This window comes from Nannobrachium achirus (assembly GCF_963921795.1).
Source record: "Nannobrachium achirus genome assembly, chromosome: 12".
Taxonomy (NCBI): Eukaryota; Metazoa; Chordata; class Actinopteri; order Myctophiformes; family Myctophidae; genus Nannobrachium; species Nannobrachium achirus.
The window spans coordinates 36,752,740-36,896,918 of record NC_137832.1 but is presented as its reverse complement, the minus strand read 5'-3'; the positions used below and the strand labels follow the sequence as shown (position 1 = coordinate 36,896,918).

The following is a 144,179-nucleotide window of genomic DNA, read 5'->3' as shown; positions in this document are numbered from 1 at the left end:
TGTGTTGCTCAGTTATAACACAGTTATCACCACAGATCAGTGCTACGCTAGAGTGGCTCGAATTGGACAATGTTAAGAATTTGGACTGACTAAAGTTTGTTTTGGATGTGTTAATTTCATGTCTTTTGTTGCTTACCAGACAAGGTTTAAATTTAAGTCCCTGGCCAAGACTTAAAGAGAGCTAAGGAGATCATGGTGGGAGGACATCCTGAACTTCAAAAGGCCCATGGTACTAATGTACAGGCAAAGGAAGTGTGGACAGTCAACCTAAAAGGATTCTCTTTTTGGAAACCGTTGTCTCAAATGTCAAAGAGTAAAGGGTCTTCCACTACAAGGTGAAGCCACAAGGAAAAGCATGTTTAAGTTTCATAAAGGATGCATTCAACAGTTAATCAAGTCTAATGGAAAAGAGGAACCTTGAAATCAATGACTTTAAAGAAATGTGTCCTTGTCCTAGCCCTTATGTAAGGTTTGGGAATGGGAAAGTCTTAATGAATGACTATGTGAAAGGTCTTTTGATGGACCTGTACAAAGGCTATTGTACTGCTGAAGCAGAATCAGTTCACTGTCAAACTTATTTTGTTTTGTTGTAACCCATTTAGAAATCAAGGTTGATTTGGTGGGAGTTTGGCTGCCGCAACTTTATATTTATTTTCTACTTTTTTTGTAATTATTTCTGAGCTACCGGATATTGTGTTTCACGTCACTTCCGGCCACGGCCATATATGGTAACCCCCAGTCAATGTCCGGTTCAGCCTTCAGTCTTGTCATGCTGTCCATGGAACAGCATGAATTGTTTGGTCCAAGCATGTCATCCAGTTGACAAGGTTCGTTTTACTTTAATGTCACTGTTTATACCTTTTTCAAGTCAATATTTAAGTTGTACACTTTATTTCATTATGAGTTTTATTGATGGTTTTGTATTTACATTTGTTTCAGTTTGTTTGTTGTTTGGGATTATGTTTTGGACTTCTTCCCCCCCCCTTCACTCCTTTCATATCGCAATGCAGCCAGAGAGGTAATTTGATTTCAGACGCATTTTTCTTTGTTACGTTTTTTATGGGTTGTTTGTGTTTCTGTACATTTCCTGATTTATTTACTTTTCCGTTTACTAGTTTGACGGTGTTTGGTGTTTAATAAACATCTGTTCTACAAACGACCTGCCTGATTATTGAATGGAGTGACAGTAGTGCTAAGGGTTTAGGTGGAGTCTGAAAAGGTGAGTCTTCAGTCCACGGCGAAAGGTAGCGAGTGAGTCCGTTGTTCTACCACCGTTGTTTGTAGTGAGACTTTGCTCTATCCACCCAAACTCCACCCTCCCCTACCCGGTGAATGGATTGATCCAGAGACCAGGCCCGGATACAGAAGGGACGGATCAATGAGCCGGCGTTGGCGGTGAAAAGCAGACCAGATGATATCTGCTATTTTCGTTGAATGTTCACCCCACAATCGGGACGCTAGGGTTCATGTGGTTAAAGATCATAACAGTGTTAATACAGTACAGTACATGTCACCGTTTTTCTAAAGTCATATAAATGTGTTAAAAACTGAATAATTGAGTCAGTGCTGCAAGTCTTATATAAAGTGAGGGCTCATTTGCCTCCTTTGAAGATATCTGTGTTAGGTTTAGTTTACCTCCCATCTGTTTCATTATTTTCTGGCCCGTGATTATACTAACTCGTACCCAGTGGTTGACGAGGCGGTATCTCGATCCTATATGACCTTATATCATCTCTGAAAGTGTTTTCCCTTGCAGGGGTTATATGTAAATGGGAAGCAGAGCAAGAATTTGACTTGGCAGATGAACAGCGGGAAGAGGTGGTCGTATAAAGATCAATAATACATACTCATGTGCTCGCTTAAGTCTAATTCAGTTGAAGGTCTTACACAGGGTTCATTTTACAAAAGCCAGACTTGGCAGCTTTTTTCCAGGAACGAGTGACACCTATGACAGGTGTGACTTGTCATCTGCCAACCATAACCATACAGTATGTTCTTCTCTTGTCCCAAGCAGGCTGGGTTCTAGTCTCGCTTTTTCGTCACGCTAGGCACAAACTCTTAATATCAACATATCAACAACCTTGACAGCCATCTTTGGGGTGCCAATAATTACACCTGCTAGTTTCACCAAGAAGGAATTAGACGTCGTAGCTTTCGTCTCAATCATAGCCCGTAGCCCAAGTCCACCCTCCACCACAATCTGTCTCCAGGACTTAATGTTATTTCTGACGTCTGAAAAGATAAAGTACTCTCTAGGAGGCTCAAATGCCAAATATGGCAACCACTAATCACATTCACGAGTAAGAGTTATGAGATGTCAGAATTATGTTTTTCTTGGTCACGTTCAGAGTCTGTGTTTCGTTATGTCTAATAAAAGTAAAAAAGAATCATGTTATTTAAACCTTTTTAGTCTGCACCACCTAATATGTCTCACCAATATAGCATAGTCAATGAGCTCAACAACATGCCTTACCACCAGTGTGTTCCTTTAAGTCAGTGGTTCTCGAATATTTTATTTTATTTTATATTATGTCTTTCAACATGATTCCAAATTGTTCAAGACTTTTCAAGTTTTTTCATTAATTAAAAAACAAAAGCAGATCTACAGGCTCACTATTCGTGGTGTGACATATTGAGAGCTTGTAGATTGCCAATGTTGGTATAAAATAGGTTAAAGTGCATGTTAAACTGATTCTGATGCTATATTAACTAAAAAAAAATCTGGGGCCCCCAGGGGTCCCTGGACCCCACTTTGAGAACCACTGCTTTAAGTCACTTTGAGTGGGGATTTAAGGTTATGATATTGCCAAGAATTGCACTTGGGAAAACATTTGTATCAGGAAGAGAATACAAGAAAATAAACGACAGTGGAAGAAAGCATTTATAGGACCTTCAACCGCTATCACTAATGTATTCTAAAACAATACCCTGTCACCCTCCCACTTCCCGTAGATGTAGGGTATGATTTTGTTTGTTTGAGTGTGAAATGGATAAGAGAGTAAATTAAAAATGTCTGTGACCGCTTGAACACCCCTGACTAATTTTCTAGTTGATTGAATAGATACATTTCTAATTAAACCCACTGGTAAAGCACTGCTCAAACCATCGCTGAGAGATCCACTCATGACCTTGCTTCAATGGACAAGGAGACTAGTCAATTACCCTGTCATCATGAGTTATGTCATGTCAAGTGTATATACACACATACTGTCGCACACAATACACGTGCAAACACAGAAACAGCATGGAACACAATGGAATGCACATGCAGGGAAACACAGACGAACAAAGCGTGTGTGCACAAACATGGACCCCACACACACACACACACACACACACACACACACACACACACACACACACACACACACACACGCATGCACGCACGCACGCACGCACGCACGCACAAATACACATACGGTACACCCTCCTTTCACATATGTTCATGCATGAACACACAATGCAATAAGCTTAAATGTATGGCCATAAATTATCAGGATATATGGTGGTGCTGAACCCATTTCTTTTCAAATGCATGCTCATCACTCTGGTATGTATGTGGCAGACCACTAATTCAGTGCTTCTCAAAGTGGGGTCCGTGGACCCCAGGGGTCCTCGAGGGGGTTCCAGGAGTGTACCCAGCAAAATGAGTTAATATAGCTTCAAATGTTTATGTATATATTATATATAGGTCTACAATATATATAGGAGGAGAGAGAGAGAGAGAGAGAGAGAGAGAGAGAGAGAGACATTCTTTATGTCAGTGTTAATTTATTTATTTGAGTACAAATGGTACCAAATGATGAAGTTAGTGGTATTTTTATGCATGCGCGCGCGTGCACATGTGTGTGCATGCATATGCGAATAATTTGCCATGAAACTCCTTACAACCAAACAGTTTTAAGGCCATGTCACACCAATGTAACTCCTTGCAACTGACATTGGGGATAATGGTTGCCAGTAGTTTCATGCAACCCTTCGGTTGCTGGGAGTTGCATATCATTGGTGTGGTTTGGGCTTGGCAACATGCAAGTAAAGCCCTTGATGATTTGACAAAATAAATGTTTCCAAATCCATTATGGCCAAGACAAAGGCTAATAAGCATACTCACTCTGGAAGGCATAAAAAAAATCAGTCTCTCTTTCTCTCGCTCTCCTCTTTCCTTATCCCTCTTCTCTATTTTATTTAATTTCCTCTGTTGTTCATCCTGTCTTACTGTCCTGCCTCTCATCTTTCCACCTTCAAAGCCACAGCTTTTTCATTCATTCATCCTTTCTACCTCTTCCCACTTCAGAAATCCGTTCCCTCTCTGGTTCTCTTGCTGATGTCTTTCTGTCTTTGCCACTTTGCCTCTTATAACTCCCTTCACCTTCTATGAACCTCCCCTTCTTACTGCTCTCTCTGTCTGTCTCTCTGCTTCCTCTCAGCTCAAGGCAGAAGTCAGAAGGAGGATTAAATCTCAGTCATCATCGGAGGAACATCAAAGAGGCGCCGGCGAGCAGCACAAGAATAGAAAAGTACTTCTATTTATAACCAGCTATGAAGAATGCCTATAAGCTCAAATAATAGTGTGTCCACTCCTTAGCATCACACACCCCCCCACACGCACGCACGCACGCACGCACGCACGCACGCACGCACGCACGCACGCACGCACGCACGCACGCACGCACGCACACACACACACACACACACACACACACACACACACACACACACACACACACACACACACACACACACACACACTTGTTTCCACACATACAATCTCCTCGCCTCACAGATTCAAATTGCATATGGAGTGAAAGGTTATACACAGAAAGCTGCAGCAAATTAACTCAACTTGGAAGTACTCTTATGGATCCATTTACACTATATTATATGTATTATTTTTCTCAAATTTTGCTGTGAATAACATCCATATGCATCCGTCAGGGAACGCATTGATAAAGGTAAGCTTTACACCAGGATAGGAAACATCATCAGGATGTAAATGACATTAAGTGGTTGAAACGATCACGCACTGCTCCTTTAGAGTGACTATCATATGTAGTTGGAAACTAACTACAGGTCTCTGACCTGTGGTTGGTTTCAATCTTTCATGCGGGATAGACAGGTTTGAAAGCATGCCATATGCACACGCCCACTCACATGCACAGAAGCTGTGGGCATCGGTGACAGCTGACCCATGTTCTCCTCGCAAAGGACAGTGATCTTCCTTAATTATACATGATGTGTCACCGAGATGAAGGGAGAGAGAGAGATAGAGGAGGACATGAATTATAATCCCCATTTATACTCGGTCCTATGACGCTGTTGCAAGCCAAAAATAGTCGTAAAAGCTCGGGTGAGCTTGTAGATCTGCTATTTTCAGTGAGTGACAGCGTCGTAAGACAGAGTATAGATTAAGCTGAAATAGAGAGAGTGACAGCGTGCTCAAGTCAGAGGAGAGGAGCTCAATGGGAAGCTAAAAGTGGAGATAGGAACACTCAGAGGGCAAATAGATGATACAGAATGAGAGGAATGGTAGAAATAGAAGGGTGAATGGGTGGCAAAGGGCGAGAAGGGGAATAAATATGGAAAGAGAGCTGAAAGGAATTAAGGAAAGGAGAGTAGGATGGAGAGAGGAGGTCAGGACATATCGATTGGCCCCTGTCTCCTCCAGCAGCAGTGAGGTTACATTCTGATTGAACATGAGCAGCAGATTGGACACGTGCACTCACTGACTCTACACACACACACACACACACACACACACACACACACACACACACACACACACACACACACACACACACACACACACACACACACACACACACACACACACACACACACACATGGACGCCAAATACACAATCCTAGCGAGCGTATAACACACACCTGTTTGCACATTGAACACATGTCTCAGTCTGCCCTTCTAAAATTCTTCAGTTCAGATTAAAGCTTAGTTTAAATTGTTTGCAAAAAAATGAAATACAAATAAGCTATTAGTATGAAGTATTGCCAAAGCCTTGGAAATAACAGAGAATAGGAAAAATAGTATGAAACAGATGCAAATGGTACACTAATGAATACAAGTGTTAACACATTTTCATCAATAACAGTAACATTTCTTTGATTCTTATTTCATCCCTCAGTCTATCGACACTGCCTTGGCTAATCTGATGCAACAGTAAACAACATAGGAATATAATTACACTGTGCTGTAGGCTGTAATTGGCTCTGGTGCGCACACGTAAACAAACACACGCACGCACGCACGCACGCGCACGCACGCACGCACGCACGCACACACGCACACACGCACACACACACACACACAGCCTGTCAGCCTGACATGAATTATTGCTATCAATTTCACACACTACCGTCATCTTCCTCGTTATTATTAAGGGATAATGATGAGAAGAATCCATCAGATTCAACATGATATCTATTTGGCCACGGACCCCCATCTCAAAATATTTAGTTCCAGGGATCCCCCAGAAGCAGAATTTGCACATATTGCAAATATTTTCACATATTTTCAAAAATGTTCAAAAATAGCAGATCTATAAGCTCGCAGCGTGGCACTCGGTGCCGAGCTGTGAGCTTGTATATCTGCTATTTTTCAATAGCTAAAGTATGACATAATTAAGGCCCCTCCACCTTGGGCCCTCCCTGGTAACTCCTGAGGAGAGAGGTGCTATGGGATGAAGTGTCTTCAGATGCCAGGCAAGATGATAACGTGTTTTTTTAACACATTTGTTGTTTTGTGCCACTCATTCTGCTAGTACAAAATAAAAGTGCAGTGCGAAATAAAACATTTTGAGAAATCAAACAATAAAATGTCTACAGGTCTTTCAATAAAAGTATGTTTTAAGAAAGTATTTAAAAGAATACACACATTTAACAAGCCTGAGCTCCTCAGGCGGGTTGTTCCAGAGCCGATAAGCCCTGACAGCAAAGACACGGCCACCCTTTATCTTCACCCTCGACTCAAGAACAACCAGCCGATTCCTGCCTGAGGACCCCAGGCTGCTCACAGGCTCGTAAGGGAGCGTATCTAACAATGAGACCTGTTCTTCCTCTAAAGAGGGAAGATAATGGCCAATTAAATTATATTATCTTCCATGGGAACACTGCATACTCCATTGTCTCAAAACCTTACCCACACGCTAGCCGTTTACAGGCTTCATTCATCCACTTTCATTTGTTTAGTCAATTCGGTGCCAAACACCATTTAACAAGAGGTTGTGGATAAGAGGTTACTGCCCTATGAAGTAACATTTTTTGGCAAACTTTAAAGAGAATATCAAACAATTCCTTCAAGCGAACATCCCACACAATGCCTATGATTACATGTTCTCTGTTGCCGCCTCTGGACTCTCTTTCTGACCTATATATGAATCATGATGGAGCCAATGAAAGAGAGAGCACACACAATGAAACACAGACATAAACAAGAAGAGCAAAGAGGAAACAGAGATAGCAGGATAGAAGGTAGCCTAAAGGATGGAAGATAGCTCAGTGGAAAGAGGAGTGTTGGAGCAGCAGAAGTGTAGCGTAAAAAGGAGGCACAGGATGTCATGAAATATGTAGGAGGAGCAGAGAAGCACTGGAACACAAAGCCATTAAAGAGAGAACAGGAGAATGCAGCCAGCTGGAAACACAAATGGCCATTTCCATGCCCACAAATACATACTGTTACATAGACACGCCAACACCTGCGAGGAAATGTACTGTACTGTACAGAACAGACACGGGACACAATTTCTCTTGCACATCTTCCAGTGAAAATGTCACGTTTGATGTTCTTGGACACTGTGATTCATGAACTTTAACATGCTCTTGGCTGGGCTCTCGAATATACTGACCCACACGGTTGCGCATACTGTACTTTAGCTGCTGGCTGCTGCTAAAACATGTATCTCCCTGCACTCTTGTATGCATAGTTGCATACTGTATACAGTGCACTTAATGGTATGCAATAAATGATTGAGAGGGTAGATGTAGGGGCAGTTAGTTTGACATGTGACGAGTCGGTCTGGTCGTCTAGAGTGACAAAACAGGACTGGAGGCTGGTAAACTGTTCAGAACCACTCAAGGTGAAGTGGTATTTAATCAGGTACATGTTGGCCAGTGCCTGTTTGACCTCTGCATCTTCAACCTAGTTAAGGGCCATCCACAACTATCAAGATAAAATAAATAAATCTATAATTTTAAAAGATTGCTGAATCCACACCACATTGTTCATCAGTGTGGATGCTCACACATGTTAGTTATCTTAGTTACGTAATGTAGCCTATATACTTGGATATACCTTTACACCAGACAGTGTTCAGCAAAATCTAATAAAATCACAGGATAGAATTAAGGAAGTGGTATAGGTATTATGGAAGAGGTGAGTATTCCATTGTGAACTTTGGAGTACTTCAGAAAAGAGATTGTACCGTTCATTGCTGAGGAGGGGGTATAGCCTACTGCTGAGGTGGTGTGCGAGAATATCATTTTCCTCCAGTTATACTGTTCCTTATACTGTACTGTATTTAAAGTACTGTCTGATGGGTTTGAATAATCCTGAGCCACGGTTTAGGAGCTGCAGAAAGTTGGCAATAGCTTCACTCAAGCACTCTTCAGGTTGCGTCTACACGCAATACAAGTATAAAGGATGTGGCCAAAAGAAGAAAAACGAAAAACAATGTGCTTTGTGGCATGGGTCTAATCATTATGGCTGCCTCAACGGAATAGAATGATTAATTTCACTGTTAACTACTTCCAAAAGGGAGTCCCTAATTTTGCATGCCATCAAAGATTTTCAAAACATCAACATCTTACATTAACATTGGCTTAAAGGACAACTTTGTTTTTTTTACAACAAGGGTTCATATTTTAGATTGTAATTAGAGGAAAAAAAAGGTGAGTGTTAAAATGTTTTCATTTACTTTGTTGTATCGTTTTAGCACGTTTAGCGATTTAGATTTAGATTTCAGTGGGCGGAGGCATGCGTACTAGTGACTAAATATATCTTTTTAGACACAATAAGCCGGCATCGATTTCTTTTTACTACTAGCCCCCAGATTTGTCACATCTGCCCATGAGTGATTGCGGTGCATCTTGGGAATGGGCTTATTGTGTGTAAAAATACATATTTAGCCACTGAACCCTTGTTGTAAAAATACAAAGTTGTCCTTTAAGGGAGGAAGAGACGGAGGACAGGCCAGAGGACCTCTGGTGTCATGCTCATGTCACCACGACTTAGCTATAACCCAGTTTCCAACCCCAATGTGTGTCATGGCATCAGGTGCAAAATCATTCAGCTCCATTTATGGGTATAAAAGGTAGCATGCCCATATAGCGATCCAGTTGCGCAGAGCCTGACAGATCTGAACTCTATGCCCATATATGGTCATGTGTATATATGGGGCTGACCGACTTCCAACTCGTTGTGCGCAGTAAGTAGCAAAGACAAGAGGGAGTCGGTGACCGCCGCCGCCGAGCAAGTATTTCGGATATCCAGAGTTGTCCAGAACCGCCGATCCATTTTTTGACATATGCCGAAGTATATTTATGGCTTCAGTGGTTGAGAGTAGGCTACTTATAGATGGGTTGGTTTGGAGTCAAACCCTTACTAACCTACATTTACACCTACAAGTGCACAATACATCATATACATGAACGTGTCAGGGAAACAAGTTGCATGTCTCTGGCACTGTTCTGTTGATTTTTGTGGGTTTTCCTCAGCCAAAGCAGCAGTGCAGTCAGTGACTACAAATAATACTACCATCTCTTTTAGTGGCATTTAGAGTATAATCCCCTTCCAATTTACAGTAAATCTCACTGAAATGTTTACGAGGCAGTTCCACACCTACAACACAGTACAATCCTCTGTGTTCATTTAACTCTGAGAAATGAAATGAACATTACAGCAGGGTTCTTCAACAGGGGACCCCTCGGGGGTCCTCAAGAGTTACTACAGGGGGTCCTCCAAATCTTTGTGTGATAGAAACTTTTTTTAAATTTTTATCCCACGATTTTGCAACCCATTTTTCACCCAGTGCCAATTGCCTATGTAATCCTGGGCTCTGCTCTCCCTCTGCCGTGCCTGGGGAGACAACGGACTGACCTCATGCTTCCTTCAATGCATGAGTAGACCAAGTTGTTTCTTTTCACCTGACAGGGGGGACTTCCCCGGGATGGACGTAGCACGTGGAAGGAACACGTTATTCCAAACAGTTCCTTTCCCCTCCATCAAGCGCCCCGGCTGGCCAGGGGGAGGCATTATTGAGACCAGGATTACTGCATGTTTTTCTGAGGGTATCAACCCTATAGGAGACACAGGGAGAACATGCGTTTTTTCCCTTTTGTATATTAACCACTTGAATCCTAGCGTCCATACTCTGAGAACTTTAGCCAAAAATAGCAGATCTACAAGCTCAGCTGCGAGGCGTTGTGAGCTTGTAGATCGTCTATTTTCGGCAAAGGGGTTTGGTGTAGAGGGGAAAAAGAGCAGACTGAGTACAGAGTTTATTAGGTAATGACGGCTCAAGTGGTTAAATATCTGAAACCACATATTACAATTGTGCTGTCAAACGATCAAACTATATGGATTATTCTAAACTAAGGGGTCCTTGGCCTGAAAACATTGAAGACCCCTGTGTACCATCAGCTCCTGCTGCTTCACCATAGAGGCCGACATTATACATTGTGTAGCCTGGGGATCAATACCATTTTCGGGTTCCTGATCTGGTCGGGAGCGGAAATAACTTTACACCATGTTGTAGTCATCAGGCGACTGTGCACCTCCAAAATGATTCCCTTAGTTTAAAATTGGTATAATCGTTTTGTTTCTTTTGGTATAATAATCATTTGGTAAGTTCATTACATCTTTTATTCTAACTGTAGTGCGACTACCGAGAATAAACAAATTATTTCGCATTACGTGGGGAATGCCAACCGGAACAAATCACCGGAACCACATTTCTTTTCTTCTTTTTTTCCCCCTAAACCAGTTTGGAACTAATACCAGGCTTTGCTCCAAGATGGAAAGTCTGGTGATGCAAGGTTATACATTGGGAGTGCAAACCCAGCCTTTTAAACTGACCCACCCCGTTCATCTTGTTCAAATATTGACCAGAGAGCACTGCTGTGTGCATGGAGTTTAAATGTGATGGCTATCATGCATGCAATATGACAGTGGATGAGTTGTATATCAACAACCAGTAAGACTCCCTAATCAGGAGACAAGCAACCGTCAGGTCGCACAGTGTCCAAAAATGTGTTTGAAAAAATGGGCCTGAAGGTGGCACTAAATGGGACAGATCCATGTTGATGACATGAGTCTAGAGACATACTGTGTACCGCTTTGCATGATTTTAGGGCAAAGTATGTAGGAGCAGTGTCAAAACATGTGTTTTGCAATAATCTGCCTCATGGTGGCGCTAGAAGAGGGCCATGTGAGAAATGAGGGTGGATGAGTTTGGTTGGGTGGAGTTAATACCCAGTACTACAGTGTATCAACAATCATCACAAACATGCAGGGAGGCTATGCATCTCTCTATCTCTCTCGCACGCACGCACGCGCACACACACACACACACACACACACACACACACACACACACACACACACACACACACACACACACACAGGCTGACATGAATGATTTGATTGAAATCAATATCACAAAACTGTAGTCATCTTCCGCATTGTTACCACCATAATCACCACCACACCCATGGAGCTACATCCTTTCCCTAATCAATTTAAACTTCATTCCAACTCCTCTGATTGATTCAACAAACAAAACACACAAAATATAGATAAACACACATTCATACATAATGCACAAAATATCAAAAAGTAGCCTAGTCTATTTGATTCATGCAAGCATGCATGGTTAAACTTAACTATTAACACCCTTTTGAAAGAAGATCATTGATGATAGTTTTCTTTTTTTTATGTTTTTTTTTTATTTATTTTTTAATTAAATTGTCACATTTTGGTTTATTGCACATGCTGCGTGGGCCTCGTGGGAAATGGAGGGGAATACATCACAGTGGGGATGTGTGAACTGGTGGATCATGAAAATGACCATGATGATGGTGGCACAGAGACATAATCCACAAACCATAAACAAACAGGGTCCAGATACTGTAGCAGCCTATAACGAAGAACAGTGTGACATTTTGACGTGATCAGTTGTTATGGCGTTCCATTAAAAATAACGCTCGCGTGCCTCCTCATTGTCCTCAAGATTGAATAAGCACAACAATGAGCTATTAGATAAAGAGCAAGGCTGGCGGGCGGCGCACTGCGAGAGGCATGGAGCATGATGCGTGCATGCAGGGGTGGTCTTGGGTGGTCTCAGTGTACCTGGATGCTGCAGGAGATCTCCGAGTCGTCCAGTAGCCGCACCGTGCAGAGGATCTCCTGGTCCAGGGAGCGAATGCTGGGGCTGCGGAACCGGAGCATTTTCATTCTTCTGTCGGTTCGATAAACCACCGGCTCTTCATATCAACGGAACACACACTTCGCTTCATACGCGCGCCGCGCACGCCTCGATCGGCTCCGGCTTGACTGGCGACGCAGTCAGACAGGAATGAATGAATGGATGGATGGGTGGATGGATGGATGGATGGATGGGAATGGGATAGACCGGTGGTTGGATGGTTGGATGGATGAGGGACTGGATGCAGCGGGACGAAGGAGTGTTTGCATCAGTCTCTCTCTCTCCCAGTGGCATGAGAGGACCAGGCAGGGTCTTCCCCTCACTGCTGCTGCCCCCCCCCCTTCACACACACATCTCTCTCTCTCTCTCTCTCTCTCTCTCTCTCTCTCTCTCTCTCTCTCTCTCTCTCTCTCTCTCTCTCTTTCTAACCCTCAATCTTTTTTGAAGTCTCTGTTCAGTTACCTGCAGGTCATATTTACTCTCTGTGATATCAGATTGCCTGCAGCCTTTAACTGGCATTGAACAAAAAGGTAAATTGCTTGAACTACCCTGCAGGGTCTAAATAAACTGTAAGCTAATCTATTGAATAAATAATAACTTCCATGTGATGAGGCTATAATGTGACTTGTTGTTGCTTAAACTATTGTATAACTTTGCAGCCACACGTAAAAGTTTGTAAACAAGAATCGACACACAGTCAATTTAAAATCTGGTGTATTGGTGTGTTGAAGTTAGTGTTGGTGTTCTTTCTCATGTATATTTCATAATATTCTAACTTACTGTAGGCTATATGTCTAGGGATGGCCAAATGGAGATTTTTTCTTAACCGATAACCGTCAGGCCTTATCAGTTAATTAACCGTTAACCGTTAAGGAAATGTGTTCAAAAATGCGCTATTTTAGCGATTTAAAAAAGGAAAATAGGCCTACACACGTTTTTCCCCATAATAAAGTGCTATATTTACACATTAAAAACCATAACACTGGGAGAAACAAGAATACAAATGTTTTCTAAAAGAAATGTGTTTTTGCAAAGAAATTGAAATTATAAGTCTGTAATGTGATGCGCTGGTCGCCAGGCACGTGCGCACATACAGCAAAAGGGGCTTGAGCCACTCATTGAGTGCCTATCCCGAATTAGTTCGGGATATATTATCGCATACCAGAGTGCCTATCCCGAACATGTTCGGGATATTCAAAAAAAAAAAAAAAATTTGAAAAATTTTTTTTTGATTTTTTTTTTTTGGACCCCATCAAATCTAGTGAACATGATTTCAATCGCGATTTTGCATGTTCCACCCCCATACAACCCCATCTAACATACAGGGCAGCCATGTTTGTTTACATAACATGTAAAACATAATGGCGATTATCTCAAGAATGCCTGAACGGATTTCCAATCAGATTTTTTTGTTTGAAAGCTGTGAACAAACTGCACAAATCCACTCCAATGCAATCCAGGATTGCATTGGATTTTTTAGAGCTCATTCTTCTCTGTTTTTTTCCCATGCATGAGGTGTGCAAGGTTTAATCATGGCTAAGTTGACGAAAATAAGGCTTCTAAAATGCTTGGTAGCCAATAGCTAACTTCAAGCTAACTTCATCCTCTTCCTGTACATGCACAAAGGAAAGTGTTCAGGCAAGTCATGGCTGCAGGGCTTCTGCATATACCAGCATATCTCTATGGGATTTTCTATGGCCACTGGGCGCCCTCTAGTGGTGAAAGGGGTGGCACTCAAAGAGTTAACTTTTATCCGTATGAAAAGGCCCTTTTAGAAATGTCAGCCCATGCCTCTCTAAAATTCTGTGCACTCCCTGGACCCTGGCTGTTGCCTAACAAAACCAGCATGAGACGCATGTAGCCGCATGTAGCAATAACTTCCAATCGTATGACTTTTGGAATCGTTGAATCGGCTAAACGTGATGTCCATTTCATTCATTTACTTCTCTCACGCCCGTGTTTTGTGTGTGCTGATGCAGCGATCATTGAATTTGCGACTCTGAGCTTTGTTATTTTCGCATAGCCTACTATGTAACCAAGACGACTTTAGCGTTCCTCACGTCATCAATGTAACATTAGAAAGTTGTGTTTTAAGCTCTTCTTAAACAGGATTCAATGTGACGACGCGGGTCTGTTTTGTAAAATCCAATCGACGAGGGAGCATGTTTCCTGATGAACAAGTCAGCGTGTACAGCCAAATCAAGCACGCAGCGGCAGACTCGCAGTTGTATGAATGCATGTATGTTACACAGACATTGGTGTCCAGAAATGTGTGACCACAGGGCCTGGCCTGTGAAGTGTGAAGGAATGGTGCTCCCTGCTGGACAAAATATTTCATTACCAGTCCAGGATTCCATAGTCTGGAGGAGAGGTAAAGTCCCCTGCTATTGGCCCTAATGCAGTAATGTCCACCCATCGTCTGGAGGGCCGCTCCCAATCATGAAACTAGCTCGGTTACCATGTGACATGGACAGCCAATCGGCAAATAGGTCGCCTGAAAGTCTCCTGAAAGTCTCGCCAGAAAATCATCTCTTTAAAGATCTGGTTTACACCAGATAAAAATGATTAATGGCTGAATAGAGGATAGCCTTGACAGCCATGTGGTCCATTCATTTGTATATGGCGCGCAGCGCGCGCACACGCACGCGCACACGCACGCGCGCACACACACACACACACACACACACACACACACACACACACACACACACACACACACACACACACACACACAAAAGGTACCTGAAATGCTATTTCAAGCCAAGGTGATGTAATTCCATCCAGAGACACTTTTTGGAGAATGTTTTTTGAAAATGTTATGAAATAATAACCAGTAAGACGACCTAAGGGCGAGAAGTGACCTCGCCCTTCGCACATGGGTGCGTGCATGTACATTGGGTCTCATATATGGAGTGAGTTCAGATAGAGGTATTGACCAGCTCCATATTTGGAGATCTACTCTGTAAGTGATGATCCAGTTGTCTCCATGTATGGATATCCTATCCAGGGCTTGATGAGGTCAGTGTCATGATCTTCAGATCCAGGTGATGATAGTCAGTAGTCTTGATTTGCAAATGAATTCTGTGTTGGCCACATGGAGCGTCCATATATGGGCATTGACAAATATGAGCATTCAGATATGCGCTTAATATGGATGACATCGGGACAGGGATCTCCATGGGCATAAAAGGGACAAGGACAGAATTAATTTGCAAGTGTGACTTGTGTTGCGTCAGCCACATTGGTTAGACTGACACAATATGTCCATATGGGCATGCCATTCCCAGATATGGGCTTAATATTGATGGGCATAAAAGGGATTCTATTGTATGGGCATTCCCAGATATGGGCTTAATATTGATGGGCATAAAAGGGATTCTATTAGTGTCTATCATCATGCAGGGGTCTGGTGCAACTGGTCCGATATACACCACTGGGCAGATGGCCTGAAAGAATTGGCGCGACCCAGGTTGCATGTCTCCCTGAGGCGTCTTACTAGTAGTAAACTATGACCTACGTTTTTTGAAGCGGTGAAAGACGCTTCCAATGAGTGGCCAATGAGTGACATGTGTGTCCCATGTCCATATATGGTCATTTCAGTCCAGAATTAACAGTTTTTTTCAAAAACAAAATGTCTGTCACCTCATGTCCATATATGGACATTTCAGTCCAGAATGAACAGGTTTTATCTGTCCCATACGTCCAGAATATCAGTCCAGAATTAATAGGTTTTTTCAAAAACAAAATGTGTGTCCCATGTCCATATATGGTCATTTCAGTTCAGAATGAACAGGTTTTATCTGTCCCGTACGTCCAGAATGTGTGTAGTGTCCGTCCCGGTCTGATGATTGGATCATTGGATACTTTGAGGATTGGTCAAGCTTCACATGACAATTCGGCCCTCCAGATAAAATCATTCATTCAGAATATAAAGAATGTACAGATCACAGAGTTCATAACTCTAGAACACATAGAATAACAGTTCACCGCTTCACTTCTAACCGAGGTTTGATTTTTTAGTTAGCAATTTAGCAATTAAGCACAACAAAACAACAAATTATTGGACCCATAAAAATGTGTCCACGACCCACGAAACAGATCGACGCGTGCAGCGTGTGTGCTGCTGTGCATGAACTGAATAAGAGCACTGGCCCTTTTAGGACGTACATTGCTGGGTGAGCGCTTGTGCGCGCACACGCTCTGTGTTTGTGCGTCATGACGTACGCAGCCAAACAACCGGCGGCGCTACTATTCCTGATGCAGCAAAGGTAGATTTCCCTGCGTGAAGAAGTTCACACGATATGCCTGGGGCCGAAACTTAACCAGGGCAACATGATCTACATCGTCATGGGAGTTTCAGGCTGCGGAAAGTAAGTGCATCAAAGGCAAAGCGGCGCAATAACACCATGGCCTTGACGGTTCACTTGTATTCCGTCGTACGACGGTGTCGATCGCCGAAAATAGCCGATCTATAAGCTCACAACGCGATGCGATGGAACGAGACGTGAGCTTGTAGAGCGTCTGTTTTCGTTGAGCGACAGGCCTTACCGTGGGGCGGGTGACTGGCAGCGGGAGCGGGGCATCCTTCCTCATCCACATTCACTGACTGACTGACTGTCCCAGACTCCCAGGAGCGTGTGCGGGTTTGCCAACGGGTCTGAGAAGATGCAGAACAGACCCACATTTAGAGTGAATATGTTTAACTCAAATCTTTACTTCTGGGGGTCCCTGAAACAAAATATTTCGAGATGGGGGTCCGCTGCCAAATACATATCATTTTGGGGGTCCTTGACATGTGACAAGTTTGAGAGCATCATACGTTTTCTAAAATACTTTTTTTTTCTTCAGAAAACTGTAGGATTTAGAAGACATTTGTAGAATTGGGCCCTATAGCCTATCAGTGGTTCTCAAACTTTGTCATGTCAAGGACCCCCACAATGATATGTATTGTTCCAGGGACCCCCAGAAGCAAAGATTTGAGTAAAAAATGTCCACTCTAAACGTGGGTCTTGGAACATCTATTCTGCATCTAGCTTAGGGCCTCAGACCCGTTGGAAAACGCCAGGTCGCGTCCTAGTTGCCACGCACCTGTCCTCAGGCTCCTGTCCTGTCCTATAGCTCTATGGTCCTGTCCCATTTTATGATGAGAAATGTGCTCTGCTGGTCACACTGACATTCATTTCATTAGTGGTGTTAAGTAACTTAAGTAGGCTACATTTACTCGAGTACTGTACTAATATTTGAGGTATTTGTAGGTAGGCTTCTTTACTTGAGTATTTCCAACTTCCAAAACCTTTACTTCTACTCCTCTACATCTCAGAGTCAAATAGCCTATTGTACTTTTATTCCACTGCAATTATATGATAACCTTAGTTACTAGTTACTTTGTAGATTTATTATTGTTACAAAACATACATATTAACCACCCACTGAGCAATAGTCGTTTTTTACACGACTAGTTTTTTTTTAGCCTTAATTTCACCCGGCTAGATTCCGGTTATATTCACACCGAAAATATACTTTGCAATTTATTCCATGATTCGATAACAATTTATTTAAAAAAACAACAGTAAGGTGCTTAACTGATCTCCTAATATTGGACTAACATAATTATAATATCCGTTGATCATTATTAAGTATAGTTTAGATCTAGCCGAGATTTAGCCAACTAATTATAGTCGCCGTATCAACGTTTATATTTACACCGAATTTAGACAATTAGATTTAATCCATATTTCAATAAACATTTCTTTAAAAAAACAACTCCACGTTGCAGAACTGATCTCGAAATATTGGTGTAAAATGATTCCAATAGCCATCCGATCATTAAGCTATTTGTCTGGGTGTAGTCGTTGTATAGCCGGCTTTTCAACACCTTTTTTTAAACCAATGTCAATATAAAGTCTTTAAAACAAAAATATACGATGAAATGAACTCCTCGTCTGTCAGTCAGACAGTGCAGTGCCGCGTGATTATGGATCCAACTGGGAAAGATGGATGGAAACGGCAAAGAGCGCTCGTTTTCAGTTATTGTCCACGACATTGCAAGCGGCCGGCGGAGCGCCGCGCGAGTTACGAAGCCGTGGTGAATGCAATCGTTATATTTACGGCCTGGGCAAGCGCACGATAAACGCCATGATAATTGGGTTTTGGTGCACCTCGCGCGGTCCAAGTAACTACAACGGAGCGCTCCCTACGTCCGGTTCAGCCAATCACAAGCTTCAAAAATGAGTCCGGGGCGTACACACACACACACACACACACACACACACACACACACACACACGCTAACATTTAGTTTCCTCAACAATGTACACAGGTGGGCAATGTCACCTTTTAATACGGCCAGAAAGTCTATACTATCATATCAGCATTGATGGCTGAGTGGATAGCGTCGCCGACTTGAGTGTCAGAGATTAGTGGATCGAATCCCACCGTCGCCCTATTTTTCACTACTTTCGACGGCCGCTAACGGCGAAATGTAGACTTTTTGTATCCGACTAATAGTGGTATATGTAGCAACCCGTGTAAATATAGCCGACTAAACAACTAGTCAAAAATATCAAATCTAGACCTTTACAACACTGATTTTCAACGCGTGGTGTAGAAGATAAAAACACGACTATTAGGCAACTAATACACCTCAAAATGCTTACTGGGCACTTAAGCTCTGTATAATACATTTCGGCCATTTGAAAATAGCAGATCTACAAGCACACAATGCCTCGCAACGCAACGCATTGTGAACTTGCAGATCTGCTATTTTCATATTATTTTAATACATTTGAAAACTTGAAATGGGACATTGTGCATAATGCATACTTTTGGTACTTTGAGCCCTACATTTCGATGCCAATACTATCAGAACACTGATTCATTTCTCTTATAATAATCGTCATCATAAATTGAGCCCCACTGCTTTTAGAGTAGGCTATGTTTGCACATAATGTCCTCTGCATTTGCCCATCCTATTTGAAGCAGTTAGCACGCTAGTGCAGCAATCAGGGAGCAGGTTTAGAGTGTCCAAAACATAGGCTACTCTAATACAAGGGTCTTCAACGTTTTCATGCCAAGGACCCCTTAGTTGAGAGAGAGATGAAGCAGGGACCCCCACAACCTTTTCAGAGATTTCATATCATCAGCGTATTTTGGATTCATGTCAATTTGTGTTTTTAGATATTTAACCACTTGAACTGTCAATACTTAATTAACTTGACCTTTCACTCTAGTACTTAGTCTGCTCTTTTTCCCCTCAACACCAAACCTCTTTGCAAAAAATATCCCATCTACAAGCTCACAAAGCCTTGCAGCTATTTTTGCCTAAAGTTCTCGGAATATGGACGCTAGGGTTCAAGTGGTTTTATATAAAAAAGAGAAAAAAAGTTTCTATTACACAAAGATTTGGAAGACCTCCTATAGTAACTCTGACTCTCTGAGGGCCGCCTAGGGGTCCCGGACCCCCTGTTGAAGACCCCTGCTCTAATACATAAGGGGCACACGTATGTCACAAGCTTATTTGTCTGTGTCTGTTCTCCCTTCTAGAACCACACTAGGGGCCTTCCTCGCAGAAAAGGTAAGACTCTCTCCCCCCCCCCCCTTTCACAAACACACATCTATGCTTTCAATTTTGATTGGCAAACGCAGCGGGAGGTAATAACAGTAATTGTGTCTGTGTTTCATTTTGGTGTCAACTGTTGTGTGCCAGCACGGACAATCCCCTGTACACTTACAATTCCTGTAAATGTCTGCTGTTAAAAGTGTCTATTCCCAGCCATCTCTCAGTCAGGTCTAGGGATGGGACGATAATAGATATTGTCGTTTATCGTGATAAAACACTCACGATAATCGTATCGTGGAGATTTAATTTATCGTGAAATTCGTCCTCCGTCATGCACTGGGATCAATTCACCTTTTATTTGCCGAGCTGCATATCCGGTACCACATAAACACACTAATTGGTAAAAGGTACTTATAATATACGTACTTGATACAGTCTTTTTTTACTCTTTTTTTAGCTTGTAGATCTGCAAATGTTCCGGCCCAGGATAATGGATTCTGATTATCGCAATTTCTTTTGTCACAATCATCGTAATATGAAAATGTCATATCGTCCCATCCCTATATCTCAGTCATGTCTGACGGCATCACTCCTGTGTGTGTGTGTGTGTGTGTGTGTGTGTGTGTGTGTGTGTGTGTGTATGTGTGTGCGCGCTACACTCCTTAGCTAGGTTGGCCCCTGCATGAAGGGGATGACTACCACCCAGAAGAGAACGTTAAGAAGATGGCTCGTGGTGAACCTCTGACTGACCAGGTCAGCACTGGGTGAATGTGTGTCTCCTTGTCTAGGTGAATTTTAACTTGAAGTTTTCAATCAATCATTCACACCACTTACTTGTAGCAGGTGCTCAGGCGGTACAGCGCCCATCTGGGAACCAGAAGGTTCCTGGTTCGATCCCCAATATCCAGTGGTGCAATGGTTTTTTTTGATCTTTGGTGGTACGCTATGACGTCACACTTGCCGTGTTACTCGGCAAGTGTAACTGCAACACTGCCAATATCCTTGAGCAACATAGTATACTAGCCGGTTGTGAGCTTGTTGATGGATTCTTTCTGGCTATGAGATTTGGCGTAGATGGACAAAAGGAGGGGACCAAGTAGCATCCCTTGGGGACCCAAGTCTATATAGGATATAGGGTTTAAGTGGTTATGGTCATTGCACACAAGAACCATTGGCAGAAGAATGAAGTGTAAATATGAATCTTGGATTATTTTTTCCTTTTTTGCAGTTTTTCAAATATTTATCATTTTGTTTTTTAATGTTCTGACATCATGCATTTTGTATTTAGTTTGACTGCTTTTCAGAGGAACATAATACACATTGTAATACTGCCCTCAATAGTGAATGTATGTGGGTTTGTTTTTCTATTTTGTCAAATAAGCTCACCACTTTAGATTACATTATACCAGTGAATACACACATCCTGTTCTGGAATATACTGAATATACAGTAATCTTGAAACATAAGAAATCACAACAGAAACATTGAATTATTCATCCCCCCAGGACAGATTGCCATGGCTTCTCAAGCTTCATGATGTCATTATAAGGTGAGAGTACACGTCATTAACTCAAGCCTTTTATAACTTTATGTAGTGTGCACCCAACCCTGTACAGCGCACACCCATATATCCTGTACACACATACCCACGTATGCACAGAAGTTGGGATATGCAACCATGAAAATATCACAAAGACTGTCCTAAAACGTTATGCAGTGGAAACCAACAAGGATGAAAGAGAGTTTTGGTTCCAATCCTTTTTATATTAACCACTTGAACTCGACTAGTGTCCATATTCTGAGAACTGTTGCCAAAAATAGCAGATCTACAAGCTCACAACTCCTCACACTGCGAGGCGTTGTGAGCTTGTAGATCGGCTATTTTTGGCAAAGGTTTGGTGTAGAGGGGAAAAAGAGCATACCAAGTACAGAGTGAAAGGTCATGTTTATTAGGTATTGACGGTTCAAGTGGTTAAATATCTGAAAGCGCACATTTACATTAATTCAAAATATACTGATGATTATGCTGTCAAACGATGAAACTATATGGAATCTATGAACAGGTTGTGGAGGTCCCTGCTTCATCTCTCTCTCAACTAAGGGGTCCTTGGCCTGAAAACGTTGAAGACCCTTGATCTAGAAAATCCATTTAATTAAAATTTTAATTATAATTAAATAAATCAATGAGTTGGATTAACTGTTGCATCCCTACATGTACAGCATGTACTTGTGTCTTCCCTTCCGGCAGAGCAAGGTCTGCTGGGTGTGACTGCATCGTGGTGTGTTCTGCCCTGAAGAGACTCTACAGACAGATCCTGCTCTACGGGTCCCGGGCTCTCACGTCCTCTCCTTTTCCAGACTGCGCCGTGCCTGGCGTCTTCTTCCTCTTCCTGTACGGCGATTACGATCTCATCCACCAGAGGATTGTGGACCGGAGGGGACATTTCATGGGGGCAGCTCTGCTGCGCTCCCAGTTCGCCGCCCTGGAGCCGCCAACAGAGGAGGAGAACGCCCTGACGCTGGACATCAGGAGGAGCATCCCCGACATCGCCACAGAGATAGAGGAGCACCTTCTCGGGCTCAAGTTGTGATCATGGCAACTGACTAGGGATGGGACGATATGAAAATTTCATATCACGATTATTGTGAGAAAAGAAATGGCGATTTACGATATTATCGCGATAATCAAAATCCATTATCCTGGGGCGGAACATTTGCCAAAAAATAGGCGATCAATAGGCGATCTACAAGCTCACAAAGCTTGTAGATCGGCTATTTTTTTCGATATTTGGTAGAGAGTGAAAAAAGGACTGTATCAATTACGTATATTATTTTTACCAATTATAGAGGGTTTAAATGATACCGGATATGCAGCTCGGCAAATAAAAGGTGAATTGATCCCAGTGCATGACTGAGGACGATATCACGATGAATTAAATCTCCACGATACGATTATCGTTGAGTGTTTTTTATCATGATAAACGATAATTTCCCACAGAGAGACACTAGCATGATGTCGCTGACGCGTGGAAACCTTGTATCTCCAAAACTGTTGCTTTTCAGGAAATGTGGAAAAGGATCCTGTGTTCCAATATATCCAATGTAGCTATTTAGTCTCAAGCTCTTGTTAAATATTGATGAAACCCTTGCACAGACAGACTTAACCACTGTCACCTTCACCTTTAAAACGGAAATGGCAAAAATGGTAAATCTACCATCTCACAGCTCAGGTTGTAGATTGGCCGTTTGTGCTATTTTTGTGTGTAGCTTTTATGTCTGTGTTCCATGTCAAGCTTAACTCCACAACCAGATGAAGTAGGACATTCATTTATGCAAAAAAGAAAAAAATGGAGATACAAGGTTTTTTACCCTACAGTGATGATAATCTATTGGTGAGACAGGCCAATGGGAAGAGTTGGTCATATCTGCTTAGATATCATGTTACTGTTAATACCCCCTTCGTTCACATTGTATTAAAGGGTGCAGGATGAAGCCTTTATACAAATATTTTATACAATGAATTCTGATCAACTAATCTGATTAGTGTGTTATTTGCCACACAACTACAGAGAATGAAGTCCTCATGAAACCCTGATACTGTACGTCTTTCACAATAGTTATGGTGAATAACATCACCGCTTTGATGATCTACATCACTCTGGGCTCATGGCTGCATTCACACCTGTGATGTTATTCACTATGACTCCCCTTGTAATTTATTGCCTTTTATGTAAAGCATCATATATTGTTACAGGTATTATTCTAATAATGGTATTCTACAAATATAGAGGGTATGCATGTGCGGCGTGACATCATCATCATACCCTAAAGTTATGCGGGAACGCCTACTTTCTGGCCTTGACAGCCCATACATCCAAACAGAAAAGTGCTATCTGATGGCATTAAACAATGTTAAAGATTTGCCATTCACTTTATGCATCCCCTCTATTAGAAGATGCCAAATGATTAGGTATCTGTTTGGCATTCTAGATGGAATTTCAGGAAGCTGGAGATGGAAATTCTTTCCAGAGATTTGTTCTTAAAATACAATGGTGAGAGATTTTAATCATATAAATCAGGTGAGCACACAATTATCTACATATCCTTTTTACATCAGGCAAATCAACTTTTATTGTCAAAATAAATCAAAATGTCTTGGTCAAAATCCTGCTTTATTTGTGTAATTAAAGATGTTGCTATTTTTGAGTGATGTCACTGTTGTGTCACCCGGATGCAAAAATAACAGTGTATTATTGCTAAAGACCATTTTGCACGCTGAAAGCAACTAAACCCTGTTACAATGAAGTAATGACCATTTTGCTCACTGAAAGCCACCTTGATACAACAAAGTACTAATATAAATTGCTTAGGATTGTTGTGATATTGTGGATCAGCTATGATGGGTAAAGACATTTGGTATAAAGGGGATACAAGGATGGGACCAAGTAAAGAACCCTGCCCTGGGGGATCCCGGTCAACAAATACTACTGGGATTAAGTGGTTAAATCTCATCAGAAGACGTCAATGAGTGCACGTGTACACTACACACACACACACACACACATTGCTGTTGTCCATGATCTTAAGCTTCTTTGGAAGATCCCACCACATACACACATCACAACAGAGCATGGCGGAGCAGTTTATTTTATGGTGTGAGTCATCTTCAAACCCCACCAGGATATTTCAGGAGCCTCTAATCCAAACAAACCCCTTTGGCTCCTCATATCTCACACATACAGGCTCATGGGGGCCTACACACACTTAAGAGACACATACACATATTTAGTGATCCAAAATGCCCTTAAGTCTGTCAGTGACAAACAACAAGACATGCTTTGAGGCAGCACTTGGTATAGTGTAGGTACACATGGATTGACATTAAGAGACACATGTCTAACACACAAACGCCACCTTAAATACCACCACTATTATCTATGCATGCACACACACACACACACACGTGTGCGCGTACGTACACACACACACACACACACACACGCGCGCACGCACACACACACACACACACACACACACGCACACACAAACAATCTGTTATTACAGTAGGTTTGATAAGAGTCATGACACAAGCAAAGGAATGGGATGTGAGAGAACAGGCTCATATGCACATAAACGTTCAAACAAATTCACAGTTCTCCAGTAGTGGTGCTTCATAACCAGATCAAAAGGTTCATTTCTTCAGATTTTATTTTTTATATATGTTATCTGTATAAAATAAAATAAAGACATATAGCAACAACAAAATCTTTGTAGGGAAAAAGATGAGGGTTATCACAGTGGAAGTGCACAACCTCAACTAGACTATGTGTCGTTACTCGTTACAATATATTTATTTCTATGAATGTACAATATTTTTTTCCTAATAAACCAAACCAAAACCTCTGGCCTGTGACAACCTGTACTTTCAACTGTTTGTTGTGCTTTAGAATGTTTTGTTGAAAATAATAATTGCGACCACCGTAGGTCGCAAGTTTCCTATGAAAACCGGCACATTGTCCACGCACGTATCTGTGTATCTCTGAAGGTCACGCCTGAAACTGTGGTTCCCCTGACACATCACTGTGACATCAAAGGTGATATCACAGGTGACATCACCTATAGAAGTCCATGTATTCCCCAGAATCCTTTTTATGCCCATATATGAAGATCCCTGATGTCGTCAATATTAAGCCCATATCTAACAGGACTTCATATGGGAATCTCCCTCTCTCCCCCCTTCTGCCTCCCCCTCCCTCTTTGCCTGGCGTTGCCAGCCTCTATCACACACTTCGTTTACCGCCAGGGGGTGTTGTTGTGTTCGGTCTGGTTTATTAAGCAGGCAACCTCCCTCTCTCTCATGGCTCTTTAGCCTTTGTAAAGTGTCTTGAGATAACTTGTTATGATTTGACACTCTAATAAGATTGAATTGAATTGAATGCCCATATATGGAGGAAGACAGACAATATATGTGTGGCTGGTTCAGACAGGGATCTCCATGTATGTGCATAAAAGAGTTTACCATAATCCCTTTTATGTACCATATTCAGTACATGGATCTCCATAGATGGGTACCAGGGGTCTCCATATATGGGTAACTGGTCTGATATACATCACTGGCCAGATGGCCAAGAATTGGTCGCCCTGAGGCGTCTTACTAATAATAATAATAAATATTGTCCTTCAGTGTTTTCCTTTCATGGGAACCTGTGATTATGAATCTGCTATAACACAGAGGCCACCAGGGTGTCGCTGCCCTCTAGTGTTCATCATGCTACAGTACAAAAGAATGCAAAATGCTATTTATGGGGTATTCTTATTTTTCTTTTTTTTCACCCGTAAATGAATGCCCTATGTAATTTATTTTAAGGAACGGTTTTGGACATACAAGGTTACAAGGTTAACACCCAACAGCGACAATTTACTCTTCAGCCTTCAACTGCCAATTTTGGAAAACAACTGACATATGATAAAAATGAAGATTAAGGCAAAGGTTGCTGGTCACATTTCTAGAATCAACCGTTTTTATTTTTGCTCCATTTTAACACCAGCAGTAAGCATATTAATCTAGGTAGTGTGGAATCAACAGTTTCTTATTTTTTACATTTATAATCCATTTGAACATCAGCAGTAGAATATTAATCTAGGTAGTATTAGTTCAACTCCACAACACAAAGTCAGAGGATCCTGAAAGTATTTCCTTAAGACAAGTCCTGAAACAAACAGCCCTAATTAAAATACGATGGTAGGAACAAAATGACTGCTCTGTGAATATGGTCTTTATATGAACACAACAACGGATGAAACATTTCATCCTGTAGAAGCCTTCAGTTTGAGGAATGCAAACAACATACAGCCATTATTCACTTAAAATGTAGTGTCCACAGGGGTCTGTACTTGGGACCCTCCTTTTTGTCTCAAGTCTACGCCAACTCTCTTCAATCAAAATAGCAGATGTACGATACGGTACAAAATACAATATCACGATATTTTCCCAAGCTGTATCACGATACACGATTTTATCACGATTCTTTTTCACATTGGTTTTTATGGTTATTTTTCAAGGTCTAATTTGAACTTTATAAGTATGTAACTCTGACAGTATACAAATGAAACCAAATGGACCCTTACGGGTCCATTTGGTTTCATTTGTATACTGTCAGAGTTAAGTGGAGACCTTGACATTTTTAAGTTTGAGAGCTACTGATTTAGACCAAAATGCAGGTTTAAATTGAATTCTACAATGAATTCTCTGTATTAACGATTCAACAGGATTTCTTACAAGGCTCCCTCAATTGTATCACGATATATACGATACCTCTGAAAAGGCATATCGTGGAGACATGTGAGCTTATTAGATCTGCTATTTTCGTCAAATGTTCACCTGTTATGACATGCCCAGAGTGCTAGGGTTCATGTGGTTCAATACTGCGATGTGAGACACACATATACTGCAGTAGTTCTTCTAATCTAATCTCTTTAGTCCATAAATCTACAAAACAAATTATGTTTATGGATTTAGATGTCCTTAAACTACATTTTACGGACAGCCAGAAAACATAAAGCCTCCCACCACAGCTGTCCACCTACTCTCCTCGAGCATGAGAATAGGGTGTTGGTGTGGAGAGAGGTTCAGGATGAACATTAGAGGTGAGAAGAAATAAAGACATTTAGTGTTGTTGACCAAGTATGAAAATTAGTGTCAGAGGATAATCAGTGACTCAAAGGCAATGGAATGTTCTATATAGTGAAGCAAATATGCTTGGCATGTAAGCGTACAAGCATGGACAGCATGGCTTTAAGTGTGTGTTTCAGCTATCTGAGTACACTGTCATTTTTCAGCATTGATCAGCAGTGTGTGTGTGTGTGTGTGTGTGTGTGTGTGTGTGTGTGTGTGTGTGTGTGTGTGTGTGTGTGTGTGTGTGTGTGTGAACTTGGATACGTATGCATGTTCCATCGAAGCGGTGAGGTCTCCTCCCGTGTTGACGAGGGCCTGAATGTATGGCTGTATACGTCAGCTCACGTACTTTCAGCTCCTCAAGGGGTGAACACTTGATCACTTTCATCACTGGACCTGGCAGGAGATGAGATGCTGAGTCAATTCTAGGGTATATTATAGTCAACATGTAATGAATATGTGTTTGGGTGGAGGCTGGAGGGGCACTATTGAAACCTTAGAAAAGTGGTTATCATTTTATTCATTTATTTCAAGGGCCCTCAGGTTGGTACGCATTAGGCATCGGACCCCACTTTGAGAACTATAGTGCCTTAGATTTGAGTTAACCTCCCTCTGTTCTGGACTTTCAGAAATTACAGAATAATATTAGGCATTTTGCATTCCAAGATTTATAATCCACATAAGCATATTTAGCCACCATTTAGTGTTGGTGAGATGGAGTTTGATTTATCCTTGGTCGCATTCCAATGTCGCACACCACAAAGTTGTTGATAGTCATTTTATAAGACATTGTTGTAACTTAAATAAATGAAAAAAGTAGTTGAAAACCCACGCCCACCTCACGTATTAAAAGGACAATATCAGTACCATTGAAGTTACAATGGGTTTGTATAAGAAGGGGACGCGTCTGATATATTGAATATAAAATATCCTGAATACTGCATCAAGCAACTTAAAAACTGTCTGTGGTGTTCACAAAAGCCTGAGTAGATAACCCCAAATATATATTTTTTTATTATTTAATTGTATTATAATGACATACCGGTATATTATCAATGGAATCTGAATCGAAAAGTCAGAACTCTCCGACGAAAAGTTCGGTTTCGGAGAGAGTATGGACAGGCCTTTAGTATTTTGCCAATTATTTGCAGTTCCACTTAAAATATCCTCCCAGTTCACCCCCCGCCCGGCCCACAGATTGAGACTCTCTGGTTTAGGTACCTGATGCTTGGTGTTAGCCAATGCCTGTAACATCTGCTGTACAAACTGCTGTTGCTGTTCTGACGCTGTGGCCGATGCAGAACTATTTCCTGATTGGCTATCCAGGCCGATTTCAGGTGGCAGCTCAGCGGCAGGGGTGACATTTGTCCCAAAGCTTCCCAGCCCAGTCCTGCAAAAACAACAAGTCTAAAACCACTGGGATTTGTGAGAAGTGGCACGATATATTTAGTACAAACCTACTGTAACATTCAACCAAGAGAAACACAGAATAGAAACTTCAAGAAAGTGTGGTATCTACTACAGCTGCAACTACCAATTAATTTCTTAACGATTATTCTATCAATTACTTTTGCGATTAAAGGAGTAGTTCACCCCCAAAATGACCTTTTTCTATTGATTAGTCACATCATGGAGACTTGAGTTCAACAATATTTTTTGTAATTCGTCAAGACAACAAAATGTATTATATTGTAGTAAATGTACCCCCATTGATTCTGGATGGGGACCCATATTTTAATTCTGGTGAAAACCAGGACAATTTTGTAGGGAATGTTGAAAACCAGGACATAGTAGTGTTTTAGAGATATTTGTCGGGACACCGGGACACGCAGCTTGAAAACGGGACACTCCCGGCCAAACCGGGACGTCTGGTCAACCTACACTAGAGTCTAAAGATACTGTATCGGAGTGTATTTGTATTCTTACTGACCCAGGTATGAGGGCAGGTGCTTCTGAAGCCAGAGTCTGGAGCCCCTGTTGGATCTGTAGCAGAGCCTGCATGGCCCTGGGGTTTAACATGGCTGACAGCAGCTCTGGACTCTGCATCTACATTAACCAAGCACAGACTAGAGACACTGAGTTAAATGACACAAAGATTTGGAGGACCCCCTGTAGTAACTCTGAGGACCCCCTAGGGGTCCCGGACCCCCTGTTGAAGACCCCTGCTATAGTGTGAGCGCAGCTTCGTATGGGGGAGAACATTTATTTAGATATTGGAGACTCACCTGTTTGAGGAACTGAGGAAGCTGCTGCCTCATCTGCTGCTGCAGCTGAGGATTCCCTGAGAACAGTGGGTGGCTGAGCAGCATCTGGAACAGCACAAACATCTACCATATTGTCACTGTCGTGAAGAAACCTTGAATGTCCAAAAAGCATTTGTTAAAGCATTACTTAACAACAACAAAAATGTGTGTGTGTGTGCGTGTGTGTGCGTGTGTGTGCGTGCGTGTGTGTAAAGAACTGTTGCGATAAAAGAAGGCTAGCGACTGGAACACAACCACCCTAAGGTCTAGAAACCATCTAGACCTACTGCAGTGCACATACAGTATGAAACAGAGCTGCTACTGTACCTACAGAGCTGCTACCTTTAAACACATTTTAAATCAGAGTTTTGATTTTTCTTATACTATTTAAATCGTATCAAGAAAAAAAGAAAAGCTATATACATAAAATAACACAATTCTTCTACATAATTACTAGGGATGGTCCGATCAGGTTTTTTGGAACCGATCACCGAGCACCGATCACAAAATTTTGATCACCCGATCCCGATCAATCACCGATCCGATCAAGTTATTATTTATATTTTCTAAATGTTAATGTTTTAACTTTAATTCATTCATTCACTCATGAATTCATTTATATGTTTGCCTTATAGTTATTTACCAGCATTACTATGTATTTATTATCATAGCAGTAACGAATTATTCCTTCAGCACTGTGGAAATCAATACCCCAAAATGGCCTCAAGTGGGCATACTGAACGGCTGGTTGATCAGATGCACCTATCCGATCGGATCGGTGAATTTACCTTTTGATCTAAACCACCGATTATCGCCGATCACGCTTTGATCGGCCCGATCCGATCCATTGCCGATTGATCGGTAACATCTCTAATAATTACACAATGCTGTAACCCCTCCAACTGTGTATATTATGTTCCCCATTTTCAACAGTTTTTATCTTATTTTGACACGTGCTTTGGCAATGTAAACGTATGCCAATAAAGCCCCTTTGAATTGAATTGAATTGTGTGTGTGTACCTGTGCGGCTACATCGGGGTTCTGGCTGAGACTCTCCAGTAGGCTCACCACATAGGGCCCAGAGAGCAGGCTCTCCGTCAGACCGGGACTGGCCGTGATCTGCTCTAACAGGGACTGCATGCCTGGTGGTATAGAGCAGTGGTTCTCAACCTTTTCAGGCCACGACCCCCAAAATAACATATTTTAACTGGGGTGCTTGTCAGGATGGGGGTCCCCAGTTCAAATATGTTTATTTTGGGGGTCACAGCCTAAAAAGGTTTGAGAACCCCTGGTATAGAGCATTTACAAATTCATCCACCAGGGGCATTGACAAATCATTCTTCTGACTTTCTATCTAGCCAGGCTTTATAACTATATATTTTTTAAAGAGAAAACAATAAAAAATATATATATATAAAAAAAAAGAAACTAATATTCGATTTCGGTGAACAACGTCGAATAGTGACATTGATATTCGAATATTCGAATACTTGGTGAATGCCCTACTGTACCTCCAGTGACAGCATTCTGCGTGGTGGTACCAGTAGTGGGGGTGGCAGTCAAGTCTGAAGGAGGAACTGTCCCGTTGCTGGAGAGAGGGGGGGCCTGCTCTCTTTTCCTGATTGGCTGGGATCCCCCCGATGATGAAGTGGTAAGTAGGTTTCTTCCCATCTGAATCAAGGAAAGAGAGCGTGAAGGACAGGCTAAATATACATACTGTACACCAATGTCTATATGGTAGGTTCACCTTGACTTAACTGCTAATGGAGCTCATGAACCCCATCATGAAATGAATCATGTGTGGTGTGTGTGTGTGACAGTGTGTGTGACAGTGTGTGTGTGTGTGTGTGTGTGTGTGTGTGTGTGTGTGTGTGTGTGTGTGTGTGTGTGAGAGAGACTGTGTGTGTGTGTGTGTGTGTGTGTGTGTGTGTGTGTGTGTGTGTGTTAACGTGGACATGCATTTGAGAGATTGTCTGTCTCTTGTGCAAGTCTGTAGACTCAATTAAGTATCAGTATTTCAATTAAATATGTTTAAGATACTTAAAGGAGCTATAGTCAACTTTTTCATTGTAGGGCCGACACTTTGTTTACATCCTAGTCTATAGACTAGAATGTAAACAAAGTGTTACATCCTAGTCTATAGACTAGAATGTAAACAAAGTGTCGGTCTGACAATGGCCAAATTGATTATTTTATCATTATTTTACGCTTTTTGTGGTCATTTTTGAATAGAAACACATATATGAAGCTTATTTTTTTATAAAATATTTTCAAAACATTATTTTAATTTTAGCATCCGTTTTTCAAGAAAAAGTTGACTATAGCTCCTTTAATTCTTTTGTAATTAATATTTTGTTGGATGTCATTGAGTATGGCCAATTATTAAAAAAAAACTCTTATTTTCCCAATTTAGTCATTTACCAATTAATCCTACCCAAACATGTATGTGTTTTGCCACCACTGTATTATCCTACTGGCTCACCATCCAGTGAGGAGCCCCCACCGGGAGGACATTAGTGCTGCACAATATATCATCGTATTGTTGGAATAAATAACAAGATATTACACTTTGTCCATATCGTGCAGCCCTAGAGGACATAGCATCTCCATCCTACTCTTCCCCCTCGCTGATGCTGTACAGTAAGTAACAAGATACTTTATGTATTTGTGCACATCTCTGCATTAATGTAAAGAATGTGAGATTGATTGATTGAATACTTTATTAGCAGTTTGAAATCAGTACGGCAGTGCAGGAAATCTGTTATAGTAGCCTGATCTCAGACTCAGCTCACGCAGTAGTCTGAAACTGTGCCCTATTGTGGGCGATTTCTGGAAGGGAGGGGGGTGGGAGGTGCTTTGATTTAAAAAGAACCCAATCACAACAGGTCTCTCGTGAGCACCCACGTGAGCACCTCGTCTTCTGATGATGACGTCGCTTGAAAAAACGGGATGTGGCGCGGATTGGATATTCGTTAGACCCACCCCCCGCGCTCATTGGAGCAGCCGAAAATTTTGGCTGATAACTGCCGATACACATACTCAGCTCCAGACCAGAGAAACAGTCCACTCTGAGAGTGGGCGGGGTCTATGGTCTGGAAGCAGGCTAATGTTATAGGGCATGAAAGTGGAAAATGCATATAATTATAGGAAATCACCTCTCTATTTCATTGAATATTTGGTCAATGTTTTTTGTACCTGAGGTGGGTTGAGGCTATGTTCCTGTGCTTTAGTATCAGTCTTCTGAAGGCGATTGTCATCAGAGGTCAACTCTGGATTGCTTAGTGCTGTCTGAAGGTTGCACAGTGCCATATCCTGGCTAAGCAATAACTCCTGTATCATGTCAGGGTTCTGGGCTAACTCTAGAATCTGAGGAAAAGGATGATTTATGGACAGAGAGGGAGAGAGAAGAGTGGTCACTAAGTCCATTTAACTCCTACCATGTCCTTACAAGATACAAGTACTTCACAAATGTCACAGTTTCAGACATATTTTACTACAAAAGTGGAAAACTAATTTTTGCTCATTTTGAAACCATAATCTAGACACTAACGTTCTTTTGTCTTTTGCATATGTACAAAGTCAAATAATTATTGTTATATGTAAATAACGTAAAATGACTTTGTCTTAATAAAGTAATATTACAGGGCTTCCACCCCTGGCACACATACTGTACCAAATAACCATTTGCATACAAAGGATTTAACTGCAGTTATTTACAGGGCTTGCCACACAGAAAGAAGTTACACACCCAAAAAGCAATTCACATCCCACCCATTTCCCCCCAGCCTGCACATAATATTACCCCCACACCACAAATACATAACAGCTTGTCCTGCGCACACCTCACATTTCATGTAGCAACATATATACCTCTGTAATGATATCTGGGTTGTTGAGCTCATCGGCTAAATCAGGGTTTGTCTGGAGGAGCTGCTGCATCAGGGGATTGGTTAGTATGAGCTGTCTGGTGAGCTGGGGGTTGGCAGTGGACAGTGTGTTCCGCACCAAGGGGCTGCCCAGGACACTACACATCATCTCTGGGTCAGCCAGCAGCTGCCTCTCCATCTCTCCCTGGAGCGCTGGGAAGCCACCGCAGACTGTGATAGTCGCTCCTTGTCCCATGCCCTCAACTGTAGGAGGATGGGAAGAGAAGAAAACCAGTAGTCAACACTGATAAGCAGAATTATGATACATAATTCTGTGATTTGTGTATGAAGCTCATATGACCATATAATATATATTATGAACTGAACTTACAGTATAGAGACCACATTTTGGTCGGATACTGTGAGTTCAGGCTAATAGATTGCAGGTCATGGTAACTTTGGTTGCCATGACTGTAATCATGTTTTGGTTTATACTGTATGTCACTAGTGGAAAATTACCAACTACGTGTCACTGTCTTCCTTCAGTTCCTTGTTATGATCTGGGAACAAATGAATGAGTCCCACGATCTTATACTGTCATAACTGTACTCTTTATATACATGTTCTCTTCCATCTTGGAAGAGAGAGAGATTTAGAAAGCTACCGCTATGGTATGCTCACTGTTTGTCTCCTCTGTCTGACTCCTCTCAAATACAGCAATCTAAGATATACGTCCTTTGGCTCGTCTCTTCTTATTTTGGTTATGGATTTATATATATCCATACTTATTTAACTTATTAATTATTTAACAAACACCACAATGCCAAAATACAGCAATCTAAGATATACGTCCTTTGGCTCGTCTCTTCTTATTTTGGTTATGGATTTATATATATCCATACTTATTTAACTTATTAATTATTTAACAAACACCACAATGCCAAGATATTAACACAACAGGGTGACCCAGTGACGCGGAGGAGGCAGTGGGGATAGAGAGAATGGGAGGGACCTGGGCCGGGATTTTACCGAGCAAAATCCTTTGTGTTAATTTAAATGTAACTGAACAGTAAGGGTCCATTTGGTTCCATTGTGTACTAAGGCTGGGCGATATTAGGAAAACCTTCGATATTCGATAACGTTGTTGAATACCTCGATATCGATATTACTCACAAGCATACCCCATGCATACACACTGCACAGTACACATAGAATAAAGAAATTAAATGCCTTGTTTCCATTTTCCAACAATGGTTTCATTGAAATAACCACACCTGGTTACAGATGGACTGCTTTTGTGCATGTGCTACGTGCATGCATAGCATGTCTGTTCATTAATTTGACACATACACCAATACCTAATTTTGTCGATATGTATACCTCGCATGTTGACACCTCGATATCAATACATTTTCGATATATTGCCCAGCCTTAATGTGTACACTCTTCAGAGTTTAATGAACACTGAAATGTTGTACTGTGAACGGGGATGTGCGGAGGCAGAGAGAGAGGAAGAAAGCAGGCAGAGATTAATGTCCTCCTCCATATCTTACCCAGGCAGAGAGGAGAGGTGGGCGGTGGGGTCAGGCTATCAGGGCTGGGATTAACGACAGGTGTGATCTCTGATGATTGGGCCGTTTCTGAAGCAGGGCCATGGCTGGACGGGACAGACAGATTGACGCACCTGAGAGAGGAGGTCAAATAGACATTAACCATTGTGTGGTTATTATCAGTGAAATATTTATGGTGACGATAGCCAGGCATGTGCACACATAGACATAGACCCTTGGTGAAAGAAAGGCAAATGCCCTCTTTCCATGCCATACCTGAAGGCAGCATTCAAGAGAATTGCCTTGTTCAAACTCTCCTGAACTTGAAAGCAGCATCTTATGTTGAAAGAATTGCCCTTTCTGTGTAGAAATCCATGTTACGCCACATCTTTTGTATTGAATTGATTATGCTCAGTTCAGTGTGGTATAATGCACCGAAAATAGCCGACTGAGCTTGGAGGTCTGCTATTTTCGATATTTACACCAAAGGCTCTTTTAGAAATTTGTATGTATTGTGTATGTTGTGTTGATGTATATTGTGAGTGAGTGAGTGAGTGTGTGTGTGTGTGTGTGTGTGTGTGTGTGTGTGTGTGTGTGTGTGTGTGTGTGTGTGTGTGTGTGTGTGTGTGTGTGTGCAGGGGTGAGATAATTAAAAACAGTGTGCGCGCATGACGTCATGAATTTAGAGGACCCACACTTCTAAAATCCATATCACACCACTGTGTGTGTGTGTGTGTGTGTGTGTGTGTGTGTGTGTGTGTGTGTGTGTGTGTGTGTGTGTGGTGTGTACCTGAGGACCATGCGAAGGCTGACTGAGCCATCCTGTCCTTTAAGCAGACTCAGCGGTTCTGATTCAGTGAGGGTCCGGCCAGAGTGAATCAGCACAAACTGCGCTTCAGTGGTCCCAAACCGCTCAGACACAATTTCTTTCAACTTCGCTTGTTAAAAGCAAACACGCCCAGATGGACAGGGAAATAGAGGGGGTGTTAGTGGTTGGAAAATCAAACGAACACCAGGCATTTGCTCACAGTTGCTTTTGCTGGCTATATGGGGCAGTGGATGATACAGCACTAGGGTTAGACTATAAAGCCTTATGCATACAAATGAATTATTAAGTTATCTCACCATGCAAAATAGGGTACCGTTTGCAGATGACAATGCAAAAGGAACTAAGAATGCAGAAATGCAGTTAGAAATAAATAGTCTAATGCTGGGGGGGAGGCAAATTGCTAATTTCTGTAATATAGCCAGTGGTGTAAAGTAACTAAGTACATTTACTTAAGTCTTGTACTTTAGTACAATTTTTTAGGTATTTGTACTTGACTTGAGTATTTCCAATTTCCAATACTTTTACTTCTACTCCACTACATCTCAGATCCAAATATTGTAGTCCTACCTTTACTCCACTACATGTATTTGAACAAGTTAGTTACAAGTTACTTTGCATAATAGGCCTATTATAACACACAAACCACTTTAGCCCTATTTTATACCTATCTATTTTCAAACATTTCACAGCCTTTTGGTAGCCTACTTTAAGTACATTTTTGATGCCAACACTTTCATACTTTTACTCAAGTAGCCTACATTTTGAATTCCGGACTATTGTAACAGATTATTTCTGTATTGCAATATTGATACTTTTACTTAAACATTTGAGCAGGTTACTTTTTCCACCACTGTGGACAGAGTCTATAGCCGGTCAGGAAGCTTTAGTATCGACATGGATCCAACCTGTCTGGTGGTGCAATCTCCTTTAATGACGAAGTCTTCTCGTTCCGTGGGAGTTTTCACAGTAACATTGATGACTTCACAGCATTCCGATGATGATGATGTTTTGGCTTCAGCCATCTCCTCCTCAGTGCCCTGCGCTGATGGACTGGTCCGACTGGAAAGTGGAATCATGTTGTGGAGCGCACAGTGCGGGCGCGTGTCGGTGTCTGCGATGACTTGGCAAAACACGAAATGAATGCAAAGTCTGGTGGTCTGGCTGAGGCGTTATGTTGACATTATTATTCCTATGCCTCTGGTTCAGGTTTTAACGAGGCCGGGAGGTGATGTCACAATTTCTGTTCGTCGGTTGGGTTAAGATCCCTTTTTAACGATCACGAGTCATCATTCACCGTCTCAGCTTAAGCATGATTTATAATTTGTCGTACAGCGGTGTTGCTCACTGAAAATAGCCAATACCCACAGAGTACAGCAACTTGCAATGGGCCTGGTGTACAAGATACACTACACCACTATGATACCCAAGTACCTGTCAAAATACTTTATAAACATTAAGGATGTCCATAATTACAACACCAGAGGCAGCGCCACAGATCACTTTCAACCCAGAGTCAAAACCAACAAAGGGTCAAACTCTTTTTTTCTGCTATACCACCAAAATGTGGAAAGCCTTACCGAAGGCCACAAAGGAGTGTGGATCACTAGCATCCTTTAAAATTGCCCTGAAAAACCACTTACAGGCAGCAGCCGTTCGCAACTGGTAAAAAAGAATCTAGCCCAACCCTACCCTCCCCTGCCCCTTCTTTGTATATACTGTTTGTTTTGACTTACTGTCTTCTATTTTGTTTTTCTTTACATATCTACTGCATAGTACTGTGTTCTATTTGTCTGTCATTCAATGTTATATGAGATACTTCAATGGTTTCCAGTGGAAATAAGCTTAGTCTTTTCATGGATCTCCTTTTAGTAGACCTTGTACCAGTGAACTGTACCGTCATGAAACTGTACCTTTTCCTATGCAAACTTCTAATAAAGTCTTCAATCAATCAATCAATCAATCAATCAATCTGCAAGCTGGCGACGCATTGTGAGCTTGTAGATACTAGATGGGCTTATTGGGCTAATTTCAACGAGTGAAAGCACTTTACGACAGAGAATAAATCAAACATTATTTCTGTTCAGCTCATGTCATTGTGCAGTGAGTGGCTGCGTGCAGATAAACGTTTCTCAAAGTAGGTAGGGTCCTTAGGTGGATTTGGGGGTCCTCAGCAAAACTATTCAGTTAGGAAGCAAATGGTCCCTCCCTACAAAGCTCTGCAACTCATTTGTACACAAAAGAGCAGGCACATTTTTTTTTTTTTTGGATGGGTCCCCTGATATGTGGGGGTCCCATAATTACCAAATTGGGGGTCCTTTAAATTAAAACGTTTGACAACCACTGACATATGCGGAAATAAAATTAAATGCATCATTATGATGGGAATTTCAAAAGTAAAATAAGCATCATCTTAAAGCAAATAAACCCCAAGTCTTGAAATTCATAACATAAAATGTGCCAAACAAAAACAGAAACACATTCCACTGTAACAGTAGTTTATTTACTTTACAGTGAGATAAAGAAAAACAGAACAATCAAAAAGATACATGTCATTTTGGCATCAAAACAGGGGTACACAGCGTGCTTTAAACTGAACATGAACAGTGCTGGAGATGAAGTGTCACCACTTCACCTAAAAACAGCAGCACTGGAAACCAAAACCATCATTCAAACTTCAACACTTATGAAGGATTTTTAAAGCCTCTTATTCTTCTGCTGTGCAATACATCCCACCAAGTCGGGCGAGTCAGTCTTTTGTTTGTGTGTGTGTGTGTGGAGGTGTTGAGGGGGCATGCATAGTGTCTTGACAAAGTTGGGGGAAACATACAAAAAATCAAATTGGGGAGGGTACCCAGAAGAAAATCAACACTTTTCTTTCTTCATTTATTTGTTCAGTTACACATTTTTGCAGTCACTGGTTCCTCCCGTTGGACTCTTCATAGATCAGACTCTGAACCCTTCTTCCCCTTCTTGTTTCCCTGCCGGTCAGAAAAGACCAAGGATGACAACCAATAGTTAAATCACAGATATGAGAATTTATGAAGAACTGCATCATAGAATGGAAAGAACAAGTCACAGCTAGGCCTCCCAGCATACAATTAAGCAGCCCAAACATCACCACCAGGATCTCACCTACTGTATCAATCGGATTCTGCTCCAGAAAACAGTTTAAGTCTGATTTATGCTTTGTCATTCAAAGGTGTTGCGTGCTGAAAATAGCCGATTCACAACGCGGATGCATGCATGTCATTGTGAGCTTGCAGGTCAGCTATTTTTGGCACTGCCGTATGACAGTGCATAAATTAAGCATTACAACATTGCAGAGAAGAATCACAGCAGTCCGAATTACCCCTTGCACTCCAAATTGAACCAATGGGATGCTATTAATCTGTGAAATTGATATTTTTCTTTCATATTTGTAAATGCACCATTAGGGGTGGGGGATCAATAAATTGTGTCTAAGATTCAGAATCGATTCACAATTTCCCCAAGTTGGTCAAGTCATAATTACAGCTGGTAATGTTGACTTGCTTTTAGTGCCTTCCCAGCCACTAGTAGCTCTCTCCCTTTCTATGTCGCTGTGTGTGGAAGATACACACGTGTTGTTGGTCTTTAGAAATCACCCCAATGACAACAGAACCTCTTGGCGTAACCAAGAGGGTCGCTGGGAAATGTGTCTTCTATGCTTATCTATCTATAAATGCGACAAATCTCTGTCTGTTTGTTTGTTTGTAATCCACGTATCTCGAGAACCGTTCATCCCACCGGCTTCAGATTCGGCACGCGCGTTCCCCGCCGCCGCGCGGAGTGCAGTGCAGGGCCTCGACCCGACCCGAGTCGCGGTTTTCCGAAACCGGCGCAAAACGTTTGGAATCTCCTTATGCGGAGCTGATTGTTGACATCAGGCTGTTCCGGAGGAAATCGGCGCAAGCGCTGACTCATTGTGACATCACTTCATAAAAGGCTGTGACATCACGTACGCCACATGAGTCAACAAAAAATCTCTGTGAATGTGTATGTATGTATGTGAATCTCGAGAACCGTTCTTCCCACCGGCACACGCTTTCTCCAGATATAGGCATAAAATGAATCCCCGAATGCGGAGCTGATGTCTGACATCAGAGTTTTCCGCAACCGGTACTGTGTGTGCAGAGATCTCCATATATGGGCATAAGGGGACAAAGGCAAACAGATGGTCAAAACGGGTCCTATGACAACAGGTATATTGGGGTTTGCATTAAAGGGTGGGGACAAAGGCTAACAGATGGTCAAAACGGGTCCTATGACAACAGGTATATTGGGGTTTGCATTAAAGGATGGGGCATTCATGGGGTCCGCTCCAAAAAAGAAAATAAAAGAGACAAAAACAAACATAAGACAAGCGACAAAGCGTGGGACTGGGAGGATGACTTGAATGATGCAGATTTAAGCAGGCTGTGTATTCTGCTTAACACATGGGCGGCCAAGGTTTATAACATTTATAGCTGTTGCTGGTGCCACCATTGACTTACGTTATGTTTTGATGAGCCCCGCAAGCTTCGTGCGTGTGCACGTGCGTGTCCAGAGAAGATTGAGGAGGTACTCCATTTGTTTACAAACGCTCGCGAAACTCGCGGTAAAAAAATCGCGGTAAATTCGCGGTAAAGTGTCGCCGTGAAAACAATCAGCTCTCTGCCTCCATGGGGCTGTTTTTACCTCATTCTCAGATAAAGCCGTTCTTATGTTTCAAAGTAGAATCTAAAGCCATGTAAAATCCTTCCGTGTGGGGAGAGACAGGGGGCTTCCTGCCCTGGCTGGGTGACGTAATGGATTCAGGGCATGCAAAGGGAAGCTGCGGTCTCGAAAAGTTAACTATTTGTTGACTCGTCCCTCGACGATATAACTTCCTGTGGCAGGGTGACATCTAGTGGCCATAACTCGTCCCTGAACGCGTTTGGCTCCCCAAGTGTTAAAGAAGAAACAAACTAAAAGCGACAGAGATCTCATATATGGGCATAAAATGGACGCAGATAAACAGATATCTCCATATACGGGCATAAAGGGACACAGACGGACAGATACAGAGATCTCCATATATGGGCATAAAATGGACACAGATAGACAGATATCTCCATATATGGGCATATGGGCATAAAATGGACCCAGAACTATATCTGCAGTGATCTCCATATATGGACATAAAATGGACGCCGACAGACACAGATACAGATATCTCCATATATGGGCATAAATGGACACAGGCAAACAGATGGTCAAAACGGGTTCTATGACAACAGGTATAATGGGGTTTGCATTAAAGGGCGGGGGATTCATTCCCTATTTACATCGTTCCCGAGTTGGCCAGGTCGCCGACTAGACGCTGGGCCGCCCGAAGGGCGGCCCAGCTTCTAGTATTATCAACAAGGATGCAATATAGTTGCATACTTGCATCGGATGGTCAGCAACTGTACATTCCATACCCCGGAGGGATAGTTGCAAGTGCAACCTATTGACTGCTTCTTCGCGGACACGTATGTATGGAAATCGTGGTGACGCTGGAAGGGCATTGGTCTGCGATGTGATTATTAATTCATATGACCCACAAATCTTGAGCAACACTTGATTGGAACCCTCTTGTTATTCCTCGGCACCCCATCTGACTGGATCCCTAAGTGGGAATGCTTTGAACTCAGTTGCAAAGGTAAACAGACTGAGGGAAAGTTGAGATCGACACCAATCATAAAGGATCAGCACGTAGGCCTAATCTTTGAACATCAAATGATATACATTTTCAGAGCAATGTATTGACAATTGCTTTGAATTAAACCAGAATCTTTTTTTATTTTCAAATCACAGCTTTACAGGTGTACAGAAGTTGTTAATGTGCGATAGAGTAACAAAGTTTGACGTCATTTACACATCCTACCTGGTTCACTCCCCCCCCCCCCCATTCTGAACTTTTTTCATATCACATCATATAAGAACTGTGTTCCAAACATAAACAAATGATCTCAGCGGTTTGACTCATATGGATATGAAGTATTAGTTACATTTTCACCAGAAACAGATTCTATCAAATATTAGTGACTGACTAACATAAACCATACAGAGCCACCTCCCGGACAATATCGTGGAGACAGTTTGTTTATTTTTGGACCACAATGCTTATATGAGACGATTTTAAGATGACCTAATGTTATTCTCCACAGAGAAATTACTTCTGCGAACCGGGGGATGACGTCATGACTTTGTTACTCTATAGCTATAGTTTTGTTACCATGGCCCTGTCTCTTCTGCTCTCTACTGGTTTTGACATAATGGATGACATGTCTCTTTTCTAGAGGAAGGAACACACATTACTTCACACACATATGTTCACATGCACTTGTACAATCTTTCATACATACACATAATATCACAGCTTTCCGAGTACCAATTGCAAACTCCCTTCCCCACACACACCTTCAGCCCAAGGACAATCTTACCTGATGCTTTGGCTGTTCTGACTGGAGGCCTTTAACTTTAGACTTTTCTTGTTCAAGGGCAGCATGCAGTAACGATACCTAAGAGAGACAATTCATCCAGTCATATGATATGATTCACTGCTAAGAGAATACAGGTGACTGGTAGTTATAGTTTGATGCAAAAGGTGTTTAATATATGTGCACATTTCTCACACACCTGTGATGACAGTTCCTCTTTGATATTTAAAAGCTCATCCACCTGTAGAAGGATCTCTGCTTTATCTTTCACTGGTGAAACACATTAGAGGAGTGCACATCAATATACCACATCAATCAAATCAAATAATTAGTCTGTATATACTACGTATAGGAAACAGTGGATTTTATGTTGCTGATATTCAAACTCACTTTCCCCCTGCTGCAGCATCTTAAGGAGCTGGTTATTTCTTGCTTTTACCTCCTTGTATTTCATCTGCAGAGAAAAGGAAGCAGGACAAATGTTAAGAATTTGTTTTATAAATTCCAAAATACAGCGAATAAATACTCCCAGAGTCACCCTTAAACGAATGTTTGAAGCACTCACTGGCTATAGCAAAAATGTGTCAATGAGGACAGCGCATGTTAACTCATCACAATATAATATGAGACTGAGTACTGACCAACAATAAACAAACATTATATTGCTATTACTTTCTTGCAAGTGCAACTGGCATGAAATGGCTAATAATTCAACATCTATACTATAATTTTGCGAATGTCTGAGTGAGTGAGTGAGTGAGTGAGTGAGTGACTGTCTGTCTGTCTGTCTGTCTGTCTGTCTGTCTGTCTGTCTGTCTGTCTGTCTGTCTGTCTGTCTGTCTGTCTGTCTGTCTGTCTGTCTGTCTGTCTGTCTGTCTGAAACAGCGTTTCTCCTCAGTGGCTGGAGCAATTGATCTGAAATCGCATCACCATTAGCATATGAACACACCTGACATAACTGTGAAGCCCGTTTGTCACTTTCACAAATCATATGCTGTATATTAGCATTTTTATGGTGTATCTACTATCTATTCTGCATCTAGCATGAGGCACATCTATTCTGCATCTAGCATGAGGCAAAATGTTTAACCAGCTCTGTGTGTGTGTGTGTGTGTGTGTGTGTGTGTGTGTGTGTGTGTGTGTGTGTGTGTGTGTGTGTGCAGGCAGGCAGGCGGGTGTGTGTGTGTGTGTGTGTGTGTGTGTGGGGGGGGGACAGTATCTCTGTAGCCATTAAACGAAACGGGTTTCTTACATTGATGCTCCTACATCATGCAAGCACCAGTTAAAGTTACTTTCCATCCCTCATATACTGTGTGCACCCCATAACCCACACACTGCACATCATTTTGGAGCTCATATCTTTGAACGGGTAAGGGCTAGTTGGACAAATTGGCAGATTAGATCAGACAGTGAAATACATGGATGATCAGGCAACTGTTGCTTATGACCACTGACCTCCCACTGTGAGATGGTCTTCTTTAGTTTATCAATCTCCTGGTCTTTCTTTTCCAGATCATACTTCAACTGTTCTGTCCGAGGGTCCTGGGAGGGGGGTGTAAAAAAGGCAGGGAAATAAAAACTGATGCTAAAGCTTAGTCCACTGATCAAATTACCCTCACACTTTAAATGGCAATTAATATGTTCATAAAAAAAAAAAAAAAAAAGGGGGTCTTCAACAGGGGGTCCCCAGAGTTACTACAGGGGGTCCTCCAACTCTTTGTGTTATAGAAACCTTTTTTCTAATTTTTAATATATCTACTTGAAACCTAGCGTCCATATTCAGAGAACTTTAGCCAAAAATAGCAGATCTACAAGCTCACAACGCCTCGCAGCGCGAGGCGTTGGTGTAGATGGGAAAAAGAGCAGAGTACAGAGTGAAAGGTCAAGTATTGACGGTTCAAGTGGTTAAACATATGAAAACACAAATTGACATGAATCCGAAATACACTGATGATCGTTGCTGTCAAACCATAAAACTATATGGAATCTATGAAAAGGTTGTGGCGGTCCCTGCTTCATCTCTCTCTCAACTAAGGGGTCCTTGACTTGAAAACGTTGAAGACCCCTGTGTTACATTCTTTGTCATACTACAAGCGATAGATTCAATTTGATGTCCAGTGACACTGCAAATTTAACAGCCGTTTGGAACAGAGGCTCCCAAATACACTGTGACAGCATATGCATGTGTTCCTGTCAGTCCATCTCACCGGTTCATGTTCTGTGGAGGTGTTGACCTCTTGGCCCTGGCTGTTGACATACTGCTCACGTCTCTTTTCCCGTTGGATGATCCGATTGACATCATCCTCCAGCTTATTGAAGAAGCGATCCTCCTGCACCACGCCTAATGCTACATTAGCTACACTAGATTCCTGTCAAGGTGTAATATTAGCATTGGTGTTAGCAGTGGCAACATGGTATGGAAATATGACAACTCAACCAATCTTAAAGTATACAGTTTATGTAGAGCGGGCTTGATAAAGGTTACTCTAAAACAGTTTCTAAAACAATACATTTATAGTAGATGGATGGTTGGATTTAGGAATGGGAATGTTCGGTGTGTCTCACCTCTTTCTCTTTCTTAGCCACATGTTCTGCAAATACAGAGAATACATCAAGTGTCTGGTTATACTGTGTTCATTACAAGTAAAAATATAAAACAATTATTTTCCTTCAAGTATTTTGTTTTTCGGAATATTCAGAGATTGAAAGTACACAGCAACATCCACTGTTAATCTTACTCTCATCAGAGAGAATCTACTGTGTACAGCAGGTAATAGGTGTGGATTAAACTAGCATTCTACAGACTACGTCCCCTAGTTTTCTCTCACCAACACTTCCTTCTGCCTGAAAGTCCTGCAGAGAGACAGTCTTCTTCTCTTTTCCCTGCTGGTTCTTCTTTTTTTCCTTCTTTCCCCCTCGAGACTTAGGAGACACAGTGTCTGTGACGACCTTTAAAAGAAAGGAAAAATACAAAGATATAAAAGATTATGCTTAACACACTTGGTGGAGTTTTTTTTATTGCTCTCCTTACTTCCTACTTCCGTTTCGGCATGATCGCGATCGCATAATGCATGTTGGACTCCAAGAACAGCTCTATTTTTCAAACATGGCAGCCATGTTTGTTTACATTTGAAGAAAACACTATAGCCTCTATCTTTTGAATGCCTGAACGGATTTCCAAGCGGATTTTTTTGTTTGAAAGCTGTGAATGGCATGCACACGTGTTGCATGATCTGTAGATTACAGCACATGAAGTCCTGGGAAATAAATAATAGCAGGGGGATATAATAGATATAAAAAGCTAGATGCCTCATCCGCCGCTGCAGTTCATTGGAGCGACGTGCCACAACCGGATGCCGGACGTCCGGGAGTGCCGGAGACCACACTGCCAGTCAAAGTGACTACTGTCCAATCACAGCACGTCTTTTCTGGGACTTATCAATTCAATTCAACAGAGCTTTATTGGCATGTTTCCATCCAGTTTCTGATGTTGCGCGGCTCAGTTGTTCTTAGAGGCTGCGTACGAAAAGACCCGCCCCCCACCTGCCTCTGTTTGGCCTACCAACTTCCGTGTCTGTGGCGCACGTGGAAGTGGGAACTGACCGGAGACGACCGGTCACAGAGTACCGCGATGCCCCAGAGCCGAAGGAGGCGTCTAACTTTCTATGTCTATGGGGGAAATGCCCTAACAGGACTAGAACTGCATTTAGTTTTCGCATGACCTCACTTCAGTGGTCAATGGTAATTTTCTTTGACAATGCGACTCAATTTCAATAAGCCAGTCATGTGACTGACCGAGCATGCAGTGTCTGAAGAAAAATTAAATATGATTCAGCATCAGCACACACCTTGAAATTAACAAGATCGCTCCAGTCCACATGTATATTGATTCAGCATATTCATTGGGAAACTGACATTACTTAGAGCTACAATCTGTAGGTTTGTTGTGATGGAGATGGAGAAGTAATTAATAACTTCTGATTCTGAACTAAAATAAAGATGGCGACACATCTAGTGTCTTCAGCTTCAAATAATTTTACCAAATTACTTAAGTGTCATGTGGAAGTCCTGTATTGTTATGTAACTGACAAAAATCAAAACAACAAAAGACAGAGAGCATGGTAGTATGGTATATGCAAAGTATTTGTTTGTTTGTGATGTTTGTGATGGTGTACCTCTTTCTGTTGTTCAAATTCAAGTTGGCTGAGAATCAAGGCCTTTTCTAAGTCTGCCTCATACAGCTCACTGGTTATCTACAGATGGGTGAAGGAACAGAGAGACAAGGAAGGAAAACACATCAGATGCATGCAATACAATGGAATGTCAGGGAGTTTCTCTTTATCTGTAGCTTGTCACAGCTGGAGTGGACATTTAGCATACACAGCCCTCCAACATCTCTTACAGGTTTTTATGGAAAAAGATACAAAAAGAAGTACCTAAGTGATCACAAATAAATATAAAATCATTTGCTCATAGTACAGCCCCAATGCTCCTTTCCTATTGACATTTTGGCATGGAAGATTGTACATTAAATGTTACAATGTATCTTTCTACCATGTAATCTAATTGCTATACACATGCTCATACTCCTAAATCGGCGAGACAGTGGCGTTTACAGCATGCATGCATTCAATCTCCTTTGGTACTGTATTTTCCTACCTGCTCATCCCTCTGTTTCCATTGTTGCCATCCTTCAGTGGGTGCATTTTGGTCCCCTGCTGTAGGATTGAGAAGGTCATTTGCTACAGCCTGGAGAGTCATGGGTGGTGGTGGGGCAGCTGACTTCTGAGGGATCTTCTTGAAAGCCAGACTTCGCAACTGATGGACAAAAGCCAAATACATCAGTCAACTCAAGCGATCGGAGTGGCGCGATTACATCAATAGACCAGTTTTTTCATTTCCGATACCACAATCTCGAGAATCTGCCCGAACCGAGATAGTCACATACACTTGCTTTCCTGCTTAAAACAACTACTAAACTGTTAATCATAATCATAATAATTTGTATGGATGCACTGCTTAGAGAAGTGGCTGCTTTTCTTTATGGCATGTCGCTCAAAGTGGCAACATCACCATTATCATGGAAAATGTCTACTTCTGCAGGTGTGATGGCACTTTTAGCACTGATTTTAGTCAGCTGCCGTCAGTGTCAACCCTCCCCTCTGGGTTATCAGATATCACTCTCCCTGGGGCAAATAAAGGTTGGGTATGTGATGAAAGCATTTAGTTTCAGGCTAGATTTGTCAATGACCATATCAGATTATAACTTCAATTGTTCTGGATATGTAACGCAGTATGACCTGGCCTGCTCCTAGGTTACCGGTCTTGACCAATTTTCATTGTTTAAAGCCAGCCGAGGCAGTTGGACACAATGGGCAGAAAGCTTTAATTATCCTACACTGTGAAAGGCTCAAGACACCTGACTTAACTATACCTCCCCTCCTCCCTAACAACAAATGAAGGGCAGAGAGAAATGTTTAGGCTACAATTTGACAATTCAACCAGTTGAATGTAAAATGGGCGATATGGTGCATGATCTACCAGTGGTTCTCAAACTTGGGGTCGGAACCCCAAGTGGGGTCCCCAAATTATTTTGTGGGGTCCCCAGATGATTAGCTTAATGTAAAAAAAATGTCTCACTCAACGGTAAACAAACCAACATAAGTGTATACAGGCTACTATCTGCACATTTATAAAGTGACAATTTAAGGATTTTCCTTTTAATACCAAACTGTCAAATATGAAGTAAGCAAGAGGCGAACATTGAGAAAATAGCAGATCTACATGCTCAGAACGCCGTTGTGAGCATGTAGATCTGCTATTTTAACAATATTTATCTGTGGAACGGAGTCACATTAAATGTAATACCTACAATTCCAAGTGATTGTCCCCAGTTCATATATGATTATTTTGGGGGTCACAGCCTAAAAAGGTTTGAGAAGAACCCCTGATCTAATTGAATGCATCTCTCTTGGCCCTCACACACCTGGTTTGCTTCAGTCTGTTGCTGTTCCTTCTTCTTCTTCTTCTTGTCTTTCTTCTTGTCATTGTTCTGGGCGGCTTTCCCTGCCGCTTTCCCGGTCCTGCTCTTCCCAGAGTCCCGACCACCTTTGCCGGCGCCGTTGGACTTTCCCACCTCAGAACTGTCAGAATCCGATTCAGAGTCGATCTGAAGCAAGGCGAAGCGGGACGCGGTGGTGGGGACGTTGATCATTGTAGATGCCATAGCTGCTGGTAGTTGAACTGAATGAAATAATGAAATGAATGAACCAACAACAACACTACCAGAAAACTAAAGCCCCTAGTTGATAACCTTTGTCTAATACAAGCCACTCTACCAGTTGGGAAACAATATTGCTTGTATGAATGAAGTTGTAATATTACAGCATTTGAATAGCCCTCTAAATCAGTGGTTTTCAACCAGTGGTCCGGGGACCACCAGTGGTCCTTCAGGGGGTTCCAGGTGGTCCCCAGCTAAATGATGGAGAAATGGTAACTAAATGGACCCTTTTAGATCTTTAACTTAACTCTTGAAACCAAATGGACCATTAAACATTTCCATTTAGTTTCATTTTACGCTCTCAGGTTACATTGTTGTTAAACATCGGCATTATTTAATTTACAAGAAGTCTACACAATGTAGAAGAATCGTTATTTTAGTCTACATGTGCATGTTATCTCTCCTAATGGTACCAACATCAATACAGCATGTGGACAAAATATTCACAAATTCTTCTAAGTTTTGGGACTGAGAGGCTAAATCTCATCAAATGGTGGTCCGCGGCTCAAATGCCGAATACATAATGGACATCGATAAGGAAAAAAGGTTGAAAACTACTGGTGTAAATCAAGAATCCTTCTCTTCAACGTGCATAATGGTACCTCCTAGCATTACAATGCAGCAAAGTAACAGAGGATAGCCAGTTGCTAGCTGCGTTGGTTGGCTGGTTAGCCCAAAGAGCTATACCCAAACAAGTGTTAAAACTAGTGAATTGTGACAACAAAGAACGTATTCGTACTTTCTCACAAAACGCGTATCCTTGCGATAGTACTTGACGTGTGGCGATATGCACGAACAGATGTGGGTCAAGAAGACACACTTTGTTTTCAGCTGTCTGTCTGTCTGGTTGTCGATTCCCTGCTGTAACGATCTGATTCTCTGCTGCTCTCTGTTCTTCTGTTGGCTGGGTGACTACAGCAGCCCGCTCAGACCAAAAATGTTAGGTCTAGTTCCGCGCTTTGGCAAACAAGTGGTGGAAAAAGTACTCAAAATAAAATGCATCAATACTGCAATGTAGAAACACTGTGAAAGTAGGGAAATCTACATTGAGTGAAAGTACAAAAGTATTGGTATCAAATTTAAAGGAGTAGTTCACCCCCAAAATCCATGGATATTTGTTAGTTTTTGTCACATTGCTAAACCAATAAAATGCCCATAAGCCAATAAAGCCCCCATTGATTCCGGTAGTGGACCCAAAGACAAAGACACTGAAACAATGACCAGAGAAATCAACGGGGTAAACTGATCCACCCACTTTTTTTCACTTTAAAACTACCATAAAAACACAAAAACCTGGTTAACCAGGTTAAATATGCACAAAAATGTACATAGCAGACATTCTTTCTATTCTTTCGGGTCGGTCCTGTCATTTCCACCCATGTGTCAAATAATGTGAAAAGAAAAAACTAAAAACCCTATAAAAAATTGATAGAAGGGTTTACCAAACTTTCCTCAGTTGATCTAATATGTTATTTTGCCTGTTGAATGCATTTCTGCAAAGTATATTGTTGTATTGTGCATAACTAATGAGATAAATAGCATATTTAGTCAAATATGCTAATTATCTAATTAATTATGCACAATACATAAAAATATATATCAGAAATGGATTCTACAGGGGAAAATACATAATAATCAACCAAACCAAAGAAAAGTTTGGTACACCCTTTAATCAGGTTTTTACAGCTTTCTCCATGTCTAACATGTTGGGATAATGTGAGATAGTGTCTCACTTTACCCCGAAGCAATTGTCTCACTTTACTCCACAGCCACATTTTGGGAAAAGGGATATCTTTCATCAATTCAGGGTATCTTCAGCTAGCATCTATCACATGGATGTATAAGTTAGTAGTTCATCAACATGTATGATATAAAATGTTCTCCCTGCATCAATTTGCTTTGACACAACAGCTGATTATGTTGACAGCAAGAAATATTACTTTTACATGCAAAAAACACATTTTTGAGAAAAAAGCATGTTTTCTACAGCACTATCAGGTCTCTCTCTTCATGGCAAGTGGGAAATTCAAGAGGCTTGACAATATAATGGTCACATGACTACAAATGTGTTCCATTGCCTAGATACAGGGGGTGTCTCAGTTTACCCGGTGTCGCAGTTTATCCCGCTTTCCCCTACATTTATAATAATCAAATAATTGGCTTTAGGAATGCGACAAAAGCAAACAAATATCCATGAATAAGTCTCCATGCCGTGTGTAATCAATAGAAAAAAAGTCATTTTGTGGGTGAACTACTCCTTTAAAGTAGCACAAGTAAAAGTTCTCATCATTCAGAAAAGTTCCATTTCAAGTTTTGGAAATCTTTTGAAAATCTTTTCAAATGGCCGAAATGTATATAGCCTAGCCTATATAGGGCAGAAGTGTTTTTTTGTAATAATAATCTACAAAGTAAAAAGTAACTAACGTTTAATAATATATGTAATTAGCCTACAATTACAATATTTGGATACGACTTGTAGGCCTAGTGGACTAGAAGTAAAAGTATTGGAAATTACATTTTTAAATACTCAAGTAAAATACTAATAAGCCTACCTCAAAATTGCAAGTACAATACTTAAGAAAATGTTACTTTACACCACTGGTGGTCGGTTACTTACGTTTTAGATTAATTGAGTACACAGGAGTGGACCCCAATGGAAAGATCCTTTTAGCAGACAATTGTATTTTACTTGATTGATTGATTGAATGAATACTTTATTAGACGTTTGCAAAGGAAAAAACAAACCTACAGGACAGTACAGTTACAGATACAAGGTCTAAAAGGAGTGTTTGCATTGAGGTTCTTTTGAACTCAATTCATAAACTGTAGGGAATAATGCTGTATTAATCAATCAATAAATCAATCAATCAATCAATCAAAACTTGGTTCTCACACATTTTCATATCAAGGACCCTGAAAATGAATATGTATATGGCCTTGGAACCCCATTAGAAAAGATTGTGTGTGGCTGTGTGCCACGGACACCCATAATAGAGGACCCATGGAAACAAGCCATAGTGCTTTCTAGTGTTTATGCTAGCATCGTTTTGTATGAAACAAAGATTCTGAAACCGTACCTCTGTGCTTTTTTCCTTTCTTTTTTTTAGCAAACTATTAATAAAATATTCAACTAATCAATCAATCATAGAAGATTTGTCAAGGTTTTTTTCAAAAATAATAGTATAGGATTACAAGTTGTAATTTATTTAACTAAAAATCTGAAGATAAATCTCAATATTCATGCTTCAGATTTAATAGCAGGGGGAAAAAAATAGCAGATACAAGATTTTAACAAAACATTTATTTAATAAAATCATCAGATTTTATGAAGTAACTTACTAATTTTAAGTGCGTGGGCATAGGGCATAATGTCACATTACTGTACAATGATTCCTGCTGAGATTCAAATGGTGACCAAGTGCTGCTGTTTTCTGGTAACTATTTGGTACATTCTAACAAGTGGTTGGTCATGAGGGTTTGTTTTAGCTTAAAATGTTTTTTTTAAAGGCTGTATTATGCTTAAATACAATGGCTCAATTTTATCCATGGCATCTTCACATTAAATCTAATAATTCCCAGGTTTCAGACGTTGCATTATAGTCAGACTCAACTCTGGTAATTAAAACTTAAGAGTTCCCACCAAAACAGAAAATGAAACTGGTTCAGGTGAAACTGGAAAAGAAAAAATAAATAAATAAGAAAACAAGACAAATAAATTAAACTGGCTACTAGCCCATGGTAGCCTGTTATAGTAAAAGCGCCATTACTATTGATCAGTGTTATCTAACCTGTAACAATTGTTTATGATGAAAGAGACTGACCAATTTACAGAAACGTTCAAAGTCGATGCACTGTAGCAAATTCTTGCAGCCCTTATGTCAACACATCCACTTCTTTGACTCTACACTGAATGGAATATGGAACATTTAGGACTTCCATGCCAAAAGTAGTATACACAAGAAGAGAACATCCTCACAAGAATCTTACATTTGCTTATTATTTGTTTTACTCCAATGAACAATACAACATTTGTTTTTAAATATTTTCTGTTACTTTTTAAAGATAGCAAGGCCCTCTCTTCAGTTCAGAAACTTCCAAAGGCCCCAGTCTTAGTGAATGCAATATCGCTACCTGCATCAACAGTCCATGTTTTTGGACGTCTCTATTGAGTCCTCAAGTATTGAATCTATGGTGGTCTTCGCTGCAGAATGGCGCCCCCCCCGTGGCATTAACACCAACCTGCAGGTCTGCCGGGGAGATCTGTCTCAGCTCTCTGCGAGGCAAGCAGACTGGCATCATCTTCAACCCATCGCCACTCTGGCCTCCGCCATTCCTTTCTTCAGGCTGTGTGTGAGCATGCACGCTGGCATATGTGAGAATCTTAGATTTTCGGTGTGTTTGGAGCTCAGAAGATGAGGGAGGACATGAAGTGCGATGTTTGTGTCTCTGTGTGTGCGTCTGCCCCGTGTCAGCTGGTGCCTGGCTCATCTTTGCCTGGAGTTTGTGTGTCTTCCTGCGCTCAGCAGGCGTCTGTTGGCTGCTTGTTCTGGTTGTGTGTACCTGCATATTGGGTGTGTCTGTGTGTGACGACTCGGGCCGTGTCTGTTGGAGTGAGGGCGGTGCAGTGGCAGGCAGCGGCCGGGAAAGCTGAGGGTCATTCAGCAGCTCTCTCACTTTCTTCTTCAGCTGACGACTAGAGCTCTTGTAGAAAAACAACTCTTTCTCCAGCTGCTGTACTCGAGCCTGGAGGGTCTCATCCTTTTCTGCGGACCTGCCTTCTACACGCACACGCACACGCACACACACACACACACACACACACACACACACACACACACACACACACACACACACACACACGCATGCGCACACGCACACATTTGGTTTCATTTGTTAAGGGGAGACCATGACATTTGAAAGTTTGAGAACTACTGATTTAGACAAAAAATGCAGGTTTAAATGAATTCTGCAATGAATCTCTGTATTAATAATTCAACAGGATTTTTTACAAGGCTCCCTCATTGTATCACGATACGATATCTCTGAAAAGGCATATCGTGGAGACATTGTATTTATCACCATATCGCCCAGTCGCCCACCCCTAATGCCTTTCCTCACCTGTAAATTGTTGCAGCAGTAGTTGAATGGTGCCCTGGTGCTCTCGGTGCTGCTGGGTGAGCCTACGGTCCGTCTCCAGGGCCACGCGCTGCAGGGCAGCCTCCATCTCCCTGAGCACTTTGTCTTGCTCCCAGGCCTGCAGCTGGAGCTCTTCACAATGCAACCGGAGATGGCGCTCCTCTTCACGGAGATGCACCACCTAAAGAAAAGGGAGGTGGTGGTGGTGGTGGTGGAAGAGGGAGGGAGGAGGGATGGCAGGGCAGGGCAGGAGGCAGAGAGTGAGGAAGATATCAAACATATAATTTTCCAAATGTCTGAGTGAGTGTCTGTCTGTCTGAGTGTCTGAGTGTCTGTCACAGCGTTTCTCCTCAGTGGCTGGAGCAATTGATCTGAAATCGCATCACCATTAGCATATGAACACACCTGACACAACTGTGAAGCCCGTTTGTCACTTTCACAAATCATATGCTGTATATTAGCATTTTTATGGTATCTATTCTGCATCTAGCATGAGGCATATCTATTCTGCATCTAGCATGAGGCAAAATGTTTAACCAGCTCTGTGTGTGTGTGTGTGTGTGTGTGTGTGTGTGTGTGTGTGTGTGTGTGTGTGTGTGGGGGGGGGGGGGGGGGGGGGGGTTGTCTGGCCCTGTTACAGATGTTGTCCAAAAATCATGCAGATCGACACACAGTATCTCTATAGCCATTAAACGAAACAGGTATTTCTTACATTGATGCTCCTACATATTATCATGCAAGCACCAGTTAAAGTTACTTTCCATCCCTCATATACTGTGTGCACAGTGCACACCCCATAACCCACACACTGCACATCATTTCGGAGCTCATATCTTTGAACGGGTAAGGACTAGTTATATTATGTTATTATGATTGATTATATGTGACCTTATTTACAGTACATTATGTTGTCCTTGTAACATGACAGTATAACTACGGTCGGATTCCTTGTGCTTGTGGCAGAATGACTGTACTGTACCACAGGCCTGTGTGTACTCAATGTTACATCTCCCCTGTTCACTCATGTATTAAAGCACAACCACTACCACCTTAAGATTTTGCCTCCGACACCTTTATTTAATATTACTGATTGATCACGAATTCCACCAAAAGATATAGAAAAACATGAACCTGAATACACAATATGAATGAATGAATACTTCAAATGGATGAGACTGCTGGTAAATAAAAAATGCTGAGTGTGGATTGTTTGTCTTAATCATTTATTTGCATTTGTGTTTTATCTTATTGTGCTTTATCCTACTAATAAACGGCCGAATGTCTGTCTGTCCGATATCTGTCTGATATGATCAGACATCACTGATACTAAACAGTGTCCAACATTACTTCTGAGACTCGGGAAAAAAAAATATATATATATAATTTTTATTTATTTTTTCGAGCTGGGCCGCCGGCCGTCATCTGTTTACACGGCCCGCGAGAGCGTCGCGCCGCCGATATTTGCCATCCACTCCAATGCAATCCAGGATCTTTAGAGCTCATTTTCTCTGTTCCATGCATATCCATGAGGTGTGCAAGGTTTAATCACGGCTAAATCGCCGAAAATAGGGCTTCTAAAATGCTTGGTAGCCAATAGCTAACTTCAAGCTAACTTCATTCTGTTTCTGTTCATGCACAAAGGAAAGTGTTCAGGCGCATCATGGCTGCGCAGGGCTTGTGCATATACAGCATATGTCTATGGTGGATTCTATGGCCATTGGGCGCCCACTAGTGGTGATTCTGGGCACTGAAAGGGTTAAATCCCTCATTTACTCTGCACACCCCATAACCCAAACTACACATAATTTGGAGCACATAAGTTCGAACGGGCAAGGACTAGTTATTATTATTGCTGTTCTATTGAATTATTTCTATTTCATTTCTTGGTAAAGTACTTTGTAATCTTGTTAAGTGTTCAGAAAGTTGGTCGCTGAAAAAAAAGTATGTGAAAGAGCCAATGTGTGCATGTGCGTGACGTGTGTGTATCCTATCTGACCTTGTTGAAGTATTGCACCAGCAGCTCTGAGGCCTCAGGCAGCGAGAGCTCTCTCAGTTTCATGATGACGTCACAGAGTTGGGCGGGTTCAGTACTGTGTGACTGACAGGTGATTGACAGCTGCTGCTGTCTGTTCACTATGGAGCGGTTCTTAAACTCCAGGGCAGAGTCCAGTGCCTCTACGGCTTCATCCAGCTGAAGGAGGGTATGCTCCTCCTGGACACACGCATGCACACAGACACACACGCACACACACATACATGGGAATTCGGAAGCTTAGCCATGAGTGCGCTAGTATAAACATACTTTAGATCAGGGGTCTTCTACAGGGGGGTCCAGGACCCCTAGGGGGTCCTCAGAGTTACCACAGGGGGTCCTCCAAAACTGAGTGATAGAACCTTTCCCCCCTTTTTTATATTAACCACTCTAACTCCATATTCTGAGAACCTTTGCCAAAAATAGCCGATCTATAAGCTCACAGCGGCTCGCAGCACGAGGCGTTGTGAGCTTGTAGATCAGATATCACCAAAGTAGTTTGGTGTAGATGGGAAAAAGAGCAGACTAAGTACAGAGTGAAAGGTCACGTTTATTAAGTATTGACAGTTCAAGTGGTTAAATATCTGAAGACACAAATTGACATGAATCCAAAATACACTAATGATTGTTCTGTTAAACGATGAAACTATATGGAATCTATGAAAAGGTTGTGGGGGTCCCTGCTTCGTCTATCTCTCAAATAAGGGGTCCTTGGCTTGAAAACGTTGAAGATCCCTGCTTTACTGTAGATGTATTCTTATGAACAACACATGCGTATAAATGCACAGTAAGATAATAGATTACTTTTCAAAATCCTTGCCAAACTAAAAGTCAGTCACACACACTTGCACACAAACATGCAAGCACTCTCTCTCTCTCTCATACACACGTGTCACGCACGCGTGTCACGCACGCACACGCACACACACACACACACACACACACTCTCTTTCTAACCTGTGCAGTGAGCAGCCTGCCATCTCTAAGCTGCAGGTCTAGAGCATCTCTCCTCTGTATGAGCACATCTCTCTCCTTCTCCAGCTCCCCTGCAGTGACTCCTACAGCCTGCCTCGCTGCGCTGCTGCCCTCTAGCTGCTTCTCCAGGGAGCGCAACTCATCAGATAAGAGCGACTGGTCTCGACTCAGAGCCTGCAAAAAAACGTGCTGAGTATTTTTATTTGTTAATTAAATGTATTAATTTCTAACATTATTAAGAACCTTGCACGCGTGCACGCACACGGACACACTCACTCACTCACTCACTCACTCACTCACTCACTCACTCACTCACTCACTCACTCACTCACTCACTCACTCACTCACTCACTCACTCACTCACTCACTCACTCACTCACTCACTCACTCACTCTCACACACACACACACACACACACACACACACACACACACACACACACACACACACACACACACACACACACACACACACACACACAAATCATGGCATATGTCTTTATGATACAATAAGCAAATTAGTCCTCTATGTGTATAAGTGAGTGCAGTGTGCCTGCTTGTTAACCTTAATGTGAATATTAAGCCACACTGTGGCTTGTGAAAGTGTTTAAATAGTAGGCTACGTCGATGTATTTTTTCTTTATAATTTTTATCCCACGATTTTGTAACCCATTTTCACCCAGTGCCAATTGCCTATGTAATCCTGGGCTCTGCTCTCCCTCTGCCGCGCCTGGGGAGACAACGGACAAACCTCATGCTTCCTTCAATGCATGGGTATTCCAAAAAAATAGCAGCTCTACAAGCTCACAACGCGTCGCGGAGGCGCTGTGAGCTTGCAGATGAGTGAGCCACTTTTGGCACAGAACACGCCGTGATGAAGAACTTGTATAAGCCAGGATTTACTTGGGTGATGTGATGTGTGTTGAACGGACGGACGGACGGACGAGGCTGGCACAGTCCACTGCGACTGCACACAACAGCGCCGAAAAATAAACATCCAATGCAAGGGACAGACAGTAGTGGGAACACAAGCTAGGAGCTCCATTCAGCACACACCACTTCCAAACCACAACAACACGTTTACCTCAGCGTGGGACTTTTCTCCATGGTCAGAGTTATGTCTCCGGCTGCAGCATTAGCGGGAGCAGCACACACACACACACAGTGCCACACACACACAGGAATTGCACGCTGCAAGCATCATGAGAGAGAGTGCATGATGCATGTCATAGGTAGGCAGAGGCTATATCAAAAATATGTCCGACCCGAATCGACATCCGACAATTTATTATGGAAATGCGTCCTCCCAGAGCCCGAGCCCGTCGGGCTTGTCGGGCCCCACAGGTTTTTGGTCGGGTATCTCAGCTCTAGTGAGTATTATCTAGGTTGCCGAATATAAAAACTAATTGTCTGAACCTATACTCTGAACCTATAGCCAAGCTCTGAGAAGGTGTAGGAGGAGTGGTTGGTATTTAATGACCTTGGTCATAAAAGCTTCCTCTACGCTAGGGTCAAAGGTACAGGCTATCTTTAATACAGAGATAGCCTGATTCTATGCCCTGATTTGTACTTGCTATGCCCTAAAGTTTCCTCCACGCGCGTGCACGCAAGCACACACACACACACACACACACACACACACACACACACACACACACACACACACACACACACCCCCCCCCCCCCCCCCCCCCCCACACACACACACACACACACACACACACACACACACACACACACACACACACACACCTGACTGGAGCGTAGCCTCTTGATCTCCAGCCTGTGTCTCTGCTGCAGACAGTGGTCCCTGCGCTGCAGCACCTCCTCCCTGCTCCTCAGCTCCTCCTCCAGCTCCTGCAGCTCTGCTCTCCTCTGCAAGGCCCGCTCCTCCTCCTCCTCCAGCCACACACTCTGCTGGTCCTGCACCAGCACCACACACACACCAATTAGACCAGTGTGCTCCCAACCCTTTTTCCTTGGAACCCCGTCTTGAGGCTGAGACACCGCACACGTGTACATACACACTAGGGCATTAACGGAAAAGTCGACAAGTCGACTCAGTCGACTTCATTACACAAGTCGACTTCCACCAGAGAAAGTCCGAAAGGCGAAGTTGAAAAAAAAAAGAAATCTATTACAGGTACTATAATCTATATTTCTATTGTGAAAATAGCTCGCAACGCGAGGCGTTGTGAGCATGCAGATCTGCTATTTTCACAATTTCTGCCTCTATATATTTGACAATTCGGACAATGTTTAATTTGTCATTTTAGAGGTATTAAAATGTCCTTAAATTGTCACTTTAGAAATGTGCAGATACCCTCCATACACTTAAACTGTATGTTGGTTTGTTTACTGTTGAGTGAGAAAACAATGTTTCACATTAAGTTAATCATTTGGGGACCCGTTTGGGGGGTCGTGTGTGATGTGATGACGTCATCAAATGATAAAGCCGACTTCAACTCAACTTTTTACTGAGTCAAGTCGTTAATGCCCTAATACACACACAGTCACACATGCTATACTTCTCGTGAGGCGATAGTGTAAATAGACGACCTGCAAGCTCGCAATGAATGAAGAAAAAAAAATAATATATATATATATATATATATGTCACGGTTAGATAGAGAAACGGTTAGATCAAGAAACGGAGCACTCGTTGTGCGGCGCGGGGCGGAACACGCAGTCGTTTTGAGCCACAACAACGTAGCGTCGGCAGGAATATTAGCGCCTCACCCCACGGAGGTTAGGGTTAGGGTTAGGGTTAGGCATAGTTTTACTGAGGTTAAGGTTAGGGTTAGGGTTAGAGTTAGGCATAGTAAGCTAATGGCTAAACACAGCCGAGCTAGGCTAGTAAACAAGGAAAGAGAGTCGCAAACGAGTGACGTCAGCGCCTACACTAGTGAATGGCTGTTGTCGCCATCTGGTGGTGATTGGTGTGTGGTGAACGACAAAACGAGTGCTCTTACCATGGTCTAACTGAGTTACCCAATCTAACTGTAACATATATATATATATATATATATATATATATATATATATATATATATATATACTTTTACAGTATAATGACTTGGCCAAAATTGGGATGCCAGGTTGGAAGTGGATGAAAGCAAGTTATGATTTTGTGCAAAGTTTAAAATGTTGGACTGCCTCCACACAGACCTTTTCTTCCGAGTCTTCAGTCGGGCTCCGTTGGCAGACTGTCAGGTCCTCTACAGCCAGATCCTGCAAACGGAAGCAATAAACCATTACCAGACATATTTCATTTCGACAGCGACCGTCTCTCACTAATTCAAATGAAGTGCTATGGGACTGCTGAGTAAGTCAAGGCAAGCATACAGTACGGTCGGATGTTTTTGCAGGGTGAGGTTTAGGGCTGACATGCACGATTATGACATTTTACATGAAGATTAATTGTCACTCAAATAATTGCGATTAACGATTTAATTGTGTTTCTGTCGTTGACAATTACATTTCTCTTTGGCTTGTAGGCTTTGAAGTTGCACATGGCAGATATGACAATAACCTAAATATACAATTAAATGACATATTTAACAACTTTATACTTAAAAAAATAACATTGATAGTGGAAATAGCCGATCTACAAGTTCACAACGCGTTGTGAGCTTGTAGATCTGCTATTTCTACTATGTTTGAAATGTTTGAAAATACAAATTATTAACATTTTTCAACATGTAATTGTAAACGACTATGACGATTACGACAAAATAATTGCGACTATGTCAAATAATCGTGATCAGACGATTATGTAATAGTTGTAACAGGCCTAGTGAGGTTTGTGTTTGTAGTACCGACCGTGCTGTGGTTGTCCAGCAGCGGTGCGGTGGTGTCCCTGACCTCGCTCTGCGGTCGGAGGCTGTGCTGGAGTTGCAGCCGCTGCAGTTTCATGTGCTGCAGGCTGCGGTGGAGCTCTGCCCGTGCCTGCTGGCTCTGCAGGGACAGCCTGGCCAGCGTGCCTCCTCCGCCAGCCTGCCTGCCGCGCCGCTCTGCTGCCTCAGCCTCCTCGCCTGTCACGTGCAAACGCACGCACGCACGCAGGCACGCACGCACACACACACACACACACTATGAGAACACACGGTAGAACAAGTTCCAGCGCAAAGGTTTTGATCCAGACCAGATCGGAACTTTGTCTGGATTACAGATACACGCCAAAAATCTTTGTTATTATTTGAACAAATTAAAGACCTGAGGCTGTTTCTACAAATGCTGTCTAAATCAGCAATTTTCACAATTTCTCAAGATTTATTTTTTAAATATATACCCTGTATATATTTTTAAATATATATTCTTTCAAAAATAAGCAGATGTAGAAGCTCGCAGCGCTGCGTGAATACCCAACGAAAAAATCTAAACAGATGTTTTTAAAAATTGAAGTCAGGATTTTACTATGCATTATGTTCTACACACCATATTCAGCACAAGCAGGCAAAGACGGTGACAGCCAGAGACAGATAGGGGAAACCCACAGAAATACATGACATTGACAATATATATTTTTCTCAGATGAAACAGCCATACCAGGTAGATAAATATGTACTTTGTTTAGAATGACATTTCAATCAAGCCAGTAGGCATTAGTGAACAAATGCATCATGTACTTACTATACAGACACACCCACAAACATACACACAAGACACACACGAGGGCACGCACACACACACACACACACACACACATATGCACACACATACACACACACACCAGTTTTGTCCAGCTCTTGCATGAGCTCCTCTTTCATACGCATGTTGATTGACAGCTCTTGGATTCTCCTCTGAATGATGCTGGCATTAAGGTCTGCCTCCCTCAGACTGCAACTTTCAGCACTGATCTCCTCGGTTGCTGAGAAGAAAGAAATAAGAAAAGAACGATAAATAATAATAAATGAAACACCTAAACCATTTTTCTAAATTGCAAAGCGTGGTGAGTCCCGATGCAAGTCGCGATGACATCATGACTAGGGGAATACGTGGGGGGAATTAGCGTTTCTATGACATATGGTTAAACGTTTTGCATTTGTGGTGCCCCTATGTTCAGAAGAGAAAGCACTTTTGGTGAAGACGAGCCCAATCAACATTTGCATTTGTGTCTTTGACTTTAACCCATAGGGGGCTATGGGTTAAAGTCAAAATACTTTTGGCACTGTGTTCTGCAGACGCCCCTCAATGCGATTTGACATGGATAGACAATGCATTCATCTTTTGGGGATTTGGGGGTAAATCAGCTTGAACCTACTACAACTCCAATGGTTTGTGAGATAAAAATAAATAAATAGGAAAACAATTTGTAGTAATACATTAATATCAATTCTATCAGAAAAACACAAGTACACAGTTCAGTGACAGTGGGAGGAGTAGCAAATCAAGTTCAAACAGAAACCATGGCAACTTTATGATGATGATAAATTAGGGAGACAAAAGGTGGCCTGGTGAGATATTCTTCTTACACTAGAACAGACTCAAAAAACATCCACAAGTACCTGTGGCTGACTGGGGCTGCAGAGGTAACTTCATTCTGTTCTGGGACTGTTGCTCCAGCAAAGTGTTGTTATGTTTCTGGCTCGGATTCTGTCGGCAGGTCCATGTCCGGTTTAGAGAACGTCTGTTAAAACATCATATACAGCAGATTAGACTGCTGAAATGAAAACAGAAACACATAAGGATCATAAACCTCAAGTGACTATCACTGTATGAAAGTGCTTTTCCTATTGTAAGATATTGGTAAAACCATTGTATATTTAGAGAGAGCATAAAATGGAAATAAAAATGGGGACATGGGGACACAACGTTCAGAAACCTGGCTATCTCTGTGGGAGGCCTCCTGGGAATCATCATTCAGGCACGGCTCCTTCTGGAATCATGTCGAAGTGTCCTTGAGGAAATCACTGAACCCCTAAACTCCTATCCTACTTTTACGAGCCCATTTTGTTCCATTTGATTTTGAACACTCTCAGGGCTAAATCAACCCTCTGGATTTTACTGTGTGCCTTCACATAGTCGAGCTTCTCACCTAAAGCCCATTCCTCCCTCCTCGTTGACCTCCTCCTCCTCCTCCCCTTGATCGCCGTGGATCAGTTTCTCCTGCTGGGTTATGAATGGGCAGTACACCTCGTCTTTCTCTTCAACCTCAGCCAGCAGAAGTTGACCACGCATCTTAAATGCTGCCATCACCCGCTCTAAAGAATAGGCCGGAGGACTGGTGTGGATCTATGCACGCAAGCATACGCACGGCACACACATGCACGCACGCATGCACACAAACACACACATGTAAATCAATGAGGAGTTTGTAATAACACAATTTTAAAGACATGTACTTTTGAATACCCACACACAAACACAGTTCTGGGGCAGTCACCAGTCACCTACATTTCTGGCAGGCCCATGGCCACAGCTGTGTCTGAGGAGTGGGACACTGTGAGGCCTCTTGGCCAACTTCCCGGAAACCCCCTCCTCTAGTGACGTCACTTTGGAGGTCATGAGGTTGTCGCGGAGGCGATCGATGAGTATCTGCTGCTCCACCATTTGCTCAGTCTGAAATCAAAACCAGTGGATGTGTGTTGTTAGGACTGTGTCATGTTGGCATCGCTGGCATCCTTCGAAACTGCCCTGAAAACTTCTTTCAGGAGGCCAGAGACGGAGGTAGTTATCACTTCTCCCATGGACAGGCGAGAAGAACCTTAGCCCCACCCCCTTGTTTCCTCTATCCTGTACATATAGTGTTGTTTATAACTGCAATATTACTGAATGTTTTCTTTGCTTGCTATTTGTTATTTCCATGAATTGAATACCAAGGAATTCCAACATAAAAAAAGACTGTAAAAGGACTTATTTGGGATGTTCCTGTACTGTACTACATTTCTATTGTATTGAATATACTTGTACTGTTCTCCATTTTTTGTCTAATAAAACAATCAATCAATCAATCAATGTAGGAAATGTTTCTTTGAATTTTACGTAGCTGTACAGTCTACCCTGTTATGTACCTTTTGTGCGATATGTTGTCCATCTCACCTGTATGCGTGTGCGCTCCTTCTCTTGTTCTAAGGCCTGGAGTTGTATTTTGCTATGTTGAACGAGTTTCTGCATCTCCCTCTGAATCTGCCTCAGCTCGTCCTCTTTCTGCACAAACACCTGCTCATCTATGGCTAGAGCCTCCTGAGAGAGAGGGAGAGGGAGAGAGAGAGAGAGAGAGAGAGAGAGAGAGAGAGAGAGAGAGAGAGAGAGAGAACCTTTATTACCTGCTCCAAGTCAACAGACTAACATTTAGACTATCTTGTTTATACAACTTGATTTGATTTGTACCGTAGGAGCTACTACTTTGAAATAATGATCCTTGACCAAATTCAAGACTCAAGTAACAAAAGAGAGAATTATACAAATCTTCCAGTCTTTAGGAGAGACTGGTGGAGACAGACTCTGTGCACTTCTCCCTACATTACCTGTTTTGATATTCTGCAATTTTTTGGTTTATTCAATAAAAGCAGCAATCTGTGTGTCATACCGTACCTGGCATCTGTTGAGCTCTCGTCTGAGCTGCACTATGGTGATGTGTTGGGCTTGCGCCTCCTCTGGGTCCAACTCTCTGTCCATCTGAATGGCCTGTTGGGAGAGGACCTCCTCCTTCCCCCTCACAGCGTCCAGTTCCCTCCCCTTGTCTTTGAGGGCTTCTCGTAGTGTCTGGACCTCATGCTCCAGCTCCCCTCGACGAGCCACTCCCGGGTCCCAGGTAATGGCGCAGGTCTTCCCAGGACGGTTGCGCACATGACGCGCCCTCGAGGCAAACTGCAGCACGCTCAGGGTCTCGGCCACGCTGTGGTGGGACGGACTGACACACGCCACCATCAGCGTGTGGGCGCTGCCTCCCAGCGAATCGCGTAGAAGGCGAGTTATTTTGGCGTCACGGAACGGAACGTGAGATTCCCTGCGATTTCGCCCGGGGTCCGTGAGGGCTCGGATGACGTTGCCCAGTGCCAGGAGGTCCGTGTTGATGTGAGCGGACTCTTTCAGACGGATCCCGGTGTTGCCTGTTTTGCTGGCGCGCTCGGAGCCGGCCAGGTCCACCAGGTGGAGCTTTGACAAGCAGACGGTGTTTGAGGAGGTGGCGACGCTGCCATGGCAGTGCTTGGTCACCTGCAGGGTGAGGATGGTGTGCGAACGGCTGGAGCGCTCGTTCATTCGCGTGGTGCCGGTATGGCGAAGGGCGTTCCCTGTGTCCAGGATGCTGAGGAGCTCCTCCACTGAGCTAACCAACATCTCCTTCAGTCCCGCAACCACTGGAACACACACACACGCATGCACGCACGCACGCACGCACGCACGCACGCACGCACGCACGCACGCACACACACACACACGCACACACGCACACACGCACACACGCACACACGCACACACGCACTATTAGAACTAGAAAAAAGCAGTTGGACAACTGGTCTCCAAAATACACAAATACACGATTACAGTAAATATCCCATCTACACGATTACAGTAAATATCCCATCTACACGATTACAGTAAATATCCCATCTACACGATTACAGTAAATATCCCATCTACAAGAGCACATACATTGCGACGCACTGTGAGCGTGTGTATCTGCTATTTTTGCTAGTCTTGAGATTTTTACTTGCCATAATCGGTGTGCCTTGGGCACAAAAAGATGATCTACACCAAGGGTCTTCAACAGAGGGTCCGGGACCCCTAGGGGGTCCTCGGCGTTACTACAGGGGGTCCTCCAAATCTTTGTGTGATAGAAGCTTTTTTTCTCCTTTAACCACTTGAACCCTAGCGTCCATATTCTGAGAACTTAAGCCAAAAATAGCAGATCTACAAGCTCACAACACCTCGCAGCGAAAGGCATAGTGAGCTTGTAGATCGGCTATTTTCTGCAAATAGGTTTGGTGTAGAGGGGAAAAGGTACACGTTCAAGTACAGAGTGAAAGGTCAAGTTCATTAAAGCTATACTGTGTAAGATGCTCAACTAGTGGTCAGTAGCCCTATAGCAAACCGCGGTCGCGTTCGCGTCTTTCACCCGTTTTTCGTACCTTCACACCCCCGCGTCTGCCTCCACAACGCCGAGAGCTATCTTTAGAGGGGTCCCTGGTTCCTGTGCGTTCAGGCATTCCGGAGAAACGGACTACTTCACCCTGCCTGGTAGGCGAGATTACCTTTTGAGTAAAGAGACACACGGGCGACTACAAATATGGCGACCCCACTTCAAGATGCGCTGTGATTGGCCGGTAGTGTACCATGTGTGCATGATCGGCGATGTGATTGGGCAACGTATACACAACGTATACAGATGATGCAGATTACGTCATTTTGGCGCGAAATCCGGTCCACGGCCAGGATCATAGAAAACATATAAAGAGAAGGCTTCAGAAGCTGAAAATAACGGAGTGGGTGTTCTAAAACTTTAGCGATTTAACAGTTAGGACAATTTTAAGATTTGTTTTATAAAAAAAGTTACATGGTACAACTTTAAGTATTGACGGTTCAGGTGGTTAAATATCTGAAAATACTAATTGACATGAATCCAAAATACACTGGTGATTGTGCTGTCAAACGATGAAACTATATGGTATCTATGGGTTGTGGGGGTCCCTGCTTCATCTCTCTCTCGACTAAGGGGTCCTTGGCATGAAAAGGTTGAGGACCCCTGATCTACACCACTGGGGTAGATAGATTACCTGTGTTGCCCCTGTCATCCTCTCTGATGTGCAGCTCCTTGTGGTCGGTGTGCAGCTCCAGCAGGTCCCTGAGCTCCTCCCTGTACAGCTCCATGTAGGACATGGTCACCGTGGCCTGCTCCCCCTTCAGCCCCGTGAACACATCGTAGGCCAGGCGCCCCAATATGCCCATGCCTTCCTCTGTATGGGGGACACCAGAGAGACAGGAGTGGAAAGTAACTTAACTAGGGCTGCAAATGTGTTTAATTGCCGTGGCCAGGCACATGCACATCATAAAAGTGCCCTCTCCAGACCATGAATGCCGTTTTTACCGTGGTGAAGGAAATGCAAATGTCCTCTTTCCATGCCATACCTGAAGGCAGCATTCAAGAAAAGTGCCCTGTCCAAACACTCCTGAAATTGAATACAGCATCTTATGTTGAAATAATCTCATCGCTCTGTGTAGAAATTCATACCGTAACGCTAACGCCACATCTCGAGACTTGATTAAATGCTTAGTTCAGTATAGTATCAAGCACCAAAAATAGCCGACCTCCAAGCTCTCAACATGTCGCAGCGCGACGCGTTGTGAGCTTGGAGGTCTGCTATCTTCTATATTTTCAGCCTCTGCCTCTCTAACATTCTCTGCATGTCCCTGGCTGTGGCAATTATTCAATCGTTTTGAAATGATATAAACAAATCAGTGTGAAACTACACAATTGTGTATAACTTGTTACTTAACCCCTAAACTAGCCCATCATTGACTGGTGTCCCTAGGGGCCTAAACCTAGTCCAGTCCCCTTTTCCCTCAATACTAAACATGGGAACAAAACCAACATTTGGCTCAAGTAAAAGCTTTTGCTAGTCAGATTAGCAATGAAGTCAGACAGAAGTGTTTGACCTTACAGGTCTTGTATCAAGGCTAAGGTCATACATACCATCATGCAGTGTGTATGTCTTGCCCGACCCGGTTTGTCCATAGGCAAACACCGTTGCATTGTAGCCCTCGACGAGAGATCGAACCAGCGGCTGGACGCAGGACTCATAGAAGGCATCCTGGCTGACAGCTGGTCCAAAGGCATGGTCGAAAGAGAAGTCCCTGTCCGTGCCGAGCATCACCTGCGTGCTGTTCGGGATGACTCTCACGCACACCTGATGATTGTGGAGGATCTCTTTGGGCAGCAAGGGACGGATTCGAACCGCCACCCTGACATGCACCTCGCCCATGATCGACGACTGGAGATGCCGAATAAACGCGATCTTAGTTTAGTTTAGTTATTGGACGCCACCTAACTAGTGCATTTGAAGACGTTCCGCGCTCTGGACACTGGCATCTCATGCTTATTTGGGGTAAAACTCATTCACAATCACAAAGTTGGCGGATAAGTCAAAGCAAGCATGCGAGCCGTTACCTACATGCATTTACTGAATGCCCATCGCTTAACAAAACCGATGTTTGACTAACCGTGTCCTCGTTTGCGGTCCAAGGGTTACTTTTAACACCTAAACGTTACCTCTGCCTCCAGTTTTGTTGTCGCTTGTGTGTTGCCTGGGAAACGGAGATGCGAGCAGTGCTCAAGGAAAACACGCGCAAGAGATGAGGACTGCGGCTCATAATGTTATGTATTTGCTACAGTGCCACCCCACGTACGACTCTAAGCACTGCATTTCATTGAGGCTTCTGCTATACCACAAAAATGTGGAATGCCTTACCGAAGGCCATAAAGGTGTGGATCACTAGCATCCTTTAAAATTGCCCTGAAAAACCACTTACAGGCAGCAGCCGTTCGCAACTGGTAAAAACCTAGCCCAACCCTCCCCTCCCCTGCCCCTTCCTTGTATATAGCCTGTTTACTGTTTGTTTAGACTTACTGTTTTCTTTTTTTTTTCCTTTTCTTTATATCTACTGCATAGTACTGTGTTCTATTTGTCTGTCATTCAATGTTATATGAGATACTTAAATGGTTTCCTGTTGAAATAAGCTTAGTCTTTTCATGGATCTCCTTTTAGTAGACCTTGTACCAGTGAACTGTACCGTCATGAATCTGTACATTTTCCTATGCAAACTTCTAATAAAGCCTTCAATCAATCAATCAAAGCCGATTCTTCAAAATGTCTTCTAAAAAGGTTTTAAAAAAAAGAAACAAGTTTCTATGATCAGTGGTTCTTAAACCTTTGCATGTCTAGGACCCCAAAGAAGAAGAATATGTACTATTTGGCTTTGGACTCCCATCTGAAAATATGTTGTTAAAGGGAACCCCAGAAGCAAAGATTGAGTTACCAAAGTTTGCTTTAAAATATAGGCCCATATATATATATATATATATATATTGCACAAATGTTAATGATTTTTCAAAAAGAGCAGATCCACAAGTGATTGTATATCTGCTTTTTTCAATAGCTAAAGTATAAAATAATGGTTAAAATCTAAAGTGACACAGATCCAGCCTTCAGGTCTATGTCTTGATTGAAAATAGGTGGATGGTAGCTCCATGCTTGACCACCTGGGAATCAATATTGAAAGATTACCTACAGAATATGTGAACTAAAATTCAGCTAAGCTATACAAATTATTCTAAGAGTTAGAAATAGGATACCCTTTACTTTTTTTCAATAATCTGTTAATTACTTTAAAGATTTTGTGAAATAACAACACCACCCACATCTTTGTTTGTAAATAGTTATTTAATAGACAGACATACATTATACCATAATATTGCTGGAATATTTTAGGCCTGTAGTCTGTAGTCTTTCCTCAGCACCAGTTTCCATTTTTTTTTTAAAACAGTGAAACAGCATTTCAAGAGTAGGCTATGTAACTTCCATATCATGAGGTTTATTTCGGAGTGAAACATGACAGGCAGGCAGGAGTCATAAGTATAGTAAACAATGTCGAGAGGTATTTGAATTGAACATTGAAAAGTTGTTATAACAAACAGAGAATTACAGTTGACAGTTGATTTATGGATGGAGGTCATATTGGTTTTAAATATTATGTTCAAGTGTAAGCACATGACATTTTGTTTCACATCTTTTCAGGATTCATTGTTTAACCCAGTGTTTCTCAAACTTTTACATTTCAAGGTCTCCCCTTAACTCTGACAGTATACAAATGGAACCAAATGGACCCGTTAGGGTCCATTTGGTTCCATTTGTATGCTGTTAGTTACAGACTTGTACCATTTGGTTCCATTTGTATGCTGTTAGTTACAGACTTGTATGGGTCAATTTAGATCCCCTTAAAGGAACCCAAAAAGTCCCTAGAATCCAATTTGAGAAACTCTGGTTTAACAGATCTATAATAGGATCAGAATGTGATAGAATGGTGGCGCAAATACAGAACAAAAACATTATCTCAGGAAGCAGCAGCCGACCATTCCTTGGTACCGAGAAATGCACTAAGTCACAGACAGTATGTAATGCAACTCCGTCAGCCAGCTCATCAGTAGTAAATACACCGTGTGTGGTGTATGGGGATATGGGCCATCTCTTTGTGGTGCTGCTTGGCATACGGCCACAAGTAAAAGTCGATAATTGCAGCATTGATGTTGTTGCAGGGCTGGCCGTCTCGCTCCTCCACCAACTTGCAGAGGCGTGCTTTGATCAGTTCTACTGACCAGATGGAGCAACCACGGATCTCCACCTCTCTTCTATCCCCCGAAGTCAGCAGCTCACCTGGGAGAGAAGGCAGGGGCGTCACAGGGGGACTGAGTTACTAGGGCCCACGGTGGAGGGGCCTGAACTATTTTATGCTTTAACTATTGAAAAATAGCAGATATACAAGCTCACAGCATGGCACCGAGTGCCGTGCTGCGAGCTTGTAGATCTGCTATTTTTGAAAAGTCGTGAAAATGTGTGCACATCTTTGAATATGTATTTTTTGAGCGAACAATTCAAATTTTGCATCTGGGGGGGTCCCTGGAACTAAATACATTCAAACAAAGAATTTTCACGGTTTTTCAAAAATTGCAGTTCTACAAGTTTCCTGAACCGGTTTAACACACTGTCAGAGCTTGTATGTGGACTTCACGTCCAGTCACGACCAGTTACCCATATATGGAGATCCCTGGTACACATATCCTTGTACTGTATATGGAGATATACTTTGAGACCACGAACATGCTTACTCAGTTATTCGTTACGTGAAAGTCCTATGACGTCTATGACATCTGACATCATACATACCATCCCTTTTATGCCCATACTGTATATGGAGATCCCTGTCTGTAGAACCAGCCGCACAGATATGAGCTGTCTTGGCCACCTGTCTTGGCAATTTATGGATTCTGTTAGTGTGGTATGTGTCCCATGTGGCCTCCATATATATGGGCATTCCCATATGAAGTCCTGTTAGATAATGGGCTTAATAATATATTGATGACATAAGGTATCTCCATATATGGGCATGAAAGGGATTCTGTCAGTGTGGTTCCCCTGATATCACAGTGTGATGTCAGAGCGTCAAACCCATAGACCGTAAAAAAAACCTGTACGGAGACAAGATGTGCCGTTTCTCATAATAAACTGCGACCTATGGTCGCAATAATGAAAACGAGTTAATAACAAACAATGAGACAATCTCTCTTTTTTTTTTTTTTTATAATTTTTATCCCACGATTTTGCAACCCATTTTCACCCAGTGCCAATTGCCTATGTAATCCTGGGCTCTGCTCTCCCTCTGCCGCGCCTGGGGAGACAACGGACTGACCTCATGCTTCCTTCAATGCATGAGTAGTCCAAGTTGTTTCTTTTCACCTGACAGGGGGGATTTCCCCGGGATGGACGTAGCGAGTGGAAGGAACACGTTATTCCAACCAGTTCCTTTCCCCTCCATCAACCCTAGGAGACACGGGGAGAACATGCAAACTCCACACAGAAAGGCCCTATCACGACCCCACCTAGGGTGTGGGCGCTGATGACGCGGAGGGAGAAACACGCCCCGAGCACCCACAGCGTCCCCCGGCGGGAATCGAACCCGGGACCTTCTAGCTGTGAGGCAAAGCGCTAACCACTGCGCCACCGTGCCCCCTAAATGAGACAATCTCAATCTCGTTTTAATTTCAAAGTCCACCATAACTCTGAGAGTGTACAAATGGCATTTGGACCGCTTAGTTAATGGTCTGATTAAGGGACCAGAAACTTGAAAATAGGATCCCACATTTTATACTTCCTTGTACGATGGTATTGTGCGGAAATAGCCAATCTACAAACCCACAATGCATTGCGATGTGGCTATTTTCACAATTCGTGAGAATTTTGGACAAGTTTAAAAACGTTTCTAAAAACACAGAATGCCCAAAGTAGGGATGCCAGGTTGAAAGTGGTCAAAAGCTTGTTCTGTATACAGAGAGACAGGGAATGTGTAGAGAGGCAGAGAGAGGACCGTGGCATAGATAAAGTGGGGAGAAAAAGATGAAAAAGATAGGGTAATGGGGGGAGGGAGGGACAACAGGAAAAAAACAAAGAACTGAATGGATTACACACACACACACACACACACACACACACACACACACACACACACACACACACACACACAGCTAACAGGACAGACACACATACACAAGTACACACACAAACTCACCGTTCTTCAATGTCTGCATCAGCGTGTCAGAGTATCGTAGCACCCCGAGGTAGACCAGGGCCTGTGGGACCCTGTAGTCCGCAAACATGGTAAGATAGTCCAAATTGGGTATATTGCCCTCCCCTCTTGCCTCCATAATGCCCCAGAAATCTGCTATCAGGATTTGGGCTCGTTTGTATAATGCAATCTTCTTACCCTGAAACACAAGTTGGACAATTGGTATAAGAATACCTTAGCCTCAGTAATGTGTCACTGATGGGAGAGTAATACCTCAGCCCTGTGTTTATGTTATTGATGGGAGAGTAATATCTTGTCCACAGTAATGTGTTTAAACCCTCTGTTTTCACAATGTGGCTGTTAAGTCATGGACTGGAGCTTTAAAGGAGTAGTTCACCGCCAAAATAACTTTTTTTCTATTCATAACTCACGCCATGGAGACTTGAGTTCAATAATATGTTTTGTTTTTTTGTCGCATTCCTAAGACAATGATTTGATTACAATACATTTACCCCCATTGATTCCGTATTGGGACCCGAAATGCATTTGGGTCCCCATCCGGAATCAATGGGGTAAATTTAATATAACCAAATCTTTATCACATTATAACAGTGCAACAACAAACTAAAAATAATAATGATCTCATATCTCCATGGGGTGAGAAATCAATAGAAAAAGTCATTTTGGGGGTGAACTACTCCTTTAACAAAGTAGACTCTGTTTTTGGCCAGCAGATGGCGGTCTGAAACCAGTTATATTCAGGCTCTCTTATTTACTGTATGTGTGCATGACATTGCTGATCATGTGCACTTACTGTGCTTTCAAATAATTGGTTATGCTATGCACATACAGTATGTGTATCATATTGTTTTGCTACCGGAAGCCTCAGAAAATGTATGTTTTAACACCTAAATCTTGAGTAGTCTTATGGTTTTATGATTATAATTAGGGTAAAAATAAGGCTAGTGTTTCTGTTTCTGTTATCCTAGTGTTTGGATTAGGGTCCTTTTTTCCCCTCTACACCAAATCTCTTTGCAGAAAATAGCCGATCTCCAAGCTCAGGTGTTAGAACAACGTGTAAAGCTGTGAGCTTTTGGATCTGCTATTTTCACCAAATTCTCAGCTAATTTCACTGAATGTTTGCCTATTAAGACATTCCCAGTACAGTAGGGGTTCAGATAATGTTACAAAGTTCATTAATTAATTCAAGTTAGTAAATATGACATACAGAGGCATGTGTGTGTGTTTGTTGATACAGTATGTTACTTCTTTTCTTTTTTTCAAACATTCTCACCTCATACATAGCTTCATCTCTGTAAGAGAGCAGTTTGTCAACAATGAGTTCCATCATCTTGCGAGCATCATTTCCAGCCTGGCTGATAAAGCTACTGAAGCTTCCTCCATGCTCCAATAGCACACGACCACCTTCAGTCAAAACCTAATTAAGAACATTCAGTATATATATCAAGGCTCTTCAACATTTTCAGGCAAAGGACCCCTTTATTGAGAGAGAGATGAAGCAGGGACCCCCACAACCTTCTCATAGATTCCATGTAGTTTCATTGTTTGACAGTGTTTTTTGGATTCATGTCAATTTGTGTTTTCAGATATTTAACCACTTGAACCGTCAAAACTTGACCTTTCACCCTTTACTTAGTCTGCTCTTTTTCCCCTCTACACCAAACCTCTTTGCCAAAAATGGCGAGGCGTTGTGAGCTTGTAGATCGGCTATTATTGGCTACAGTTCTCAGAATAAGGACACTAGGGTTCAAGTTGTTAATATAAAAACGAATGGAAGATTTGGAGGACCCCCTGTAGTAACTGAGGACCCCCTAGGGGTCCCGGACCCCCTGTTGAAGTCCATGCAGTACATTACATACATTACATAAATCTTTGTGCCGAAAAGGGTGGAACATAATTATAAATGATCATTTCCCCTTTCTATAATTGGAATGCATGTTCTGTCAGAGAGCTTATTCTTCCCAAACGAAGTAATCTGGCAGCTCAGACCCAACTTCTAAGCAACAAAGCAAGGGGTCATTTTAGACTAAAAAGCACATTTGACTTATTTGACAAAGACTGCCTTTTTCATATGGAACCTTGACAAATGAGACCTTTCTATTTTCAACAATATGCAGAGAAACGTATTCATGTCTTTATAACCAGCTGCCTTGCCTTGAATATATTTTATACAAATCTGCCAATACAAGTCTGCCAAAAGCTGTGATTTTGCGTAACATCCAAAATGCTGCTGCCAGGGTTGGAACAAAGATCGAGGAGCACAGGTCTCCACCAGGCCAGGTAGGTTATAGTGGATTGTATGTATACAGCATTGTACTGTATGAATTCATTGCATAGACACAAAATTTGATTTGCGAGTGTAAAAAGTGGGTTCAGTAGAAAATGATATACTGTATGAAGGACATTGCAGTCAGTCATGGACTGAGTATATGAGCTACTTTTAAAAGTTATTTAATTGAGTTAATGTGAAGTGGTTATAGTGTTATAGTCTGGAACATTTTATTCTGGAAAGAAATGGGTTTGCGTGATGTTTTGACAAAATCTGTAGGAGTAATATTAAAACTCATTTAAAGTGGTCACGGCATGTCCATCCTGCACGATAGTGCACGGATCTTGCACGATTCGCGTTCATGCTGCGGTTTGTGGCCGATGACAAAAGACGGCACTGGAATCCATCATACTGTTCCAGAGATACAAGCTAACTAGTTAGTTAGCAGTGTTTACAATGGAGACGGCAGGCAGGAAAAGGAAACAGAGAAATGGGTGCTTTCCTGTTAAATTTAACACAGGAGCCAATGGAGATTCGTATTTTGATCACGGCCACTTCCTGTTTCCGGACGCGCTGCTTTTTGAGCAGGTTGGCACCAGTGTGATTTTCGATCGAAATTAAATAAAACGAATATCTCAGGAATCTTGGGCGTGGCTGCCTGGACCAACGGGAATATCTCTGATACTCGTCACGTGGCAGTAAACAAGTATATATATTTTTTTTTAAAAGAAGCTAAAATCAGCCTCCTGGTGGCGCTATAATAGGCCAATGTGAAAAGGGTGGCATTTCTTCCATGGCCTTTGCCTGGCGTTGCCAGCCTCTATCACACAACACCTCTACCGCCAGGGGGTGTTGTTGTGTTCGGTCTGGTTTATTAACAAGGCAACCATGGCCTAGTAGGAATGTGTGTGCAAGTTTCACGGCAATGGGATTTGAGACAGATCCGTCTTGATCACATGATTATAGAGATAATATGTACCAATTAATAAAATCTGTAGGAGTTATATAATTACAAAAATATTACCCGTCACAGATTCGTTGTTGTGACCTTGTAGATAGTGACATCAAAGATCTCCAACATGGGCGTATAGGGGACAAAGACAGAAAGATACAGAGGTCCCTGGATTCTCGGTTCTGTTCGGTTCCAATATGCACAAGACAGACACACATAGATTCCATGCATTTATAGACAGATAGATGCACTTTGATACCTGATGGCGCTCCTGAAGCATGGGCATGGGCGGTGTGCCATTGTCTGACCGCAGGACATGTGCCAGCTCCTCAATACTCATCTTAGAAAAGTACTTTGGATCAGTGATGGGAATACCTGAGGAGTCAGGGAGAGAGAGATAATGATTGAGAATGAGGGGAAGAAAAAGACGAAGTACACTTGGCTAAAAAACTTTTATAAAGTTTTAATAGCGATAATTACAGACAATTGACTTCATAGAAACCATGTCTACTTAGAGGAACCGGTGCAAAACGGCAACATTATATTCTGAAAAGATATTGCATTTAGAGACCAAAACAAATGCCCATAAAAATCACTGTTCCATACGAGTTGTAACTGATTAGAGTCATTCATGGTAATTACTGAGGTTGTACAGTCACATGCTAAGCTTAAGGCACTTTACCAGCATTATATAGATATAATTGGCAGCCAGAAATACAGTAATGAGCAAGAGAAGTCCATGGGCAGAAAAGTGGACAAATGGGAGAAAAGTCTACCTAAAGATATTGTCTGCACTAGCATCCCTATTCTGGGCCTATAGCAGAATAGCAGATCTACAAGCTCGCAATTCAGCGGGATGTGGTGTGTGCTTGTAGATTGGCTATTTTTGGTAAAGAGATATGGCTATTTTTGTCAAAGAGATTTGGTACAGAGGGAAAGAAAAGCGGGAAGTACAGAGCCAACTCAGGGCAGCTGTACTGAGTATGGAGCAATTATACAAACTCACAGCGCATCACGTCGTGCCGCACTGTGAGCCTGTACATCTGCTATTTTTGAACATTTTTGAAAAATTGTGAAAGTTTGAGCACTACTGATTTAGAATACATTTGTAGAATCAGACTCGGGTCTTAATGGGTTCAAGTTTAAAGCAATAAATAAAACATTCTGGTGGCAATGTGAGAACTCTTTCCAAGCTGTATAGTTAATTCTCCAATGAGTCAAAGACTGGTTCAATCTTTGACTGTTCTCACCCTCCTCCATGGCCCTGGTGATGGCAGCACATAAGGTCATGTAACCTCTGTATGTAGTCCCTTTGTAGGTCACCTCGCACTGCTGGTCTTCATTCTCTGGCCAGAAGGAGAAGTTCATAGTGTCCGCCACAAACACCCAGTTTGGGGCCTACAGTGCAGAAGAGCTAGGATTATAAAGGTGAGCAAAACAGAAAATCTTGACAAAGCTAAAACTTGCCCTGGTTTATAAGTAAAGCAATAGTTTTTTTTTTTACAAGTTTATATCAATGTTCTTTCGCTATCTAAACTCATCACCAATGATTGGAACAATCTTCCCTGCTCCCTTGGATCCATCACCTTTTTTAATATCTTTAAAGTACCTATCTTTACTCATCTTCAAACATCCTGTTCCTATAATTGCCCTTGATAGTTTTCTTTGCCACCTATAATCTTGTGAATCATATGGTGCATGTGCATGTCTGTATTCTGTGTATTTATATGGGTATGCTTGCTCTTGTGCATGTATGCCATGGTTTGTTGTTTTCGTTTTTGTTTTTGTTCATTTAGCTTTCAGGGAATCATTCTGTGGGTGATCAGGTGGGGTAGGAGCAGCCAGTTTCGGGAGAGCTTTTTGTTTTTTGTCAAGTTGTCTCTGTTAATGTATGCATGGATGTATTGGTTGTATTGTTCTGTCTATTGTATTCTCTGTATGTCTGTGATAAGGACCCTCTTGAAAACGAGATGATACATCTCAAGGGGTTATCCTTTCAATAAAGGTATATATATATATATATATATATATATATATATATATATATATATATATATATATATATATATATATATATACACACACTCCATACATCAACCACAGTCGATATAAAAGAAAATCAGGCATGCCGCTCTGGTCCAGTGTCTCTGCCAATAGCTTCTGAAGGAGTTGTGACCTCAGCTTAGCAATCACAAGATAAATGTAAGATACATATCAATAGTAGCGGACCTAGTATAGGGCCCTGGTCAACTAAGTATATAGGGTTTAATAGGTAACAAAACTGCTTTACAAGGACAATGCTGGTGTAATCAAGAAAAAATGTATAAATGATCAATTATGAGTTCCACTTTGCATGTTCTGGTTGTACAAGGTCATCATCATGTCATGCACATACTGTAGCAGCATGAGCTGTGAATGGTCTGCTATTGAGAGGACATAGATACAGTCAAATGATGTTGTAGATCAACTGCGTGGCTCAGTAATGGTACTTTGGCTTAAGGAATCCACCATGTCTGAAATAAGAATTATTATAATAAATAAAGTCTGGTTATTAATTATTATATAACTTCTCAGAAGGCTCACATTAGGGATGGGAGGATAATATTTTATATTTTATCATGAATTGTATCGTGGTCAGTTTCAATTATGGGGATAAATGATTGTGAATATCATCACAAGAGACTTGAAAAAACAAACAATTTTACATACAGTACATCTGAACCATGTGAATGCTTGGATATCATAATGGATATCTTTATTAGTTGATAATTTTTTCTCTCTCTGTGATTACCTGCTGTGTGTTGGTGGCAAACTTAATCTGTTCTTGTTTTTTCCACATAAAGGACAATCACAAAAATATACATTATGTTCCTATGAGGCAATAAAAATGTGATAAATAGCAGATCTACAAGCTTCTAAGTTATTTTGAAAAACCTATATTTCTATGTCAGGTGTGCTCAAACTTTTTCACGTGAAGGCCCCCCAAAATGATATGGCCACGGACCCCCATCTCAAAATATTTAGTTCCAGGGATCCCCCAGAAGCAAGATTTGAGTTACAGATGTACAAAAATAATATATATATTATAAAAGATTTGCACACATTTTCACGACTTTTAAAAAATAGCAGATCTACAAATGCAGCGCTGCGACCTTGTATATCTGCTATTTTTCAATAGCTAAAGTATAAAATAATTAAGGCCCCTCCCCCTTGTGACACCCCTGGTGGTGGGGATGGACATGGCTCTCTGAGTGACCTGGTCAGAGGTGTGTGGTGGGGCCAGAGGATTGGCCTTCTTCCAGCCGCTGGCAGTCATAGCTTCACTGTGCCGGAGGGAGTAGAGCATCTCCGCTACCCTCTGTACTCCCTCCTCCTCCACGAAAACATCCAGACTCCGCTCTGCTACAAACTGGCCAGACTCGCGGGGGTAGAGGGGCAGCTCCATGATGAAGGACTGTACTGAATAAAAATGTAAAAAAGACACGCATGGACAGGTGTGCAGGGAAGACAACTGCATGAATCATATTTCCCCAAACTGGAGTAGTAGGTTGTGGTTGAGGTTAAAAGCAAAGGTCTCGATAAGACATCGGATTTATGCATGCATCTCTGTTCCATAGGGCCAATTTAGTCCTGCAGCTTTGCTTATGGGGGCAACCTTTCTCTCTGTGTGTATTCATCACAGTAAGTTAGATTCATAGTAGCCTTGGATCCTAGATTCATAGCAGTGGTGAAGTAACTAAGTACATTTACTTAAGTACTGTACTTTAAGTACACTTTTGAGTTATTTGTACTTTACTTGAGTAATTTCCAATACTTTTACTTTTATCCAAATGTTGTACTTTTACTCCACTACAATTATTTGAAAACCTTTAGTTACTTGTAGATACTTTGTTGATTACTATTGCAAAACATACATTAACAACAACTCCGGCCCTACATAATATAGACCTACATTTCCGCCATTTGAAAATAGCTGATCTACAAGCTCAAAATCGCGATGCTACATATTGTGAGCTTGTAGATCTGCTATTTTCAAAAGATTTGCATAAATTTGAAAACTTCTGCATAAAATGAGTAGGCCTACCTACTTTTACCTTTGGTAGCCTACTTTAAGTACATTTTGATACCAATACTTTTGTACTTTTACTCAAGTCAATTTTGAATTCCGGACGTGTATTTCTGCAGTATTGATACTTTTAATCAAGTAAGAAATCTGAGTACTTTTCCACCACTGATTCATGGGCTTCGTACGTACGTACAACCACCACGGCCAAGGTTGCACTAATAAGGTCCCCATTATTAAAACCAAAGGGTGATGCTTCTCTGTCCGAATCCTTTCCCCCACCGAAGTGATAATGGAACACTGACGCACAAACACCAATCACCCTACTCATGTTGGGTGAATTCAAAGCCATTTCCTATGGTTACTGTGGCGAGTCACCTTTCATTTATTTTCCACGCTAAAAGAAAAGTTCAGGTGATCTTATAGTTCTGGCATCATGGAAAACGCGTTCGGCAAGACCTTTATTACAGAGCCGTATAGGCTATAGTTATTTCAGGATGTCCACTAATGCTGTACTACAGCACTGTTACCAAACCCTTTGGCTCGAGACTCAAAAAGAGAAATTAGGCTTTTGCCTGGGACCCAAGCGATGGTGAAAATAGCCGATCTACAAGCTCACAACGCAGGGTGAACTTGAATATTTGTTTTCTAATTTATGACATTTCTTTGATTTCTTCATGAAATTAGGCTACTGAAAAATAATAATTTAATTTATTTTTCATTCATGACATTTTTAGCTTTTTTTGGGCATGTTTTTGGAAAATATCTTGAAATAATTGAAAACAAAATGTTAACCAAAAATCAAGGGACCCATAAAAATGTCCATGACCCACACATGGGTCCCGACCCCACAGATTGGGAAATGCCGGTGATCTACAGTAACTTTACTTCTTTGCCCTGTACTCTTGTTTTAACTGCTGTACTGCCTTTGGCGATCGATTTTCGCCAAAGGCGGAATCAATAAAGGTCTTATCTTATCATTCTTGATTAAAGCGTCCGTGTGGACATCAAATCAATCAGGTTTACTGCATCTGTAGCCTGGACCTACATGCACCCATTTAATTGTCACTCTCTATCATCAGCTACCTACTGATGTCTATCGCAATCTAATGTGTATCATTGCACAGAATGCACACAAGTGGAAATTATTAGTTAATTTAGATGTAACTACTTTTAGCCTAAGAAAAACAGAAGCACTTACATTACTTGAAGAAACAAGGAAAGTTCACTCACTTCACCGGTTCTGTCTACAGCAGCTTCATGTGCTTCCTCGTTCTCTTTCTGACTAGAACTAGTCTCATGTTGCTGACCAACCAGCGCTTTCCGTTTGGGGTCGTCAATGCTAGATAAGCCAATCAAATTACACCTCGCGTTATAACCGGAAAAACAAACGCGTGAGCATACGTCATATCCATGCGGATTGTTCATAAATCAACACAAATCAATTTAAACGCCCTTTAGGATTAAAGTGATCACTATGCACGAGCTTGTCGTGTGTAATGTCGAATGGTTACTCTAAGGAAATTACTTATGTAAGACACATAAAATGTGACAGATACTTTGTCACATGTTCACAGTTGTGTCAGCAACTCAAACTATTGTCAAGTTCCCAATATCATCGACTCAAGTTAGTTTTCAAGCAGTAAGCAATAGTCAGGATGGTAAAAAGTGGCATAATCTTTATTCATCAGTTTACAATTTGACAGTGTGAATTCTACAGCATGGAGAGCAAACAGGTGTAGAACACAGGAAATTGCAGGGGCAAAATAGATAATTTCCACATTAAAGTCTCCCAGACAATGTCACGACAACTAGCTAAATCCTTCCATTTCAGGTTTAAGATTGATCACATATTACTCAACATCCTTATAAAATAGTCTACCTGCCCTGCGTCTTACCTCAGGTGTACAACTGAAATAACAGTCAGCATATTCGTCCCAAACTCACAACATCCCAGAACAGAAAACACTTCAAAAGGAGTACAATTTCCAACGGCTCTTAAAAATAATAAAATGCTCCATAAAAAAAAAAAAAGGACAAAAAAGTAGCTTACATTCTGCACGTTGCACTGAGTGGTGATGGTGCACAATTGTGTGAGAGACACCATTACAGACAACGAGAGAAAGCGACACTCATCCTCACACACACACACGCACACACTGGACAGATTTACTGTATTGACACAAACACAGCTAGACCTTATAGAAAACCCATTCAAAAATAAAGAAGGTTTAATTTAGTCTCCCTTCCAAAATGCTCCAGCGGGCTTTTTGAGAGACCAGTATTTAAAAACAAATATCAAACAAAAAAAACAGAGTGAGAAATATGAAATGGACTACACTCGGAGAAAAAAAAAAAGAAAAAGAAAAAAAGAAAAGAAAAAGGAAATGCAGGACACCTACATTTTCTTTTACTCACAGGAATGTTGGGCATTGTTATTTATTTATTTTTTATTTAAAAAATACAAAAATAAGATTCAAAAAAGAAACCCACAATCCGGGATCATAGTCTGAGGGGGGTGGGGTAGGGGAGGTTGTGTTGGAAGGGGACAGAGGGGAGGGGGGAGGGGGGGGATTGGGCAATCTGAGTCTGCATCAATCTGTCTCCTGGGGAGGGGCTCTAGATGAACTGACCAGAGTACTGCTTCACACTGAAATATAAAGAGTACAAAAAAGAATCTAAATAAAGAACAATAAAATATAGTTCATAATACATTCAGTACATTAGGTATAGGTGACTTGGAAGTGTGGGGGGGCATGGGGGTGCACCGATCTTAGATAAAATAGGGAGGGGGCTGTTTGGAGTGGAGGGAAAGGGGGGGATGACAGACAGAGTGACAGAGAGAGACAGAGAGAGAGAGAGGCAGAAGGATGTGTATCATCGATGGCAGGAGGAGGAAGAGGAGGACTAGGAAGAGGAAGGGTATGGTTAGTCCTGGTGTCCAAGCAGGTGCAGCGCACTGGGGAGGAGGAGAGGAAGGAAGAGGGAGGCAGGGTTAGTTACCATGGCAACACTACACACTACATACCAACAAGCGGGCAGCAGTTCTACAAGCTACGTTAGCATTCTAGTTATGCTAGCTAGCATCAACGAGGAAAAAAAGTAGTGTGTGATACGTGCTGATTTGTTGCCAAGGGAGACAGAAGAGGAGGAGCCTGTGCCATTTGGCAGACTGTGATTTGTTGTCGGTTGATCTAACTAAAAACAACAAAATCACTAGTCTTCCACACAGCAGCAGCCAGGGGAAGAGAATCAATCCACTCCCTGCTTCACAGTGAAACGGCTTGGATGGCTAAACAAGTAGACATTCAGGTTGCTTCCTTCTAATATTTATTTGGAAAATTGTTGACACTTTCAGAAACATCACGTCAAGGATGCTTCTTTGGTTTAAAAACAAAAATCAATCTAGAAGAATGTAAAATATACGTACAAATACTTTGTCTACTCATTCACAGCCATTTCATGTAAGAGGAAGGTTTGAACTAGTTGCAGGTTGCATGGGGAGGAAAGGAAGGGGGTTAGTTAACAGAAGAGTTAAAAGGCAAAAGAATTGCATAGCCCAACAGAGAGTGGGTTAATTAGAAACAGGATGCAATACTAAAATATATATCCATATATATATTTCCACTCTCAATAAAACAGCAATTCTTAGTAGGTAAAGTCAGAGGAGGGATATGTAGGAAAATACATTAATTTGTTCAAAAATCCTTGGAAATACTTTTCATGGCATGTCCAGACTATTTAACCAATATGGTTTACAATGTTGGTCGAATATTTCACATACAGGCTCAGGAAGGCCAGATCATTTACAGAGAATGAGTTAAGAGGGTTTCCAATGGTTGTAGTCTATAATGTAAAGCTTGGTTGCTTCTTAACAAGTTTTCAAGACATTGCAAACTACCAACTGGTACCAATGGCAACACTTCTGCTCAGTCCAAATGCCATTGAAGTATTTAAAAGGATTTCAGCTTCTACTAAGATCGGAGTGTATTTGGGTCACAGAGGCGGTTTCAGAACTTGCCTGTTCTGCAGAAGGTACTGAGCATTTTGGATCTGGTCCTGTGTACCGCTGATGGTGATGATGCGATCCTCAGAGCCTTCCAGAGGCTCATCAATCTTAATGGAAGCCCCAGACTCGTGACGGATCTGCTTAATCCGCTGGCCTCCCTTACCAATGATAGAGCCAGCCAGCTATGTGTATAAAGACAGAAGATGAGACAGACATGTTCAGAATAAGTCCCAGTGTGACATTCTTCAATTAATAAAGTCAGCAACCAAACAGGCAATCAATATATTACCCCATGCATTAAATATATGCATGGGGTTCACTTCCCAATGTATGAATGAATGAACCATTGTAAAGCGCTTTGAGCACTTGGAAAAGCGCTATAAAAATGCAATTCATTATTATGAAAGTAAGGGGAAATATCAGAACTTGTAACATAGCTAACTACCTTTACTGCTGTGTAGTGTACATGTAGAATAGTCATTAGTCACAACATAACAATCCTAAGTGCAGTGTTACTAGGAAAGTCACAGTAGTAAATTATGAATAAATGAATGAACGCACAAAATGTTGGTGGTATAAGACAGCAAGTGCACATAATGCGTATGACTTATGGCTGTAAAGATATGGTGGAGACCAACTGATGCGCCTGCACACATTCAAACCGACCAAATATCCATGTCTCATGTGGTGATGCATGTTCAAGTACAGCAATCACAAACTGAATGACCCTATGGTGGCGTTTATGCATTATGTGTGGGCTTGTGTTGCTGTTTACTCACATCTTTAGGGATGGTCACTTGTGTGGTGATGACTGGACCGCCCATGTCATTATAGGAGCCGCGTCCACCTGAAGACGGAAGGAGGGAGCCGTGGAAGGAAAACAAGACCCCAGGGAGGGGACAGGAGAGGAGGGCGATAATAAATTAAATAAATAACAAATTTAAAAATCGTCATAATGTATAATGTGCACACAGTAAAAGTGCCCCAGCAAACAGTTTATGGAGACTCACCTGACTGGTAGTTGTCCCAGGAAGAGGTGCTATCTGAGATTTAGAGTGTGGGAGAAAGATATTCAACATTGACCCAGTGAAACATGAGCCTGCTCATTTCAGATGTTTGTGAGAAACACGTCAAACTATTAGACAAACACATAATTATATCACACATTTGTTCAGCAGGCCTTTGGTTGTTACATGACAATGCATTAACAGTCCTTGTAGGTGTTCTGATGAGCATATTTTAAGTCATTCATTTAAAGCAATATTGTCACAGCAGCGCAGATAAGTAACACAGGAGATTATGTTCATCACATGTTTAGATTCAGCAAATAATTGAATTAGCAAATTCAGAATTATGTTTGTGTGTGAAATGAAATCCTTCACGATTACAGTTCGCTTACAACATTCGTCTATTGGCTGCAGTGACAACACAGTAAAATAAGCGTTCAGATATTCAATCTCAGCACGCAAGGACACAACGGATACACACAGAAACACCAACGGATACAATCTTGCACGAGTATTATATACAATCATAAAAAATATAAAGCATAACACTCACCGTATCCGCCGCCACCCTGTAAAAAGACAGAGCGAAAACAGGGTTAGATACAGCACACACATTTCCTCTCATCTTTCCACACATGGATGGATCGATACGAGATGAGTGTATGGATGATGCAGCAGCCTTGTCCATGGAGCAGACTCAACTAAATGCCACCGGGTTTTCATCCATAAGCCAGACTCCTCCTCCCTCTCTCTACCCCCCCCCCCTCCTTCCTGTCACACCCCCCCCCCCCCCTCTCTCCTTATGACTCCATCAGCCCCCATTTTCACCTGCTATTCAGCTGCTGCTCTGTCACCAGGGCAACAGGCGATTCAAAAAGCTGTTGCTGAGCAACGGCAGGCAGTATCCAGCCAGCTCTCAGAAAGAGGGGGAAGAGAGAGAGAGAGAGAGAGAGAGAGAGAGAGAGAGCGAGCAAGAGACCTTCCCGTCTGTCAACAAAGCATTATTATTGCCTAGCAACCTGCCACAGCCACCCCCCCCCCCCCAGATTCTTCCTCTCCTAGTGGGAAAAACAGACTGGCCGTTAAAGTACATGGTGGAGGGCAATTATGGCTGATTATTGTGGGGTGTCTCCGGCTGTGGTGATTATGGTCATTTGGTGGGAATGGCTTGCACCGCGCTAAAGCTTGCTTATATGCACGGTCAGGTCTGGTATCTGTGCGAATGCGTGGGTGCTGCACACGGTGGACGGTGGCTAGGGTAATATTCATGCCTCCGTCTTTTGTCATTAACTACACGCACAATCATGGCCATTGTCTGCTGTTCGGACCTATCAGCACGCCAACCAAAGGATGCCGGCGCCCAATGACATGTCCGGGAACAGAGCTGCATGCACTTAGCCAAGGGTCACTAACCATGTTATCGCCATAGCGATCCGGTCTTCCTCTTCTGTCGCTGCTGACGAGGAAGGGAAGAGAGGGGGGAAGGGGGGGGGGGGGGGGGAGACAAGACAAAGTGGTAAAAAAAGAAGAAAATAAAAAAAGCCTCATCAATATTCAAACAAAAATCTCTGGTCTAGGTCAAACTGCCTCACACACACACAACATTAAGAATACAGTATAAACACATTTCCTCCCAGCCGTTCACCCACGCAGTAACAGGAACAGCTCTGACAGTGTTATGGTGAGAGGAGTGACAGGTGGTGGTGGTGATGAGAGGCTAAGTCTGCCGCTTCTTTCCCCAAAACTCAACTCAAATGAAGCCATTGGTTAAATACATGAACTTACATTTGTATAGCCAGTCAAATTCTAGCAAAAAATGGGTACTAGATGCTTTTACTTGGTACAATTCCCCTCCATCGTAACAGTAACACTTGTATAAACCACTCCCTGTTCTTGCCATTTGCACTTAAGTGGCATGTCTATACATAGAATATCAACAATGTGTAGCTTAAACGGCACAATATTATTGCACTGTAAATATATACAGTAGAGAGAGATACATGCCGTGTCTCATCACAGCATGATACTTCTCCAATACTGTTCATACTGGTCTTTGACCCAAATACTTTCTCTCTCTCTTACCGGCTATATATATTTTACTGTGCAATTCACCCTGTCAAATTCCGTGTATGTGTACATATGTGGCCAATAAACTGATTTTGATTCTTAGTATACTGCCTTGCTAGACAGTTTTTAATTGGAGATTCAAACAACCCGAGTGAAAATTAACTTGTTAGATCAAAGCATCGCTCTAGAGGCACAGAATTAAGTGTTCATTTAAGTGTACATAATTCTTTTAACTTTAATTGAACAACCTTGGTATTGGTTAAGTGGTTATATATTTTAATCAGCACCTAAAAATATATAACTATCTAATCAGCAACCCTAAACTATATAGACTAATCCCATCATATAGGTATAAATGTTGACATTTTACTTGACTGACTGTAAGCCATTATGAAAAGCAGATATAGATCAGAGTAAGGCCATGTTATTTGAGCCCGGGTCTTTCAAAAGGACTCCAAAATGTGGACTGTGAAGCAGTGGATGGGGTCAAGCCAGGGTTCTTACAGGCAGGGAGTGGGATTGAGTGGGACAGTAATGTTATAGGATAGGTCAGGCGAGAGGAGGTTAACAAAGAGGACAGGATTATCTTCCATGGGGTCTAAAAAGGTGATGAGCAGGCACACCAGAACAGTTGATAAGAAAGGGTAGGGCAATATGGGAGGGGATAATATTGGATTTGAAGGGATACCTCGACATTATGGATTCTAATCTGATTGGTGTCTTGGTCAGGCCCCTGTCAGATTTTCTGGGGGAATAAAAAGAATTCAGTAGCATTAAGGTCTTTTCACACCAAAAGTCCATTATGAACACGCAGTAGGAAAGTAAGAAAACAATACAGGTGCACTGCAACCTTTCACACCAAGTCCGAAAGGATTCTTTGCATCCATGCTGGGAAAACGTTCTCGGTAGCAAGTAAATGAAAAAGCTCACATATGGATGTAGTCTCCAAGAAGAGAACCAAAATAAACAATGACAGACAACTCAAAAGTTGACAGTCACAGCGTTGTATAGGCAAGGTTAGTCCTCATATTAAACACTGTACAACACTCAATATTCTGCAGCATTTCAGATTATATACAATCTGCCGCAAGGCTCTTTTAATATGCCATTTAGACCCTTCGTCTCACAAAACCTTATTCTCCGACACAATTTTAGGTTTCCTGGGGGATATATTTGATACCTTGGTGTTTCTACGTTATGTCAACAGCCATTATGTAAATCGTGAATAGAATTAGGTACCTGATTGGTCAGTTTTGAATACATAAAAATGCTGCAGAAATCATACTGGCTCTGGTAAAAAATATAACGAGGCATGGCCGCATAGCAAGTTTGGACTGGTGAACAAGAGGTCATAGCTATGCGTGGGCTCATTAAATAAATTAGATGTGTGCATGTCTTATGTGGAGGGGGAAACAAAATCGGACTTGGTGTAAAAGGCCTGTAGTCATGGTTTATTAGTGTTCCTTATGGACAGCAATGGGTAATAAGATAGCTTGATAGCAGCAGTACACTTAAAACATTGCTAAAAATGCTAATTTACGTTTTTGGCTTACACATACCCCACCCAATTGTGAAAATAGCAGGGAAAGGTGAAACAACAGACTGAAAATTCAAATGTCAGGGTATCCCTTTTAAAGACAGCACTCTTTGGGCTACAAAGTCAGGTGGGAGGAGGGCAGAGGACTGGGGCAGACTTACTTTGACCTGTCATCTGAGCCACGGTACGAGTCATAGTAACGGTCATCTCTGTGGGCAAGGTGAAGATGGAGACACAAGCGTACGCACGCACACACAGACACACATACACACAAACAAATGAGCACAGACACTTTATGGAATGAGTTTGCAATGATTTCTCAACTGTCCTCTACGTATGGAATACTAATGTGACAGAGGCAAGCATAGTATGACATTGGTCTACGTTCACAATGCAAGATCCAATTCATCCTATGAATGGCATCATGCAAAACGACTTGTGTGAAGCCATGTTGAAAATACACCAAGACTTATAAAGAATAGGATTTACAGAAAACCCTACAACAGTTAAGGCAACTGCCAACTTCTATGCAAGATTTAATGTATGGTATGATATTGTAACATCATTTTCATGTGCATCATTTCATGTACGATCCAGTATAGTAGAACGCTCCTCTGCGATTACTGCATAACTGGTGCAATGAAGAGACAGGCTGCTTTGAAAACAACTAAATCAGTGGTTAGTAGGACTGTGTAAACCTTTGCGGCCAACAGGTTCAAATAAAACATAAGGGTTTGCTGTTTTATTTTAGAGGCAAGATGCATTTTTTTCCTTATTTTTTGTAAAAAGGCTGCCCAGCTTAATGTTAGGTGTTTTTTTTTAAACACACACAAGCAATTGGTTTCTTACCCTCCTCTGTGTGGGGGTCCCATGGGCATGCTGCGTCCTCGACCACCTCCCCTACCACCCCTTCCAACGTGGGGTGGTGGTGGCCCTCTGCGGGGGCTTATCTCATCATAGTCCCGACGGGAAGGGGGCATGGGGCCTCGTCCCCCTCTACCGGAGGGCATGCGGTCAAACCCACGGTCGCCCCCGCCACCCCGGCCACCGCGCATGGGGAAACCCCCCATAGGCCTACGGCTGCCCCCTCTCTCTTCAAACATCATGGTGAAACCGCCATAGTCATAGGTTTCATCATAGAAGTTTGGGTCGTAGGGCTGGGCACGTCCTTTGATAGGAGCCTGATGATGGGACAGGCCAGGGAAAACATTTAGACGTCACCAAAAATGAAGGGAAACTGATTGGGTTAAGTGTATACACGCTGTACTCCTATTCTTAAACATATACAAATATAATGGCAGCTAACTGGGTGATATAAAAAGCATTATCCATTTAAATTAACTGCAATCATTAAAGGGAAACCTCCCTATGAGCTAATTCTGTGTTGTAAAACATGACTTACATCAGCAATGAGCTCCAGCATAGTCTTGATGCATTCCACCACCCTCTCTGACTTTCCTCCAACCAGTACCACACGGTCTGTTGACTGAGGACAGCACTCCTGAAACAGCTTGATGCTCGTCTGGGTGTTCTAGACAAATGTGTGTACACACACAAACATGTTAAGACATGACTGAAAAACAAACAAAAAAACAAATAAACTCTGCATACACTGTGTACAAGGTGTAGGTATTTCTATGGAAATAACGTTTACACATGTTGAAGAGTGCTGTCACTTTTTTCCAAAAACCAAGTTCTAACAAAATCAACCATAACAGGACTCCTTATGTATTAATTCAAACTAAAAGGGACTAAAGGGCACAGCTGCAACCTTGCATGGCTTGGCTCTAATTTCCTCAATTTTGACATTAGCGCTGAGAATAACAGTGACCCTACACTATCACGGTACCATTCTCCCCTAATTGATCCAAGCCCCACAAGGCTGTGAAAATGCGTCCACGTTCTCAGTTATTTGTTTATACATGATGGTTTCCAGCCAGGTGTTCTGAGGGCAGCAAAGTACCTTGTGCACACATCTTTGCCAACAGACTACAGAGCCAGGGGCAAACCCTCTAATTCAGATGGCCTGTTGTGCTCCAATTTGGATAGTGAACACATTAGTTTATGAAAGGCAACAATAAGTAAAGTTATTCCCCTGTAAAGGCATCTGTGACTACGTATGATCAATTTAAACATATTTTTAAAATAACTAATGATTTATTTGGAGATGAAACAAGCATGTCTATATACCTCTCGCAGCTCCTTGATCTTGGCCCCCTTCACACCGATAATAGAACCAGCCAAGCTCTGGTGGATCAATAGACGCAGCTCGCAGTCAAAATCCATGCCGTTGTATTGCTGGTACTGGTGAAAAGTATTAATTTGTTAGGACTGCACTAAAGTGACAAAAAATAATCAACTAGATCTCCTCTCTCCCCGTGCTTGACCTGTGACACAAAACAGTTACTCCTGAAGTACTGATATTTCTCTCAGATGAGAACTGACGCTGATAATGAAGCATGTATTTGCGATGAGTACATCATTTAAAAAATAGTTATTACACCGCATGGGAAGCGTTACAACAAGCATAACATTTACTGTGATATAAAGTAGGAGATGGCGGCACTGGGGAGAAGAGCAAAATAAACAATAATCACCTCCTCCAGAGTTGGGATGATCTTAAGCAGTATCTCTCCAACTGTTTCGATGTCTGCGCTGATGCTTAGAATGCTTTAGATCAGACCCATCGATTGCATTGTGGAGCAAGACAGGACGCAGCCAACAGAGATTAACCAGGGGAACACATCAGGTGGTGGCGTGGTGCCATCCCGGAGAAGAGGAAACAGTACTTTAGATTAAAACGATTCAGACCGTCCCTTAAAAGAAGAGACTTGACCATAGAGAAAGACCCACACCTATTTATCCCATCCAGCGCTGTGACTAACCAGGCAAAAAAAAAAAGGAGCAATTGATGTCCTACATTTAAAAACTTTAACAGGATTGTGAGCTCAGTGATGGTCTCAGAGGAAAACTGCTTAAATAACTATTCGTAAGTTAACAAAAGTCATAAAAAAAACATCAGTCTATTGCCCAGGGACAGACGGGAAAAACAGAAGACATAAAAGGCAAAGTGATTGTGTTTGGTGACCGTTGGAGGGGTGAGGTGGGGGGAATGGAGAGTTTAGAAGGATCTGTATCTAAAAAAAAGCACCAGTGGTGCCAAAGAGGGCAAAATAACCAAAAAAACAAAACAAAAAAAAGCCAAAAGGGATGGATGCACACTACAAATAAAATGTCAAGATTTTTTCCAGACAATGCTGAACCAAACAAATTTAAGGTCTGGGTGTTGGCTAAATTCATCATCTAGCGTTTTAGATTTTAAGGTGGGATATTCTCAGGCAATGCTCCAGCTTCTCTAGGACTATCCTACACTTAAAATATGGCTAGGACAGCACTTATGTTTTACAAGACTGTGTTCATTCAAAAAATATTTTGTTGTTTGCATCCTCCCTAATGTTGCAAGACAATAGCCAAAAAATGACCAAAAAAACAAGACAGAGGAAGTTGAAACTAATGACGCTCAAAATAGATCAAACTACCAACAGAATAAACTGGAAAAACCGTGATCATGTGATCAAGAGTGCTAAAGTGCAGTTTGTACATGGGAGAAGGATGGCAGACGATATAGACAGGCAGTTGAGAGCAACGGAGCAGGTTATGCCATGGAAGGAGGAGTTTTTCACCCCTCAACTCAACAGTTTTTAAAGGGATGAGGGAATGACAAACATGAGACCACGGGACAATGAGGTGAGCAAGAAAAGAGGAAAAAAGAGGTCTTGCAATTTCAATAGCTCCAACAGTCAATGGCCAAGCTCTGCTAGGCAGGAGAACGAAAACAAAAAAATACACACAAAACATGAACCCTAGGGCTGGCCTTTTTCCACACAGATTTAGCTCAATGTGCAGTCTTTGTCTAACAAAATGATGACAGCATCACAAGGAAAGCATGGGATGGGGCAAGAATGATATGACAAGCTAAAAAAAACAACACCACCAGTACATTGATTCTGAGAGGGGGAGAAAGAGGTGAGGAACGCAGAAGATAATCATCACTTAAATTAATATAAAAACACAGACATGTTGAAAACACTGGATCAAGTTATAGAGTAGATCTGAACAGACTGCAAAAGATTTGGTAAAATCCTGATATTGACACTGTCATGACTTTAAAATGGAGGCATGTAAATAGGACGTTGACATGGCTTTTACAGGATCAAGAGGCAGATTTGGACATGAAGGTTTTGCTTCAGATTAAAATACTTTGAGAACAGGTAGGTTAAACAACAGTGACTTGACAAAGGCAGGATGACTATTTATCTTTTCTTGTTTGTTTGTCCTGTAGTCAGGCAGTGAGAGGGAGGAGCTTAGGGACATACCGCTCAGGCCCACTGCTGTCTGGGACTGACACACTGGCATTGAACTGGGCGTGGCATGGGCAGGGGCCAGGGCCATTCGAGCACACAGATGTCAATCAAGTAAGGCGCCCATTTAGGGACAGGGCACGATAATGGGCAGGGCCAACCAGGGTGTCAGGTGGGCGGGCGCAGGAGGGGCCATCCAGAACATGGGCAACAGAGGAGGAAGTGGGCAAAAAAGTCAATAAAATAATAAACAGGGGAGAGGGAAGAGGGAAGGGAGGGGAAGAGGAATACATTTTAATATTATACAGGCTCTACACTGGTCAAATGTGACTTCATTTTTAATCTCTCAGAGATTGGTTTGTCAAATAGAGAGGAGGAGAGGGTGAAATTGGAAAATGGGTAATGGGGTATTGGGATATTTAGAGGGGTAAAATGTTGGGAGAATAGTCAGAAAGAGGGACAATGAGAGAGAGGGACAGCAGCTGGGGGAGAGTGGGAGGAGGAGAAAAGTGTGGAGGGGCAGAGAAAGAGAGACGTAATGACATTGAATGAGTTGAGAGTTGGCCAGGTTGCTCAAACATCTCCAATAGAATGACTAATGGCAGTTGGCGCTACAAATGATCTCATCTTCACCACACTGTGCCCATTCTAGAATTAGCAAGAGCATCGGTATGGCTTCGATCAAGAAGTTATAATCGACAGTAGACATTATGCAAAAGTAAATGGACTTGAAGTTGGACATTTGCGCTTTGCAGGGGTCAGTTCAGCGGAGACAATCAGATGATGCCTAAGTGATCAAATGATACACTAACCCAGAGGTCATGAGACATGCTCATGAACAGTAAATGAATAAAATATTAAACTATAGCCAACATCCCCATAGTTTTTTAAGTTGAAAATGTCAAACATGCCGATAAAACAGTCAGCCACTAAGTGCACTAAACCTAAATCCAATCCCTACTGGAGTGCTATTATATTTGCTGGTAGGCTGCATACCAGTAAAGAAATAAAATTCTGAATATACAGAATAGATGTACTCACGTCTGTACGAAGGGCTTTGATGTTTTTGCCACCCTTCCCAATTACAGCTCCTGCATTCTACAGACAGAGAGAGAAGGAAAAATGTATACAATTATGAAATCATAGAAAGGCAAAGAAAAGGGGAACAATATTTTAAGGTTCCACAATTACTGACATTTAGATATTTTTTTAGTGAGAAAAGGAGATTACACAATCTACCAGAGAAATGAAACCGCTACGCACGAGAGACAAAAAAAGAAAAGAGGAGTTGATCAGGAAGATAAGATAAAACTAAATGCTAGAGAGCACAGGATGCCTTGACGTATTAGATATGGATGGGGTTTTCCCCTAGAACACCTTCCCCCACCAAACCTCTGAAATACAGAAAATAGGATTGCTAAAATAAAGCAGACAGAGGAAGCACAAAAGGACAAGACGAGAATATAAATTAACCACTTAAAACCTAGACTCTAGGCCCCCTTGTTCCTTCCTTCTACGCAAAATATCTTTGCTGAATGCTCACCCCAGAATAGGGATGCTAGGGTTGATGTGGTCAATGAAAAAAAAAAAAGATGAAAGGAGAGACGATTTACTTTGCTCTGCAGGAGGATGCGAAGCTCCACCATCTCGTCGGAGTTCCTGGATCGCTTGAATGATTTCTGGTCGTCTGCGTCCTCCGCAGGGCGCTTACCTGGAATAAGAAGATAAATTCGCACTTTAGGCAAATAGGCCACCCACATCCTTGTACAAATGCTCAAAATTATAAAAGCTGATTTTTTTTTTTAACACCCCCACACTGACAAGTGAACAGAAACAAACTGTAGTACATAATTGTCAAAAATAAATATGCGCACATGCATGTATTTAAAATCTTAGACTACATGACATTCTCCCTGCAGATGTATGGGAGAATGAATATAGCCATTTCAGCCTGGCCTTTATACACACGAGTCTTCAGAGCGATGCAGTGAAATATGGTTCTGCAGCCTAGCTGTTGCATAGTGGCTCTTAGTGACACCTAGCTCTGTCAGGAATACTAAATGGCATGTCTGACTGACACAAATTTCAAAAGACTGAACTGCAGAGAGAGTGACGTACATACATATGTATTAAACAATGATTGTGATATTCTCAGTCAATATATTTTTTACATATACAATTTATATATATTTTTTTTAATCTAAAAATTTTACCGTTTGTCTCTGTGTTGCTGAATGAGGTCTCTTCTTGCTGTTCAATTTCTGTCTCCATTGTCGGCGGACAGCGGGGAGGGGAGGGCAGGCACCTCGGTCCTGGGAACAGGCAGCGTCAGGGGGAGAGGAGCAACAAACTGTGTCTGGTGATCTGCGGTAGTTGGTCAGCATTGTTGGGAGAGAAAATGGAAAAATTAAGAGCCTTTTCAAGCATAAAAGTCACGAAGAGAAAAAGAGGGAGTCTGGCAGAAGGAAACGAGACTCACTGATATTTATTGTCAAGAGGAGGGCGTGAGGATGATGGGCGGAACTAACTAAGCAAGAACCAAACACTGTCTGCAACCTGTCAGGGGGAGAGAGAGAGGCTGATTGAAATACCAGAGACGACAAGAGTAATTTTTAAGATGCCAATATTTTGAACACAAGAAATCCTGTTAATTTTGTCTCCCTCCCTCACATGACTTTCATTCAACATGCATAAGATATTTTAAATAAAATAACTACAATTTATAGGGTTCTCTACTTTAAAATGAGGCAATAATTGGTTATGCTTGCCTTAACAAACAAAAAAAAATCCAGATATAATACATTGCTTTCTATGGGATTTATTTTTTTACACTACCTCAAAAGAGACACTAATAGACAGTAAACGCCTCAGTGTTATTATCCAATTATAACGCTTAGGATGAACAAGGATTTTACAGCGGCTACAATGAATATGGAGAGGTATGCATTGGGCACTATTACTACCCAAATGGAAGACCCAAAAGTTAGGTTAATGTTAATAAACCAGCTACCCCACACACACACACACACACACACACACACACACACACACACACACACACACACACACACACACACACACACACACACACACACACACACACACACACAAAGCAGTCAAAGATGTTGCAGGCCAAGCCAGGGCTGGAGGTAACGTTGCTAACTGGCTAACGTTAGCCATTATAAGGAAATGGTTCGTCGAGAGGATTTAAAAAGTTCGAGCTCAGGTAATAATTTGACAGTTTTGTCAATCCCCCCTCAGTCAAGATACAACCACGAACATTACGCGTTTCATAGAGAAGAGAACTAGCTCACAATAGTTATCGAAGGAGCGGTACAAAGACTGGCCTAAGAACGTCGAACGTTCACTAGCTTAGCATACAGTGTTAGCGTTGGGCTACTACTGCTACCATCGCCATATTGAAATCACGTCGCTAAAGCGAAACTGGAGCTAGCTGGCTAATAAGGCAACATTAGCCAGCTACAGCTAACTGCACTTTAATCTCTTAACACGGAGTCAAACATATTGACTTCTACAACAGAGATCAACAATACAATACCTGTTTTTGTTGTTGTATTCATCCGATTCTGGTAGAAAACAAAACGACACACAAAAAAACAACCTACCAAGGATGCAACACCTCGCCTTGTTCCCCTTCCTTCGTTGCAAACAGGAAGCTATTGCACACACGGGGAGACAGGCGGTCTGATTGGTGGAGCCGAACGTTGAGTTAACAATCAAGCGTAGCTGTTGGATAGACCATGTGTCAATCAAACTGGGCGAGGCGTGTCCAAACCAGCAAGTCCTGTTTAACATAGCTTGGTTGAAATGGACAGATGGGTTCTCTCTCTCCGGGTTCTTTCCCTAGCCTTTTAGATTAGAAGATCTTCCTTTAGCAGCTAAAACTTGCGATCTTAAAAGGTAACCTGAAGTTTACTGGTGATGATTTGTTATGCTATAGTAATGCTCTCACGTTTTACTGTAATTGCCGTTCATTATGACAAAATGTTACATGGGAAAAAGTGAAGTAATAGCATTAATGTTAGTGAAAGACTGACATGAACTTTGGCGCCTTGTTTTTTTTTTTTTTTTAATGTATTTTCGTCATTCATTGATAGTGGGGCAAACAACTGTTGCATGTTATGACGATGCATATTGCAGACAATCATTTACTACCTCCTCCACTCTAGCATAGATCTGCAATCCCATCCTTCAATAACAATCCATTGCTTGGCTGTCAAGCAATTATACCTATACATAAGATATGCATATGCAAGAGTTCTTGGTGTGGTGTAGCATTTGGATCAATGCTAGTTTGTTACATTACTTAGCAGGTGAATCAAAACACGTAATAACTAATTAAATATAGTGATACATACCTGTATGTACAGTTGATTGATTTGTCTTTCCCTTGTTGCATTCCACATTTCACAGTGTTTGTAATTCAACTTATTATATAGCTATTTTATTTATGTATATTTTTTAGAACTATTAGTACAGTGATTGATGCTAAATAACACACCATTTCGCAAGAGCAACTAGTAAAACAAGTTGGCAGGAGTTGTGCACATGCAGTAATGGCAGCAGAAACAGAAGAAACAGGTTCAGGTGGAGACAGTACGTCTATAGTGCTGACTGCTGACACAATGTGACATTTTAGATTGTCACTAAAATAATTGCGATTAACGATTTGTGTTTCTGTAGTTGACAATTAGGCTACATTTCTGTTTGGCTTTGCCTTTTAGTTTCTGAAGTTGCACATGGCAGATATTTCTTACTTATGCTCTTCGCCCCCTATGGGAGATTTTGCCAGATAGGGGCATGACACATCAATATACAAAAAAATTACTGACATATTTGACAACTTTATACTTAAAAAAAGAACATTGATAGTGGAAATAGCCGGTTTACAAGCTCACAATGCGTTGTGAGCTTGTAGATTGTCTTTTTCCACTATTTTAGATATTTTTTTTTAACGATTGTGGCAAAATAATTGTGATTATGTCAAATAATTGTGATAAGACTAAAGGCCCATTCCCACTGGGCCAGATAACAGATATCTGGAGATATTTCTCCAGATATTTTTCCATGCAAAGTGGATGGTAGATACAGATACAAAAAAGATTTGCCACAGATAAAAGTATCTGTGGCAAATATCTGTGGTAGACTTTTTTTTTTATCTGTATCTACCATCCACTTTGCATGGAAAAATATCTGGAGAAATATCTCCAGATATCTGTTATCTGGCCCAGTGGGAATGGGCCTTAATAATTGTGACAGCCCTATTCATCTAGAAGCGGAGGATGGCTCCTGAGACCCAGGGAGTGGTGCGTGCGGCTCAGGCCTGGCTGAGGACATCATGGCATGTCCAGGTACCCTATGCTTGGCTGGAGGCCTGTGTGGAGTGGCTGCAGGAGGAGGGAGGAGGTCGTCTCTCACAGCAACAAATTAACCAACAGGTAACAAGGATGGATGCTTCTGCAGCTCCATTCAAAACAAACAATACATATGAAGCCATGGCTGGTCCTGGAAGATATGGACGAATTATCACAATGTTTTGGACCAAATACCACAATATCAGTATTGTAGGGCTGATTATTGGTGGTGCTTTCACAACAATATTGACACTAATATATTATATTAGGTATTTGATAAATACAGTGTCATCATGAATGCCTATATAATTAATAACTAAGTGGCAAATAACAGATGCAACAGTTGGGTAAGATGAGAAGTAACATTGCAATGCTTTCCTGTAAAGCAATTTCTTTACCATACTGTAGTGTAGTGTATATGGCCATAAAGGGGACATGGGCAGACAGATACAGAGATCTCTATATATGGGCATAACGGTAAAATTAGTGGTGCTACTGTGTAGGTGTGAGGGCTGAGATGTGAGGCCCGAACCGAACCTTGTGTGTGTGTGTGTGTGTGTGTGTGTGTGTGTTGTGTGTGTGTGTGTGTGTGTGTGTGTGTGTGTGTGTGTGTGTGTGTGTGTGTGTGTGTGTGTGTGTGTGTGTGTGTGTGTGTGAAGCGCGTGCGTGTGTGTAATTGTGTATCTGTGTGTCTTTCTTTTCTCCTTGCTCTCCCTGCCCCACGCCCTTCTTTTTCTTTTCTCTTCCTGAAAACAAGAACGATGGATTTCACCCACTTTTACACCTGTAAACGTGTGATGTGACAATAAAGATGATTGTTTGTGATTCCACTACATTTCAAAGATAAATTTTGACTTCACTGCATTTGTATGAAGGTTGTCGTTACTTTTTAGCATAGCTGTGAAGTCAGCTGTAGATTCTTTTTTTTCCTTCTCTTTGGCCTCACACTTTGTTCCTCACATGAGGAAACCACTCACAGTAAACCATGGATATCTTAAAAGCTTTCAACTGAAACGATTTTCTCTGCAGTAGGTGGTAATGGTGATGGAGGTGTGGACATTTCTACATCTTACCTGGCTGTAATCATCCTGTCGCTCAAGTTAAACATAGCGCTACCTGCCTCTGCTGCTTGTCAAAGTCCTTTTAGTTCAACTGGATTGATCTTCAGCCCATGCAGGGTAAAATTAATTAATAACAATTTCAAAAACAGCTTCTGCTGAAGTTAAATAAGGACAAGTTTGAATAGATTTGACCAGGCTGAGAATTCTCTCCCATCACCACGGTTTCACCTCATTTGAGATGCACAGTACAGTATAAGTAATTCCCAACAAATTGTTTACATAGACAGACCATAGAAACTGTACCCGTTTCACCTATAAAAACTGAGTGAGTGAGTGTGTGTGTGTGTGTGTGTGTGTGTGTGTGTGTGTGTGTGTGTGTGTGTGTGTGTGTGTGTGTGTGTGTGTGTGTGTGTGTGTGTGTGTGTGTGTGTGTGTGTGTGTGTGTGTGATTGAATTGAATTGAATTGAAATTGAATTGAAATTGTGTGTGTGTGAGAGATTTGGTTGCATTTCATTCAATGTGAAACATTTTATAGGAGGCTTTGTGTAGTATGATGGTTCTACAAGCATTCATTAGGTGGTGTCAGAGAGTTGGGGTTATGTAAAGGCTTTGTGAAAACAATAAAGCAATGTTTTAAATATTTAAACGAATCAGAATAAGCTTTATTGTCACATGGCAGGTTTACAGGTGTAAAGAACTGGGTGATTTTCTTCTTACAAGCTCCATCATTTGTATTTTTGGTTTTCCAGGAAAGGGAAGAATAGAAATAGGAAGAACAAGGAAACCGGTCATAAGGAAACTAGCCTCGCGTAGCCAGGTTTACTCATCTGCGAAGAGAAAAGCCTGGTCAAGATATGAGGCAGAGACCTTTCTAGGAGGTGGGGCTGAATTTTCCCGGAAGTTGTATTTTTTTCACTGGGCAATGTAAAAAGACCACACTGCGTGACGTAACGTCCGTTAAATGCAGCACTTCCGCTAGCAATCTTGGAACCAAGCGGAAGTTATATCTTGCCCAGGGTTTAAGGAAACATAGTAGTCAAGGAAAATGTACTTTTGAATACTAGTAATACAAGTTTATACTAGTATTATGAGTATTTTTTAAAGGCAAATACTCCAATACTTTAACTCAAGCTAAAATCTGACTGAGCAACTTTCAGTTGTACTGAAGGGATATTTCACCAGGTGTACTTTGACTCAAGTGACGGGATGTGTACTTAGTCCACCATGGCCCTGGGGGGGTCTATACTCACTACATCTATGCATTTCTTTTATTTTATTTTACAAATGTCTTTATTGTTTTTTGGCAGATAAACAAGATAAAGGGTTAGTCACATCTATGCATTTATTTAATTGAGTTTATTACATTTGATTAAATGTGTTGTAAAGCAGGAAGACAATACAGACTGACATTAGAATGTTTTTTTTTAAGCCTTAATTGAGGACAACCACCACATCTTTGTGTGTGTGTGTGTGTGTGTGTGTGTGTGTGTGTGTGTGTGTGTGTGTGTGTGTGTGTGTGTGTGTGTGTGTGTGTGTGTGTGTGTGTGTGTGTGTGTGTGTGTGTGTGTGTGTGCGTGTGTGTGTGCGCGTGTGTGCGTGCATGCGTGCACGCTTGCCTCCTTTAGGTTTTAGACCAGTGGCTCTTGGTAGACCTGAAGGTCTTGGGCCATGGTGTCCTTCCTGATGGCCTGTCCCAGGCCCACAAGACAGAGCTCAATGGCACCTTCTGTGTCCAGGTGGGTGCATCATCGTATTGTTGCTGTTGTGCAGAAACCTTGTACTGTATGTCCAAAGTTACCTTTTAGGAAAAAAGAAAAAACACATTCAAGGGCCATTATCTGGAAGACTTAAAGAAAACAATAATATGCTAAAAAAGGTATAATGTAAATATAGATGTGGTTTAAATTTAGCTTTGGATGGTTTGTAGACTACCTGGTTGGAGCTCCTAAAATAGGATTGGGAAGCTCTATTAATGGCTGGCACATGAATAGATGAATAGATACAAAACCTGACTGTGTTAAAAGTGTGACCTCGAGACCGGTTTAACAAATATAAGTCAATGAGGTAATATGAGAGTATTTGGGATAATGCAATGTTTTTTTTTATATATATTTCTTTTTATTGTTTTTTCTTTTTACACATAACACAATACATATAATCACACACATTCTCACACACATATACACATACCACCTGCACATGCCCAACAAAATTAATGACATTAAGTAATGCAATGTTAATCTACCAAGCAACTATTGAAGTTTAAAGGAGTAGTTCACCCCCAAAATGACTTTCTTTCTATTGATTAGTCACGCCATGGAGACTAGAGTTCAATAATATTTTTAGTTTTTTGTCGCATTCCTAAGACAAAAATGTGATAACAATAAATTTACCCCCATCCGGAATCAATGGGGGTAAATTTACTCGAGTCTTAGGAATGTGACAAAAAACAAAAAAATAGTCTCCGTGACTAATCAATAGAAAAAAAGTCATTTTGGGGGTGAACTACTTTAAGATACATAATAATTAAATATGCATGCAGGGACAATCCTCAACAATTGAAAGTTGTTCCTAATTATGTTTTAGGTTGACTCATTACTGGACATCAGTCAGCCAGCCTATGGTCAGCTGCAGAAATGGAAGGGCAAAGACTGTACAAATGAAGCTGTATCTGAGGCCACTCAGATCACCCAAAAGCCCTGGGAGGCCAAAACGACCCGCATGCTGCTGCTACAGGTCTGGTGCAGAGGACAATAGAACCCATCCCGACCAATGGCAGATTTTGGAGACTCCTAGGCTGATGTTTTTACTGACATTTTGTGAAAAAGATTTTCTAATCAATTTGAATAACCTGGGTTTGATTATAGTGAATTACTCTGTCTCTCTAAGGTGCTTAAAAGAGTGAGTGATAAAAAACACTCACGATAATCGTATCGCGGAGATTTAATTTAGCGTGATATCGTCCTCCGTCATGCACTGGGATCAATTCACCTTTTTATTTGCCAGGCTGCATATCCGGTACCATTTAAACCCTCTATAATTGGTAAAATAAAAAGGTACTTATAATATATGTACTTGATACAGTCCTTTTCTCACTCTCTACCAAATATCTTTGCCAAAAAATAGCCGATCTACAAGCTCACAACGCGTTGCAACGCTTGTTGATCTGCTATTTTTTGGAAAATGTTTCGCCCAAGGATAATGGATGTTGGGGATATTTTGATTATCGCCATAATATCGTAAATCACGATTTCTTTGGTCACAATAATCGTGATACGACATTTTCATATCGTCCCATCCCTATTATGCAGGTGACAGATGGAGTCCAGAGCCTGGAGGCCATGGAGTACCAGCCTATCCCTGCACTCAGCGCAGCACTCAGGTCTGTGGAATGGTCCCTCCTTCACTCAAACAACATGTTTTGATTACAGTTACTGTAGGAATGAGTTTGACTATACAGGTTGTTACATGTGAGACCTTGCCACTGGAGCGCCCATTCCATATCCTTCCACAATATTGTTTTCTCCAGGATGTTTGGAGAACACTTAGCCTGTGATTGGCTGAGATGCAGGGAAGGGAGGCACAATGTTTTGCTTCACATGATAAACGATTCCACACACCACAGCTTACCGACTCAGAACGGTGTGCTCGATAACGTGCGAGGCCATCAGCTGCTTGACAGGCAATCGCTCGTCTAGAGCAGGGGTCTTCAACGTTTCAGGCCAAGGACCCCTTAGTGGAGAGGGAGATGAAGCAGGGACCCCCACAACCTTTTCATAGATTCCATATAGGCCTAGTTTCATCGTTTGACAGCACAATCATCATTGTATTTTGGATTCAATTCAATTTGTGTTAGATATTTAACCACAGTCAATAAATAATAAACTTGACTTTTCAGTCTGTACTTAGTCTGCTCTTTTTCCCCTCTACACCAACCTCTTTGCCAACAATAGCCTATCTACAAGATCTGCTTGTAGATCTTCTATTTTTGGCTAAAGTTCTCAGAATATGGATGCTAGGTTTCAAGTGGTTAATATAAAAAAGGAGAAAAGGTTTCTATCACACAACGATTTGGAGGACCCCCTGTAGTAACTCTGAGGACCCCCTAGGGGTCCCTGACCCCCTGTTGAAGACGCTTGGTCTAGAGGCTTGCACAGGTGCACCTCACGTGCAGTCCCCAAGTGCCTAGTCTTAGGTGCTTAAGACACATCTTGTGCAAGCATTAAGTGCTGTGCTGAGTGCCGACCCTAACATTCTAATCAAATTTGATAACAGACACCATTACAGAACTTCTCCATAAAGGAGGTCAGTGCAGTGTATGAATGACAAACCTCTGCCTGAATAGCTTTTTTCCAGCAATGTTAAGGAGTCCATGTGGGAAAGTGTCTTAAGATAAAGAATGCTAACAATTTATTTTTAGGCAAAGGGAAGGTCGCACATGACGCACAGAGAAACATTGAGAAGAAATGACCAAAACAAAAATTTGAAATGTCACAGTATTAATTTTAAGCTTAAAAAAAGAAAGAAAAAAATAAAACTAAAGAAATGTGTTGTTGTTATCCTTGATAACATATTTATTATTATATTTCAAAGTTGAATTGAATCACGTTTTTTTGGTCTGTTTGCTTTTTTGTTTTTAGAATCTGAATACTTAAGAATAACAACTTTGTTGCACAAACATTTAAAATGATTATGTCATGTTGAAATACATTTCATATTGGACCATTATGTTCATTTAATTTGAAACGGCGATAACCCCCCCTTTGCTCCAACCTCTAGGCCTGGAGTGAAGCTCCAGTTGAAGGGACAGATGGTGTGCAGACTTGGAGTGCTGCTGCTGGGTCCAGGTAACGTGGAGATCCTGGGAGGAGAGGTAGAGGACATGGTGGACAGGAACAGCCAGGTAAGCTGCATTTCTCCTGTAATCAGGCACCTGCACACATAGACATCAAAGGGGACTTGAGCCCTTGCCCCTTTCCCCGTCTGTAGAAAGTGCCCTCCCAAGACCATGAATGCAGTTTTTACTATGGTGAAAGAAATGCAAATTCCCCCTTTCCATGCTCACAACGCGTCACACGACACGTTGTGAGCTTGGAGGTCTGCTATTTTCAGTATTTTCACCAAAAGGCCCTTTTTAGATATTTCAGCCTCTCTAACATTCTCTGCACTTCACTGCCTGTAATGAAATTGTGAAATAACATGCGCGCTCACATACTGTGTGTAGATTTTAAAACGCATACTTTTAGAATTACTGACACCTGCAACTCCATGGTGGTTGAGTCTTGAATGATTCATCATCTGAACCAATTAGGCTCTGTGTGGTTATCCTGCTCCGTATTGTTGTTATCTCTCTTCTTGCATCACCTGAGGTGAGGATAAAAAACAATGTTGCTGGCTTTGGTTTTTGATCCTTGGCAATGGATGTGTTATTTTATCCCCCCCAGGGCAGGCTGCTGTGCAGGGTCCTGGGTCTGCCTGAAGAAGAGCCACAGCTTGAGGCAGACCAGCAGCACCAGCAGCCAGAGGAAATCCCTGCAGAACCAGACCAAAGTATGACCACGCTGGCTTGTGTGGTTTTGTTGTTGCTCCATGTGTGGTTGTCATCAGGGGCGCCACAAGGGGGGTAAAAGTGGGACTGAGTTACTAGGGCCCAAGGTGGAGGGGCCTTAATTAGCTGTTGAAAAATAGCAGATCTACAAGCTCACAGCGCGGCACAGAGAGCCGCGCTGCGAGCTTGTAGATCTGCTATTTTTTAAAACAATGTGAAAATGTGTGCAAATCTTTGAATAATATATGTCTTTTTTTTAAACGAACGTTTGTAACTCAAATTTTGCTTCTGGGGGGGTCCTTGGAACTAAATATTTTGAGATGGGGGTCTGTGGCCAAATACATATCATTTTGGGGGTCCTTCACAGGAACAAAGTTTGAGCACCACTGACATAGAAACATAGGTTTTTCAAAAAATCTTAGAAGGATTTGAAATAATATAATATTCAAAGACTTGCATACATTTTTACGATTTTTACGAAATAGCAGATCTACAAGCTAGCAGCGCGGCACTTGGTGCCGCACTGTGAGCTTGTAGATCTGCTATTTTTCAAAGGTTAAAGTACCCAGGGCCCAGAATTTGGTGCGACACCCCTGGTTGTCATCATCAAGGATAATGATAGGGTGCACCGTGTACCTTCATCTAGCTGGCAGCTGTTTGATTGGGTAAGAAAGAAGGCATTGCATCGTTCTGGTTAACACTGTTCTGAATTAACTGTGAGATAATTACACACCTCCACGCATCATAAATATGAGCAAATCAGTTTGTTCTGTTTTCAAAAATGAAACCAAACCCATTTGAAATGATTTAATTGTAGTTGCATTGTTTGGATGGGACTACCTGAATTAGATTGAAATGCATATTCTGAATTAACGTTAAGATGATTACACGCCTCCGGGCTCTTGAATAGGCTGATGAATACGAACAAATCAGTTTTTTCCCAGGTTGTGTCTGCTGTCTGTCCACATTGTCAAAGCAGCAACAAAATCCATTCGATTGATCCATTGATTTTATTGTCATCAGATTTTTTGGGGGGGCTGGGACCACCTGTTGATCAAATTAAACTGACTGCTGTGGTCGGTGTTGTAGGTAACCAGGAGATGGACGACTTTGATTTAGATGACCAGGAGTTGTTGGCCAGTCTGGAAGCCCAGGAGGAGAGGGGAGGAGCTCTCAGAGGGCCTATGGCGGAGAGTGGCTACGGGACTCTCAGTGAATCCTCCACTGTATCTTCTGTCAGGAGCCAGCCTTCCACGGCCTCATCCAGGTGGGTGGTTATACTGATTGAATAGGGATGGGACGATAATCACGAGTACCTGAGACGAATAACAGTATAAGTCCATATTCGAAGAGAGAGACTGTAAACCACAAACTAGTCATTTTTAATCTGTTAAATTGTTAATGCAATCCCCCCTCATATTGTTTAATTGTCGGTTTTAATGTTATCTGCTCCCTTTGTCTGCTGAATATTGCTTGTACGGACTTAGACTGTTGTTCCACAAACTGTTTTTCCACTTTCCATAAGTTTTATGTCTTATAATTCCCAATATATATGAGTTAAGTAAAAAAATCTAACTTAACAAAATGAGGAGGGAGTACATTAAGACTTTAAGAAATTAAAAACTTCTAGTTTGTGGTTTACAGTCTGTTAAATCAAAAAAAATGTCTAATGGACTTAGACTGTTTATTCGTCTCAGGTACTCTTATTGTATCGCAGATCATGATATCATCCTCCGTCATGCACTGGGATCAATTCAACTTTTATTTGCCGAGCTGCGTATCCAGTTCCACTTAAACCATCTATTGGTAAAATGTACTTATAAAATACGTACTTGATACAGTCTTGTCTTTTTTTCCCCACTCCCTATCAAATGTCTTTGCTAAAAAATAGACCTTGTAGATCTGATATTTTTTGGCAAATGTTCTGCCCCAGGATAATGGATTTTGATTATCGAGATAATATCGTAAATCATGATTTCTTTTGTCACAATAATCGTTATATCAAATGTTCTTATCGTCCCATCCCTAATACTGAAGTGACCTTAACATTTACACATTTTAAAAGAAAAAGATAAAAATCTGCACAGGGTAAATTACTTATTTATTCGGTATGAGAGGATTTCAATTTTTAATGTTTATGAATGTACAGTACATTGCTGTTGTTTGCAACAGTGGACAAGAACACAGTTTGTGGATCAGAAGTGTTAAATAGTAGATAACAACATCATCACTCTCCCACACTCGTTGGCAAAGAACGAGAAATGTCACAGCTTGTGTGAGAAATGTCACAGCTTGTGTGTGTGTGTGTGTGTGTGTGTGTGTGTGTGTGTGTGTGTGTGTGTGTGTGTGTGTGTGTGTGTGTGTGTGTGTGTGTGTGTGTGTGTGTGTGTGTGTGTGTGTGTACACACATTTTTACAGTCTATGGTGGGTTGGTTCTCTTGACACATCACTGTGACATCACAGGTGATATCACAGGTGACATCACCTATGTAAAAGTCCATATATGGGTATTCCCCAGAACCCTTTTATGCCCATATATGAAGATCCCTGATGTCATCGACATCACGGGGGGGAAGAGTCATTGCGCTGTAAATAATATAGATTTATGGATGCAATGGTAAAGGAAAAGGAGACTAATTAAAATATTATTAAAATAACACAAAAATGTATGTGTAGATGAGCCATTTGAATTGAATGAACTCAAAAGTAAAATATGAAATGCTAGCATTTCTGGCCGTGGCATAATGGAGAAGTATGTTGTCTGGAAAGTAAAAGGAGGAAACAAGGACATTGTCATGTATTGTAAGCCTGCTTTAACTGTCTGTCGTCAGTTAGTCTGGTCAGATTCATGCCATGTTCTTAAACTGCAGTATTGTTCATAACCGTATTCTTATAATGATGATTAACCATCTTCGTAACTTGAAAAGTGGGTGTCAGTTGACCTAATCTATATCCCATTGTCACTATATCCCATGCTCTTTCTCTCTCACTATATCCTTGCTCTCTCGATCTGACCTCACCATCACACACGCTCTTTCTCCCTCCCCCCCTTGCCCTCTCCACCAATACGCAATCTATGCATACAGGAGCTTTTTCCAGCAAATCCACCAACATTTTTACAAAGCATTTTGTCCTTAGAATTTGTCTTGCGTAAGTACCGTCATGACGCACTGTCGTGACATATGACATGTTCGTTCACACCACAAATGCAGGAGGATATTACAGACTCCCTGACAACAAGTGAGATTGACGGTACAAAATATACCAGCAATCTAAATCGCCGACTATTCCCATACACCAAAATAAAAATACCAGTAAATTAATGACTTTACAAAAAAAAAAAAGAATTAGGCCAGCCCTCCAGTAAAAACAATCTCAGAATTAATTATTAAATGTAGTGCTCTTTCCCTTTACCAAAAACACATCTAGCCTATTATGACCCATAGAGAGTAATGTTAAAAACTGTTATTCCAGTTCAATATTATTGACTTAAACTGTTCTCTTCCAAAAGTGAAGCTTCCGTATTCTCTTACAGAACTGGGATGATTCAAAGCAACAGAAGTGAATCCATCCAGAGTCATCACTGGGTAAACGATCGGGATTCAGCGCTTACTCCCTTATCTTCTGCCTCACCAACTCACCACAGGATGACAGATCAGGATATGGCAGATGAATATTTCCCAGATGAAGACTTCGATGACCTCCCCTTGGATGAGCTTGACAGTGTAATCTTTCAGCAAAGCACAGACAGCATTCCACAGTCTGACAGAAGTCACAGAAGCAATAGTAATAGTAGCAGTAGTGTAACAGCAAATCCCAACAGTTTTGACAGTTCAACAACACCACCGACTGATCGGTTTGACAGAACATTGCAACAGCAGACGCTAAATCGTTGTGGATTGCAGCTTGGCGTTGGCAACTCCAGATTTACCAAGAAAGACAACGAAAGAGACAGTCAGAGCTTTGGTAGGGAAGTCAGAGGCCAGCAAGAGGCAAATAATTCCAATCCCTTCTCTTTGCAGCCATCACGTGGTGGCGGCCATATTGTGATTGATGATGATTTAATGGATGAGGACATAGATTCCTGCTTTCTTAATGTAAAAGAAAGTACAGCAGTGCAATCTAAGTTTGAAAATGCTCAGAATACAGCTCAGGAAATTGACCATGTTTCTACAACTGGAAGGGAGGAGAACCTTTCCACTGCTCTCACCATAAGCTCGCCACCGTTCAGCTATCTCTGCCTTCTCCAAGACCGGATCGCCACGCCACGTACCCAAGCCACAGAGATCCGGGTCAAGGCCTTCATCGTGACTCTCCTGGGGAAACTGACCAGTAGCAGTGGTCAGTGGCAGATTAGCGTCACCATATCTGATGGTACGGGTTACTTGGACGTGGAGCTGTCGGACAAGGTTTTAGTGGGCCTGTTGGGTTTCACAGTGGCGGAGAAGGGGCCTCTGAAGCGGGACCCAACGCGAAAAGCAGAGCTGGATGCTGGAATGAAAAGGTGCCAGGAGCAGCTAGTGGATATGTGCTGTGTTATGACAGTTGTAGTTGACCCACAGGGGAGTAAAGCTGTCGTGACCAGGGCAGAACCAGTTACTGAGAAGGATCTCCAGGGACTAGAGCAAAGGGTAAAGGACAAGAGGAAATGAAAAGGAAAGATTGAGGATGATAGTTTTGAAGAAGTGTACACATTCAGGCGTCCAGTTTGAGGGTAGTAATGTTTAAACTGGTGCACTCTGCACAAGAGTTCCTTGCACGGTACGCACACACTAACAAAATCCCCCCTCAAGTATTGTTGGGAGATTATCGCTCAAACCCTAAACTGATGTTGTGGATGTGCCGCCCATTCCTGATATGATATGGGGTGTGTCAGCTTCACTAATGACAGCCATATCTAACTTATGAATATGACATCCCTCTTCGCCTTTGTAAAGGCCCATTCCCACTTGGCCAGATAACAGATAAAAAATCTCTTTCTCCAGATATTTTTTCATTCAAAGTGGATGGTAGATACAGATAAAAAGAATATCTGCCACAGATAAAAGAAATATCTGTGTCAGATATTTTTTTTATCTGTATCTACCATCCACTTTGAATGGAAAAATATCTGTAGAAAGAGATTTTTTTTATCTGTTTTTTTTTTTCCAAACCCATCAGTACTATTTTCACGAATAAACATGAATGATACTGCCCTCAAACTAAAGGCCATAATGTTATGTACGACTACAAATTGCCTTTTTCAAAAATACATACACAATGCGATTCTAGTCTATGCACCTTGCAAGTGGGAGAAGTTGTCCCATAACCTTACCACCATGCAAGGAAAATACGTTGAAATATATTGTTTTTTTGTTGTTGTTTTTTTTTTGTAGAAAATAAATCAATACAATTGGAGCCTCTGTTTACAGTATATGAGAAGGTGAAAGATTTGGTACTAACTGGATGTTGGAGAGCAGCAATGGGAAAAGTGCATGTGTATGTATGAGGAAAGGAGGGGGGTTATGATGAGGATGAAAGGAAGAGAGATTTCATCCTCTGATTGTTGTAATGAATTGCTAGCCTTTGCATTCATTGAATACATCCATTGCTCGTGATTGAAAGTTGATTGAATGTCCAAGGGCAACGTGGGTCTTTAATAAACTCCCCCAGAAGAGAATGAGGAGAAAAACAGAAGATAAAGGAGAGGCCATGAGCTTCTATTATTTCTATTCATTACAGAATTCATCTGTTTTGTCTATAATGAATATATTTTTATCTTCGTACCGCAGAGATCGCATACCATATTATTATTTTTTTGTCTTTATTGAACTTGTAATCAAACTATTGCAGAGCTTTTATATTTTTTTAATCAATAAAATTAACTTGGAACAAACACTTTCGTCTAATATCACCTTTGTCTATTTGTCCCTTAATGAGTCCTCTCATTGCCTGCGACACGTATCAGTTATATATTCTAGTCATTTATAACCCTTGTTCCCGTGATGTGACAACACACTGCTGTGTAGATAACAAGGCATTTTCCTCAAGACTTCAGCACTGTTTTTACCCAACCCAGAAGCCAGATATGTACATGCAAGTGCTGCGTGCCATGGCCTTGGTATAGGCCAAGGGTTTAACAGGGGGTCCATGACCCCTAGGGGGTCCTCAGATTTACTACAGGGGGTCCATCAAATCTTTGTGTGATAGAACCTTTTTTCTCCTTTTTTATATTAACCACCAAAACCAAAAATAGCAGATCTACAAGCTCACAACCTCTCGTGCTGCGAGGCGTTGTGAGCTTGTAGATCGGCTATTTTTGGCAACAAGGTTTGGTGTAGAGGGGAAAAAGAGCAGACTAAGTCCAGACTGAAAGGTCAAGGTATTAAGTATTGACGGTTCAAGTGGTTAAATGTCTGAAAACACAAATTGACATGAATCCAAAATACACTGATGATTGTGCTGTCAAACAATGAAACAATATGGAATCTATGAAAAGGTTGTGGGGGGTCCCTGCCCTGCTTCATCTCTCTCTCAACTAAGGGGTCCTTGGCCTGAAAACGTTGAAGACCCCTGGTATAGGCCATGGCTGTCTATGTAGAGTAGTCAGTTCAAAATTCAAGTCTGGAAATGTATCAAGCTTTTGCAAATTTGCAAAGAAAAATACAAACAAACAAAACGAATCCAAGCCAACAAACCTGTGAGTCTTACAATCTCAATACAGAGACAGTGACTAGCTTTACTGTAATAAAGAACTAAAGAACAAAACAGTATTAACAAAAACGGCTGTGTGTGTGTGTGTGTGTGTGTGTGTGTGTGTGTGTGTGTGTGTGTGTGTGTGTGTGTGTGTGTGTGTGTGTGTGTGTGTGTGTGTGTGTGTGTGTGTGCGTGTGTGTGTGTGTGTGTGTGTGTGTGTGGTGAGTGAGAGAGTGAGAGAGTCTGCATGCATGTGCATGTGACTCATTGCTATGCCACTGTGTGCACTTACATTCAGATGGCTGGTCTCAGCTCATTAAGGCCTAATCGGGTTGAACAGCTAAATCAGAGCCCTGCTACGCATGTAGTTATCCTGTTATGTGTTAATGAGGGTGGCTATGATGGAAGGAGGAAACAGGAGCAGGGGGTAAAAAAGGAGAGTGGCGACCCATCGGGAAGTAGAAGTGGAGTAGAGTGATAGAGATGGTGGGAGAGTAAAACAGGAAGTGTGGTAGAGGTAGTTGAAACTGGCATACTGTGACCCCAACTGCCCATATATTTCAGTGCCAATAAAGTGGTCATACCACAAAGGAGGTGCATCTTGTCAGGGTCGTCAGGGTCTACCTGTCAAATACAGAGTATACATGGGTGCGCAAAAAATACAATTCACTAAACCGGGACCCATAGGGGGTCCTCAGAGTTACCACAGGGAGGCTGCCAAATCTTTGTGTGATTGGATAATTGTTTTAAATTAACAACTTGAACCCTCACATCCCTATTCTGAGGAGAACTTCAGCAAAAAATAGCAGATCTACAAGAGTTAAGATCTGTTTATTTGACAGGGGCCGTGCTCATTAATGGACATGTCAGTTTTCACTTCAATGTAAATGAGCCAGAGTTAGCCCGCCGTGGGCAAATTTTCATCTGTAGTCCCTGGACCCCCATTGGTGGTGATCAACCCCCCCAATCCAACCCTTGATGCTGAGTGCCAAGCAAGGAGGCATTGGGTCCCATTTTTATAGTCTTTGGTATGACCCGGCCGGGGAATTGAACCCCCGACCTCCCAGTCTCAGGGCGGACACTCTAACCACAAGGCCACTGAGCTGGTCAGACAGACAGACAGACAGACAGACAGACAGACAGACAGACAGACAGACAGACAGACAGACAGACAGACAGACAGACAGACAGACAGACAGACAGACAGACAGACAGACAGACAGGATCCCCATTGGTGGTGGTGATCAACCCCCCCAATCCAACCCTTGATGCTGAGTGCCAAGCAGGGAGGCATTGGGTCCCATTTTTATAGTCTTTGGTATGACCCGGCCGGGGAATTGAACCCCCGACCTCCCAGTCTCAGGGCGGACACTCTAACCACAAGGCCACTGAGCTTGTAGAACGGCCATTTTCGGCAAATAGGTTTGGTGTAGAGGTAAAAAAAGAGCAGACTAAGTACAGAGTGAAAGGTCAAGTTTACTTAGTATCGTGTCTGAAAAAACACATTAACACAAATCCAACATGGACTGATGACAGTGCTGTCAAAAAAGTCTATGAATCTATTTATGAAATCGATGAAAATCTGCAACACAATATGTATAGTGGGGGTCCCTGCTGTATCTCCCTCTCAGCTAAGGGGTCCTTGGCCTGAAAACGTTGAAGACCCCTGCACTAAACCTTAGACGTATATTTTCCAAAAGGTTCAGGACATACCAAGGCTCTAACATTGTCAGTTTCCTTCAAATGAACAGTATACGATTTGCATTGAGCTTCCGTGAATAGGCTGGACTGCACAGTCTCGTGAGGAAATTACATAATTACTCCAGACAACAACTGTTTGCCATGTATAGGCAAACAGTAACTTATTTCTTTTAGGGGAGGCATGAGAAAATTGAATTCTTTGAATTCAACTGTGCTAATAGCTTTCCATTTGCAATGTTATTTCCTTGATTATGTTCCTACTCTGTTTGCGTCTCAGTCTGGAGAGGTAGTTAGAGATAAAAGAAGCTTTTCCATTCCCCTGTGAGTTAGCATGTACCTTTCCAAATTGCAGACAGTAAGCGCGAGTGTGGGGAGAGGGAGACATGGGAAGAGAATGCACATGAGGGAGACAGCATTGTACTAATATCTGTAATGCTCACACACTACAGCTGCCGTCTACCTCTTTCGCCCTCTCATATATTGAGCTAAAAAGTACATGAGCAATCCTAACTAATATCCCACTGCTGGAGCAGCTGTAATTTTCTTTGGCCTATTAGAGCTGGTAATGAAAAATCCACTTAGGCAGCACGACCTCTTGGTCAGGCCTGCACCAAGATGAGCAAATGGGTTCCCTTCATGCTTAAAACACACGCGTCTGTGTGCGTGTGTGTGCGTGTGTGTGCGTGTGTGCGTGCGTGCGTGCGTGCGTGTGTGTGTGTGTGTGTGTGTGTGTGTGTGTGTGTGTGTTCATGCATGGGCATGGGTATACTGTAGTGTATATGGTACAGTATGTGTGGCTGTCTTCAGCCTGTGTCAACGAGTGCGCTGTGGCTTGAACGTCTTGTGAGTCATTAAAGAAACTGAAAATGATGATGGAAATTGGTTTTAGGAAGCATTAAAGTACTTCTTCTACCCAGGTTGACTAGTTTTAGGAGAGATGACTGCCATGGTCTGAACGGAAGAGATGGGACAGAGTGAAGTATGTTTTTCCACTTCCTCTTTTCCTCCTCCCCCCCTGCCAGGAACAAGACAAGTACCATAAGAGAAATTACATTCTGAATTTACAATAGCAGACTGCCATGCAGCAATTACGGACGGATAATTAATTTGGTTTTTGGCCTTTTATTGACGAGTCAGATGTATGATGGTTAACTAGACTTAATGGAAAAGCACATTAAAGCTCAGTGAAGCTGGTCTGAAAAGCGTGGAGACAGAAGGTTGACAGGCCCACAATACAGGCAGACAGAATTAGGGCAACACCTAACCTTGTGTCTCTGATTGTCTGTCTGTCTGTCTGTCTGTCTGTCTGTCTGTCTCTCAATCTATCTGTCGTTCTCCCATTCCCAGTTGTGTAAAGTAAAGTAGATTTACTGTACTTAAGTACAATTATGAGGTAATTGTACCTTTTTTTCCTACTCCACTACATCTCGTATCCAAATATTGCACTTTTACTCCACAAAACTTTAGTTACTATACTTTGCAGATATAAATGATTATATTATAAAACATACATTAATCCACTTTAGCCCTATTTTATACCTAGGCTATTTGAAAATAGCCGATCTACAAGCTCACAACGCGTCGCTTGTAGATCTGCTATTTTCAAACGTTTTGTACTTTTTGATGCCAATGCTTTTACACTTTGCCTACACTTTTCCTACCACAGTACCACACTGCCCTCTCCTTCTGACCCTCTTTCCTCGCCTCGATTCTCTACACCTCTCTTCAAAATCATTACCACCCTTTGAAGGCGTGCTGAATGTAGGCTACTTTAGAAAGGGGTTAAAAAAGAAAGAAAGGAAAACAAAGGAATCATAAAAGGAGGTGAATGAGCAAGTGATTTGCCTGTGACAAGGTAGAGAATAGCATACACCCCCCCCCCCCCAACCACCACTTGTCCTTTTTCCACGAGGAGGGAGCCTGACAAGCTAGCCATTAAGGAGGGTAATTTGACAAGCAGCGTGGAGTGTGTTCACTGTGCCCTTACACCTCTTGAACATGCTGAAGCCGTATTCTGTGCCCCTGGCTAATGATGAGAGAATACGAAGGCTTCATAAGACCAGCGGTGAAAGGGAAATGACTGCCGTGCCATCCGGCACATGCATCTATTCAATTAAAATGTGTTTTTGAACCTGTGAAGAGTTGTTGGTCAATCTCGACAGCACAAGAATTGAACTGCCTTTTTTTGCTCTTTCATTTGTTTTGTGGCGTATAATTATGCGACTCCAGTCGTGTTTCTGTGATCATTTGGATGATTCTCTGCCCCAGATTTGTAGATGACGCCATCAGCATTAGGAGTGTCATTAGGCCATAAATTAATTAGTGCGCACACCTGTGCGATTGTTCATGATGTTTGTTGGTTAGTTACCTTTTAATTCACAAGGCAGGATATTAAACGAAAGGTCATCAGGAAGCTGTAAGGGAAATGAGCACCCCAGAAGAAATTAAGGTGTGTGTGTGTGTGTGTGTGTGTGTGTGTGTGTGTGTGTGTGTGTGTGCGTGTGTGTGTGCGTGCGTGCGTGCGTGCGCGTGTGTACTGTAATTCATGTGAATCAAAGACTTACTTTCAAAGATTCCAGCCTGTACATTTGTGAGAGATGGTGTATGTGCGTATCTGCCTGTTTTTGTGTTTGCGTGAAAAGGCCATGTAAAGGTTGAACTGACAAACCTCATCATTGTCAATCAAGATGACTCCTCATCTCTGAGTGTCTACACACACACACACACACACACACACACACACACACACACACACACACACACACACACACACACACACACACACACACAGGATAGTCTGCTTGGCAGCTACAGTTGTTGCTGTAGTGATCAGGTGATCAGGAGCGGAGGAGTAAACCTCCAGACAGTCGCTTGTCTTGTAAACAGTATTCACTGCTGAAGGCTATCAGCATTCATCCACTAATCCCAGTCCACCATGCAGTCTTTCTTCCATTTCTATTGTACTCTAGCACAGGGGTCTTCAACAGGGGGTCCGGGACCCCAAGGGGGTTCTCAGAGTTACTACAGGGGGTCCTCCAAATCTTCCAATCCTTTTTATATTAACAACTTAAACCCTAGCGTCCACATTCTGAGAACTTTAGCCAAAAATAGCAGATCTACAAGCTCACAACGCCTCGCAGTTGTGAGCTTGTAGATCGGCAAAGAGGTTTGGTGTAGAGGGGAAAAAAGAGCAGGCTAAGTACATGGTGAAAGATCAAGAGACGGTTCAAGTGGTTAAATATCTGAAAACACTACTTCACATGAATCCAAAATACACTGATGATTGTGCTGTCAAAAGATGAAACCATATGGAATCTCTGAAAAGGTTGTGGGGGTCCCTGCTTCATCTCTCTCTCAACTAAGGGGTCCTTGGCCTGAAAACGTTGAAGACCCCTGTTCTAGCACTTCATACTCAACCCTACTCTACCCTATTTTTCATCAACATGAACGTGGGTGGCAAAGACTTGGTCTTGTCCGTGGCAAATTCTAGATTTTCTTTCTTACACACCATTATAATGTTCTTAATGTATCATAAGTCCCAATTACTGAATGTCAGTCTCCAGGTTTTCTTCAGAATATGTAGCCTATCTGACACTTATTTACTATGACACTGTGGCACATTATAGGATTCAAACTAGTACTGGTGGTTCTCAAATGTTTCATTTGCAAGGACCCATATAACACTGAGTGTGTACAAATAGAACCAAATGGACCCATAATGGTCCATTTGGCTCCATTTGTACACACTCAGTGTTACAGACCTGTTATGGTCATTCAGGGCTATCTCTTTATGTGTTTCTGGTAATATTATTATTATTATTATATTATTGTCTTCCGTGGCAAAAAAATGTTTTGACAAAAATGTCCACCACAAGCCAGCATGGAGATGACCCCTGGTTTTCACGAGCACAGTGATAATTATTCACTCTTCTCCAATATCTTGATCCTCATTTACCCTCTCCCCATGATTTCATTCCACATTCGAATCTCTCTCTCTCTCGCTCTCTCTCTCTCTCTCTCTCTCTCTCTCTCTCTCTCTCTCTCTCCCCCGCATTTTATGCTTTTATTTGCGAACTGCTAATAAAGTATTCAATCAATCAATTTCAGAGAAACCAACGCCAGAGAGGGTGGAGACGTCACATGAAACAAATATGTCTGATTTATAGTTCATTGTGTAACAGCTTTAGTAGATCGGCTATTTTTTAGCACACAACAACGTCGTACGATGGATTCAAACCCTAGTCCATGCACAAACTGGCTATGCCAAAAGAAACATATTCAGGCCCTTTTAGCAAAGCTTTGGTGAAGGATGTGTCTTGGCACAGATAGGTCATTTAACGCTGCACTCTGTTTGGTGGATGCTATATAAACTAGAAAGGTGCAATTCTGGGAAATTGCAGGTGTAGTTGCACTGAGGCGAGTTGTGAGGAATGAACCAGGAAATTAATTCCATCTTTATTATTCCATTTATATTAGATATTTTGAAGTCAATTGAAGCATGAGCAATCCTGTCTGATTGGACATTATATTGTCCAAGATATCTGGCCTTACAACACAGATAACTTGTCAAAAGGTTAACATGTAGTGAAGCATGACCAAAAGCTTCACTTGTTCACTTGTGCAAAGGTTAAAAGAAACTGGTTCACTTTGCTGGCAAAAACCTTTCGAACCGAGAACAATAGTGTGTTGCCTATAGCAACCACACTCCAGACAGACTTTTGCAAAAAAAAAAAAAAAATACACCTACACATTTTTCCAAAACATCAAGCAAATCGATACACATCATCTCTATAGTCAAGTGATCAAGAAGGATCTGTCAGATTTTTCACATGGCTTTTTTTATTTTATTTTTATTTGGAAAATGAAGTAGACAATATTTTTTTCACATTCTATTTCCTTTTCGATGGTGCAATTCCCATCCTTTTTTCAAGTGCCCCCTGAGTCTTGTTGGGAACAAGACTTGGGATTCATTTTGATTCGATATGTTCGATAGGTTCGATAGGTCGTCCAAGTTCTCACTTTTCTCCACCGGTGGATTCTTCCTCGTTCAAGTAAGACATCACATTACAGGGGGGTACTCTCACATTTTTAATTCTCCAGAAATAATTTTGATCTGGCGAATTTCCGAACATTGCTGGCCCACAATAACCACCTGACCTGGCGGAGACCTGCGCTCCGAGGAGCGCTTTTTCTAGTTTATGTTTTGTTATTGTTTTAAAGTGTTGGGCGAGTTAAGCTGTTGCAAATACTGTCAGAGGTTTTGCTCTAATTTACTTGCACTCTAATGATAAGCTTTCATCTAAAGTTCTAAACAAACCAGCTGCACCAAAAAAATAATAATTATAATTAAACTTTACAAATTGCCTGTGCACTAAAATCTTACCAAATATACTCCATTGCAACAGCAGATTTATATTTTCCCCTTGGTTATGTGTGGTTAGTTTTCAGTTGTTAGCACACATGAAGACATAATTAAGGCAAATGCAAAGACGCCTTGTTTTTACTTGGTTGTGCGACAGTGTCGTTCACTGTAAATAGCAGATCTACAAGGTCACAAAGTGCTGCAGTGTGGCCAGTTGTTAGCTTGTAGATCGGCTATTCTCAGTGCATGTCACGTTGTGCGGTACAAATCAGGCAAGAGGCTGCTGGGTACATTGTGTTTGCACTCACACTGCCCAAGCAGAGCGTGCCACTAGAGCGTTCTCCTCTCATCACACACATGCACGCACGCACGCACGCACGCACGCACGCACGCACGCACGCACGCACACACACACACACACACACACACACACACACACATACACACACAGCCACCCTGTAAACAATATATAATGCTTATGCAAGGGCCAGGTTTTGTTGCCTGCAGAGACAAAATTATACCAATATTCTAATCAAAATTAGCATCTCCTTTATGCATACGCACGCACGCACGCACATGCGCATGCGCGCGCGCACACACACACACACACACACACACACACACACACACACACACACTCGTGAGAAACAGCCCTGATTGTCTGTGGGGACTTTATCAAGTCTTCTTATTAATACGCTATATCAGAAATTGCCCAGCTGGCTGCAAACTGTGTGGGTTATGCATTAGGATGCATTATCACGTCCTTGCCAGTGTCGTGCAGAATGACCATGTTTGTTTCTCTACTCCCTATGAACTACTTCTGGCAAATTGTGTTTTATTGAAAGACCAATGGCACTTTTAAATAACATTAATAACAAATCATCTCTCTTGTTGACTGTTGATTGAGATTTAACAGGAGCAGGCAGTCGGGTGAAGTTTCTTTTTCTTTTGCATGTTTTCCTCTTAAACTGATTGCTAGTAAAATGTAAAATGTATGGAAAAAATCACACTCGTGTGAACTGAGCGGTGGAGGCTGTGTGTGTGTGTGTGTGTGTGTGTGTGTGTGTGTGTGTGTGTGTGTGTGTGTGTGTGTGTGTGTGTGTGTGTGTGTGTGTGTGTGTGTGTGCGCGCGTGCGTGTGTGTGTGTCTGGCCTGAAGAACAGCGCCCCTCCCTCAACATGTGTGGTCAGAAAAGGTACTGCAGGCTACATACAGACAGACAGACACGGACGGACGCATACCCACACACACGGCCACTTATAGGAGACGGTGTGACCACCGCTCAAAAATAGGTCATCTGCAGGGCCCCGCCTGCATTATTATTTAAATGAATGATATAGCTACTGTACATGCACTGTCATTATCTGTGTTTTTGTATGCTTCTTTTAAGTCCTTCCTTGACTCCAAGACAAATGTATCCTATGGGAGACAAATAAAGTGAACCTTGACCTTGATGGATCTCTTAAAGGACAACTTTATTTTTTACAACAAGGGTTTATATTTTAGATTGTACAGTAATTAGAGAAAAGAAAAGGTGAGTGTTAAAATGTTTTCATTTACTGCTTTCTATAGTTTTAGAGATTTTAATGATTTTCATTTCAGTGGGTGGGGGCGTGCGTAGAGGCTAAATATGTGTTTTTGGACACAGATTTTCCAAGATGCACCGCAATATTTCATAGGCAGATGTGACTTATGGGGGCTAGTAGTGTTACTGTAAAATACCGAAGTAAATGAAAACATTTTAACCCTCAGCTTTTCTTTTCTCTAATTACAATCTAAAATATGAACTCTTGTTGTAAATAAAACAAAGTTGTCCTTTAACCACTTAAGCCCACTTCTTCATACCACAAATAGCGAAAATAGCCAATCAAGCTCACAACATCATGTCATGGTACTCCATGGTTCAATCTCAATAATAGAGCATGCCTGGACCAATGAGGGGAACAGAGGAGAGGGGGGAGAGGCTGCTCCTAACTGTTGGTGGTTTTCAGCTGTTTACTGTTTTGGTGTGCCAGACATTGATTTGAGAGGCACCAGATATTTAACATTTGAAGCTCTTCTTGAAACGGCATTTGGCTAAAAATGAAAACTTATATTTATTGTGATCTCATAAGATGGTCACACTGTGACAGGTTACTCAGTTGTTAAATCTTGGCTACCGTTTTGGATTTGATTTGATTTCATAGGCACAGGAGAGTGGGCTAATCTTCCACCTCAAAATCATGCACAAAGAAGTATACTGTGCTCGCTTTCACATTCAATTTACATTGCCTTCATGAGCAATGACCTAGTCTGCCTTCGTTGCCATAGCAGCTTGTTTTTGTTTGTGATGTTTAATTTCAAACCGTAACCCAATGCGGTTTGGTGAGAAGATTTGGGGGGAAAACAAGAAGTAAAATTGACCTGAGGAGGGCTTCCAAGTGCAACTAAACTATAGGCCACTTTTGTGAATTTGCTGCCACCTACAGGTTATAAATATTCTAAAAGGCTGCTAGACTGTAGCCTGGAAACCAGACGAATCACGGCTCAGATGTGATTGGATTTCACTCCCTCCAAAGTAGTGAGGGACCAATCAGGGCCCAGTATTAATCCGCCCCTTGGAAATGCAGTGATATTCGTCTGGCCATGCCAGGCTAGCTAGACTGAGCATTGTACAGCTCATACAATGAATAGATGTGTTAGTAGGGCTGGGTGATCATGGCTTCTAATCAATATCACCATTATGTCAAACCTTTGCCTTGATTATGAGTAATCAACGATATTCTTTTTAAACAAATAATGAAAATATAGCAGATCTGCAAGCTCACAACCTGTCACGATGCGGTGAGCTTGTAGATCGCCTATTCGTGCACACCACCATCGTATGACCTATCTTCATTTAATTGGTCTTCACTAATGTTCATGATAAAATAGCACAATTTGTTTCTACTCGGTTTGGGTCTCAAAGGAGTGCTCTGGGGAGTTCAGAAAACCGTCTGCCAGTTTTAAACAAGATTAAAAAAAAACATTTCGATTTTTATTATCGCAAGAACAATGGCCTCCATTTTAACATTGTAACTTTTCAGGAATAGAAAGCATACAGTTTCTATCAGCTTGGATTCCCCATTGATGGGGAACTGGTAGACGGATTTCTGAACTGCCCCACAGCCCTCCTATGAGACACAGACAGAGTAGACATAAAATGTGCTATTTTATGAACATTAGTGAGGACCAATTATATGAAGATAGGTTGAAAAGTGGTGAAGTCGTCCTTTAAGTGGTTAATCCGTTTAAAAGAAATCTTCACTTTTTGGTGTTGATTCCTTGATATATGGCTATATAAATGTAAGAAAACGGCTTAGAAAATCTGTCTTCATGCCATGACTGGCCCCCAGGTTAGACTTTGGACTGTTGGTGTGTATGAGCAGATATTCATTCCCAGAATAGGAATGCTTCAAGTTAACCTTTATTTACATGGTTGTAAACTCGCAGGAGTGACCTAGTCTTTAGTTCCCCTTTGGTCTTCATACCCTGGGGGTATGACAAAACCACCAGAGAGTATTTCACATCAACACTATTCATACATTGGATGGCTCATTCAACAGGTTGACGCATTTATTCCATGACAAATCTACCATGTTCCAATTTTAAAAACATGCATAATCACCACTTACTGCATTGTGTGTGGCACTGTGGTGGACAAAATACTCAACCCCAGTACTTGAGTCAAAAAGTATCAATAATCATGTCAAATATATTAGCCTATACATACTCAAGTGAAGGTTGCTCTGTCAAATTTGTACTTGAGTTAAAGTACATGCTTTAAAAAAAGTTAAAATGATAAAGTACATTTATATCAATGCATTGATCAATTCAACCCCCCCCCCCCCCCTCCTCAAAAAAACAAACAAACATAAAAAGCAATGATAGTGAAAATAGCAGATGAACAAGCTAACAACATGTCACATCGCAACTTGTTGTTGTGAGCTATATTTGAAGTAGAAAATGGTTAGTTCAGGCTATATGTACTTTTTTTTCTTCCTAGAAATAAAGTTGAGTCGAAAGTACAATATTTGTCTTAGAAATGTCTCAGAAAATACAAATGGCTTACTCCAGTAAAGTACAGATACTCAAAACTAATTTACAGTACTCAAGTAAATGTACTTATAGTTACTGTCCATCAGTCATGTGGATGTACACTCATGACACAAACAACAGATGGAAAAAAATATTTTTGGGTGAATCGATTGCATGGAAAAATTGCCCCGGTGTGTAATGACCTTTATGCTTAATGCCGCTGTGTGACGATGTAGGCTTTAATGAGGAGGCATATTGAAGAGAAAGGAACAAGAGCAGAGTGCCTGGAGGAAGGACAGAGGAAAGGCTAGGAGGAGGAAGAGGAAGGAGGTGTGTTTAGTGAAAGGAAAGGATGAGGGGGATTCAAGGAGATGAGAGGGAATGTATTGAGAAAGAAAGAGGCATAAAGAGGATATACCTGGAGCAATGGAGGGGAGGATATACTGTATAGATAAGAGAACACTAAGCATAGATGCATGCTTCCATATAGAATCAAAGGAAAGTGCATATAAAATACCAAGAGCTGCTCAAAAGTTCACTGATAGTTTTCCAGACTGGGCTGCTTACTGTTTGATTTCTCAGCTAGATAAACAAGGCCTTGAAATACGTTTAAATGAATACATTCTGTTGTCTGTATCAGGTATACTTTGTGTTGGGATTTTGCTCTTACTTCAGCCCTATACTTAATAGAAGCATTTCACATACAGCAAGTGCATTTCTATGATTTACTTCACTGATACCTTCAAACAGGGAAAAGGTCAAGTGCAAAAAAGTGCTTTATACCACACTACTATAGCTTATGATTTTTTTTTCCCTTTTTCTTAAGAATTAGAACTATCAGGGCCGCCGATAGGGGGGGGGGGGGGGGGGGGGCAAAGGGTACTGTTGTCCCCCCTCCCGGAAAGGGGGGGCCCTGCCCTGGGGGGCCCCTGTTGAACGTGACTCGGGAGCAGTCTAGTTTGTGTAGGAAAGATTTGAGTTACTGTGAAAGAACTTTCTTAAGTTAAGATGAAGACATAATGCTTTATATAAACCCTTTTATATTAAGCCTAACCAGTTCTGCCGCCGCGTAGAACTGTTTTTAACAGTTTCTTTTACTTTAAAAAAATATTAATTTCCCTTGAAAAACACGTATTTTTTGGCCTGCAAACTATTCACATTTGTTTTTTATTTGAAGGCATTTTGACATTAAAACAGGTAGCCTATGTTAAAACATAGAGTCTGTTACACACAACAAACATATTTATGCTCGGAACTTTGCATCTGAAGGATTTAACAGAATAAACTTCAGCATTCTTTTGGCTATGTTCATTCTTGCTTTTTAAATTAGTAAATGTATGCTCAGTGGCCAGTGTCATTCAAACTGCTCTCAAGGCAACTCCTATTGAAATGCACATCAAAAAGGGAGAGAGAGAGAGCGCAAAGTGAGCCAATGGACACCATATACTGTAGGTCCTTGAAACAAGTCTGACGCACAGCTCAGCTCTCAGATAAGATGTGGCGCTTTGTTGCTGTAAGGTTGTAATGCATCCTCAAGAGCCCTCCACCCGCTCTCCGCTACATTGGTCACCATGGAGATTTGAGTAATTCGGTGAGCCATAGGGTTAAACAAGTACATATTCAGTCGAGCATGAAGAGCAGCAAAAACACGCAAACACTTGTTGGGAGCCCGGAACAACGGGCGACATCGAAATAGACGAGACACACACACACACAAGGCTTTGATATGCTTTTAAAACTCCCGTCCTTGTCCTTCTCCATCTCCTGCACTCAAGCAATGGGTTGGAACCATATTTCTATTTTAGGATCTATTCATGCAGCGGAAACCGAATGAAACTTGAAATTGGTGGATGGATGGATGGATGGATGGATGGATGGATGGATGGATGGGTGGATGGGTGGATGGATGGATGGATGGATGGATGGGTGGATGGATGGATGGGTGGATAGATGGGTGGAGAGATGGGTGGTTGGGTGGATGGATGGATGGGATGGATGGGATGGTGTAAATGTAAAGACTGAATAGAGATTCTGAATTAAAGAATTAGACAGCACTTGATATTCATCAGGCCCCTGAGGCCATTAGGAGAGAGAGAGTCAGGTTCTCTAAATTAGAGTAATGAGGTGTTTGGAACCCTGCCAGGTCACAATTAAGCAAAGGGATGGGAGCAAGCTGAACAGAGAGGGAGGAGAAAAATGAGTTACCAAGTGGAAGAAAGCCAATATTTATTTGGGATAGGAAGAGACTGGAAGGATTTTGTGAAGATGAGGGGGTGGGGGGGCAGTAAGTATATCCCAACCCTGATGACAAACAGCTAATTACCTCCCTCTACCTAAAGCTCTCTGGGAGGATTGTGTTCAGAATACATTTGGAACACTCAGAGGATTTCAGAGGCAAGAGGGCCAAACAGAAGGGGGATGAGAGAAAGAAGGAGGAATAGGTTAGGATCATACACTATGACTCTGAACCCAGCGTGTGTTCATTTCTGCCCTGGCTAGACCCCCTGCCTGGCTTCCAGGGAACGTGTGTGTGTGTGTGTGTGTGTGTGTGTGTGTGTGTGTGTGTGTGTGTGTGTGTGTGTGTGTGTGTGTGTGTGTGTGTGTGTGCGTGCGTGCGTGCGTGCGTGCGTGCGTGCGTGCGTGTCCGTGTGCGAGCGCATAGAGAGAGAGAGACTGTGTGTGAGCCTTTTCAGAAGAGAAAAAAAAATCAGGGACGCCGCATGCAGATACACACAAACATAAAACCGTGTAACAGAGATTTTCTCAGAACCTACTACCACATATGTGTACCGTTAAGGGAAACATGGTTTCTGCGAACACATGGCTGAAAGGAAAGGTACATAGAATCAACCTACTCAAAGCAATGAAAGAACCACATGCTCAATTCACCACATACAGTTTAAAATGACTATGGTGAACTCAAAGGATACAATTTCGGTGAAAAACAACAACTTAAAGGGCCTTCAGTGATCTGCCATGTTTATCCCATTTGGCTAATGGTGCATTGGCTGGTGCATTTGGCTAATGGTACATCACATTACTGCTGTCCATTTTATAAACCATACTGTGGTTTGTTAGATGTTTAAGGAAACGGTTGGATTCAGTTAGAAAGAAAATAAACTTGAGACTTGAATCTTGCTTGAGATAGTTAATACTTCAAACTGAACATAATTACATTGCTATTTTTTGTCAAAGTTATCTTATCATTGTATTGTAATACATTTTAATGTGCAGATTGATTTGAAAAGTCTAGCCAAAAATAGACTGGTAATGTTTTAACTGTGGGCAAAATAATAAACAAAAAATAAAATGATGCCATTAACGGGAGAATAGTATTGACACTGGAATGATCCTTTAAAGGGGAATTTTGGCTTCTGCATCATGAGAGATTTAAAATGTTTACTAATGGTTAGACTGGCTTGCATTTATTCAGTGTCTTCACTTCTTAATATAGTAAAAATAGTTATCAGTCACCAGTCAGGGCTGAGAATAAAACATCACATTTCACATGGGGGGAAAAATGCTTGAATCTTGTACGATAATTCGAAATAATTGTCTGTCCGTCCGCCATCTGACCGTCTGTCTGCATGGTGACATCACTGATACTAAACAGTGGCACCACCATGGTAACAATGCCCAACTGACATCAACAAAGCCCAACTGACATCACTGACTGACATCACTACAGTGCCCAATGGAGATGACATCACAGACCGGCCTGGACACGGAACACCATATATGGGCACAAAAGAGTGCCAGCATGCTGACATCACTGATAATAAACAGTGTCGGCAGTGGTAACAGCCGCATGCTGAAACAATGCCTACATCACAGACAGGTATTGCATAACTGGACGTCAATGTCGACTGTTTTGTATACCATATATTACACACACATTTATTGACATACGGAAACTCATTGACAATCAGCCACAAAGGGCTTTTACTCTTCTATAAAATAGTGTAAAAAGAATATGTATTTGTACAGTGAAATAGGTCTAAAGGCTTTTCATCTTTTTGTGAGAATAACTTTTTACATGAACCCAGAGTGACATTACAGCGAAGCATGTACTGTGTGCATTCCAGAAATAAACGCATAGTTGTAGTAATAGGTCTACAGTAAGTATATAGATTATATTCATGTGACCAAACAGTAGACCCCACAAAGCAATAATTACATCTGATGAAATGAATGTCTCTTGACTATCCACCATAATTAATGTGCGACTGCCTCTGTTCATCTACTTGGATTCGTCAGGGGTTCTCCTGTTTAATTTCTCACCATGCACCAAGACACATCCGTGGAATTATGTGTCAATGAGCAATTAAAGCATCAATTACGGTTTGTTAAGCGGGGGGCATGTCATGGAGAACACTAATTAAGAAGCAGTCACATTTCTCTCTGATTGTTTGTATTTGCTTGATATGTTTGTCAATAGGGTGATTATCTCATTATTATTGTATATTATCTATCTTATGCACAAATCTATCTGTCTAACCACTGTATCTATTCTACACCATAAAATCCAGAGTGAAGATATGGATTTCCATCTTTAAATTAACACTCAGTATTTCACCTATCTAGGCTAAAATACAACAACTTGCTTTTCCTTTATCTGTGGAGTCTGTTTTGTGCATTTTGTTTTGTTTGCACCATCATAATGAATAGCTTTTCTCTCCATCCTCAGCCCTTCATCCCTTTACCCCACGTGTCTGTCTGTCTGTCTGTCTGTCTGTCTGTCTGTCTGTCTGTCTGTCCCTGCTCTTGCATCCCTTATCCCAGTTCCTCCACCATCTCTGGTTATTCTAAAATCACTGCCTCCTTGAATCTTTGAAACTGCACAGTGTCTTATTTTCACTCCTTTGTCCACCCTCCTCTGTCTCCTTGGTTTCCTTGACCTTCCTTTCTGTGCCTCCCTGTCCCTTCCCTTCAAACCTTTCCTTTTCTCCCTGTCTTTGCCTTGTTCTTCATTTGTGTTCTTTGAGTGGTGGTCGATGACAAGTCAATCTCCATCCCTCAGTTTTTTTTTTACGTCATCCCTCATCACCCTTTCCATCACTTGGAGTGGTGCTAGATGACAATCCAATATCCACCTGTCTCAACCTAATATTCATCCTCTTTCTCTCTGTTTCTGCCTCTCTCTCAGGCACGTGCACACATAGACATCAAAGGGGGCTTGAGCCCCTGCCCTTTTATCAGTCTGTAAGAAGTGCTCTCTCCAGACCATGAATGCAGTTTTGACCATGGTGAAAGAAATACAAATGCCCTCATTCCATGCCATACCCGAAGGCAGCATTTAAGAGAATTGCCTTGTCTCTCCTGAACTTGAATGCAGCATCTTATGTTGAAAGAATTGCCCTCTCTGTGTAGAAATCCATGCCTTACGCCACATCTCCAGTATTGACTTGATTATGGTTAGTTCAGTGTGGTATCAAGCACCAAAAATAGCCGACCTCCAAGCTCGAGCTTGGAGGTCTGCTATTTCCGATATTTTCACCAAAAGGCCCTTTTAGAAATGTCAGCCCCTGCCTCTCTAACATTCTCTGCACGTCCATGCTCTCTCTCTGTCTCTGTCTTTCTGTCTCTCTCTCCATTGCCCCCTCCCTTCCCTTCTTTTTTCTTACTTCTCCATCCATCCAGACCTCTCCGTGTTTTCTTCTCTGGAGAGATAGCAGCGATATCACAACAGCCTAGTCTGAGTGTCTTAATTAAAATGGCACATGTGATATAATAATCACCAATGACATTTTCACACTCCAGCTCTGAGCTGTACCTGGGGTGCACTGGCTTAGCACCCGTAGTTCACGCTTCACAACTCCGGCAATAAACACAGTCTAAATTCTGTGTTAATTTCACCCATTTAACTCGGAGTGCGAAAATGTGCCCAAATGGACCTGTAACACCGAGGACTTCACTAGCTGTAATTGTAATGAAAGAAGCCAGAAGCCACGCGTGAAAGGGCAGCCGTGTTGCATCATGGATAATTAACTTAAGCACCCCCTACATGGCTGTAATGGAATTTTTAGCATATTGTCGTGAAAATGAGAGTTGTCTTGTGGACAGTGGACAGTATATGTAAGACTCAGAGAGCTGACATTTGTAATTCAAACAAACACCAGCAGCTCCGAAACACATATACCCTGCAACAAAGACGTCAAAAACTACACTCCCTGGACTAAGTCTTGATTATTTATGACTGCTTGTAAGTTGTTTTTGGTCGGTTACAGATGACGTGTGATGTGTCACATGTATGGTGGGGACATGGGGCCACAAGCAATATTGTAGCGGTGTCTCCAGAGGCCTGTATGGTATGTTATATGACAGAGCCTCCTAAGCTCTTGGAAGATTAAGGGATCCAGTTTGCCTTTATGATCATGCAGACAAAGACAAAGTGGTTTACCGTGCTTTATTGTGGTCAACAACACATGCAATCACAGTGCCTAAAAAGGCCCTAAAACAGGGGTCTTCAACAGGGGGTCCGGGACCCCTAGGGGGTCCTCAGAGTTACTAAAGGGGTTCCTCCAAATCTTTGTGTGCTGTGAGGCGTTGTGAGCTTGTAGATCGGTTATTTTCAGCAAAAAGCTATTTGGTGTAGAGGGGAAAAAGAGCAGACTAAGTACAGAGTGAAAGCTCAAGTTTTATAAGTATTGACGGTTCAAGTGGTTAAATCAGAAAACAAAATTGACATGAATCCAAAATACACTGATGATTGTGCTGTCAAACGATGAAAATATATGGAATCTATTAACAGGTTGTGGGGGTCCTTGCTTCATCTCTCTCTCAACTAAAAGGTCCTTGGCCTGAAAACGTTGAAGACCCCTGCCCTAAAATATAAGTCTGTTATGCCTGATTATTAGTCATATCGGATGTATACTTCACCGCATGAGGGTATTGCGGCTGCTCAAAATAGCCGATCTACAAGCTCACGACATCATGTCGCGGAGTGATGTGTCCAATGTTCCCTGGGCTCTGTGGGGGTGTGAAACTCACACGTGTGAATACCACCTCCTGCCGACAGAAACAGGGAGCCATATCTGACCTTTTCACAGTGGCTGATTTTTAATGAAGAGACTGTCATCTAGCATCTCTGTATGACTGCCAGCCAGGTGAAGGTGCTGCGTTCCTTCTGTATCATGCAGATGTGAGCAGGGGCGTTGCACCAAATTCTGGGCCCCGGGTACAAGGATTCACTGTGCGGCCCCTGTGCTTTAACTATTGAAAAATCAAACCTCGGTTCGAAGTGAAGCGGTGAACTGTTATTCTATGTGTTCTAGAGTTATGAACTCTGTGATCTGTACATTCTATTCTGAATGAATGAATTAATGAATGATTTTATCTGGAGGGCCGAATAGTCATGTGAAGCTTGACCAATCCTCAAAGTATCCAATCATCAGACCGGGACGGACACTACACACGGACGGACGGACGGACGGACGGACGGACGGACGGACGGACGGACGGACGGACGGACGGACGGACGGGACAGATAAAACCTGTTCATTCTGGACTGATATGACCATATATGGACATGGGACACACATTTTGTTTTTGAAAAACCCTATTCATTCTGGACTGATATTCTGGACGTACGGGACAGATAAAACCTGTTCATTCTGGACTGGAATGACCATATATGGACATGAGGTGACAGACATTTTGTTTTTGATAAAACCTGTTCATTCTGGACTGGGATGACCATATATGGACATGAAACACACATTTTGTTTTTGAAAAAAACCTGTTCATTCTGGACTGAAATGACCATATGGGCGTGGGACACACAAAGCCACTCATTGGAAGCGGCTTTTCAAAGTCATGAAAGTCTTTGAATATTTCAAATCCTTCTGAGTTTTTTTGAAAAACCTATGTTTCTATGTCAGTGGAGCTCAAACCTTTTCACGTGAAGGACCCCCAAAATGGTATGTATTTGGCCACAGAACCCCATCTCAAAATATTGAGTTCCAGGGACCCCCCAGACGCAAAATGTGAGTTACAAATGTTCGCTTAAAAAATACATATATTCAAAGATTTGCTCACATTTTCACGACTTTTCAAAAATAGCAGATCTACAAGCTCGCAGCGCGGCACCGTGAGCTTGTATATCTGCTATTTTTCAATAGCTAAATTATAAAATAATTAAGGCCCCCTCCACCACCTTGGGCCCTAGTAACTCAGTCCCACTTTCCTACCCCTTGTGACGCCCCTGGATGTGTGCGCGCGCCCCCTCCCATCCCTCGGAGGAACAACGCAACACTTTCTTCTGTTCTCTCTCCTCCTGGGTCTCGGTCTGTTTTTTTCACCCAATAATACAGAATAATGAGTTTGCACAGTGAGTCAATCAGTCCGTCAGAGTCCAGTCCATTTTGACAGCATGGGCTTTGGTGACTAGCCTACTAGTTGGACCCAGTATGCAGCAGAGCAGGGGTGGGCAACCATGATGATGGAGAGGGCCATTATATTGTCACACGCACTCCAGAGGGCCACAATGCATATACAGTCCAAAATATTTTGAGCGTGTAGATCTGCTATTTTTGCCATTTTTTAATTGGAATCCTGAATTCTTTTTAGCTATTTTTGAATTGGATCCCTGAAAAATAAAAAATACATTTTTAATTTCAAATGCATTATATTTTCTTATTAACTTTATAAACTTAAATATGAATACATTGGACATTAAAAAAAGCTACTAATAGCTACTAATATAGCCCGAAATTAAAGCGGGTCATGTTTGCATGCTTGGAATTGTAACAGCTGCAATCAATAGTATCTCAGTATTGCAATATTTTCCTGAGGGCCACACTAAGTGACAGGCCGCCCAGTTAGCCCATGTATGCAACGGAGGCTGAGAACCAGAAGGAAGCGAGACCACAGTGACATCAAGTGGCCATCTTGTGTATTGTTCCTCAGAGTCAACAGGTGCTTTTGTGCTGAGGCTGAACAGAGAAAGTAATTAAATAATTCTAAAAAATAATTCTAAAAAATAATTCTAAAAAATAAAAACGTATACAGGATATATCAAATATATAAGCAGGACATTTGGCACTGATATAAATAAAAAAGATTATCATATTGTGAACATTGTTTGATAGTAGAATCCTCTGTATTCATTTAGTTCAGTGTCTCAGAGTGTAAAAATGGAATTGGTTTCAATTTCCACACTCTCGGTTAGCTCTGATTTTACTGTGTGGGTATCATGGAATATCCAATGTTTATACCGCCTAATTACCATGGCTTTTGTGTGTCTCATATTGATCACAGTTGTAAATGTTGTACACATCTATAAAATAAATAGTAGAAAAATACACTTTGTTACATTGTCTTTTCCTGTGTCTAAGTGTGTGCGTGCATTGAATCTGCATGAGCAATGCATGCCTAGTGTACTTGTATGTATGTACACACCAGGGCATTCACGAATAGTGATTTTTAGTATTCGAATTATTCTACCTCAAAATATTCGAATAGTCGAATATTCGACAGGACTGACCAAACTGTCAAATATTAAGTAAGCAAGAGGCAAACATTGTGAAAATAGCCGATCTACCGAGTCACATTAATGCCTACAATTCCAAGTGCTTGTCAGGGTGGGGGTCCCCAGTTCAAATATGTTTATTTTGAGGGTCACGGCCTAAAAAGGTTTGAGAAGCCCTGGTATAAAGCTCATTCTTATGACTTCCTATCTTGCCAAGCTTTATAAACTATATATTTTTTAAAGAGAAAACAATAAAAAAATAAGCGAATATTGGACTTTGGTGAACAACGTCGAATAGTGACTTTGATATTCGAATATTCAAATATTTGGTGAATGCCCTAGTGTACACTAGGTGTGTGCATGCATCATGCCCTAGTGTACACTAGGTGTGTGCATGCATCATGCATGCATGGTGGTTGGCGTTTAAAGCACTAAGCTGCAGTTGAAGTGTGTGGAGGGAATGGTAGTGCAGCAGCCGCGCAGAGCGTCCGTGTTGAATCCCCCCGTCACCATCACGTTCCACTGCTCTGACACAGTCACACTGGAAGAAGAGCACACATATACAGAATATTGGTTATGTATGATACATGTATGTGTGTATGGCAGGGGTCTTCAACAGGGGGTCTGGGACCCCTAGGGGGTCCTCCAAATCATTGTGTAATAGAAGCTTTTTTTTCACCTTTAACCACTTGAACCCTATAGCGTCCATATTCGGAGAACTTTAGCCAAAAATAGCAGATCTACAAGCTCACAACGCCTCGCAGATCGGCTGTTTTCGGCAAAAATAGGTTTGGTGTAGAGGGAAAAGGTAGCCTACAATTTCAAGTACAGAGTGAAAGGTCAAGTTTATTAAGTATTGGTGGTTCAAGTGGTTAAATATCTGAAAATACTAACTGATATTAATCCAAAATACACTGATGATTGATTGTGATGTCAGACGATTAAACTATATGGTATCTATATATGGGTTTTGGGGGTCCCTGCTTCATCTCTCTCTCGACTAAGGGTTGGCCTGAAAACGTTGAAGACCCCTGCTGTAGCGCTTTTCTCCAAAGCACTTTACAATGTACTTCACATTCACCCTTTCACACGCTGACGGCAGAGGAAACCATGCAAGGGGGAGCAGTGGCTCAGGGGTAGAGTGGCCAGCAGATCCTGGCTCCCCCAGAGTTAGTGTTGAAGTGTCCTTGACACTAGGGGTCCAGACTCTGAACCCCTAATTGCTCCCGATGTGCAGGTTGGTTCCTTGCATGGTTTCCTCTGCCATCGGTGTATGAATGTGTGTGTGAATGGGTGAATGAAATGTGCATCTATTTAAAGCGCATTGGATAAAAAGAGCTATATACATTTACCAACTATACAAGGCAACCAACCTGCTCATCGGGAGCAATCAGGGGTTCAGTGTCTTTCTCAAGGACACTTCAACACGAACTCTGGGGGAGCCCGGGTTCGAACTGGGAACCTTCCGCTTCCCAGCTCTAACCGCTCTAACTCCTGAGCCACTGCCGCCCCACACCTCCTCACAAACACACACACACACACACACACACACACACGCACACGCACACACACACGCACCTGTTGTATAGCTCTGCACAACAGGTGGCTAGTTCTGTGCTGTTGGCCACATTGGTGTGGTTGAACAGTGTGTTCAGGAACTGCTCACAGTGAAGTGGTGGGACGTACAGCACTCCTAGAAATGCACGTAGTGAACATGTTATTAAATATACTGCTGCATGTCCAGGTACTGTCAGTCACACACACACAGGGAATGCAGATGTCACAGTTGACATTTAAACCACCCCCAGGGATTAATAAACGGAAATTTCCGTTTATTAATGCCCTACTTCATCATGCAAGAGTGTCGCACAAAGGTAGTTGAAAATAGACGATCTACAAGCTCACAACGAGTCGCAGCACGACAAGTTGTGAGCTTGTAGATCCACTATTTTCAGTGTTATTTACACACACACACACACACACACACACACACACACACACACACACACACACACACAAAAGGAAGCGTTTTGGACGTACAAGGTTTCCGGCCAACAACAGCGACAAAATCATCATGTTCCTGATTCACAATGTCACAGAAGGAGAGCATGAGGGAAAAGACAGAAAAGAAAGCAAGAAAGTACGGTGAGATGGTATGATGGAGGGAACGATCGAGGGAAGGAAAACCGAAAGAAGGGCAAAAATGAGAGTAAAAGGGAGAGAACGGTCAACCTGCAATGCACGCGGTCATGAAGCAGGCAACTGTGCCTGAAATAAGGGCTCTCATGCCACACCTCGAGATGTCCGACCTCCTGTCTGGAGCCATGGCCGCTGGGAAGAGAAACATTCTATGTCAGGGGTCTTCAACGTTTTCAGGCCAAGGACCCCTTAGTTGAGGGAGAGATGAAGCAGGGACCCCCACAACCTTTTCATCCTTTAAGTGTGTCCATAACAAGTAGTGCATTTGAACCAATGTGTATAAAAATTTACAACAAAACTAAAATGGTCTGCAAAATCCAAGTCCTGTACAAATATTTTGTAAGGATACGTGCGAATTTTCTTACAAAGGGCATTTAGTAAAGAATCTTTTGCATTTCTTCTTTTTTTCTCCTCCATTTTAAAGTGTCCTGGATATAAAACGAGACACCAAATGCAATTCAACAATATTGTGAATGTGGCAAACAAGGTCATCAACACATAACCGTCCGTGCTTATTAATGTCTATTTACAACGGACTGTGTAAATACAGCACAGATTGCCGTAGTCACACTTTGTGTAAAATTGGGGCGATGTGGGGGGCATGGGTTTTCATTTGTCTGTATGTCTGTCTGCCTGTCTGTCTATCCAGGGGTGTCGCACCAAATTCTGGGCCCTGGGTACAAGCATTCACTACGGCAGATATACAAGCTCACAGCGCGGCACCGAGTGCACTGCGAGCTTGTAGATCTGCTATTTTTGAAAGATCATGAAAATAAAGTCTTTGAATATTTCAAATCCTTCTAAGGTCTTTTGAAAACGCCTATGTTTCTATGTCAGTGGTGCTCAAACTTTTTCATGTGAAGGACCCCCAAAATTATATGTATTTGGCCACGGATCCCCATCTAAAAATATTTAGGGACCCCCCCAGAAACAAAATTTGAGTTACAAATGTTCGCTTAAAAAAATACATATATTCAAAGATTTGCACACATTTTCAGGACTTCTTCTCGCAGCGTGGCACTCTGTGCCACACTGTGAGCTTGTGTATCTGCTATTTTTCAATAGCTAAAGTATAAAATAATGAAGGCCCCTCCACTTTGGGCCCTAGTAACTCAGTCCCACTTTTCTGCCCCTTGTGACGCCCTTGTCTGTCTATCACAGATTTGAAAACAGCCTTTGATAGAGGGAGCAACTCACACAGCCCTCCAATCAACATCCCCAGGGAGGCAAAGTTGGCAAATCCACACAGAGCGTAGGTTGCTATGGTTTCAGAGTGGACCTGAGGAGCAAGAAACAGCTTTGGTCTACATTTTACTGACTCTCTTTCATTGGTTGTGATTCTGTCAAAATGATTCTGACTATGGCACATACATTATAACAACAAGATGCCTGCGGCAGCACAATGCACACACTGTGTAGAAGATTATGCATGGATTGAGCCCGAAACAAGGACAATAGAATGTCTTGGGCGCAATCATTATAGCTATTTAGAGGAGCAGTCATGCAAATCAAGTAAGTATACGCTCCTAATGCTGACATCAATCACAGACAGTTTTTAACAATGAGCTTGGTGTGTGAGTGGCAGTTTAGTCATTTCCTGTGATTTCATGATTGGACATTGATTAGAGCTACATCCCAAATACAGAACATTGCTTTTTTAACAGTTTCTTTCCTATACCAATGCTCCACCTATATTTCGACATCCTTAGTTGTCCCACATTATCAAATGAAACGGTCTATTTATTGAGCAAGTGGAGACTGTGTGTTTTTCTTTTTCTTTTTAGTATAGTAGTTTCCTACTTTTTTTGTTTCATTCAGGTGTGCAAAAGCCTTTGGATCACCATGGCCTATTCTATACTATAGCATTGACCTATTCAATAGACAGAACATGAGTGAGGGAGTACTATTCCATGAGATTAATGAGAGGTCGTTAATCTATGGCTGTTCATGTTCAACTGTGGCTCATCTTGTGACAACAAGATGCATTGCCTTGAATTGAACTTTTATTTACTAGCAAGGTGCATGGAATTAGTAATGGTGCAGGAATAAAACAAATGCATTGCTGCCTGCCACACGTGCTGTAGGAGTACTATGCAAGATTATAACCAATGCCAGTCAGCTGAGATCGTTCATGGTCCTCATCAGAGGATGGCTGACAGAGGGAGAGAAAGGGGGTGAAAGTACTAAATAACACTCACAGAGATGTACTGCTTAACGTTGTCCACATATTCAGGTCCACCTGCCTTCCTTAACTTAATGTAAACAGCCAGTTCCTTGTAGGCCACAAACTCATTGAAAAACGTCTTGCGTCCAATGAGTTCCCCCACAATGAAGCTGTCCTCCCAGGAAACACCCATCATGAAGGAGACAGGCATGAACACGTAAGAGCAGATAACCTACAATGGGGGAGAGACTGTTTAGCGTTTCCACAAATGATATCAGTGCATGTCTACCTGCTCTACCTCATTGAGGAAAGAATATTTTAGAACTGTGTGTGGGTGTGTGTGTGTGTCCATGCAAATGTGCATGCCCCCATGCAAATGTGCATGCCCCCCCTCACCGAGAAGCTCAACTGGGGGTAGTCAAACATCCCTCCCAGCCAAGAGAGGGCAGCATCGGCAAAGGCCAGCAGGGCTATGAAGGCGATGAGGCTGACAGCCACGTTTGCCACCAGTACCACAGCAGAGGATGCGCCGTAGGAGGCTGCTTCCAGTAGGTTCTTACAGTCACTGTGGACAATAAGACAGAGGTTACAATTGTCTCAATGCTTGAGCCTAATTTATACTTTGTGGTACGGCCGCGTAGTCTGTTGAAGCCTGAAAATAACCTGTTTCCCAGTTCAATGGATTAATTTCTGATGAACTGGTGGTCATAAACAGGGGGTCCGGGACCCCTAGGGGGTCCTCAGAGTTACTACAGGGGGTCCGGGTAAATCTTTGTGTGATAGAACCTTTTTCCTCTTTTTTTATACTTGAACTCTAGCGTTTATATTCTGAGAACTTAAGCCAAAAATAGCAGATCTACAAGCTCTGCGAGGCGTTATGAGCTTGTAGATTGGCTATTTTCGGCAAAGAGGTTTGGTGTAGAGGAGGAAAAGAGCAGACTAAGTACGGAGTGAAAGGTCAAGTCTATCAAGTATTGACAGTTCAAGTGGTTAAATATCTGAAAACACAAATTGACATGAATCCAAAATACACAGATAATTGTGCTGTCAAACAATGAAACAGTGTGGAATCTATGAAAAGGTTGTGGGGGTCCCTGCTTCATCTCTCTCAACTAAGGGGTCCATGGCCTGAACACATTGAAGACCCCTGGTGTAGACGTTAAACTACACATGCCACCTCTTGCTTCAGAGATAAGGAAGGGGTCAGGTAATCACTCAGGTCCTAATTCTGGACTAGATCATGACAACACATGGCAGCCTGTTTCCAGGGGCGTCACACCAAATTCTGGGCCCTGGGTACAAGGATTCACTGCGGGCCCCCCATGAATGTTAACTATTGAAAAATAGCAGATATACAAGCTCACAGCGCAGCACCAAGTGCCGCGCTGCAAGCTTGTTGATCTGCTATTTTTGAAAAATCGTGAAAATGTGTGCAAGAAACCTATGTCAAGGACCCCCAAGATGATATGTATTTGGCCATGGACCTCGATCTCAAAATATTTAGTTCCAGGGACCCCCCCAGAAGCAAAATTTGAGTTAGAAATGTTCGCTTAAAAAATACATATATTCAAAGATTTTCACACATTTTTCACAACTTTTCAAAAATAGCAGATCTACAAGCTCGCAGCGCTGTGAGCTTGTATATCTGCTATTTTTCAATAGCTAAAGTTACTAGGGCCCCTCCACCTTGGGCCCCGGTAACTCAGTCCCACTTTCCTACCCCTTGTGACGCCCCTGCCTCTTTCACAGTTTGTGTGTGTGTACATTGTATCCATCCTCTCACCTTTTGGCCAGTTTGAGGTTTTTGCTGGCTGTTATCCTTGGGGTCTCTGTCTCTGGCCAGAAGAGCTTAGCGATGGCCAGACTGGCAGGGGCAGACATCACTGATGCTGTCAACAGGTGGGAACCTGCAATCTAGTATGAGTATGAGAGGGAACAATGGAGAGGAAGAGAACAATGCAGCTGAAGCGAATCTAAAGCTTTGTTTTGTATTGACTGAATTTGCAACCGTTATAATAAAGTATACTGTATAGCTGTCCAGAGAAATTATGTATGGCTCAGAGAAGTTATCAGAGAAATTATCTTGTATCTCCTTTGAAATCCCCAAAACAACTTGAGACCCTTTCATTTCTCCAGCTGTCATCAAGCCCATATTCATTTATCCTTTCACCTACAGTACATGTCCCTTCTCTGCTGTGCTAACTGCAAAATTATCTGTTCCTTCCGCCAAAAGAGAGCTCCCAGTAGAAGCAATGTCCCTCTAAAACAGTATTGTGTATGATTTTAGTAATTAGTATGACTAATGAGTAATAATGACTATGCACTGTTAAATATGACCTGTAGGTTCTCAGGTTCCAGATTGGTTTCAAGTGCTGTAAGTGTTGTTTCTTGAGACAGAACATGCACCGGTAGGTTAGTCAAGGCAATGAATAAAGGGTTGAATATTGACTGATCCTGCAAAGTTTGGCATGGATAGGGGCAACGGTGCCGGAGATAAGAGTAGGGCCAAAAGTGTGACGTGACATGACGTGACGTGACGGACAGACGGAGGGACTGACTGACAGACAGCCTGTGGAACTTTTGATAGTAACTGCGACAGTGCAACCTGACGGTCGCAACTATAACTTGCTATCAGAGAAGTGCTTGTCTACACCCTCCCACAAGACCAATTTTAGCGATTAATAGTGGCAGGGACTACACGTGAGGGATACTGACTCGGCATAATGACTAAATTGGGGGGGGGAAACACCCAAACAAGAACAACAATTAATCTATTGGCGCAGGCCTGAGTGTGGACATGATAAACTTAACAAGAAACAGATTTTTCTGTCACCTGACCAATGTGAATGCATTAACAGAACAGTGATTCTTGGGATGTGAACGTAACAGAAAAAATGCAATCTCAAACTAAAAAAGCTAAAACTAAAAAGTGAGATGCAACTTGGACCACAAAGGGCCCTATTCTCTTATTCTCTTCACCCCAAAGGCGATGAAAGCTCCCAAGACGCTACCGGCGATGGAGGCCAAACCTCCTGTCATCACCGCGTGCATTTCAGACAAAGTCAGCTGACTGATATATGGACGAATCAGGAGTGGTGACTCCGTCTGAGAGAAACAGAGAGAGAGAGAGAGAGAGAGAGAGAGAGAGAGATGTGTCAGAACCATATTTTTGTGTTTCCATCAGGACAACATGAGTGCAAAAACGTGCTTGATTCAATCAACTGGCTGAAATCATTTGTAATCCCTTCTATGTTACTGTGTAAAATCGCTGGTTTTGTGATGTTTAAAGCTACAATACAATCTGTAACTTATTTTAATGACTGAAATACTATTTTAACCAATCTGTATGTTAGAGCAGGGGTCTTCAACCTGTGGGTCGGGACCCCCAGGGGGGTCCCCAAATTATTTTGGGGGGTCCCCAAATGTTTAGCTTATGGGTTAACATTGTTTTCTCACTTAACAGTAAACAGAACAACATACAGTATAAGAGTATACAGGGTATCTACACATTTCTAAAGTGACTTTTAAGACCTTTTTAGTACCTCTGGTTAAACATTGGAAAATGTGTCAAATATTCATTGTGAAATTGTGAAATTGTGAAAGAAAAGCAGACCTACATGCTCACAACGCCTCGCAATGCGAGGCGTTGTGAGCATGTAGATCTGCTATTTTCACAGTGGAACTGATCGAGTCAAACTAAATGTAATGCCAATTCCTACAATTCCAAGTGCTTGTCAGGGTGGGGGGTCCCCAGCTGAAATATGATTATTTGGGGTGTCGCAGCCTGAAAAGGTTGAGAACCACTGTGTTAGAGTATGTTAATACAATATAAATAGTACATCCTCAGTGGTTGGAGGTGATCTCCCTACTCTTCCACTGAGACATTTAGACGGTGTCAAGTAGTACTGCCTGAATCTCATAGGTCAGTATACTGTCTTACTGTAGCTCAGTGGTAGAAATGTGGTATCTCAAGAGATCAGATCCTGGTTCAAATTCCAGGTAGGAGTTGCCAGAGATCAGGATGGACATAAAAAAAGAGTACAGATTGCTAATTATTATAACATTCTTTGCCAAAAAAAAAATTCTTTTGTTTTGGAAAGATGAATTGCCGCCCACTTTTGTGATGTTCCAAGATCAAATAGCTCAACTACTTCCGCTAGTGAAATACAACTGCAATCCATTTCATGGATTGCAGTTTTAATGCACTCATGCCAACTTGCAGCTTTACATGTAAATTCCCTTAAACATGTTACACACCTGTCCCAGAAATATGTTTCCAGCAGCAGCCATTGATTCCATTGGAGATGTTCCCATGGTTAGCTGCATTATGAACCCGACCTGGGGGAGAAATCACACGCGGTGTGAAGTGAGCGGTGCTGCGGCTGCTGCTGCTGATGATGATGATGATAGACCCATATGACGTGGCTTAAATACTGATATCCTGGCTGTCATGTCATGTGTCATGAGTTATTACACACACAACATCTGCATCAGGGTTCCCACGGTCATGAAATTCCTGGAAATATTTTGAAATTAGAAAAATATTTTTCCAGTACTGGAAACGTTTTGGAATTGATCAAGGGTCCTGGAAGGTCCTGGAAAGCTATGCATTGTTTGGTTATTGATTTTGTTAATACCTCTGAAATGACAAATTCAACATTGGCCAAATTGTCAAATATTAGAGGCAGAAGTTGTGAAAATAGCCGATCTACATGCTCACAACGCCGATCGGCTATTTTCATAATAAAACCGTGTTATACAAAATTCCTCTACTCTTAGTGCTCGTCAGGGTGGGGGTTGAGAACCCCTGGTATACACTACCTGTCTTTGGACATATTGCACATAGGAGTAAGCGACTCATTATTGAGCTGAATTATTGTTATATAGTCCTGGAAATCGGGTTAAATATTCTGGAAAAGCTTTGGAAAGGTTTTGGAAATTAATTGGTAAAGATGTGTGGGAACCCTGTAAAATACAATAGCAGCAGTACACCAGTGTTGCCCTCCATGTACAATATACCAATGTTGCCAGTAGAGAGCAATGTGACTCCAAATATGGCTGTTAGCTCACTGAGAGGAGACATGTCCTATACATTTCCTATTCCACGGTACAAAGATAAGCATTACTCTATCTCTTGTCTTACCTTGGGAATGAGCCAGGACATGAAGCCAACATAGTAGAGCATGGTGATGACGGTGCAGAAAAACACTATGATAGGCAGCACCTGTTGGGAGAGTGACGTTTTTGCAGTGTAGTGGTGCTTTTAGTAGTGGTATTATTCATCTGATTATTGTTGCCTGCTTGTTTGTGCAGTGTGTGTGCGTGCGTGCGTGCATGCATGCGTGCGTGTCATACCTTAAAGGCAAAGAAGTGGTCTTGATAACTCTCGCCAAAGACAAACTCAGAGCCCGCATCCGTGTAAGACAGAAAGATCTATGTCGAAGTGAAAGAGAAATCTAACCTTTTGAAACTGAAACGTTTCTCTCCTTTCACAAATCAAGCTCAGTTATACGTGTATGTTTACTAGGTGTGCAATTGTCTTCATATAATTGGTCGTCACTAATGCTCATTATAATAAGGTACAATAATTTTATAATCTCAAAAGAGGGCTGTGGACGGTTCAGAAACTAGTCCACTATAGTGACATCAAAGTTTTGTCATTTTAAACAATGACATTTTATTTGTGTTTTTATGCCATAAAGCATACTAACTTTCAAGGAAGAGACAGCCTATAGTTTATATTAATTTGGATTCCCCATCAATGGAATCACTGGTAGGTTAGCCTCGCGTAGCCAGGCTTTTACTCATCTCCGAAGAGATGGTAGGTGGGTTTCTGAACTGTCCATAGCCCTCTTCTGAGATACAGAGTCAGACTGAGCAGATTAGAATGGTACCATAGTATAATGGGCATTAGTGTGTACAGTAAGTCAGTAAGTGTGCACTATACCGTCACTTGTTTTCCGAGCCAGTCCACTGCAGTGAAGCCAACAGTTGTCCTGAGAATAAGAAGGCCAAAGACAAACTGCAGCCCAACGCCACACAGCACAGTACGCCAAGCCACCTGCAGAAAGCACACACACGCACGCACGCACGCACGCACGCACGCACGCACGCACGCACGCACGCACGCACACACACACACACACACACACACACACACACACACACACACACACACACACACTGAATGCACTTTACACACTGTGTTCAGTTCAATTCAATCGCTTTATTGTCATTGCACTTGAAAAAAAATCTAATCCAAAACACATTTTAATGCTTTAGGGAAGCAGTACAGTACAGTACACTGCAAACAGATGGGGAAGTTAGCCACGCAACAACATACAGATAAAGGCAAAGATCAATCAATCTTATAAGCACACTGACTATGCCAAAGGGTGATGTGGCCACTCAGTGTCTGTGACATCCCCACTTCTCAGGTCTGCAGGATGGACAACCTAGCTACTAATTACATCAGGAAGTGTATGGGCTTGCCCCACTGCTTTTCGGATGAAGGTCTCTTTGGGTGGAATATGTTGGGACTACCTTTGAAATCCATCAGTCTACTATGATACAAACAGGAGAAGACTCGGCTTGTACGAAAGCTGAACGGAGTCCGCTGACCATCTCATTAGAAGTGTGAAAGTCGCAGGGTGTAAGCCAAGATACAATGTCATCTCCAGTCTGTAACACAAAGAGATGGCTTAGGCTGGGGTGCACTTCAAGAGTTCTAACTAAAAGCCACCAAGAGGCAGCAAAAGGTGTATTAAATCACCAGAGCAGAGCAGGAGCGCTTCGATATAAAAGCAGTATCCAGTGCTGTCAAGGAGCCTGGACGTGATGGGTCGCTACTGTGAAGAAGCACATCAGCTGGGGAGGCTCGGCTTTGTGATGAGGGCAGTATCCTCTCCCATGTCCCTAGAATCTCACCCAGTGGTTTAGAAGTAATGTAGGCTGTCCACTGTGCACTGTGCAGTTATAAAATCAAGGCAAGCTGGCAGAGCTCCTGGAAAGATGTTGGGCAGCTTTCATCAAGCCAGGCGAAAAAGCCAGCTGGTCTTCCCAAGAGATATTGTGGCAACCACTCGCCAGGCAGACTGTCTCAGACATCCAGACATCAGCATGTGGTCTGCTGTGGGGAGAAGAGTCACCCCCTGTGAAGAGGGCATGACAGCAGCCCACGAGAGGAAACACCTCAAGCTGGTGGCAGAGTGCCAAGAGGCTGGATCACAAGCATTTGCCTGATGAAGTCTGAAGCAGGGGCTTTGTAAGCAAGGCAGTAGTCCAACTGCTCCACAGTGCTGGCATGACAGGCTCGAGTCTGTGGAAAGCTGTGAAGGAGCGAGGAGAAGAGGCAGAGAAAGCGAACATAAGCATAACGTAAAGGCGAACACCAATTTAAAGGCAGCTGCCAAGAGATCTACTGGTATAGTTCTGGGTTCAAATCCCAGGTAACGTGTGCGACTGTGCGTGCGTGTGCGTGTGTGTGTGTGTGTGTGTGTGTGTGTGTGTGTGTGTGTGTGTGTGTGTGTGTGTGTGTGTGTGTGTGTGTGTGTGTGTGTGTGTGTGTGTGTGTGTGTGTGTGTGTGTGTGTGCAATGCATCCCTTACTCTGCGCGGGTTGTTGGAAAAGAGCAGCATTAAGAAGATGAATGAGAGCAGACCAGCAAAGGACACCAACTGTCTAGTTCCCTGCTTGGCTGTGTCCAACACCAACCAGCACACCACCCCTGCCACCAGTAGCACACACATCACCCTGGACACGGGCAGGGAGAACAAGGGGATGGAGGGAGGAACAATAAGAGCTGGTAACAACAAAGGGGTAAAAGAGCACTTCTGTTCAGAGAAGCAAATATATTTATTTACTTTTTAATTTATGACATTTTGGAAAAAAATTAAACTCTGCAGAATATTTTTCTGTGTCTATCTGTCGTCCTTCATAAATTGTTGAGAAAAAACCTTCTCACAC

At 42.0% G+C, this 144,179-nt stretch overlaps 9 protein-coding genes across 19 annotated transcripts in view; 2 read left to right on the top strand and 7 right to left on the bottom strand.

Moving 5' to 3' along the window:
• The window catches only part of frmd3 (FERM domain containing 3), a gene marked incomplete at its 3' end in the record, with an annotated part of 96,743 nt that extends 84,266 nt beyond the window's left edge, over nucleotides 1-12,477 (bottom strand). Inside the window, exon 1 of the mRNA XM_080738621.1 lies at nucleotides 12,359-12,477. Within this exon, the coding sequence (XP_080594747.1) occupies nucleotides 12,359-12,463 (105 nt within the window). The 5' untranslated portion in view covers nucleotides 12,464-12,477. The remainder of the gene's footprint in view (nucleotides 1-12,358) is intronic.
• A 4,190-nt stretch (nucleotides 12,478-16,667) lies between these two features.
• On the top strand, nucleotides 16,668-22,593 carry LOC308295038 (putative gluconokinase). Its single transcript, XM_080737983.1, has 5 exons — nucleotides 16,668-16,804; nucleotides 19,977-20,007; nucleotides 20,659-20,745; nucleotides 21,498-21,541; nucleotides 22,241-22,593. Exons 1-5 carry the CDS (start codon nucleotides 16,767-16,769, stop codon nucleotides 22,581-22,583), a joined length of 543 nt encoding a protein of 180 aa, XP_080594109.1. The 5' UTR covers nucleotides 16,668-16,766; the 3' UTR covers nucleotides 22,584-22,593.
• Nucleotides 22,594-24,722: 2,129 nt separating this feature from the next.
• On the bottom strand, nucleotides 24,723-37,231 carry LOC308295568 (ubiquilin-1-like; the record flags this gene model as incomplete). Its single annotated transcript, XM_080738620.1, has 11 exons — nucleotides 24,723-24,746; nucleotides 28,889-29,057; nucleotides 29,598-29,713; nucleotides 29,893-29,976; nucleotides 30,931-31,052; nucleotides 31,422-31,581; nucleotides 33,106-33,276; nucleotides 33,781-34,040; nucleotides 35,330-35,460; nucleotides 36,117-36,259; nucleotides 37,061-37,231. 11 exons carry the CDS (start codon nucleotides 37,229-37,231, stop codon nucleotides 24,723-24,725), a joined length of 1,551 nt encoding a protein of 516 aa, XP_080594746.1.
• Nucleotides 37,232-38,681: 1,450 nt separating this feature from the next.
• On the bottom strand, nucleotides 38,682-49,782 carry gkap1 (G kinase anchoring protein 1). Of its 3 annotated transcripts, none has more exons than XM_080739204.1 (12): nucleotides 49,636-49,782; nucleotides 48,603-48,859; nucleotides 47,276-47,434; nucleotides 46,792-46,869; nucleotides 45,445-45,565; nucleotides 45,182-45,207; nucleotides 44,824-44,985; nucleotides 44,072-44,158; nucleotides 43,007-43,070; nucleotides 42,816-42,886; nucleotides 42,620-42,697; nucleotides 38,682-39,133 (listed from the first exon to the last, which is right to left on the bottom strand). In XM_080739204.1, exons 2-12 carry the CDS (start codon nucleotides 48,840-48,842, stop codon nucleotides 39,092-39,094), a joined length of 1,128 nt encoding a protein of 375 aa, XP_080595330.1. In that variant the 5' UTR covers nucleotides 48,843-48,859; nucleotides 49,636-49,782; the 3' UTR covers nucleotides 38,682-39,091. The 3 variants fall into 3 exon arrangements, with proteins under 3 accessions (XP_080595330.1, XP_080595331.1, XP_080595332.1); XM_080739205.1 differs by having other exon boundaries at nucleotides 48,603-48,847; XM_080739206.1 differs by having other exon boundaries at nucleotides 49,717-49,772.
• Nucleotides 49,783-53,069: 3,287 nt separating this feature from the next.
• On the bottom strand, nucleotides 53,070-67,963 carry LOC308295566 (kinesin-like protein KIF27; the record flags this gene model as incomplete). The annotated part of the gene is made up of 16 exons (XM_080738618.1): nucleotides 53,070-53,240; nucleotides 53,457-53,674; nucleotides 54,015-54,213; nucleotides 56,029-56,244; nucleotides 57,022-57,213; nucleotides 58,791-58,961; nucleotides 60,207-60,269; nucleotides 60,861-61,072; nucleotides 61,771-61,908; nucleotides 62,546-62,667; nucleotides 63,076-63,272; nucleotides 63,435-63,599; nucleotides 64,080-64,223; nucleotides 64,575-65,341; nucleotides 66,758-66,937; nucleotides 67,675-67,963. 16 exons carry the CDS (start codon nucleotides 67,961-67,963, stop codon nucleotides 53,070-53,072), a joined length of 3,444 nt encoding a protein of 1,147 aa, XP_080594744.1.
• A 2,215-nt stretch (nucleotides 67,964-70,178) lies between these two features.
• qng1 (Q-nucleotide N-glycosylase 1) lies at nucleotides 70,179-79,004 on the bottom strand (the record flags this gene model as incomplete). The annotated part of the gene is made up of 6 exons (XM_080738167.1): nucleotides 70,179-70,411; nucleotides 72,321-72,516; nucleotides 73,612-73,755; nucleotides 75,819-75,934; nucleotides 76,810-76,957; nucleotides 78,816-79,004. 6 exons carry the CDS (start codon nucleotides 79,002-79,004, stop codon nucleotides 70,179-70,181), a joined length of 1,026 nt encoding a protein of 341 aa, XP_080594293.1.
• A 2,271-nt stretch (nucleotides 79,005-81,275) lies between these two features.
• On the bottom strand, nucleotides 81,276-96,364 carry hnrnpk (heterogeneous nuclear ribonucleoprotein K). 8 transcript variants are annotated; one of them, XM_080738105.1, is made up of 18 exons: nucleotides 96,230-96,273; nucleotides 95,083-95,159; nucleotides 94,817-94,967; nucleotides 94,217-94,314; nucleotides 93,645-93,701; nucleotides 92,619-92,662; nucleotides 90,840-90,912; nucleotides 90,433-90,546; nucleotides 89,645-89,773; nucleotides 89,092-89,423; nucleotides 88,404-88,451; nucleotides 87,394-87,450; nucleotides 86,052-86,094; nucleotides 85,192-85,207; nucleotides 84,642-84,674; nucleotides 84,411-84,478; nucleotides 83,644-83,813; nucleotides 81,276-82,581 (listed from the first exon to the last, which is right to left on the bottom strand). In XM_080738105.1, the coding sequence occupies exons 3-18, from the start codon at nucleotides 94,872-94,874 to the stop codon at nucleotides 82,551-82,553; spliced, it is 1,371 nt and encodes a 456-aa protein (XP_080594231.1). In that variant the 5' UTR covers nucleotides 94,875-94,967; nucleotides 95,083-95,159; nucleotides 96,230-96,273; the 3' UTR covers nucleotides 81,276-82,550. The 8 variants fall into 8 exon arrangements, with proteins under 8 accessions (XP_080594231.1, XP_080594230.1, XP_080594234.1 ...); XM_080738104.1 differs by having other exon boundaries at nucleotides 96,163-96,266; XM_080738108.1 differs by having other exon boundaries at nucleotides 81,276-82,272; nucleotides 96,163-96,266.
• A 68-nt stretch (nucleotides 96,365-96,432) lies between these two features.
• rmi1 (RMI1, RecQ mediated genome instability 1, homolog) lies at nucleotides 96,433-110,362 on the top strand. Of its 2 annotated transcripts, none has more exons than XM_080738941.1 (9): nucleotides 96,433-96,524; nucleotides 97,898-98,062; nucleotides 100,666-100,776; nucleotides 101,627-101,776; nucleotides 102,352-102,422; nucleotides 103,820-103,943; nucleotides 104,485-104,590; nucleotides 105,678-105,855; nucleotides 108,124-110,362. In XM_080738941.1, the coding sequence occupies exons 2-9, from the start codon at nucleotides 97,907-97,909 to the stop codon at nucleotides 109,238-109,240; spliced, it is 2,013 nt and encodes a 670-aa protein (XP_080595067.1). In that variant the 5' UTR covers nucleotides 96,433-96,524; nucleotides 97,898-97,906; the 3' UTR covers nucleotides 109,241-110,362. The 2 variants fall into 2 exon arrangements, with proteins under 2 accessions (XP_080595067.1, XP_080595066.1); XM_080738940.1 differs by having other exon boundaries at nucleotides 96,434-96,524; nucleotides 97,884-98,062.
• A 21,912-nt stretch (nucleotides 110,363-132,274) lies between these two features.
• Nucleotides 132,275-144,179, bottom strand: part of LOC308295565 (solute carrier family 28 member 3-like) — a gene marked incomplete at its 3' end in the record, with an annotated part of 14,735 nt that continues 2,830 nt past the window's right edge. Inside the window, exons 5-17 of the mRNA XM_080738617.1 lie at nucleotides 143,822-143,966; nucleotides 142,162-142,275; nucleotides 141,570-141,647; nucleotides 141,358-141,438; nucleotides 140,472-140,552; nucleotides 139,194-139,319; nucleotides 137,998-138,128; nucleotides 136,611-136,779; nucleotides 136,249-136,446; nucleotides 135,248-135,329; nucleotides 134,084-134,182; nucleotides 133,430-133,544; nucleotides 132,275-132,392 (exon numbers count right to left, since the gene is read on the bottom strand). Of these exons, the coding sequence (XP_080594743.1) occupies nucleotides 132,275-132,392; nucleotides 133,430-133,544; nucleotides 134,084-134,182; nucleotides 135,248-135,329; nucleotides 136,249-136,446; nucleotides 136,611-136,779; nucleotides 137,998-138,128; nucleotides 139,194-139,319; nucleotides 140,472-140,552; nucleotides 141,358-141,438; nucleotides 141,570-141,647; nucleotides 142,162-142,275; nucleotides 143,822-143,966 (1,537 nt within the window). The remainder of the gene's footprint in view (nucleotides 132,393-133,429; nucleotides 133,545-134,083; nucleotides 134,183-135,247; nucleotides 135,330-136,248; nucleotides 136,447-136,610; nucleotides 136,780-137,997; nucleotides 138,129-139,193; nucleotides 139,320-140,471; nucleotides 140,553-141,357; nucleotides 141,439-141,569; nucleotides 141,648-142,161; nucleotides 142,276-143,821; nucleotides 143,967-144,179) is intronic.

Coding starts and splice junctions, on each gene's coding strand:
- LOC308295038 (XM_080737983.1), top strand. CDS start 16,767: ATGATCTACATCGTCATGGGAGTTTCAGGCTGCGGAAA. Junction 20,746..21,497: donor GTGAACCTCTGACTGACCAG/GTCAGCACTGGG, acceptor TCATCCCCCCAG/GACAGATTGCCATGGCTTCT. Junction 21,542..22,240: donor CTTCATGATGTCATTATAAG/GTGAGAGTACAC, acceptor CCCTTCCGGCAG/AGCAAGGTCTGCTGGGTGTG.
- gkap1 (XM_080739204.1), bottom strand. CDS start 48,842: ATGGCATCTACAATGATCAACGTCCCCACCACCGCGTCCCGCTTCGCC. Junction 44,159..44,823: donor CCTCCACAGAACATGAACCG/GTGAGATGGACT, acceptor CCCCCCTCCCAG/GACCCTCGGACAGAACAGTT. Junction 43,071..44,071: donor AGACCATCTCACAGTGGGAG/GTCAGTGGTCAT, acceptor TTTTCTCTGCAG/ATGAAATACAAGGAGGTAAA.
- hnrnpk (XM_080738107.1), bottom strand. CDS start 94,874: ATGGAGACAGAAATTGAACAGCAAGAAGAGACCTCATTCAGCAACACA. Junction 88,452..89,091: donor GGACCCCCACACAGAGGAGG/GTAAGAAACCAA, acceptor CCTTGCCCACAG/AGATGACCGTTACTATGACT. Junction 87,451..88,403: donor GGCTCAGATGACAGGTCAAA/GTAAGTCTGCCC, acceptor TTATTCCCCCAG/AAAATCTGACAGGGGCCTGA.
- rmi1 (XM_080738941.1), top strand. CDS start 97,907: ATGGCTCCTGAGACCCAGGGAGTGGTGCGTGCGGCTCAGGCCTGGCTG. Junction 104,591..105,677: donor CCCTGCAGAACCAGACCAAA/GTATGACCACGC, acceptor TCGGTGTTGTAG/GTAACCAGGAGATGGACGAC. Junction 105,856..108,123: donor CCTTCCACGGCCTCATCCAG/GTGGGTGGTTAT, acceptor ATTCTCTTACAG/AACTGGGATGATTCAAAGCA.